This window comes from Adiantum capillus-veneris, chromosome 24 (assembly GCF_014529385.1).
Source record: "Adiantum capillus-veneris isolate H3 chromosome 24, ASM1452938v2, whole genome shotgun sequence".
Taxonomy (NCBI): Eukaryota; Viridiplantae; Streptophyta; class Polypodiopsida; order Polypodiales; family Pteridaceae; genus Adiantum; species Adiantum capillus-veneris.
This window is the reverse complement of record NC_140954.1, coordinates 103,931,034-104,075,212: the sequence shown is the minus strand read 5'-3', so window position 1 is coordinate 104,075,212 and position 144,179 is coordinate 103,931,034. Positions and strand designations below refer to the sequence as shown.

The 144,179-nt window shown below is 43.9% G+C and overlaps 2 protein-coding genes across 2 annotated transcripts; one reads left to right on the top strand and one right to left on the bottom strand.

The window, feature by feature from the left end:
- The first annotated feature begins 21,695 nt into the window (after positions 1-21,695).
- On the top strand, positions 21,696-33,168 carry LOC147426887 (Ribosomal protein L24e family protein). The gene is made up of 4 exons (XM_086498008.1): positions 21,696-21,858; positions 21,931-22,044; positions 32,482-32,618; positions 32,718-33,168. Exons 1-4 carry the CDS (start codon positions 21,778-21,780, stop codon positions 32,896-32,898), a joined length of 513 nt encoding a protein of 170 aa, XP_086354134.1. The 5' UTR covers positions 21,696-21,777; the 3' UTR covers positions 32,899-33,168.
- Positions 33,169-60,738: 27,570 nt separating this feature from the next.
- LOC147426886 (Cwf18 pre-mRNA splicing factor) lies at positions 60,739-121,018 on the bottom strand. Its single transcript, XM_086498332.1, has 4 exons — positions 120,801-121,018; positions 61,244-61,373; positions 61,027-61,141; positions 60,739-60,939 (listed from the first exon to the last, which is right to left on the bottom strand). Exons 1-4 carry the CDS (start codon positions 120,935-120,937, stop codon positions 60,878-60,880), a joined length of 444 nt encoding a protein of 147 aa, XP_086354458.1. The 5' UTR covers positions 120,938-121,018; the 3' UTR covers positions 60,739-60,877.
- Between the last annotated feature and the right edge of the window lie 23,161 nt (positions 121,019-144,179).

The window sequence follows — 144,179 nt, the reverse complement described above, 5'->3', positions numbered from 1 at the left end:
TCGAGACCACCCTTCTCATAGGCATTGGCAACCCGAGCCAAGCCCCCACTTTCCACCCCATACTCACACTTCCTTTGCTACCTAATTACTACCACACATGGTTGTTCAACACATAAGTTCATTGATTAAGTTCCGGTTCACAAGTTCCTTAATACAGCCCTTCAACCAGTATTGCAAAGCAGCACCAAAACAGTAACTCTAGTAAAAATTTTACTCAAAACTTATTCATTAAAATCCCAATGTTATGGAGGTACAACATCCCCCCTCCAGCGAGAGTTTACTCCTCCCGTTGTCGCCTAGCTGTCCATACAACTAAGTATGTCCACCGCATAGAACGCACGACATGGACATCCCCACCGCATAGAACACAAGACGTGGGTATCCACCGCAAAGAACGCAAGTCGTGGATAGAGGCCCTAAGCTAGTAACTCCAGCTACTGCGAAATCATCGTGAGCAGCCCCCTGTGATCAGTAGGGGGACCATGACTAGTTTCAACATTGGAAATAGAAATGAACAGACCGAGCTAAATTTTCCCTAGCAAACATTCTTTCCTATCTCAAACAGTATATCCAACAACCATTCTTTCCTACTTAGAATTGAATATACATTTCAATTCAAATACCCAGGTTTTCGTTGGACTTCTCCAACATGTTCAGGGATATGTTCTTTCCTAACTTATCATATGCAATGTTAAATTTAACAAATTTGAATTAAAATGTGACCTACCTCCTCAATTTCCTCGTCATTGCTCCGTGAGTTGGCCGGTACTTGGTCAACCATGGGAGCTTTCCCTTTCCCATTAGTGTTGCTTGTCCCCGCCTCGCGGTCGTGGGAACCACCGAAACGAGTTCTCTTTACCGGGGCCATTTTATACTCACTACTTAATTGACAACTTGGAAAAAGAGAGCTAACATTCGAAAGTAACATACAACCATGATGACGGATTAGTTTCAATAAGCAAATCCCCTTGTACAAGAGGTTAGACTTACTTCAAGGCATAGAGAGTCCCGATAACACCATACTTGTTCTATGGGAATAGGCCCTAAGGTCAATTATTTGGCCTAGATAGTTAAGAATTTCAGGTTTCTTCTCAATCTATTTACTAGAGATGAATTCGGCATGCTTAATCACTTCCTAATGCAAGTAGAGGTTTGCAGATTTACCATATGCATAGGTGAGAGGGTTTCTCCCTTCCTAGTGATTAATGATGGATTAATTTCACTAATTACATCCTAATCTATGAGCTAATTGATTCTAATTTATTTTTTTAAACATTGTGTGGCAATAGAAAGCAATTGACCCTCTCTACCTCAATGCCGACTTGTTCTTAACTACAATGGTGACTAGCGGTTGATTCCTTAATCATGCATTAATCTATGATTAAGAGAGACTAACTGCTTGCATAATTACTAATTAGATTAAGATTTATGCAATAGATCAATGATACGGAGAATTAGAGAGTATCCATTGAGTAATTTAGCTATGGCTATGCACAATAGATGCAGGATTAAGAGAATATTGGAGAAAATTGCAACAAGCATGAATTAAATTGGATATTATTGAGATTAGGCTGAATTCCTCTCGAACTTCTGATGCAATGGACTCCTCGAGACGAGAAACGGGTAGCACTTTCCTCCTTAGCTCTTCTTCCAAAGGCTATGTCTGTCAGCAGCACCTCCCCAAGGCATGTGTGTGTATAGGTGTGTGTGTGTGTACTAAGTGTGTGTGTGAGCATATATGTCTGTGTGTGTGTGTGAGCAGACTCTTATATAGGCTCTCCCAAGCTGAAATTTGAACCAGGTTGCTAAATACATCTGAGGGAGTACTCACCTCATGCAAGGCAACTTAGTTGCATGCTTACCAAGTGTCCAGTTTGCTTGGTTTAACTCACATGCTCTCTCTCTCTCTCTCTCTCTCTCTCTCTCTCTCTCTCTCTCTCTCTCTCTCTCTCTCTCTCTCTCTCTCTCTCTCTCTCTCTCTCTCTCTCGCATGGGAATCAGCCCACGAGCCCCTCTTGTGTGTGAGGGAACCCCCTTGCTGCCAGATTGGGCTCCCAGTGCCCAGGGGTCGGTTCTCGCACAACCTCGAGCCCCGGTGCCTCCCTGCACAGCCTTAGGAAATTTTGAATTTAGGCTAAAACGGGCGATACGAATCGGAATTTAATGTCGTAAATTGCTATACTAAGCTCTAACTAAGATGTACCTGTCCGAGTACCTGCCATATTTAGCAGCCCCCGGTGTTCGAAAATGCATTTTTTTCAAATTTGGGTTACAGGTGCAGTTTTTCGAGACGATTAAAACTAGATGGGTCGGGTGACCAAAAACTTACTATTTTTGGAAATTTTCCACAAAAATTATTTTAATTCACTTTGTGAAGCTTTATAAGATTCTAAACATCATGGCACCGACAGAATTTGGAAAACTGCTAAAAATAGTAACTTTTTCCATTATGTTTATTCCATGGTACAATGGTGCTCTTTTTGGTCGGGGTCAAAGATCTTACATGCTGGTCTCACTCAGTTTATCATCATTTTGGACAGTTTTCACATCAAGTGTAGGAATTTTCCATGGCTGACAACAACACAGATGTGTTCAAGATGTTTGTTGTTGAGGACAGATTGGATGGAGACAATTACCCTATGTGGGCTTACATGATGCAACATGTTCTTGTGTCAAAGGGCGTCTGGAATATTGTGCAGGGCATTGATGTACGTCCTGGTTCTGAGGATGTAGGCGATGTTGAGGATGTTGCAGGTCTTGCTGCAAGGATTCCTGCTATTAGAGTTATTTTGCCTACGGCAGAACAAGCTCGCTGGGATGTAAGGATGGGCAGACTCATGTGTTGATTGCATTGTCTATGAAGCGCACCATTACTCCTCACATTCGTTCAGCGAAATCTGCAAAACAGGCTTGGGATATTCTAGCAGGTCCTTATGCAAGCCGCAATGAGGCTAAAATTGCTTTACTGCGTAAAGAGCTAGAATTGAAGATTATGCATGAGGAAGATGATATGGACACTTTCCTTGCTGGTGTCAAGGATATCAATGAGCTACTTATTTTTGTAGGTGAAATCATTTCAGACGGTTTCCTTGTGCAGACTGTTCTTGATGCCTTACAATATTCTTACCAGACTTTTGCTAGTACTTGGAGACTTATGACCCAAGGAAATCTTGAAGTTGTCAAGTTTGATGCATTATGCACATTGCTGTTGCAAGAATCACTTTCCAAAAAAAAACAGGACTAGGCTCAAAGAAAGGGTGGTAACAGCAATGCGGCCACTTCTTATGGTTTTGCTGCAAGTGGCAAAACTTTTGTTCCTAATGCTTCTGCTGGTAGTAATTTGTTTGGAAATTCTGGTGATAAGGGCAAAAAGAAGATGCGTTTCCATTATTGTAAAGCTAATGATCACTTGATCAGCAGTGTGGTAAGTTGAAGGCCAAAGAGGCTAAGAAGAAAGAGAGTGGTTCCATTGCAAATGCTGGTCCCGCTACAAATGCAGCCATTGTTGAGTCTTCGATGAAAGGAGACTGTGATGTTGATATTGATGTAGAATGGGCTTTTAGTACAAAGTGGACTTACAATCCTGATGTCCATGATGCATGCATATCAGTTGCTGCAGATTCACATGTGTGGTATTTTGACAGTGGTGCTACAAAGCACATTACCTCACATCGTGAATTGCTCACCTCTCTTGAGTCTGTCCCTCATGGAAATTCAGTCACTTGTGCCAACAATGCCTCTTATCCGGTTCAAGGGGTTGAAAAGATTGTGTTGCAAATGGCAATTCTTTCACACTTGTCGATGCACTTTATGTACATGGGATCAAGAAGAATCTTTTGTCTGTATCTGCACTTGCTAGACTTGGACTTGTAGTCAAATTTGTGGATGATAGATGTACAATTCATGATCTCAGTTTTGGCGATGAAATTGTTGCATCTGGCCTTTTGTGTCATGGGTTGTATAAGCTCACTTTGTATGACAAGTGTGGACAAATTTTGCAAATGCAATAGCAAAATCAAGGGATGTTTCAGATGCAAAATTGTGGCATGCACGTTTTGGGCATCTGAATTTTGCCAGTTTGCTGCGTTTGCAGAAATCTGATATGGTTGCTTCTTTGCCACCTCTTGAAGCACCTGTCAAACATGTTTGTGAAGGCTGTATTTTGGGTAAGATGTAGCGCTCAAAGTTTTCAAAGATATGGTTCAGTCAGGGCCACATGCAGGTTTCAGCTTGTGCATAGTGATGTTTGTGGGCCCATGCAAACTCTGTGATCCTTGAGCAATTACCTTTACTTTGTGACTTTCATTCATGATTACTCCAGGCATGCATGGGTATTTCCACTTAAAGCATAGTCCAAAGTTTTTATGTGCTTCAAACAATTTCTGGCTATGGCTGAAAATGTATCGAAATGTATATGGCACCCTCCGTTCCGATCGAGGGGGAAGGTATATGTCTCATGTGTTGGAATTAGGGTTGCAGAGAAACGCACATAGCTTGGAGAAGATGAAGGAAGCTCAAGGCACACAATAGAGAGTGTGTTACTTAATGTGCAATGGAAAATTAGATAGCCCCAGAGTGATGGGCGTATATACAATGCTCGGGGGAAAAAACCTCCTAAAGAGGGAAAAAATGCCCCGGCGGTCCTAGTGTGCTCACACACATCACTACCACATGTATATGGTAACAAATCCCCCCTGGAGTGATGCGGTGAACGAGAGCTGGCACATGAGCAATGGGAAGTGCCATGCCTGAGGACATGATCAATCCACAAATGGGAGTAAACCCAAAGCTTTGCGGAAAGCTTCAAGCTTCTTACAAGACAATGCCTTTGTGAAAAGATCTGCAAGGTTGTCCTGTGTTGGCACATAAGCCCAGCTGATCTCTCCTGTTGAGAGCCTCTCCCTGACATAGTGGTAATGCACCTCAATGTGCTTTGTGCGAGCATGAAACACTAGGTTCCTCACAACTACCAATGCGCTCTGAGTGTTAGTGTAGATAGTGTTGGTAGTGTCCTGTCCAACACCCAAATCAGCCATAAGGCGTCTGAGCCATACACACTCAACCGTAGCTGTGAAGACTGCCCTGTACTCAGCCTCAACTCGAAGTGGCCACAGTAGGTTGCTTCTTGCTCAACCATGATATACATGAACTGCCAAGCATGAAACAAAACCCACTGGTGTACACTCTCGTGTCAAAACAACCAGCAATCTGAGTCCGAAAAAGCATGTAAGTCTATAGGCAATGATCCCCCTTTGGGATAAAACAAGCCAAGATGTAAAGTGCCACTAAGGTAGCAAAAAATCCTCTTGACAGCCTGCCAATGCTTAGACCCTAGGCTATGCATAAATCTGCTGACCTGTGAGAGTGCAAACTGAATATCTGGCCTTGTGTTGCATACATAAATGAGGCACCCAACAGCAGTTTGGTAAAGAGTGACATCAGTAGGATCTCCAACATCATGTAGACTCAACTTCAAACCTGTTTACATGGGAGTGGCAATAGGTTTGCAATCCTCAAGTCCAAACTTACATAGCAATGTCTCTATGTAACTTTTCTGACACAAGGCAATACCACCATCACACTGCTTAAACTATATACCCAAGTAATGATGCAACAGCCCCAAATCTTTCATCTTGAAAGTAGGATTCAAATCAGCCTTAAATTCAGCAATATGTCTCTCATTTAATCCAGTGATCAGCAAATCATCGACATAAAGAACCACAATGAGAAGTACATCACCCTCACGCTTTACATACAATGTGCTTTCTGTTGGAATGTTACGAAAGCCTTGTTTGATCAAATGAGTGTCAGCTTTCTCATACCAAGCACGAGGAGATTGCTTCAACCCATACAAAGCCTTGTTACATTTGCACACTTTGTCCTCTTGTCCTTTCTTGACAAAACCGCGAGACTACGTTACATAAAATTCCTCAAATATGTCACCATTCAAAAAAGCAGTAACAATGTCTGATTGATGTACATCCCAACCAAAATGAGCTACCAATGCACATAGAAAATGCACAGTAGTCATACGACAAGTGGGAGCAAAAGTCTCTTCATAATCTATGCCTTTTTGCTGTGCATAACCCTTATGGCAATCGATCTCACCATTTGGCTTGCGTTTCAACTTGCAAACCCACTTCATACCAATGGCTTTTTGCCAGGAGGCAAATCACATAAAGTCCATGTGTCATTTTCTATAAGTGCATCATATTCTGATTGCATGGCAGCCATCCAATTTTCTGAACTCTGTGCTTCATCAAAAGACAGAGGCTCCTCAACATCATGTAAGCTAGACACAGCCAAAGCATAACAATCTGATGCATAAGATGCATGGCGAGAGCCTGAATGAGTACGACTAGACAAGGGTGCATCCAATTTACTGTCACGCAAAGTGTGCACCAGCCATTTTGGCATACCTCTAGCCTGCTCATTTTCGGCCCTTTCCTCATCAAGTACATCATGTACATCTGCATCAGTAATAGGCTAATCTGTAACATTTTCAGAAACCCCCATAGGCTGTACATTTGTCTCATAGGAACTTACATTCGTATTTCCACCATTGAAAAGAGGCAACAAAGTGTCATAAATGTCCTGTGAGCTTACATTACTGTCTCTAGTACATGAACAACATCCCAACTTTGACTATGCCAAAGAGTGTTTTTTGCACCCTAGTGACTTGACTTTTTACATTCTTGTGCTTAGTACAAACATTTCTTCGGGTAAAAGTAAGCTTGAAACCTCAAAAAGAGGATGAGTGAAAGACCAAGTTGGCATTGAAGGTTTCTTTTTCTATATCTGCTTTATTATCTTTGAATCTGCATTCGCGTTGGTTGGGTTGTCCTTCTTTGACGGTGAAAACTCCATTATCTGTTTGATTCTCCAATTAGACATGTTGATAGGAATCTGATGTTTTTGTAGGCCTCTTTTGGCTATTGGCATCTGGCTTTTGACTAGGATCCTTGGATAGGAATCCAAATCTCTTGGTGACCTTTGTATCTCCTTTGTTGACTTTGCTTCACTCTAGGTCTTGTTGATTTCTTGAGATCTTCATGCAGGTCTGGTGTAGTTGCAGTTGGCTTGTGGTTGACTAGTAGCAAGGGGAAACCAAAATTCGTTTTGTTTGCAGATGATACAACCTGTAACCTTTGCTTTCAGCACTATAACCAACAAAAATACATTTGACAGCCTTATAATCCAATTTTCTGCACTGTGTTTGTGGCACCAAAGCATATGCCAAACAGCCAAAAATACGCATGTGCTCAATAGAAGGCTTTCTATCATGCCATGATTCATATGGAGTAATAGATTGCAAAGATTTCATAGGACACCTATTTAGTACATAAGTGGCACACATGATGGCCTCAAGCCCAAAAGAATGCGGCAAAGCTTGACTTTTGACCATACATCGTTCCATTTTCGTAAGTGACCTATTTTTCCTCTCAGCAACACCATTTTGCTGAGGTGTATAAGGCACTATAGATTGGTGTTTTATCCCACGACTAGCCAGAAATGCATTGAATTCATGAGACAAATACTCCCCCCCTCGATCGGAACAGAGAGTGCCCACAGTACATTTCGAGACATTTTCAGCCATAGCCAAAAATTGTTTGAAGCACATAAAAACTTTGGACTTTGCTTTAAGCGGAAATACCCATGCATGCCTAGAGTAATCATCAATGAAAGTAACGAAGTAAAGGTAATTGCCCAAGGACGGAGTTTGCATGGGCCCACAAACATCACTATGCACAAGCTGCAACCTGCATGTGGCCTGAATTGAACCATCCTTTGGAAACTTAGCATGCTGCATCTTACCCAAAATACAGCATTCACAAACATGTTTGACAGGTGCTTCAAGAGGTGGAAAAGAAGCAACCATGTCAGATTTCTGCAAATGCAACAAACTGGCAAAATTCAGATGACCAAAACGTGCATGCCAAAGTTTTGCATCTGAAATAGCCCTTGAATCTGCAACGTCCACACTTGTCATACAAAGTGAGCTTATACAGCCCACGGCACAAAAGCCCAAATGCAACAATTTCATCACCAAAACTGAGATCATGAACTGTACATCTGTCATCCACAAATTTGACTACAAGTCCAAGTCTAGCAAGTGCGGATACAGAGAAGAGATTCTTCTTGCTCCCAGGTACATAATGTGCATCAACAAGTGTGAAAGAATTGCCATTTGCAGCAGTAAGCACAATCTTTCCAACTCCCTGAACCGGATAAGAGGCATTGTTGGCACAAGTGACTGAATTCCCATGAGGGACAGACTCGAGAGAGGTGAACAATTCACGATGTGAGATAATGTGCTTTGTAGCACCACTGTCAAAATACCACACATGTGAATCTGCAGCAACTGACAAGCATGCATCATGGACAGCAGGATTGTAAGAGCACTCAACGCTAAAAGCCCATTCTGCATCAACATCAACATCACAGTCTCCTTTTACAGAAGACTCAACAATGTCTTCATTTGTAGTGGGACCAGCATTTGCAGTGGAACCACCCTCTTTCTTCTTAGCCTCTTTGGCCTTCAACTTAGGACACGACTTGATCAAGTGATCATTAGCTTTACAATAATGGCAACACATTTTCTTTTTTCCCTTATCACCAGAGTTTCCAGACAAATTGCTACCAACAGAAGCATTAGAAATAGAATTTTTGCCACTCGCAGCAGAACCATAAGAAGTGGTTGCATTGCTGTTACCACCCTTTCTTTGAGAAGCAATAAAAGCCTGTTCAAGTGCACGCTGCCTAGTCCTGTTTTTTTTTGGAAAGTGACTCTTGCAACAGCAATGTGCATAATGCATCAAACTTGACAACTTCAGGATTTCCTTGGGTCATCAATCTCCAAGTACTAGCAAAAGTCTGGTAGGAATCTGGTAAGGCATCAAGAACGGTCTGCACAAGGGAACTGTCTGAAATGATTTCACCTACAAAAATAAGTAGCTCATTGATATCCTTGACACCAGCAAGGAAAGTGTCTATATCATCTTCCTCATGCATAATCTTCGACTCTGGCTCTTTACGCAGCAAAGCAATTTTAGCCTCATTGTGACTTGCATAAAGACTAGCCAATATATCCCAAGCCTGTTTTGTAAATTTTGCTGAACGGATGTGAGAAACAATGGTACGCTTCACAGAAAACGCAATCAATGCATGATCCTGCGCATCCTTTACATCCCAACGAGCTTGTTCTGCCGTAGGCAAAACAACTCTAATTGCAGCAAGACCTGCAACATCCTCAACATCGTCTACATCCTCAGAACCAGGACGTACATCAATGCCCTGCACAATAATCCAGACGCCCTTTGACACAAGAATGTGTTGCATCATATAAGCCCACATAGGGTAATTGTCCCCATCCAACCTGTCCTCAGCAGCAAACATCTTGAAGACATCTGTGTTCTTGTCAGCCATGGTAAATGTTGCACCTGATGTGAAAACTACTCCAAAATAGGAGAAATGGTGCGGGAACAACACGTGCTATATAGCACGAACTGTAGAAGACTTCAAGGCACGTGTTATGCAAAAAACGGCACTGATAGAAACTCTGCACAAAATGACAAAATAGCTTGTGCAGCACTGCCTGTAGTGGAAACGGAGGCCGATATGAGCCCGAATCAAAAATCTAAGTAGACCAAGCTCTATGAGCTATCCTGAAATATTTGTCGACTTGCGAATGCTCGCCAAAGCTCACATAAATCGGAGAAAGTGAGCAGGCATGTGCTGGAGTAGCTGGCGACTAAGCCCGAGAGGACGTAACCTGCTTTGATACCAATTGTTGGAATTAGGGTTGCAGAGAAACGCACACAGCTTGGAGAAGATGAAGGAAGCTCAAGGCACACTATAGAGAGTATGTTACTTAGTGTGCAATGGAAAATTAGATAGCCCTAGAGTGATGGGCGTATATACAATGCTCGGGGGGAAAAACCTCCTAAAGAGGGGAAAAATGCCCCGGCGGTCCTAGTGTGTTCACACACATCACTACCACATGTATATGGTAACATCATGAATTTAATGCATTTCTGGCTAGTCGTGGGATAAAACACCAATGTACAGTGCCTTATACACCTCAACAAAATGGTGTTGCTGAGAGGAAAAACAGGTCACTTACAAAAATGGCACAATGTATGGTCAAAAGTCAAGCTTTGCCGCATTCTTTTTGGCTTGAGGCCATCATATGTATCACTTATGTACTTAATAGGTGTCCTACGAAATCTTTGCAATGTATTACTCCATATGAAGCATGGCATGATAGAAAGCCTTTTATTGAGGACATGCATGTTTTTGGTTGTTTGGCATATGCTTTGTTGCCACACACCACAAAAAATTGGATGATAAGACTGTCAAATGTATTTTTGTTGGTTATAGTGTTGAAAGCAAAGCTTACAGGTTGTATCATCCGCAAACAAAACGTATTTTGGTTTCACGCGATGTAGTGTTTGTGAAAGATTCTGTTCAGCCCTTGTTCATGTACTAAAGATAGTAATGTAAGCTCACAGGACATTTATGACACTTTGTTGCCTCTTTTCAATGGTGGAAGTTCGAATGTAAATTCCAACGAGGGAAATGTACAGCCTATGGGGGTTTCCAAAAATGTTACAGATCAGCCTATTAATGATGCAGATGTACATGATGTACTTGATGAGGAAAGGGTTGAAAATGAGCAGGCTAGAGGTATGCCAAAATGGTTGGTGCATACATTGCGTGATAGTAAATTGGATGCACCTTTGTCTAGTCGTACTCGTTCAGGCTCTCGCCATGCATCTTATGCATCAGATTGTTATGCTTTGGCTGTGTCTAGCTTACATGATGTTGAGGAACCTCTGTCTTTTGATGAAGCATAGAATTCAAAAAAATTGGATGACGCATGGACTTTATGTGATTTGCCTTCTGGCAAAAAGGCCATTGGTACGAAGTGGTTTTACAAGTTGAAATGCAAGCCGGATGGTGAGATCGATCACCATAAGGCTCGACTTTTTTTTACCAAATTAAAGGCATCCAATGGGATATAATTCTTGGTATAGTTGTTCCCCATTGTGGTGTAATTTATATTCAGCTTGGTTTGAGATCAAATACATTAAGAAACTCTCCTCTTTCAAAATATATGATATGCTTAAACCATTGTTGCATTCATGGAGGTACAAGGATGACCTACTCTTTGCCAACAACCCCTTCGTTATATAATGCTTGAATCATAAGCAATAGTTGTCCCTTGAGGAACCCTTTACCATCTATCCACTTGATATCATTGTATAAAAGCTACACATGAGGAACATTCCACCACTTATTTGAATAGTCATTTACAATTATGTGAACCATTTGCAGGTCAATTTGTTACATGCACATCTTGGAAAAAATATAAATTATTGTGCCCCAATATTTCTTTCATCCATGCAACAAATAATTTTGTTGTCATGCCGCTCTGCTTCCACGATAGGAAACGAGGATAAAAGAAGCAGATCAAGATTATTTGCGACATAAGAGTAGTAGGTCAAAGAGGTACGAAAGTGCTTGAAGAGCATCCTGTGTGTAATGTTCTCTCTTTAGTACACTAACAGCAGGCAATGATAATAAATAGAATGATTGGCAATATTTTGGTTGGTATGTATGTTTGATGTGATGCACTTAAAGAGTTTGAGGAGCCTATAATGTGAGCATCGCAATGTGATTCACTTCAAAGAGCATAATAAGTGCTTGAGGAGCTTTTTGAACGGTCATCTTCTGGAAAGCACTGAGTGAAGTATGGATAAGGTTTGGAAACTGGTGCTGAAAGATGCTATGCATGGTGAAGCTTTGGTATGTATAATCCAATAGTGGTGTACCTTGAAGGTGCTCAAAGGCTAGATCATTGGTTGCTTGAAGCTCAAGGTAGTGGGAACAAAGACTTATAGAAGATTTTTGTTAAATGCCATAATAAGTTAAATTGTGAGGCTACGAACAAATAGTCATCAGCACCGTCGGCATGCAGAGGTCCGAGCTAGGTAGCGGCGGCATGCAGGGGGGAAAAGCCATAATCTAGGGTCTTTGGGTTTTTTCTTTTGGGGGGGGGGGGGGGGGGGGGGGGGGGGGGGGGCAAGAAAAGAGGACCATGAACATGCCAGAGGGAGCCAGAGGGTATTGGAAGGGACTCGAACCAGCTAGGGAATGAAGAAAGGCCGCCACTTGAAGATAAGGGAGTTGTCTGAGAGCTAGGGGATCTGAATGTTTTGAAGGGCCGCCAGAGGGCTGCCGATGAGCAGGCTCGAGAAGCATGACAGGAAGCATTATCATATAGCACCAGAGAGCAGGGTTGCAAGCTATTGCAGCCAGGTCAAGAAGCATGATATAGAGGGCAATAGGGACATCATGAGTTGCTGTGGAGGTTGTTGAAGTGGACGCCAAGAGAGAGGAGCACCGAGTGCAACGACGAGGAGGAGAGTTGTGGCAGGGTACGCCAAGAGGTGGTGCTACCAAGGGCAGTCGAGGGTTGATAAAAAAGGAGTTTAAGGGGTCGTAGATGAGAAGGGTGGCCAGTATCATGGGGGCAAAACAGTGCTATAGAAGGTGAAGGGCCTTGGGATGCTACAGAGCAAAGGACCACATGAGAAGGGAGAGTGAAGGTGCAGTTGGTGCTAGGAGAAAGAGGAAGGGGCGCATTAAGCAAAAGGGAGACATTAAGGGACCATTAGCAACTTCAAGAGCGGGGAAAAAGGGAAGGTCAAGTGCTTGAACAATGGAGGGGGAGATCAACCGTGAGGAAAGGAGGGTGGAGCACGACCACTTGGTTTAGCAGCTTACAGAGCACGCAGCTCGAAGGGCCAACCCAAGGGACTAAGATCAACTCCACGGTAGAGAAAAAGGGAGCTATAGAGAGTTGAAGGGATGCAAGCTATTGCAACTAGATTTGAGAGCGTGAGGAGGAGTGGGCAAGTGCCGAACTTGAACAATATAAGGACGTTGGCTACAGAAGAAGGGAAAGAGGTCATAAGGTGGTGAGCAGCCAAAAGCAAGGAGAGAGTCACAAAGGGGGCATCATGACTGCCATGATGAGCTCTTCGTGGTTAATTGTAGAGCCTGCACGGCTAGTGCCTATAACAGTTAAAGAGAAGGCTGGTAAAATGGTGGACCGTGAGCTACTATAAGCACTAAGTTGGTGGCATCATTTGATGGGATCAATCACAAAAAAGAAGGGCGGCTAGTATCATGGGGGAAAGATCGTGCTATAGAAGGTGAAGGACCTTGGGGTGCTAGAGAGCAAAGGACCGTGACCTTCACTAGTTGTATATCAAGTGACAAGCTACAAGAAGAAAGAGCGGGGGTGCATTAAGCAAAAGGGTGGTACGACACTATCAAGGGAGACGGTTGCACTTATAGCACAGTCTATAAGGGCCGACAGGTGATTAAAGGGGGTTTTGTGCCTTAATTGACAGGAGTTTGTTTTTTTAAAACACTACATCAAGGGAAGGAGTGTTGCTTCTGTTGTGCATAAGGGGAGGCAAAGGAGCCTTCAAAGGGTCGACAACTATACTGGCTTGAAGTCCGAGCGGAGAAGGAAGGAGTGTTGGGCTCCAAGCCGAAGGTGCCATATGAGAGAAGAAGTTTGGCGTAACGTACGGATGTTGAAGACTGATATGGGTTGCTAGTAGTTTGGGTAGTGCATGTGTATTTGTGTCAGAAACCACATCATTATTTGTAAACTCTTTATTAAGATTCAAGCTTATCATGGTGAAATTTCTCTCAATTAAGCCATTAAATCTAAGTATCTTTCAATTAAGCCATAGTTATTACTCTGTCTCTAGACTCTCTCCTCTTCAACAAGTGCAAAAATTGCATATTGGCTACTCGCTTCTCCAATTATGCCATCTCGACAATCGACACTCTCACAGGCAGGCACTGTGTGTGTTCCTGGCTACACGCAATCTGACTCTAACAGCGGGCCCTAAATGTATGACATACAAAATGTTCATATCATGAGTCCTCCCTATTCTATACAATACATCAAAGGTTTCTTATGATGCCACAAATTTGAATAGACTTATCCACATGTTTGTATCAAATGGTTTTAGGAAAGGAAGAATTGCCACTTGTATAACACAATTTATTGAAACAAACCAATTTCTGAGCATTAGGTATGGCATCATCACTCTAGTAAGCATAATGAAATGCTAAATAGCATACCTAAAAATCTAGTTAGCATACCTAGAATGCAGTTAGAACGGTTACTATGCTGGTTAGTATTGTGGCTGCATTATAAATGATGATTGGAAGCACTATGTATGCTAGATATGTTGTTAGGAAATATGAGGTAGCTAAGTAGATGAATGAGTAGTTTACTTAATGGAGAGAGACAAATTATCACACACGAGCTGAGATTATAGAGTAGAGAGAGAGCACGATATACGTGGTTCACCCAATGTGGGCTACATCCACGGGAAAGCAGTCACTCAATGGCTTTAGTACTTCAAACATGTAGGTTACAAAGGGATTATACCCCTAATAGATCTCCCGCCTTGCTTCACTCTCACCGCCTCACACCCACCTTGTTGCATCAACTTCACACTCCAAAATGTGTGTATAAATGGTCTCCTTTTATAGGCCAAAAGGGTTGCCCTCTCTCATGAGAGGGCAACCGTGTGTGGCCGCCTTTGTGTAGACAAGTCCAAATGGACCCTCCAATCCACCCATTTGTGGCCGCCCTTGAGAAGACAAGTCCGCCTTTGAAATCGGCCATCGGCCATCGGCCATTGAATTCGGCCATCAGCCATTGACTTCAGACCACTTGCCACCGGCCATTGACTACTGGCCAACATTTCTTCCTTGATCTATTCTTCCTAGAATTGAATCCAATCATTCTGTGAAGAAGCCTCTGGCAGATCTTGGGATACTCTAATAGCCTGATTAGCTATTATGGTCAAAACCTCGGGATCCAACAGATATGTGAGATTTGTGTGTCTCTTCTTCTTTGTGAGAAGTTCAAGCAAGAACTAGGCAATTTTGCTTCCTGACATGTCATGTTTGCAAAGGTTTTCGTTGGTTCCTTTTTCATAAAGACTTCCACTCTCATTTCCTTTTTCCCTTTCATGATTTCTCTTTTGTCCAATAGACCTAGGGCTTCTGCAGTCAGCTTTGATGTGATTTTAACTTGGACTTTGTCATTATCGCTCGATGGTGGAGATTTTTGTTGTTTCTTCCTTTGTGATGCTAGTGTAGAGCTCATGGGCTCTTTAGATATCAATTCCACATGCAAGAAGTTGAAAGTAGTTGAGAAGGTTTGTCTTCTCTAGTGCCTCCTCAATGGTATCTTCCTTGCCAAGTTTTAAGCCTCCCGAGGTATCATAAAAAGCATGACCATATTGTTCTCTCTATCTCATAAAAATCTTTATACACTGTTGCTCCTTCAAGCTCAAGCCTTTCCTTCTTGATATAGGTTGTCGATGCCTCCTTTAGAGAGTCTCTTTGTAGAGTGAATGGTGGGATTTGTTCTAGCCTCTTCTTGCGACTCCAGTTCTTCTTACTACCTTTAGCCTCGGACTTCACAGCTCTTGTGAATAGTTGTCACAATTCAAAAATTAGTTGGAAACTAAAGTGATGCTTCCTCATTTTCCATGTATCTGATAAGCTTGTTAATGTGTAGCCTTGTTCAAAACTCATGTACAAATAATCTAGAATCTCAAAATTTGAAAAACTAGTTTTTCATGTAAAATAGAGAAGAAGTAGCATTTTCTTCTCAGACCTATGCACATGTGAGTTTTTTGAAGTACTGACTACATGGGCTTGATGTACCTACTATATAGGCTCTAGTTTTGATTTGATGTGATTTGGATAGGAGGTTTGGTCGTGGTCAATGTTTCAGTCATCTGCTTCAAGTTCTTAGCATCAAAGTTGATGTAGATGTGACCTTGTTCCCATTTTGGCCACATAGAGATGTTTTTATAATCTCCCGAACATTTGCTTAAGGTTGTATTCACCTTCGATTTGCTGATTGCTCTCTACTGGAAAAAATCGTGATTTTTTTCAATTTTCCACATTTGGACTCTGACAGCCACCAAACTTGGTAGGTGCATTTCACACCTTGATTAGGGATTATTCATCCATCTATACTTTGAATTTGGTCAGTAGAGCCTGGGTGAGTCAACTTCAGTCACTTGGCCAAGCATGAAGTTTTCTTAGGGGGCTTTGCATACCTCCAATCGGTGTGAAACGTTTTGGATGGGTCTTGATTAGATAGGGCATCTCATGTATAGTTTCAATTTCCATTGTTGATGGTACATTGAATCTGCAAGGGAGAAAGATGCAATCTTCCCCTTGTTTTCCATATTTGCTTTCTAAACAAGGTGAAACTTGCGCAATACCTTGTACTCAATGTGTGAGCTAGCAGGTGATCAATCTTGTACTGGATTTTGAACTACCTTCACTAGCTTGGGACTAGTTTCAAGTCTTGTTTCTGAGAGACTCCTGTCATACAATATATGGAGATTTCCAAAGCATGAAATCTCATCTCAAGAGTTGTTTTTATCCTAAGGGGAACATGGGTACCAAGTTCACAATTCCAATTACCAAGTGGTGCAAGGTTGAGGGAAAAAAACGCGACTTTTTTCCTATCTAATACAAAAATAAATATTTTCAACCATGCATTGATTCATACACATTTATACACTTGTTTTAAACATTTTTAAGTTGCCCCATCAGCTAACTTTGACAGATGATCATTTTTCTTTGTGTGGTTCAATGCATCACTGCCATCTCTAGAAGCTCGCTACAAGTTCTTTTCCCATTACTGATTTACATTGATTTGACAGTTTCTTGGGTTATGGAAGTTTCTCCATTGAAAAAATCTGTTATCAACCCCCCTATGAAAGTTGATCAACCCCCCTATGAAAGTTCCTTCACAAAGTTCATTGCCTTGATATTCTGAATCTACTGGTCAATTCTTGTTCCATTCTGGTACCTGGAAAAAAGACGTGATTTTTTTTTGTAGGGTTTTCCTAGTCAGGGATTTAATAATCATGTGATCACGTAAAATTTCTTGTGATCACAATGTTTATAATCACATTCACATAATCACAATTAATGTGATCACAAAAAAGTCGATAAGTGGCGACATGGCAATCCATCAAAACCCCATTGAGGTGTGTGTTTTTCTTGACAAGCTTACTAGGAAACTATGTGAGCCCTAAACCGAGCCCGTTAAGAAATGAAAAAGTCCAAGTGGACTTACCAAATTGGATGATTTCTTTAGGTTAAGGGGAAGTCACATAAATATTTAACGTGATCACATATTTTGAAACGTGATCATAACGTTATTAATGTTGATAGCCGTTTTTTGGCTATCCAGAATTTTCATAGTGAGCTACCTCACCCTATCAAAATCACTCAAACTCTGTGGCTATCCCCACCCTTTCATTGTACATAGGCATGTGTGAGTTAGGGGAGAGTTAAGGGACTTTCCCCATATCTCCTTAAAACTCTCACCTCATTAAGATAGTTGAGCTAAAATAAATAAATAAAAACAAAAACAAAAATATATTATGGTCCATTTGTTTGTAAATATTTCATGGTATATAGGGCCTAAAAATAGAGAATTTTCATAATTATTTTGATATTTATTTAAATATTTTTACCTAGATGTGCATTATTTACCCAAGTATGTTATGTACATTGACTTACTGTTACCATAATTCTCTTACATTGTACCTACTCTTTATTATATAAATATATATTTTCATGCAAGCCTCTCTAAATCTTGGTGTGAACTCCAGTCCGAAAAAAATCACGAAAATACCTTTTACCTAATCATTCCCTTTGACTAAATTACCATTTTCTTACATGCATTCTTCTTCACTTCTTGTAAGTAGTTCTAAATCAATAAAAACAAATGAGGACCCCCTTTTGATTCTCTATATTTCTTTTTTCCATTTTATATTTATATACAACTGACACTATTCCATATTCCATGATTTGTTTATATACTAACCTATTTTTTTTCATCATATCCATAGAGATAATCTTAATCCTTGCATATTTTTAAACCCCCAAGAATCTATTAGGTTTTGCTCTCATGCAAAGAGGGACTCACTCTTGGAGGATTATGCAAATTCAACAAAACGGGGGCAACTGAAGACTTTTGTAAAGGGAAACACATGCATTTTGGTGGGATTTTTTGCGTCCACCTCAACTTCGAATTTGAGGAAGTGACCGAAATGAAAAAATTAGCTCACAAGCTGAATAATCACCTCACATCTTTCATAATTTTTGGAGCTTCCATCGGCGAGATATGATTTTTTTGGTGGACCCCAGTCTGCCCACTTTTCCTCACAAGTCACCCTAGTCTTCTCTCACTTCCCTTCACACTTCCACACTTCCACACACACACACACACACACACACACACACATTCCTTTCCATCCCTCACTTAAACCTGCACCTTCCATGGTTTCTTCCACCCTCTTCACCATTAACCTTCCCTCTCACTTCCATAGCTTTCATATGAAATCTACATGTACATACATCATCTCTACGTCTCTCTATATTACCTCTAAATCACAATTCCTTTTACCTCTTCTTTATATACATAAAATTCAGCATGTAAAGTCTTGATTAAGGGATTCTCATTAACCAACATCCTCATTTTCATCTTGGTTTTCAACCTTTGCGGCGACGACGTAAGAAGAGAATAAGAAGAAGAGGATCGGCAGTCATTTTTGAGAACTTACATAAGTAAGTTTAAAACTTCTTCAAAGCTTCACCATCACAACTCACTTCATTGAACCACCTTACTTCAACCATCCACTTCATTCTACCCATTGTAAATATATCATTAACTTTTTAGTGATTACTAACACTAACCACTAACATACTAACACAAAATATCCATTGACATAACCATAAAAGACACCTCGCATCAAGACATGTACATAGTAAACTCTCTCTCTCTCTCTCTCTCTCTCTCTCTCTCTCTCTCTCCTTCCTTAACTCTCTAGTTTTACCCTATCTACCATCAATAATGCCTCTCTCTTTAGCCCTCATCCATGACTCAAGCATACAAAGAAGACCCACAATGTTTTGATATTAAAAAAAAAACCTAATCTGATTTGATTAGCGTGTAAATAAAGTTATCAATAACCTTAGTGAGGGGTCATCAACCTATAAATATACCTCTCTCCTTCTTGTAAATGATCTCCAATATCTCACAAAGCACCCCAACACTCTATATGCCTATATGCGAGGAGAGATTTAGGTGTAGTCATAACCTTATGAGATTCGCACTTGGCATGAGAGAAGCTTTGATGCTACACACTGCAAAGTGAGAAAGTGTGAGTGCCCTATTTTGAACCACTATTGTACATACTCTTCCACTATCAACAATTGAGGTTTTGGTGCTTCAAAGGCGTGTTTGGCTTCAAAATTGTTGTCCTTAGATTTGTGTAGAGTTATTGGGCAAATGCAAGGTGATTTGTATCTATAAGTTTTGTCATTTGAGCTTGCTTGAGTAAGTGATTAATGTGTTCTCATTGTCAAGTTCTTGCTCATTGTAAAAGGGTATGGTGGTGAGAGACGTCCCAGAACCCTAAGACAATATATGTGTGTGTGTGTGTGTGATGGCAATGGTTGGATTTCACTAAGCATTGGCTTAATCTTGTGTGAGCTACGTGCTAGCACTGTAACAAACAATCTGTATATTCAAGTCACAAACGAGGTATTACGCAAATTTCATTCCTCTCTCTCTTCCCTTTTCTCTAACTCTCTTTGTTCCATTTGGTGTGTGTCTTGGTGTGAGATTGCTTGTGTGTGTTTTGTTGTGCCTCCCCTTGGTCGTGCTTGCGTTCTAGTTCGCATCACATAACTAGTTGGTGCTCCTTCAATTGTTTGGTTGTGGATTTGTTGTTTCTTTTTTCGAATTGAGCAGCACAAGATCTTTGAGTGGTGTTTAGAGGCCGCCTCTCTTGTATCCTTTCCCGAACCGCCTCAACGTGTTCACATGGTTGTGATCATGTTAATGAAATCTCTGTTCCCAGTGATCCAAAATTGGATTTTGAAGTTAGGATGGTGTTAGCAAGACCAAAAGAGACAAGACCTTCCCTTGATTTTGGTCATCATTGGATGTCCCAACCCGGTGTAGTCGTCATTTTTGTATTCGAGTCGGCCTAGGTCTAACCGACCTTTCCCCTTGCTAGTTTTGACATGCATTGCCATCAAAATAAAGGTAGTGTACTAGGCAATGAACATACCTTCCATGTCTGGTGTGTAAGCTCAAAGCATGCAGGGCATGGGAATCACAAGAAAATCAGCTCCGAAGTAGCTCGCTCTCTCTCTCTCTCTCTCTCTCTCAAATTCACAAATAGAAATGAGGGTTTAAGTGGGGATAGCCTATACATATCCCAAGCTCTCGAGTCAAGTTTTTTCCCCACCTCACAGTTAATCCTACCTCATCTACCCGATGAACATCGTGTCAGAAATTTCTAAAATTGGATAGCATATAATCCCAATCCGTTCATTATGTTCGATCAAACTTTTTCAGCTTAAAAGCAATTTACCCTTAATCGACTTCTAAAAAATCTTGTCTCTTCCTAGAGTCCATATACCTATGTCTTATTTTTTTAATTTTTGTCTTTCTTTGTTGCCATTTATTGCTTAGAAAAAAAGCAAACTTTACCTAAAATTGTAAAAAATAGCTAGGTAATTAAAGAAAGTTGAATTTCAAAGAAAAGTACCTGTTTACAATTTTTTGGTGGATTACTCCAATTCTTATTATTAATTTGAGAAAAAAACCTTATTATTTGCGTATTTACCTCCAAACCTAAGGACTCATTTTTAACGTTTGTCCGTTGCTCTTGAATTTCCTCACTTTAAGTGCCTGTGATCATCATGCTCTCTATGAGTCCTTTGATCAACATCCCTATGGCTACAATCTATTCTATGTTCTACTATTTGCTTGTTCTGCCATCAAATGTTCCTCTTCTTTCAACTTAGCCTCATACTCAAGCTCCTCTTGCAGATCTTTGATTCTCCTCCCTTTGTCATCAAGGACAGAAATACCATGGAAGGTTGAATCCAAATGATTGCTTCTCTCTCCTCTAGATGAGGTTGATGATGGACTGTACTAACACTTTGTCAGACCGCGGACTAATGTTGGCTTCCGGATATGTGCATACCATGCATCATTCTCAAGCTTCCATGGAAGGTCGAATTGGAATGCTTGCTTCTCTCTTATGGGCGAGGTCGATGATGGACTCTGCTAACACTTTGTCTGAACGGCAAATGTGAAAGCCCATTGAAGGTTGAATCCAAATGCTTGCTTCTCTCTCTTCTAGGTGAGACTCTACTAACACTTGTCAGACAGGCTGATGTTGGCTTCCGGCTATGTGCAGACCATGCATCATACTCAAGCTTCCATGGAATGTTGAAAGCCCATGGAAGGTTGAATTGGAATGCTTGCTTCTCTCTTATGGGCGAGGTCGATGCTGGAATCTGCTAACACTTTGTCCGAACGGCCGATGTTGGCTTCAACCTTCCGGCTCTGTGGAGATGTTCGTCAAGTACTCTAAAGCTTTCAACCCATCATAGCCCTTCTGCGTGCCAAAAAGGGTTGAAAAGCCTTAGTTGGCGCTTCTGTGTGTGAGAGAATCTCAACCGTCCAACGGATTTTTGTATTTAATGATTGGTATTAAGCTGCTTAAGGTTTGTAGGGCTTCATTTTAGAAAATCCCAAGAGTGTAAGTGCGTTCCGGCGAAAAAGCAGTCCCTTCGAGGTCTCCGGCTACCAAGTTTTACTGCTTGCGAGGAGCTATGAGGTTAGAGAAGTGCTGGTTTTGCTCTTCCACCGTCTATCCCGGCCATGGCATCCAGTTTGTTCGTAACGACGCCAAGGTAACTCTCTCTCTCTCTCTACACCCCACTGTTGAATTTTTTTTGTGGGGTCTCACTCCTTTTTCTTCATAGGTTTTTAGGTTCTGCAGATCAAAATGCCACAAAAACTTCAAGATGAAGCGCAATCCACGCAAGGTAAAATGGACGAAGGCTTACAGGAAGGTGCACGGCAAAGAACTTACTCAGGTGCTGCTCAATCTGCTCCTAAGCATCAAAATATTTTAAAGTTCTGGTCGTTCTTCTATATCTTTAGTAGTTGACATGTATGGGCCATGGCCCTCTTGGAGAGCCTAAGTTGCATCTGTTCTTTTACACTGGGTTTTCTGGCGAGTGCACTCATATACAAGCTGCAGACATGGGAAAATGGTAGAATCTTGGTAAACAGGTCTCAAATTATCATACTAAGTTCTCGCCTTTTGTGTCTCTTAAGGAGCAAGATCTTATTAGTCTTTGCAAGAAACCATTTGAGAATTGCCATTGTGAGCCAGTGGCCTTGATGCTCATGGACTTTTGGATCTTGATGTGCTTATTTTGAAAGTGGGATGGATAATAGATGTGCTTGCACAAGCTTGCAACATTATGTGAAAGTGAGATTCCAGAAGTTTCACTTTTTGGTGATAGAAAGGGAGTTCTTAAAAGTGATATAACACATATAATACATCTATTTATACGGATAACATAGGCAGATTATAATCTACAATCAAACAGGATCTGATTACGCAGTGCAGATATGTTGTTGGGGTTGGCAATTCTAGCTTCAGAGCCTCTTGGTTTATGCTTTGGACCTAAAGAGTCAGTGAAAATAGAGGAGCAGAGAATGATACAAATTTTCTATTCATGTGCTCACGTGTAAGCCCTTTGGAGAGGTGAAGTAATTTTTTGCCACACCATGGACCAAGACATGTGGCATGCTTATGGATTACAACAAGGTGGTATCGGGGGCATGGCCTACTACCTTCGGCACAAATTTTGGTACCAAGAGCAACACACTACTTTGAACCAAATGTTTACGATTAGTTGACTCTTATGGAGGAACAAAAGGATTACAAAAAAGGAGGCCAGAGCGTCAAATTTGAAACTTTCTTAGGGCCTCGAGATGAGCAAAAAGTGCTTGCTTATATTCAACAGTTTGATACCACTTTTTCTAAGCCTCTTTCCTAAACCGGAATGCACGACAGTGGTGGTCGACTTTACAAGCATATGGACTTGTATCATAGACTTGGGTGTGATTCAAAAAATTGTTTGCTTCCCTATGGTTGACACTCTATCTCTAGGGTTGAGTGCACCCTAGTGAGCCTGTATGTAGAATGTGCACGTCTAGGTACTTAGACTAGTTGCATACTTTTTGATTGCACACTAATGTCTGCTAGGTGTATGCTTTGGGGAGTGTTCCAGTGTTGCATTAGCACCTAGCCTAAGTATTTATCTGCATGTTAAGCACCTCTTATAAATAACTCATTAATAAGTGACATTTTAAGAAATCATGGGTTTTTAGTGGCATTGCCCGACCTAGCTTTAATTTCTTATGTAAGTGACCCTAGGGTTCACTTCTCAACCATAAGTCAGGACACTCAGTACCAGCCCCAAGTACCTGCAGTACCTCAGTATCTAGTGTTTTTGCACCAGATCGGCCTACAACCATACCCTTGTTGTATCGTCGCAGATCCAATAATTAGTACCAGTGTTTTCAGACTTGCAAAAGCAATCTGAGAGGCCAAAATGAAAAGGTGTCACGTGACACATCCAACCCTATGTGTCCGTGGACAAGCTATACCACAGCAGGGTTCAATCAGTTCCGATCAAGTTAGATTAGCAGTGATCTGGCACTTTTGTGAGTCTATTCGTAGACCGTGCATGCCCAGTCACTTAGCATAGATGCATATCCTCCGGTTGCACACAGCATGATCATCGGAATTCCCATCAGAATCCATTAGCATCAGTTAGGGGAATTTTCCAGTGCATTTAGCCTATTTTCCTATTTATTGGGATTTTCACTTATTATTTTTAAGTGACTTTCCTACAAAAGTAGGTAGGGCAATTTTGCTAAGTTAATATATAAGCAAACCAAAGTTCACACTTTCTGGCAGAAAAGGCAGCAGGAGCACCTTGCTCAACAGGCAACTTCTCAACAAGACCAACCCCCGCGACTACTCTGCCGTTTTCTCCACAGAAGACCTAGCGTTTTTGCATCAGATCAGCCTTGGTGATTTGTGCACAGCAGATCAGCCCCGGCGTCATCACGACATAGCAGATCAGCCTAGCATTTTTGCATTTGCAGAACCCCGGCGATAGAAGGACCATTTTCAGCCCTGGCGTTTTTGGATTTCAGCAGCAAAAGAAGACCGACATCATTCACCTAAAGTGTAGCAGATTCAGCCCGTAAAGACCATCAGTTTTCAGCCCTAAGAAACCTCATTTTTCAGCCAAGAAAACGCAGCCAAAACAGTCACTTTCAGCCACCGAAACAGTCCCGAAATTCAGCGATTAGAAGATCTCAGATTTCAGCCATCGTCGTCGTCGTCGTCATCGTCACCGTCGTCATCATCGGCATAGACCAAGTTGCATAGTCCATTGCATACGCATTGTACACCTTTGTTCAATCAAAGAATAGACCGCTCTCGCCGACGAGAGTGGGGCCTTCGGAGGAGGGTTTTACAACCTCTCGGGTGTCGTATCTCTTCTCTCTCCTTCTCTCAGTCTCATTCACTTGCACGCACAATATCCACTCACTTTGTTCGTGATCACATCACTCTCCATACGACGGAAAGCTCTCTCTTTCCATAAGAACTAAAAGGAACCTTGAGAAATAAAGATCACTAATCTTGAGAAAATACAATATTCATTCCGCTGCACCTAACATTGGTATCAGAGCTTTGGAAGTGTTCTGCATTACTCAAGGGAAGAACCACAAGAATTTTTTTGCTTGTTGCGATCGCACGAACCCAAGTTTACTTGGGCGTGGCGATTCCTAATCGTGTTTTGTTGAAGAGTGACAGGAATCCCAAGAAAGAAGGGCTTGTCCAGCCTCCCCTTATGTCTCTTTTCACTCATTGAGAGCGGACCGTGCACTTAGCGGCCGGCCAATCGACGTGAGGTGGGAAAAAGCAACCTTGGTGTGAGCGCAAGGCCGCCAAGGGGTGCGCTCACAGAAAAGGGTAGAACTCGGGTGAAGAGAAGATCCTTCTCGAACGCGATTTGCAAGCGAAAGAAAACCTCAAGAACCCGAAGACCCCAAGACCCTCAAGACTCAAGAACCTCAAGAACCCAAGATTCTCACGAATCAAGGACCTCAAGAACCCAAGTTCCTCGTGAACTTAAGAACCCAGGGGCCAGACCACACGAACCCACAAGAACCCACGACTTCAGAATGATCATCACTCGAAGCGGAATGGATACTTCGCTTGGAGGTGATGAGCATGAGAGAGGCGAAGAAGAATTTTCCTCACCAAGAGGTTTTTCCGACCCTTCCCCATCTACGACAAAGATTGCACGAACTCCTATGGAGGAGTTAAACCAAGAAAGAGAAGCAGAAAGAAAGGCTTACGAAGAACGAAGGGCAGCCATAGATCGTGAATACAAAGAAGGAATGGCAGCCATAGCACGTGAGAGCGAGCAAGCATGCTTGGAAGCCAAAGCAAGAGAAGCAGAATTTGATCGAGAGAACAAAGAAATGCAAGCCAAGTTTGATCACGAGAACAAAGCAATAAGGCAAGGGATGTTGCGACTCTTTTCTCGAATACAGGCACAGATTCAACAGGATAGGGAAAAGGAGACTCTCTCAGTCTCTCTTTCTCCAAAGCAGGATACTCAGGATTTGCATGATTGTTTGAGGCATGATGATTTGGATGCCAATGATTTGCATAATGATTTGGATGACAATGACAAGCATGATGATTTGCATGATCAAGATGTGATTTCTCACAAGCATGATGAGTTGCATGAAGATGATGTGATTTGTTCACAAGGATGATGTGTTAGTGGATGCTTTTTCTAGCGAAGCTAACCTTGTTGTAGATTCGATCAATCACGACGAATCGATCTTGGCTTTTGAGTCAAGGTCCACAGATCCCCCACAAGAAGATTCGATAGATCACGAAGGATCGATCTTGGCTCTCGAGCCTAGGTCAACAGAACCCGTCAGAAAGAACCCACTCAAGAAGAACTTCTTCAAGAAGCACAGATCTTGGCTCTTGTGCCTAGGTCTCAAGAACCATCACAGGAAGTATTATGTGTTCGCATGATTGATACGCACACATTGTTCAAGTGTTTCATTCGTGAAGGTTTCCTGTATTTTAGTCAGCATCGTTATGTGATCCCTTTTACTAGACATGACATATTGTATGTTGAGCACGTTTCTCTCATGGATGAGCACGAATGTATGCGGATTGTTCATGAAAAGTTGAAAAGTTTGTATGTCAGGAAGTCACATTCCATGTCCTTTTTTTGGCATGACACAGTTTCCGAAAGAGCACATGATAGTATGAGCACCAAGCATGGGCATTTCCATTGTGATTTGCCACCGTTGATTGATTTCAATCAAAGAGAAAAGATTCGACCTCATTGTTTGCATGTGTTTGATGAACGGTTTGTCACTCCGTCTCTATGTTCATCTACATTGCATACACAGTCTTTCGCAAAGACAAGATTTTTTTCCTTCACTTTACATGGAATGGGTATGTTCATGGTTTTGTGTTGGAGATGGTTTCAGGAATTTTCAGCCATAGAGATTCTTGAAGACGAAAGAAGCAGGACTCTAGACGAAGTTGAAGCAAGAAAGGAGATTCAGAAGACTTTGTCGCTTTCGGCGCGGCCCAAAGAAGAAGCGTTGCAGATCTTTATGAAGTTCAAGTACCGCATGACCCACACATCAGAGTGGGCCGGCGAAGAGTCCCTTCCAGGATTCCGGATGCTGTTGGCGATCTCCCTCGACGCCATATAGTTCGGTACCAGTACCTCACTTTGAAAAGGAGGGGATGTCACGTGACACATCTAACCCTATGTGTCCGTGGACAAGCTATACCACAGCAGGGTTCAGTCAGTTCCGATCAAGTTAGACTAGCAGTGATCTGGCACTTTTGTGAGTCTATTCGTAGACCGTGCATGCCCAGTCACTTAACATAGATGCATATCCTCCGGTTGCACACAGCATAATCATCGGAATTCCCATCAGAGTCCATTAGCATCAGTTAGGGGAATTTTCCAGTGCATTTAGCCTATTTTCCTATTTATTGGGATTTTCACATATTATTTTTAAGTGACTTTCCTACAAAAGTAGGTAGGGCAATTTTGCTAAGTTAATATATAAGCAAACCAAAGTTCACACTTTTTGGCAGAAGAGGCAGCAGGAGCACCTTGCTCAACAGGCAACTTCTCAACAAGACCAACCCCCGCGACTACTCTGGCGTTTTCTCCACAGAAGACCTAGCGTTTTTGCATCAGATCAGCCTTGGTGATTTGTGCACAGTAGATCAGCCCCGACGTCATCACGACATAGCAGATCAGCCTAGCGTTTTTGCATTTGCAGAACCCCGGCGACAGAAGGACCAATTTCAGCCCTGGCGTTTTTGGATTTCAGCAGCAAAAGAAGACCGACATCATTCACCTAAAGTGTAGCAGATTCAGCCCGTAAAGACCATCAGTTTTCAGCCCTAAGAAACCTCATTTTTCAGCCAAGAAAACGCAGCCAAAACAGTCATTTTCAGCGATTAGAAGATCTCAGATTTCAGCCATTGTCGTCGTCGTCATCATCGTCACCGTCGTCGTCATCGGCATAGACCAAGTTGCATAGTCCATTGCATACGCATTGTACACCTTTGTGCAATCAAAGAATAGACCGCTCTCGCCGACGAGAGTGGGGCCTTCGGAGGAGGGTTTTACAACCTCTCGGGTGTCGTATCTCTTCTCTCTCCTTCTCTCAGTCTCATTCACTTGCACGCACAATATCCACTCACTTTGTTCGTGATCACATCACTCTCCATACGACGGAAAGCTCTCTCTTTCCATAAGAACTAAAAGGAACCTGAGAAATAAAGATCACTAATCTTGAGAAAATACAACATTCATTCCGCTGCACCAAACAAAAGGACACCCATATTTTATAAGTTGTTCTAACTTATGGGGTCGTCAAAACTTATGCATACTGCCTGAATCAAACAATATGACAAAACACTGACCCTTCAGAGAGACTTATCAATGTGAGTGTCAGAAACGTGTGAGGCTCAAATTGGTTCACTAAAGTACTTGTGGTAGCTGTTGATGCTTAGGTGGTGCTGTCTTAGGACAAGCCTTCTTAATATACATTGATAACATCGACCTTCCTCAGCATAAATGATTTGTTCTTCTGGCATCATGTATCCTCCTATAATTCCTTGTGCAGCTTTTTTATCCGGGGTTAGCTTAGGTTTAGCATGTGTTTTAGCTTTACCCTTAGGTTCATTTTGAGAGTTCTTTTCCGAAGGATTAGAAGAAGATTGGGTAGAAGAGTTACCATTCTTACCGTTCTTTGGGTTCTGAGGAGTCTGAGAGGTACTATGAGAAGACTTGTTTTCCTTAGGCTTTCCTTTGTTGTGCTTCATCTCCTGTGCGAGAGCAATCGCTACCGCCTTGTTGAGATCCACGGGATCGAGAACTTCGACATCAAACTTGATATACTTGTCCAACCCGAAAAGGAATGCCTCTTTGCGCTCATAATCCGATTTGCGTAATTGGGTGCCGAGCTGCAAAACACGGCTAGAGAAAGACATGACTGGCATACCATTTTACTTGAGATTGCGCTAATCTTTTAAACGTGCTAAGTACTGAGGTGGCATAAACCGCGCCTTGAGCTTGTCTTGGAAGTTGGCCCAATTAAAAGAAAAGGGCGCGTCTTCCTCGACTTCCTCTAGGTGCGCGGCCAACTGTGCCTCTTGCCATGCGTGATACCAATAAATGGCATCACCAACAAGATACATGGTTGCCGTCAAAACTTTGCTATTTCCTATTTTCTTAGTTGTCGCAAAGTAAGCATTAAATTGATGCAACCAAGAATGATTAACATTAGCATCCATCGTACCGTCATACTTACTGAACGTCAACTTTTAAGTGACTGGATTGTTGGAGTCCGCATCTCTACTTGTGCTATCTGATGAACTGCTCACATCTTTGACCAACTCGGATTTCGAGGTGAGTACCTGTGGGATCAACTCTTGCATGCGTTGGTCTTCCTGCGCCTCACGCTCTAATTCCAAATCCGTTCGCCTTTCTTCGGCCGCTATGCGTTGGGCTTCGCGTGCTTGCTCACGCTTAAGATCCATAGCTGCCTTTCTTTCTTTGGCCGCCAAGCGTTCTTGCTCACGCTCACACTCCAAGGCTACCTTTCTATCTTCGCGCTCGCGATTGAAGGCGGCCCGTTGCGCCTCTTGTTGTAGCATCATGTCCATCATCGACTTGACCAAAGCCTCCATAGGATTTGGTGCAACCCATGGCGTAGATGGAGATGGGGGAGGATCGGCAAAAAAATTCTCTTGGTAGAGAAACTTCTTCGTCACCAACTTCACTCATCACTTCACTCTCATCACCTTCACGCAAAGTATCCATTCGCTTTGGGTGATGACCATACACTGAGATCTTGTGTACTTAAGTTCTCGAGGAACTTGGGTTCTTGAGTTCTTGAGGTCTTGGGTTCTTGAGGTTCTTGAGTTCTTGAGGTTCTTGAGGTCTTTCTTTAGCTTGCAATGTGTGTTAGAAAAGCTTTTCTCTTACCTGAGCTCGACTCTTCCCTGCGGGCGCACCCCTTGGCGGCCTTGCGCTCACACCAAAGTTGCTTTTTTCCACCTCACGTGATTAGCCTGCCGCGAAATGCACGGTCCGCTCTCAATGAGTGAAAAGAGGAACAAGGGGAAGCTAGACAAGCCCTTCTTTCTTGGGTTACCTACTACTCTTCAAAAACACGATTAGGAATCAACAGGCCCAAGTGGACTTGGGTTATGTGCGACCGCACAAGCAAAAAATTTCTTGTGGTTCTTTCCTTAGTGATACAGAACACTGCCAAGGCTCTGATACCAATGTAAGGTGCAGTGGAAGTGAATGATGATATTGCTCAAGATGAGTGCTCCGAACTGTGCTCAAGGGTTCCTTTTACTTACGGAAGGGAGAGTCTTCTGTTCCTTTAGAGAGAATGCAATGATCACAAACAACGTCAATGCTACTGTGAATGAAGGTGCTGAGAGAGAGAGAGAGAGAGAGAGAGAGAGAGAGAAAGAGAGAAGGATACGACACCAGACGGTTCTCAAACCCTCCACCAAGGGCCCCCCTCTCTATGGCGAGAGACGTCTATGCTATAGATTGTACAAATCTGGTACGATGGTCTAGATGCAATGGACTTGCCGATGATGTCGACGACAATGATGACGACGATGAGGACGGGCTGAAAACTGAAAACGCTAGGGCTGAAATGCTGAAATCTGCAAACTGCCGACTTTCTGTTGAGCTGTGACACTGTGTCGGCGAGGATGGCGATGACGACGACTCGACAATGATGCGCTTAAAACGCAGATGCTGAAATCTGAAAACAGCGGGCTGAAACTGTAAACGCTGGCTGACTCGACGGTACGGCGAGGATCTGGTGCGGGTATGTGAGATCTGCAAGGCTAGGGGCTGGATCTGCAATGTCTAAGTGCTGAAAACTGAAAACGCTGACGTTCTTGGCTGATTTGGCGTCGTGAAACTACAAAACGCTAGGCTTGATCTGCCAGAAAACGCTGGGGCTGATCTGCTACAGAAAAGTTAAAACGCCAGGTTGATCTTGTTGGCTGAAAACGCTAGGGCTCTGTGCCGGTCTTGTTGAGAAGGTGCACTCCAAGTGGCTAGAACTTCTTCTGCTTCTTCTGCTAAAACGGGGTGCCCCCTGTCTGCTTATATAGCTGCTGGAAGCTGGGTCAAGCAGTCACTCCTGCATCCCACGATCCTTGGAAATTGGTAAATTAATTGATAAAAATGCCAAATTCTCTGTAAAATGTTTTGTCTCAAAACTGGCTGGGAATCGGATCTTTTGCTTGGACAATGCATATGCTGGGTGGTACTGGGTGTGCAATCAGAACACTTCCTAAGCTGACTTGAACCCTAAACTTGAGATAGCTTGTCCACATGCACATAGGGTTAGATGTGCACGTGACAAGAACGATGAAGATTCCAATGAACATCGTTCATCTTCTGAAGATTTAGAGAAGTATGGGCCATTCCCTCCTAGAAAGTACTAAAGGATGGAGATGCAGCGACAAGTTGACGCTTGTGCCTAGCAGATGCTTCGGTACTCCAAAGATCCACAATATGCGGAATTTTTGGCCAAGTACTCGCTTGACGAGATGCATTCCAGATGGCGTTTCGTCGTTAGATTAACTCTGAAGTCGGCAATAAAGAAGTCAATTACACCTAGGTTTCCTGTCCAGAAGGTGTATTCAAAGGATGAGTTTGAAGCAGCAATAGAATGACGAGTCAGTAGACTCGTGAAGACCAAGAAGTGGCCCGTCAAGAATCTCCTTTTCTTACAATTCTTGCTTTTTCTCCGCATCTTCCACATTTTCGCATCCGCACTGGAACTAGATGAAGACGAACTGTCGGATTGACTACATGACTAGGCAGGTTGAAGTAGGAGTAACCACTTGGATCACTATCAAAGAGGTGGCCAGTGAGTTGGGTGTTGTGTCATCAAGATAATCCTCCTCCCAAGGGATACAATGTACTCGAAAAATGAGAGGGGTTCCCATCAGTTTGTAAAGAAGATGGGTGATGCAACAAAAGCTAGGAGTAGGGGAGTGAGGGAAGAAAGTAGCAAAGAGTTGAAGTAGAAATAGGCCACCTTGACATCAAGAGGAGGCCAAAAACTCCACCAAAGAATCTTTGATAGCCAACTCCAAATCTTCAAGGCCATATACAACCGCACATTCAGCACAAGAGACATCACCACTACAAGAAGACTGCACCAAAAATTGGGGAGAGAGAAAGCCTCTAACCATCCATGGCAATGATCGATAGGCCTAAGACATTCTTCAACCTGCAAGCAGAAGCAGTATATGGTGCAAATTTGAAGGTGAGGCAAAAACTGCCCAAGTTCCAACACACCTAGCGGTCCATGCCCATCAAATAGGATAAAAAGCAAAAAAAGAACAAGCAGTAAACAATCAAAAGAGGTGAACATACACGCAAACACACCTCCACCACAAGCAGTCATGCGGAATGCACTCACCCCAAGCACAAGCAGATCCACAAGCACAAGCATCACACAACAAACAGGAAGGAGAAAATACTTGCGTAAGAAGAACAAACAAAACGCAAGGGAAGAAACCGTTTCAAGCAACACATGTGACATAAGAGGGGGAACAGCCATCTGGTGAAGGCGGCCAAGTAGAGTGCCTGCGGTTCTTTAAACCTTAGGCGGCGGCCACTGCAGTCGGAAGTACGGTGGTTGCTTAAGGTGGGGAACGATTTGTTACATTGGAAAATCAATCAATGCGTCCAGGCCCACCACGTGGAAGTCTTCCCCCCCCCCCCCCCCCCCCCCCCCTCTCTCTCTCACACACACACACAGATGTTCACACACTCACTGTAATGAATAATAAATTGATGGTGTCCGAGTTCTCATTTTAGGATGCCACATTTGAGTTTGAGAGGAAGCGCAACAGACCAGAACGTTACGACAGAAATGTGATTCAGAACACTATCAAGGCCATGAAGAGAATAGAGGAAATTCGTGCGAAGCGAGAAGAAAAGTTCTGGGAAAGCAGGTATGTCAATGTGAAGTATCATTAGAACTCTGTTCATTTTTGCAGTTTTTGGTTTTTTCATCTTAGTAAACTTCTGGGATTCCACATCTTATTGTGCAGAATGAAGGTAAAGAAAGAGAAGAAGGCAGACCTGGCAGAGCTAAAGCAGAATATCCACTTAGTAAAGGCCCCAGCTGCCTTGCAGGAAGACCCCAGCTTGACACTCCCGAAGAAGAAAGAGAAGATGAAGGTGTGCGTGGAGGCACCACAAGCAGAGGAACCACGGTCGATGGAGGAATAATTTTTATGATATTGCTGGGGCTGTCAATGTCGTTGGCTTTGTTCAGATTTCTCTTTCATGGATGTACAACAAAACAGTAATACAATCCGTTGTTTGGTCTGAGTCACCACTGAAGGAGGGTGGTGTGACTGTAGAGCATATAGAAGAGAGGACATAAATTGAAGAGCTGCTGTCAATGGGTTTGTCTGTGTCTTTTGTTTGCCTATTAGAAGGGTATATTCCTCAGCTGTAACCTAATCAAGGCATATGGAGTGCTCAAGGTTTCCCTTCTCCTCTTTCGATCCAATGAGTTCCCTTGTAAAACATCGAGAGACAATTACTCATGCATTTTGTGCGCACTATTCTGTTTGTCGTTTAGATATTTGGCTAACTGGATTTTTTTTCCCCGGCGTGTAGTCATGGAGATCATTCTATAGAAATTAGTTCTGTCCTGTCCATTCAACAACACTTCTAAAATGCCTTTATCTATGAAGCTCTCAGTGGATTTATGGTAGAAAGGCTATGAGGCTGTGCTCGAAGTGCTTTTTATAGTTGTGAGGCTGGTGTGTGGGCTAGCAGTTGTACTGTTATGGTTGTACCCTATTGGTTGCATCTCTTCAAAACGCTTCCATGACTCGGACAATTTGAACTTGCTCTATTAGAATAGACTTGCTCAAGTGAAGTAGCCTTCATTAATTTATCCTGATGTTTAAGACTACAAAACACAATTAAAATTCTAGACCTAAGCACCTATAATGCTTATGTAAAGGAAATAGAACTAAAGAATTACAATTGATAGCACCACTATTGTTTTAAGATTGAAAATTTCAATGGAAGTCTAATAAAAACTCATTTTTTAAACTTCATGTGATACCAAACTTACAAGGGTAGACATCCTTGTTTAAGGCGCAAAAGTCCAAACACATCCAAGAGGTCCTTTTGTTTTGTCTAGACAAGAGCTCCATATGGGAAACTAGAAGATGGTTTCAAGCCTTCGGGCTACTTACTTCTAGCTTTCCTTCTATTGAATGGGATTTCTCATAAGGTGCCTTTTGAGAAGGTTGACTACTACTAGAAATATAGTCAATTGCATGATCCTCCGTTCAAGGGAGGTAGATATTGAGGTACTATGAATAGTAATCTTGATATGGGTGTACTAGAAATATAGTGAATTGCAGGATCCTTGGTTTGAGGGAGGTAGATATGGATGCAGTATGAACAATAGTAATCTTGATATTTTGAAACATAACAGGGATGTGATGAACTAATTGGTGACGGAGATGGCTCTTCATCTTCATCAACACAAATCATGCATTTCCTTTTATGATTACATAATGCAAAGCCTTCTGTGTGTGAGATCAAAGCAAACATTCAAAACGGCCTTCTTTGTAGGAGATTTAACACAACAATTGTGGGTGATGCATCCACAACACTTACATTGAAAACAATGGGCATGGTTATGCCTTATTGTTTCTAGCTTGAGGGTTTGAATATCCATTGAAAGGTTTAGACACATGATTTGCACGAGATACATTATTAGAGAGATAAGTGAGCACGTATTGATTTGGGTTGCTTGTTCCTATAATTATTATTAAGACTTTCAAAAGATGAGGGATAATGTTAAGAAGAAAAATTACAGAAGCTTGTTTTGTGAGAGATCAAATCTACTTTTTGGCAACAAAAGAAATCTCCTCACATAAATATGAAGGTTGAGCATTTTGAACATCTTGATATTCTGAAAGATAACAGGGATGTGATGAACTAATTGGTGAAGGAGATGGCTCTTCATCTTCATCAACACAAATCATGCATTTCCTTTTATGATTACATAATGCAAAGCCTTCTGTGTGTGAGATCAAAGCAAACATTCAAAACGGGCTTCTTTGTAGGAGATTTAACACAACAATTGTGGGTGATGCATCCACAACACTTACATTGAAAACAATGGGCATGGTTATGCCTTATTGTTTCTAGCTTGAGGGTTTGAATATCCATTGAAAGGTTTAGACACATGATTTGCACAAGATACATTATTAGAGAGATAAGTGAGCACGTATTGATTTGGGTTGCTTGTTCCTATAATTATTATTAAGACTTCCAAAAGATGAGGGATAATGTTAAGAAGAAAAATTACAGAAGCTTATTTTGTGAGAGATCAAATCTACTTTGTAACATTTTAATGGCCTAAAATCTCATTTGTAGCGGAAATTAGCATGAACATAGTGGGCATTTCATTAGAATAGATTCCTAATGAGAATTACAAGAGTGCTTGGGTGGAGAGAGCAACAAAAAGCATAACACCTAGTTAGATAGCATCGACAATACTTTCAAAAGAGAGAGCAATTAAGCTATTGACAACAGTTGAGGACCGGATTTGCATGGAGCCGGTCCCCCCTCCAAAAGGCTTTGTATTATGGTTTCTCCCCTCAAGAGAGACATTGTACAATACAATTCTTTGTGTTCCTTCAAGACTAGCTAGTGCAATGAAGATGGAAGCTTCATACACCAAGCAAAACACTTAATCAAACACAACTTGAATTATCCCCGTTCTCAGACCCAAGACCTCACACACCTTCGAAGATGGTGAGAGCTAGCAGGGTATGAGAGTAGATTGAGAGGAAAAAGAAGTATCTTACGAGAAAGAAGTACATCTCCTCACATAATCACTCATATTAGCATAGCTTAGCTTAGTAATTAGCTTGGTAGAGAAGATGAGCATGCATTAAAGCTTGGCTCTTGGTTGGATTTGCATCCACATGCCAAGAGAGTGTTGATGTAGGCTTCTATCTCACAAGCTTGGAGTAGGTGATGAGCTCTCCATTAAAGCTTGGGAGGAGATAGAGTATTTTTCCCTTCACACATGGTCAAGTGTGAGAGTGTGAGAGTGAATACCCAGCAAAAATCAGCCCCCCCCTCTCTCTTGGGCGAGCCCTAGCTGCTAAGTTAGGCTGGCTTTTTCCTCATTTGACCTCCCCAGGTCAAGCCAATAGGAATTAAGCAGCATAAGTGATAGCCTTCTGACATGTGTCCCCCTTTCCCCTTTTGTGAGAGCTTTAGATAATTAAATAATTAAACTAAACTCTCATTGGACCCCTTTGCCTCCTGGCCAATAGGAATCAGGCAAGCCATGGGGCTCCTGAATGCTCATTGGACCCCTTGGGAGACTGCCCAATAGTCTTCTAGGACACTTAATTCTTATTGGTTTCTTTTATTAAATGTTTTTAAATTAATTAAACTAGATTTACTCTAGCTTAATTCTCATTGGTCCACTTCAAGGGTCTTCCAATAGGAATTGGGCACACCTTGTGGGCATCTGGCCTAGGGAGCTGACATGTGTCCCTCATTCCCTTTGTGCAAAGGGAGCCTGTGTGTGTGTGTGTGGCTTTCTCTCTCATCCCCTAGCTTTGGGGCTCGCCCCCTCCCATGTAGGGATATGCAAAGACTTTTTGAGCTCACACTAAGCATCCAATTTTTCCCTAGGGTTAACCTTTGGACACAACCTTTGAATTTTGGAACCTTAGCATTTTGGAAGTCTTAATGGGCTGAACCTTAGGGTCTTTTTGGCCCATTGTTTCACATGGTTCTTTTGCAGATGGCCCCCCCTTTGGATCCCTATTTTCCCTCCTTTGGATCCCTACTGTGACCGGTCTGCTAACTTAACCAATATTCTAGCTTTTTCTCCCTTGGCACTTCCCCACATTAAATGATCAGTTTAATATGAGAAAATCATTTAGGAGAATTAGATATTGATTATTATGACATTACCTCTCTCTTGAAATCATAGTCGTCCTCGACTATGGTGTAGAGAAGATAAAGCATATGCATGAGTCCTTTTCTTAGCGGGTAGAGGATCCCTATGTTACCCTACGACATCATTCCATAATGGATGACTAGTCCATTTGGCGCTTGAGAGCCTGAGGCTGCCGCAAGCATGTCTGCACATTAGTCCTATCAGTCTTCCATAGTAGAGTGACAGGCTCTACTTGGTGTTCGGGAGACGTCGTCTCCGCAAACTTGATCTAAGTATGCATACTACTTCATTTTTGTGCACAAATAAAGAAAAAGAGAGTCTTATAAGACAAAAATTTTTGTTCATTTTTAACATTTTGTACATTTGCTTACTCTTGGGAAGCATTGTAAGCATTGACAAGGTTTAGGTTATCCTTTAATTGTATGCCTTGCATCCATCTAGCATCTTCAAAAGGATAATTCTTAAACTTAATAAGATATCGTCGGATAGTCTTACCGCCTCTTAATACCTTGTCTTCATGTCGGAGAATGGACTCGGGCTGCAGCACCTCCTCGTGGTCCTCGATCTCCGGTGGGTCTTCAATAGTTGGTTCTTGAGGTGGCTCTCCTTTGTAAGGCTTCAAGAGGCTCACATGAAAAGCATTGTGTATGAGCCAATGATTGGGCAACTTAAGTTGATAGGCCATCTCATTGATTGGCCTAAGAATCTGGAAGGGACCATAGTACCTTTTTGCTAGTTTAGCATAGTACTTTTGGTGGCCCGTAGGATTCTTGCCCGTCGTGTGCCTTAATCGAGCCTTGGGAAACTTTAACAAGACCCAATCATTTTCTTTAAAGGCTTGGGCTCTTCTGTGCTTGTCAGCAGCAGCCTTTTGCCTTTGTTGTGAGATAGAGATAGCATCCTTAATCTTTTGGAAAGATTCTTGTAGGTCTCGGCTATACTCATCTGCAGCGAAGATCTTCCCATGTACCTTAAGTAGCAAGGGACTTTTTGATCTTCCCTCAATTACCTCGAAAGGTGCTTTTCCTGTAGAAGTATGTACAGTGTTATTGTAAGCATACTCTACTAAGGGTAAGTACTTCTCCCATTGGGATCTTTGATCTACTTCCGTTACATAGGCTTTTAGTAGATCGAGAATAGTTAGGTTAGCTATTTCACTTTGGCCATCAGTTTGTGGATGATAGGCCGAAGAGAAGTTTAGCCTTGTTCCTAAATTCTCAAAGAGACCCTTCCAGAAATTACTGGTCATTCTAGGATCTCTATCCGACACTATGGACATTGGCAAGCCATGGTACTTGAAAATTTGTGAAATGAAGAGGGTTGCCATTTGATGGGCTTTGATAGTCTTTTTGACAGGTATAAAATGAGCTTGTTTACTAAACCTGTCTACTATCGTCCATATTCCCGTATTCCCATGGATAGACTTAGGCAATCCAAAGATAAAATCCATGGATATGCTCTCCCAAGGTGAATTAGGGATTGGCAAGGGTTGAAGCAATCCAAGTTGCTTCCCTCTATCAAATTTTGTCTTTTGACATACCACACATTTGGAAACATACTCATGTATGTTCACTTTCATGGTAGGCCAATAGAAATATGTTTCAATTCCCTTTAGGGTAGACTGAATCCCTCTATGCCCCGCATATGGGGGAGCATGAGATTCATACATTACTTTCTCACGTAGTGAGTTAGTAACGCATAGTCTATTGCCATAGAGAAGATAACCATCTTGTAAAGTAAATGGTTCTTCTTTCTTCCCTAATGCAAGGGCTGAAATCACATCTCTAAAATCGGGATCAATAGCATACTCATCTATCATTGAAGATAGATCATTGTGAGTTGCTATGGAAACCGCATTCACTCTCGGTCGTCTTGAGAGTGCATCGGCTACTTGATTATGCTTGCCAGCAATGTGAGCAATATGAAAATGAAATTGCGAAAGGAAATTTGCCCACCTCATTTGTTTGTCGGAGAGCTTGGTCTGCGTCATGAAGTACTTAAGACTTTGGTGATCCGTTCGCAGAATGAAAGGAGTCCCCAATAAATAGTGCTTCCATGAGTCTAAGGCATGTAGAACTGCAAGGAGTTCTTTTTCGTATATGCCTAGAGCTTGCTCAACAGGGTCGAGCCTTCGACTCTCATAGCCTATGGCGTGCCCTTCTTGGAGCAAAACAGCCCCAAGGCAATCACCACAAGCATCACATTGGACCTCAAATGGTTTTGAGAGATCCGGTAGTGTAAGCACGGTTGAGAGATAAGCTTTTCTTTAAGCTTTTCGAAAGCATTGTTCTCCTTAGCAGACCACGTATACCTAACATTTTTCTTTGTTAGGTCATGTAATGGTCCCGCAATTTGTGAGAACTTTTCTATGAAGCGTCTATAGTATGCACACATACCTATAAAGCTTCTTAGTTCATGAAGATTCCTTGGTTTAGGCCATCCTTTTATTACCTCTAACTTGGATGGATCCATTTGGATTCCATCTTGAGAGATAATGTGACCTAAATATTGAATCTCTTGCAAGAAAAATTCACTTTTCTTTCGATTAACATAAAGTTTATTCTCTCTTAAAACTTGAAATATTACCTGGAGGTGTTGCTTGTGTTCCTCTAATGAATTAGAGTAGATGATAATATCATCAAAGAACACTCCAGTGAAGGTTCGATGAGGTCTGAACAGCTTCTCCATCAAGCGGTTAAATGTGGCTGGTGCATTAGTCAAGCCAAAAGGCATGACAATGTATTCGTAAAGACCAAATGTAGTACGAAATGCGGTCTTTACAATGTCTTGATCAACTATCCTTATTTGATGATAGCCACTTTTTAGGTCAATCCTACTGAAGTAGGTCGATCCTTGTAGCTTATCAAATAGGTCTTCTACCCGTGGAACGGGAAACCTATTCTTGATAGTGATCCTATTTAGTGCTCTATAGTCGACACACATACGATATGTGCCGTCTTTCTTTTGCACTAATAGCACAGGTGAGCAAAATGGAGATGAGCTAGGCCTAACCATGCCCTTCTCAATTAACTCATGCACTTGCCGCATAATCTCCTCTTGTTGAGCTTGAGAAACTCTATAAGGAGGTTTGTTAGGCGGTGAACTTCCTGGAAGAAGTTCAATTGCATGGTCGTCATTACCTCGTTTAGGAGGTAGCTCACAAGGGATGTCGTCAATAAAGACATCTTGAAACCCCTTGAGAAAATTGGATAACTCTAATTCCTTTTGGTTGCTTTTATTTTCTTTTGCTAAAGCATTAGGTTCATTTTGAGAATCTTTAACAAAAATCATGTACACGGAAATAGAGCTCTTTATTGACTTGTTGAAAGCTGGTGTATGTACAATGGGGATGGTGTTACCTATCTCCCTAGCATCTATATACATGTCCTTTTCCCTGAACTTAAAGGAGATTCTCCTTTCAGGAAATTTAACATGGGCAGCCAGACGGTCAAACCATGGTGCCCCTAGGATTACATCCTCATGCTTGAGAGGAGAGATAAAGAAATCCTCTTTGTCCACATAGCCTTGGACATGAAGCCTCAATTTCCCGATTAAGGGAGTGACTGAAGCTTCTTGCCCCTTGAAGGCACTGTCTGCGGGTAGGATATCTCCCATCTCGTAGGATTGTATGCCTAGCTTGGTGGCTAACTCCATAGATATGAAATTGTGAGTAGAACCAGGGTCAAAGAGAATAAAAGCATCATGTTCTCTTACCTTTCCCCAAGCATGGCATAGAGGAGATCCTTTGTGGTGAGTTTGGTGAATCTCCTCCTCTTGGATTTCAACCAAAGAAGCTCTAGGAGGATCTTGGCGGTTGTTCTTTTGGGGACAAGCGCGGTACGCATGCCCTTGTTCGCCGCACTTGAAACACCGGTTATCTTTACGATAACGCTCAAGCTCTTCAGGAGAGAGTTTATTCTTTCCTTTGTAAACTCCCTTCTCTTTAGCTTTGTTGGAATTGCCCTTAGGAGACTTTTGGACATTGTCCTTCCCCTTAGGCTCATTGGAACCTTTGTTTTCCGGGGGCTTATTATTATTTCTTTTACCCCCCGTTTGGAAATTGATTCGCGAGGCCACCATAGTATGGTGTATTACCGCCGATATGGTACGTGGCCTTTGGGAGTTGACATACTCCGCCATTTCTTCGGTTAAGCCCGCACAAAATTGTTGCTTTTGCTCTCCAAAATCCAACTTTTTGAAGACAGTGGCTTTGAGTTGTAGGTCCCAAAACTTGTCTACATATTTGTGGATGGATTCATTGGGAGAGAGCTTTAAGCTTCGCCATTCGGTGAGTACTTTGTCTTTGGCATCGGTGGCCAAAAACTGCTTCATAATGGAAGCTCTTAAAGCCTTCCATGTTCGTGGAGCTTCACCGTTGGCTCGTAGGCTAGACCACCATTGTCTGGCGGACTTTTGAAAGTGCATAGCTACATGGCGTAGCTTAGAGGACTCCGTGAAGCCCTCATCTCCAAACGCCGCATCGAATTGCTGGATAAAGGCCAAAACTTTGTCTGTAGCACCGAAGGTGCCATCATAGGTAAGGAAAGAGATGCTCTTCCCTCCCTCTTTGAATTTCTTCAGCTTGGACGACCTCTTCCATGCGGCATAGGATTTTCTATGGCCTCTTCTTTTTGATGGTTCAAAAGTTGCACCATCACTTTCTTCAGAAGATGAAGAATTTGAAGAAGGTGGAGAAGAGGGTGACCTCTTTCTCGCCTTTTTCTTGTCTTGATCTTTGTCGTCTTCACCATAGCTTTCATAAGAGGAAGAGGATGAAGAAGATGGAGAAGAGGGTGTCCTCTTTCTCGCCTTTTTCTTCTCTTGCTTTTTATCATCCCTCTTTGAATTATGACGTGGAGAAGAGTGTGATGGTCTTCTTCGCTTTGGTGGTGATGGAGAGCGTTTAGCCCGCCGTCTTCGTGGAGCCATCTCCGCCGAGGTGGCGGGAGACTCGCTTCTTTCTCGTTCCTTCGGTGGAGGCTCTTGAGTTCTCCTTTGGAAAGGAGATGCATCATCAAGAAGTAAGTTCTTGAGCCCTTCATATGGATTCTCTTCTTCTTCCCGAATCGGAGAGAGACCTCTTTTGGTAGTCTCACAAGGAGGCTTCCTAGGTGTTCTCTCGTCATGGTGATGAGCTTGGAGAATCCCGTGAGCACGGAGCTGCCGTTGCACTTCACTTTGGAGAGATGGATTGCCCATGGCTTGTTGAAGCCTAGAAACAAGATAATTAACAAGCATTGAAGCATCATTAGTAGCTTGCTCATGAGCAAAATCAAAGTTATCAACATTAATTTCACTCTCTTTAATATTGTCAGCCATTCTAACAACTTTTAGGTGTAAACTTTTTAGGTGTACTTTGGCACTTCAAGCCCTAGTTGCTACTCCTCTTTACCCCTTTAGAAAAAGCACTCAAGCTACTGTACCCGCGGCTCGAATACCATTAATTGCAAGGAATAGAAGAGAGGGTCTTTCGACACCAAAACAGCACCGGCTCCTGTCAAGCTTCTAATAGCTCAATAGTGGTTAAGCCGTAGGCAAGCCCCGTAGGACTCCACTATTAAGACCATAGCTCTCGACGGTGATGCCCCGTTAACTGCACAAAGGCAGGCGCACTGAAAGGCTGAAAAATCCCTATTCTACTTACTCACAGGCAATTAATAATACCAACCATTTGTAGCTAGCTTGAGGACCTCCCTTCTTGAGCAAGAAAAGAGAAACCTTGAGCTCTGATACCAATGTAACATTTTAATGGCCTAAAATCTCATTTGTAGCGGAAATTAGCATGAACATAGTGGGCATTTCATTAGAATAGATTCCTAATGAGAATTACAAGAGTGCTTGGGTGGAGAGAGCAACAAAAAGCATAACACCTAGTTAGATAGCATCGACAATACTTTCAAAAGAGAGAGCAATTAAGCTATTGACAACAGTTGAGGACCGGATTTGCATGGAGCCAGTCCCCCCTCCAAAAGGCTTTGTATTATGGTTTCTCCCCTCAAGAGAGACATTGTACAATACAATTCTTTGTGTTCCTTCAAGACTAGCTAGTGCAATGAAGATGGAAGCTTCATACACCAAGCAAAACACTTAATCAAACACAACTTGAATTATCCCCGTTCTCAGACCCAAGACCTCACACACCTTCGAAGATGGTGAGAGCTAGCAGGGTATGAGAGTAGATTGAGAGGAAAAAGAAGTATCTTACGAGAAAGAAGTACATCTCCTCACATAATCACTCATATTAGCATAGCTTAGCTTAGTAATTAGCTTGGTAGAGAAGATGAGCATGCATTAAAGCTTGGCTCTTGGTTGGATTTGCATCCACATGCCAAGAGAGTGTTGATGTAGGCTTCTATCTCACAAGCTTGGAGTAGGTGATGAGCTCTCCATTAAAGCTTGGGAGGAGATAGAGTATTTTTCCCTTCACACATGGTCAAGTGTGAGAGTGTGAGAGTGAATACCCAGCAAAAATCAGCCCCCCCCTCTCTCTTGGGCGAGCCCTAGCTGCTAAGTTAGGCTGGCTTTTTCCTCATTTGACCTCCCCAGGTCAAGCCAATAGGAATTAAGCAGCATAAGTGATAGCCTTCTGACATGTGTCCCCCTTTCCCCTTTTGTGAGAGCTTTAGATAATTAAATAATTAAACTAAACTCTCATTGGACCCCTTTGCCTCCTGGCCAATAGGAATCAGGCAAGCCATGGGGCTCCTGAATGCTCATTGGACCCCTTGGGAGACTGCCCAATAGTCTTCTAGGACACTTAATTCTTATTGGTTTCTTTTATTAAATGTTTTTAAATTAATTAAACTAGATTTACTCTAGCTTAATTCTCATTGGTCCACTTCAAGGGTCTTCCAATAGGAATTGGGCACACCTTGTGGGCATCTGGCCTAGGGAGCTGACATGTGTCCCTCATTCCCTTTGTGCAAAGGGAGCCTGTGTGTGTGTGTGTGGCTTTCTCTCTCATCCCCTAGCTTTGGGGCTCGCCCCCTCCCATGTAGGGATATGCAAAGACTTTTTGAGCTCACACTAAGCATCCAATTTTTCCCTAGGGTTAACCTTTGGACACAACCTTTGAATTTTGGAACCTTAGCATTTTGGAAGTCTTAATGGGCTGAACCTTAGGGTCTTTTTGGCCCATTGTTTCACATGGTTCTTTTGCAGATGGCCCCCCCCTTTGGATCCCTATTTTCCCTCCTTTGGATCCCTACTGTGACCGGTCTGCTAACTTAACCAATATTCTAGCTTTTTCTCCCTTGGCACTTCCCCACATTAAATGATCAGTTTAATATGAGAAAATCATTTAGGAGAATTAGATATTGATTATTATGACATACTTTTTGGCAACAAAAGAAATCTCCTCACGTAAATATGAAGGTTGAGCATTTTGAACATCTTGATATTCTGAAAGATAACAGGGATGTGATGAACTAATTGGTGAAGGAGATGGCTCTTCATCTTCATCAACACAAATCATGCATTTCCTTTTATGATTACATAATGCAAAGCCTTCTGTGTGTGAGATCAAAGCAAACATTCAAAACGGGCTTCTTTGTAGGAGATTTAACATAGCAATTGTGGGTGATGCATCCACAACACTTACATTGAAAACAATGGGCATGATTATGCCTTATTGTTTCTAGCTTGAGGGTTTGAATCTCCATTGAAAGGTTTAAACACATGATTTGCACAAGATACATTATTAGAGAGATAAGTGAGCACGTATTGATTTGGGTTGCTTATTCCTATAATTATTATTAAGACTTTCAAAAGATGAGGGATAATGTTAAGAAGAAAAATTACAGAAGCTTATTTTGCGAGAGATCAAATCTACTTTTTGGCAACAAAAGAAATCTCCTCACATAAATATGAAGGTCGAGCATTTTGAACATCTTGATATTCTGAAAGATAACAGGGATGTAATGAACTAATTGGTGAAGGAGATGGCTCTTCATCTTCATCAACACAAATCATGCATTTCCTTTTATGATTACATAATGCAAAGCCTTCTGTGTGTGAGATCAAAGCAAACATTCAAAACGGGCTTCTTTGTAGGAGATTTAACACAACAATTGTGGGTGATGCATCCACAACACTTACATTGAAAACAATGGGCATGGTTATGCCTTATTGTTTCTAGCTTGAGGGTTTGAATATCCATTGAAAGGTTTAGACACATGATTTGCACAAGATACATTATTAGAGAGATAAGTGAGCACGTATTGATTTGGGTTGCTTGTTCCTATAATTATTATTAAGACTTCCAAAAGATGAGGGATAATGTTAAGAAGAAAAATTACAGAAGCTTGTTTTGTGAGAGATCAAATCTACTTTTTGGCAACAAAAGAAATCTCCTCACATAAATATGAAGGTTGAGCATTTTGAACATCTTGATATTCTGAAAGATAACAGGGATGTGATGAACTAATTGGTGAAGGAGATGGCTCTTCATCTTCATCAACACAAATCATGCATTTCCTTTTATGATTACATAATGCAAAGCCTTCTGTGTGGGAGATCAAAGCAAACATTCAAAACGGGCTTCTTTGTAGGAGATTTAACACAACAATTGTGGGTGATGCATCCACAACACTTACATTGAAAACAATGGGCATGGTTATGCCTTATTGTTTCTAGCTTGAGGGTTTGAATATCCATTGAAAGGTTTAGACACATGGTTTGCACAAGATACATTATTAGAGAGATAAGTAAGCACGTATTGATTTGGGTTGCTTGTTCCTATAATTATTATTAAGACTTCCAAAAGATGAGGGATAATGTTAAGAAGAAAAATTACAGAAGCTTGTTTTGCGAGAGATCAAATCTACTTTTTGGCAACAAAAGAAATCTCCTCACATAAATATGAAGGTTGAGCATTTTGAGCTTAGCTTGGATACCTTCTTGAAGTCCATCTTTGTATTTTTGTTGAGACATATCATTAGGAAATTTAAGAATTTTTGTAAATTTAACAAAATCTTCCAAAATTTCTTGAGACAATTTATGGTATACACGTTATACCAAACAAAAATTATTCTAAGGATGATGAGAACTGATATAAGACTTTGTAAGTAAAAAGGAGCTTGAGTTTGAAATTGGTTCCAAAGTGTATGAATCCTTGATGCTTTTTTGAAAAACATTCAACCATAAAGAAGCTTTTGCAACCATGTGATTAGTTGCACATTTAATCTTTTCACACTCATCTATCTTTGGACAAGTAATCATAAAGTCAATTAAGCCAAGAAAAAATATCGTATCCTTTATCGTCATACTTCTCAAATGTAAAGGAATGATGATAGGTGATCTTTCATTCTTTTATTCTAATAACAAGTTCCTTCATAATAGCCTTGTACTTTTAACATAGTTTTGGCTACCCACACTTTAATAATTTATGAACAATCCTATTTTGATTTTGTTTAGTGCTAAACTTCAATTGTTCTCTTCGTTCTCTATGAGTAATTTCATTCAGTTTTGTTCCACCTTGGTTGAAGCACTCGGTGAATCTTATGTGACAGTTGGATCCTCTGTAGGAGTGGACCTTAGTGCTTTCATGGTAGCTTCACATGGAACAAGGATTACTCTGTTGGTATCCCAACTTTACCTTGGCATCTATGTTGCCTCACCCATGCTATGCTCAAAATGGCTTTGAGTACACATTCCATAGCTAAACTACATAGAAGGAACAATCTTCACCCTTGCCTTGAAATTCCAAAGTGATTGTGACGTTATGCACCGTTAATGTAGCCCCAATGGAGAAGCTTGGAGTGTTGCTTTATAGTGCTCTATCTCACTTATTCACTTTTTGGAGTTTAATGTAGGTCTCATAGAACAGGACACTTGCGCTCAAATCTAGTAAGGGTTAGGTATTTTATCTTAAATGTTGGGGTATAAAGCCCAATGTGGTCGCCCAAGTAAGTGGGCGGGCCGCCAGGTATGTACACATATTCTTTTGTAAAAACCTAATAAGAACTCACTATGCTCTACACATTACAATAGAGCGAGTTCACCATATCGTCGTGCTCTTCTTCTCGCACTCTCTCTCGCGTCGCACTTCCGCTCGTACTCCTTCAACTGGTATCAGAGCTCAGATCGAGGCTCGGGGCAGCACTGCAGGAGGCTAGAGTCACCAGCTCAGATTGGATTGAAATTCGACAGGCGAAGACACGGCCCCAAATCTTGTGGGTGAGCCCGTAGGGTACGGTGTGCTCAGAATTTCATTCTGAGGTCATCTGGGTCACCGTTCGGCTTCGACAAAGTTCTACACAGGCCATTTTGGACTACGTGGTCTCAGCGGGTGCAGATCCGACTCTGCAAATTTGGGGTTTTCGGCCTACGATTGCAGGTGCTAAAGATATCGACACTCCCAGAGTGTTGATTTGTGGCTGTCTACACATCGAAGGACGACTCACAGTTCTTGGAGGTGTGTCACATACGACACGGGCGCATCTACACACAGACTGTAGGCGACATCCACTAGTTCATCAGGTAGCTTGTGTTTGCTGCTTGATATTCCAGATTTCATCCTGACATTGCAGGTACTTCCACATGGGATGTATTGTCAGAGATGATGTATGTCTGTTGAGGGTTTGCTGGCTGTGAGTCACGCAGCAAACAACCGCCGCAGCGGTTACACCATACAATGGGAAATTTGTGGATGTATTTGTGGGAAGTCTATGTACTGTGAGATTTACTGCAGCCTTTGTTGAGGGTCGAGTGAGGTTTTATTGAGCTGGGGGATTCTCGAATGTTGAGATCCTTTCGGTGATACAGGTCTTGGAGCGATCCCTCGAGCACCCTTAGATAGGCAGCTAGGATGTACTGACTGTGAGTTAGACAGTTGGGATTGCATCTTTGCTTTACTGCCGTTGAGGCATTGTCGCAGTCTATGCTTACAGGACAGTCAGAGACGGTACAGGTGCAGGACAGGTTTACCCACAGCTTACAGTGTTAGAGAGATAGTGGTTTTTTGAGCTAATTTTTGGTCTGTTTTTAGTACACCAGAGCCATTTTACAAAGGAGACTCTGCCAAAATTTTTGCAGAATCTGAAGCTTTCTTGGTTCATCTGACAGGTTGATATTGGTTCAGAGGTCAGTTTACAGGGGAAACTCTGCTGAATTTTTCCCAGGAAAGTAAACTACTGTGAAGCGTAGCTATGGCTGGATCACAGGACACTGCTCTTTACAATATCAAGAAGCTGGATGGAACCAATTTCCCATTGTGGAAGAATCAAATTTGGCACGTGTTGGTACAAAAGAAGCAGATAAAACCTATAAAGCTCAAGGGGATAAAACCAGAAGATATGGACGAAGATGAATGGAGCGAAATGGATGAATTGGCACTTTCTACCATTATGCTGACTTTGGCAGAAAGCGTTTACTTCAATGTAGCAGACGAGATGTCGGCTTATCAAGCATGGTTAAAACTGAGTGATCTTTATGAGAAGCAGAGTGCAGCTTCACAGGTATACTGGCTTAAGAAGCTTGTTGACTTGAAGATGAAAGAAGGGACACCTATGTCCAATCATCTGAATGAATTCAACACAATCTATAGTCAGTTGTCAGCTAAAGGTGTCAAGTTTGATGAACCTGTTAGAGCTATGTTCCTGTTGATCACATTGCCGGAAAGATGGGACACTTTTCGCACAGCTTTGAGTAATTCTGCACCTCCAGATGGTTTGAACATAGCAGGTGTAGAAGGAAGTCTGCTTACTGAAGAAACCAATAGAAAGACAATGGACAAAGGCAAAGGAACAGCCTTAGTTGTCAGGGGAAGGACCAAAGAAAAGTACAAAGGTGGAAAGAGGAATCAGTCTCGTAGCAAGTCCCGTAGTGCTAAAGGCAAGAGTGACATAGAATGCTACCATTGTGGCAAGAAGGGTCACATGAAAAGAGACTGCAGAGAATGGAAAGCAGAAAAAGGCAAAGAGAAAGCTGAAGACCATGGTGAGAAGAACAAGTCCTCAGTGAAGATTCAAGAAATAAATGTGACAAACACTGTTGCAGAGGATGACAGTCTAGTGTCAGGAGACATCTACTTCTTGAAGAATACAATGGACTCAGCTCTTCTTACAACATCTGATGGAAATGCACTGAGTGACTGGATTATAGACTCAGGGGCATCACTTCATGTGTCTCCAAACAAGGAGTGGTTTACCTCTTATGTGACCACTAAAGATCATGTTCGGCTAGGCAATGGGCAGACATGTGAGATCTTAGGTGTTGGAGATGTTCAATTGAAGTTTCAGAATGGCTCTTCTTTCACGCTGAAGAATGTGAGACATGTTCCCGCAATTACAAAGAGCTTGATCAGCACAGGTTTACTTGATGATGCTGGTTACGTCACCACTTTTGGACAGAACATGTGGAAGATATCCAAGGGTTCTATGACAGTAGCACATGGAGTAAAGTCTGGAGGACTTTACATGATTTATGTATCAAATGTCTCTAAAAATGTAATCAATGTAACCGAGCAGCCGAACGTTTCTTTGTGGCATAGCCGATTAGGACATATGTCCAAGAAGGGAATGGAAATCTTGTCTCGTTCTGGTTATTTGCCTGGCTTTTCATTTAATGATTTTGAATTCTGTGAACATTGTCTGTATGGTAAGCAAACACAGCAGCCACATAGCATAGAAGCAGTAGAAGAGATACACAGTTGGCACTTGTTCATAGTGATTTGTGTGGACCTATGCCTAACCTATCTCTAGGGGGAGCTTCTTACTTTATGACATTTATAGATGATTACTCGAGGAAAGTATGGGTTTAATTTCTCAAGCACAAGGATGAAGCGTTTAGTGTTTTCAAAACGTTTGTGACACTTGTGGAGAATCAGAGTGGCAAGAAGCTTAAATGCTTACGCACTGACAATGGTGGAGAGTATGTTTCAAAGGCCTTTCAGGACTTTTGTGAGTCAAAAGGTATAAAACGTGAACTTACTGCTCCTTACAATCCTCCTCAAAATGGTGTTGCTGAGAGGATGAATAGGACCATACAAGAGAAGGTCAGAAGTATGTTGTCTAATGCACAACTGCCAAATGGGTTTTGGGCTGAAGCTGTATCTTGTAAATAGATCTCCTAGCAAGGTTTTGCAGAAGGATTCAGTGCCAGAGATGGTATGGTCAGGCAAAATGCCCTCATACAAGCATCTCAGAGTCTTTGGCTGTGAGGCATATACTCACGTTCCAAAGGAATTTAGGAACAAACTTGAGCCAAAGAGTAGAAAGTGCATCTTTCTAGGCTATGGTAATTCTGGTGAGATGGGGTACAGACTTTGGGATCCCGAATCCAGAAAGGTTGTCCGCAGCAATGATGTTCACTTTAATGAATCCAAATATCATTCTAAACCAGAGAGGGTTGAGGAGATTAGAAGAGTTTTCTTCTAAGAAGATGGACCTGCACATGCAAGACAAAATGTCAAGGCTCAAGAGGAGCAAGGACAGGATAGAGTGGAACCACAGGTTGTGGCTGAGCCTAAGCCACCTATTGTGCGTAGATCTGGATGTGTCATGCGACCTCCTGATAGGTTTGTTCCATCTATGAACTATGTCATGTTGACTGATTGTAATGAGCCTTCATGTTACAAGGAAGCAGTGCAAACGAAGGACTCCGGGAATTGGCAATTGGCCATGCAGTCAGAGATGACAGCTCTGCATAAAAACAAGACATGGAAGCTATTTAAATTACCACAGGGAAAAAAGGCTCTACCTTGTAAATGGGTTTACAGGTATAAGATCACCGCTCATGATAGTCAGCCAAAGTACAAAGCAAGGCTTGTTGCCAAGGGATTTAAGCAAGAACAAGGCATTGACTTTGATGAAGTCTTCTCTCCGGTGGTCAAGATGACTACATTGAGATGCTTTCTTGCATTGGTTGCCATATTAGATTTGGTGTTGCACCAAATGGATGTCAAGACAGCGTTCTTGCATGGTGATTTAGATGTGGAAATTTACATGCAGCAGCCAGAAGGGTTTGTTGAGAAAGGCAAGGAAGATTGGGTATGCCAGTTGTTAAAGAGTCTTTATGGCTTAAAACAATCACCGAGGGCATGGTACCATAAATTCCACAAGTTTATGCTTTCTCAAGGCTACAGACGTAGTGAGTTCGATCACTGTCTATACACAAAGAAGGCTAAGGATGGTAGTTGGCTGATCCTTATTTTGTATGTGGATGACATGTTAATTGCTGGCAAGCACTTGGAAGAAATTTTAGCTTTGAAGTCAAAGATGGCAAAATCGTTTGACATGAAAGACATGGGTGAGGCAAGTCATATACTTGGTATGCGCATTGAGAGAGATAGATCAAAGAAGTTGATTTGGTTATCTCAAACAAAGTATATTGACAAGGTTTTGCAACGTTTCAATATGGAGAAGGGAAAGGCACTGAGTGTTCCATTGCCACCATATGTGAAACTTAGCAAACAAGATTGTCCTGTGTCTGAGGAAGAACAGGCTGAAATGGATAAGATTCCATATGCGTCTGTAGTGGGTAGTTTGATGTATGCAATGATTGCTACTTGCCCAGACATTGCATTTGCAGTGGGAGTAGTAAGTCGATACATGTCAAACCCATGCAAGAAACATTGGGAGGCAGTGAAAGGAATATTGAGATACCTGAAAGCTACAAAGAGTATGCGTATATGCTATGGGAGTCAGGAGCTAAGTGTGAAGGGTTTTACAGACTCAGATTATGCAGGTGACTTAGACAACGGAAGGTCTACGTCAGGGTATGTCTTTACATTGGCTGGTGGAGCAGTATCATGGCGTTCTAGATTACAAGATTGTGTTACTCAGTCTACTACAGAGGCTGAATATGTTGCAGCATCAGAGGCATGCAAAGAATCAATTTGGCTTAATCGACTAGTAACAGATTTGGGAATCAAAGAAGAGATGCCTGTGTTATATTGTGATAGTCAAAGTGCTATACAATTGGCTCGCAATCCAGTTTATCACTCAAAGACAAAGCATGTGGATGTGAAGTATCATTTCATCAGGGAAATGCTCGAGGATAAGCAACTTCAGCTTGTCAAAGTTCACACCACAGAAAATCCTGATGATCTACTTACAAAAGGACTTCCCTCAGAGAGCTTTGCGCATTTTCGCAAGCAGTTAGGTGTAGGGTAGTACATCATTTCTCTACATCTCTTGTATATTAGCTTGTATAGTAGCTTCTCTCACACTTAAAGTACCACATTGGACTTTAAGTGGGAGGTTGTTGGGGTATAAAGCCCAATGTGGTCGCCCAGGTAAGTGGGCGGGCCGCCAGGTATGTACACATATTCTTTTGTAAAAACCTAATAAGAACTCACTATGCTCTACACATTACAATAGAGCGAGTTCACCATATCGTCGTGCTCTTCTTCTCGCACTCTCTCTCGCGTCGCACTTCCGCTCGTACTCCATTAAAGTCCACACGTAGGTATGGATGATAGTCCTCACCCTTTTTTTGATGCAGATGATTTGCATCTTTTCTTGTTGAAGCTTACAAGCTTTTTCCTTAGCATTTGTTACCATATATGTGGTAGTGATGTATATGAACACACTTAGGACCGTCGGGGTACTTTTTTCCTCACGAGAAGTTTTTTTCCCCAAGCATCGTATTTTGTCTTTCATTTTTTGCACTAAGCAATACACTCTCTATTGTGTGCCTTGAGCTTCTTCTTCTCAAAGTTGTGTCCATCCCTACAACACATCCTCCTGGTACTGTTGCCAACATCCCTCCACCCACGTTCTCTATTTTCTATAAGCTTTGGCAAGCGTCAGCACTTTAACCTTAAATTTTTCATGCAGGCTCATTTTGGCCTCTGTTTCCACTACAAGCAGTAATGTATAGGCAATTTCATCCTTTTCTGCAAAATTTTTGTCGGTGCATTTTTTTTGTAGAAGAACAGGTCCCTTATGTCCTCTTTGGGTTGTGCTATATAGCATGTGTTGGTCCTACTTTTTTTCCCCTCTTTCGAAGCAGTTTTCACATCAAGTGCAATCACTCGTCATGGCTGACAATAACATAGATGTTTTCAAGATGTTCACTGTTGATGACAAATTGGATGGGGATAACTACCCAACGTGGGCTTACACGATGATGCATGTTCTTGTTTCAAAGGACGTCTCGAATGTTGTGCAGGGCATTATGTACATCTACCTTCTTTGGATACAGGCTCCATTGAGGATGCTGCACATTCTAGCATATCCCCTCTGCTAGAGTTGTTTTCCCTACTACTGAGAAATCTCGTTGGGATGCAAGAGATGCACATACTCATGCATTGATTTCATTATTTTTGAAGCGCACTATTATTCCTTACATTTGCTCAGCAAAATCAACAAAACACACTTGGGATCCTCTAGCTAGTCTCTATGCAAGTCGCAATGAGCCAAAATTTTATTGTTGCGCTAAGAGTTAGAATTAAGATTATGCAAGAGGACAATGACATGTACACTTTTCTTGTTGATGTCAAGGATATCAATGAGCAACTCATTTTTGTAGGTGAAGTTATATATGGTAGTTCACTTGTACAAAGTATTCCCAATATGTTGCCAGACTCTTACTAGACTTTTGCTAGTATTTGGAGACTTATGACCCAAGGAAACCATCAAGATGTCAACTTTGATGCAGTATGCACATTGCTGTTACATGAGTCACTTTCAAGAAAGAACATGTCTAAATAGTGTGTAATTGAACAAGCTTTGTTGCTGATCAAAGAGGAAGTGCTATTAGTAACACAATCACTTCTCAAGGTTCTTCAATGAGTACCACGTCACCTGTGCCTAGTTCTTCTATTGGTAGCAACTCATCTGGAAATTCTTCTGAAAAAGGTAAGAAGAAGATGCGTTGCCGTTATTGCAAGGCTAATGATCACTTGATCAAGCAATGTCCTAAGTTGAAGGCCAAAGAAACCGAGAAGAAAGAGGTTGGATCTACTACCAGTGCAACTATTGCAGAATCTACTTTAAATGGAGATTGGGATGTTGATGTAGATGTAGAGTGGGAATTTAATGCAGAGTATTCTTATGATTCTTCTGTCCATGATGCATGTATGTTATTTGATGTAGAGTCACATGTTTGGTACTTTGATAGTGGTGCTACAAAGTTGACATCTTTTGAGGCCATCCGTCACGGGAATGTAGTCAATTGTGCCAACAATGCCTCTTATCCAATCAAGGGAAATGGAAAGATTGTGCTAACTTTTGCAAATGGTAGCACTTGTTGATGCACTGTATGTACCAGGTATAAAAAAGATTTTTTTTTTTTTGTATTTGCACTTTGTATTACACATGTCGCTAGAATTTTTTAAATGCAGTTGTGGATTAAACATTGTTTCAAATGCAAAACTTTGGCATACATGTTTTGGGCATAAATCTGATATGTTGCTTCTTCGCCACCTCTTGAAGCACCTTCTAAGCATGCTTGTGAAGGCTGTATTTTGGGTAAGATTCAATGTTCAAACTTTCCAAAGAATGGCTCAGTAAGGGTTTCATGGAGGTTACAACTTGTGAATTGCAATGTTTGTGGGCCTATGGAAAGTCCACCTTCGGTAATTACTTGTGCTTTATGGCTTTCATTGATGTTTACTCCAGGCATGCTTGGGTCTATCTTCTTAACACTAAGTCCAAAGTGTTGTTCATGTGCTTCAAGAAATTTTTGATTGTGGCTAAAAATGTCTCAAAAATGTACCATGGGTACCCTCCGTTCACATCGAGGGGGAGTGTATATGTCTCATGAGTTTACTGCACTTTTGGCTAGTCGTGGGACAAAACAACAATGTACAATATCATACACACCTTAGAAAAATGGTGTTGCTGAGAGAAAAAATAGGTCGTTTACGAAGATGGCACGCGTATGGTCAAGTGTCAAAGCTTTACCACATTCGTTTTGGCTTGAGGCCATCATGTGTGCTACCTATGTCATTAGTAGGTTTCCTACTAAATCTTTGCAGTCTAACACTCCTTATGAATCATGACGTGATTGTTTTGCTTATGCTTTGGTATCACAAAGAGGTGCAAAAAATTGGATGATAAGGCTGTCAAATGCATTTATATTAGTTATAGACTTGAAAGCAAAGGTTACAAGTTATACCATCCACAAACAAAATGTATCTTGGTTTCACGAGATGGTGTGTTTGTGGAAGACTTTGTTCAGCCTTTGCTATCATGTACCAAAGACAATAATGTAAACTCATAGAATATTTATGACACTTTTTTACCTCTTTTTAATGGTGGAAACTTGAAGTTCCAATGAGGCTATTACTGATCTAGATGTACATGATGTACTTGTTGTGGAACGGGCTGATAATGAAGAGGCTAGGGGTATGCTAGAATGGTTGGTGCATACTTTGTGTGACACTAAATTGGATGCACCTATTGCTAGTCGTACTTGTTCTGGTTCTCACCATGCATCATATGCATCCGTCGATTGTTATGATTCAACTCTTTCTAGTTTTGTGATGAAGAGGAACCTCTTTCTTTGATGAAGTACAGAATGCAAAAATTGGATGGTTGCAATGCAATCAGAATATGGTGCAATTATAGAAAATGAAACAAGGAATTTATCTAATTTTCGTCTTAGTAAAAAGGCCATTGGTACAATGTGGGTTTACAAGTTGAAACGTAAGGCAAATGATGAGATTGATTTCCAAGCTTAGACTTGTTGCAAAAGGTTATGCACAACTGAAAGGCATGGACTATGAAGAGATTTTTGCTCTCACTTGTCTTATGACTACTACTCGTTTTCTATGTGCATTGGCATCTCACTTTGGAATGAATGTACATCAATTAGACATTGTTACTACTTTCTTGAATGGTGATATATTTGAGTAAGTATATGTAACGCAGCCTCGAGATTTTGTCAAGAAAGAACAAGAAAAGAAATTGTGCAAATGCAAGAAAAATTTATATGGGTTGAAACTGTCTCCTTGTGCTTGGTATGAGAAAGCTGAAAATCTTTTGATTAAACAAGATTTTGTAATAGTTCAACCAAAAGCAATTTGTATGTCAAACGTGAGGGCGATGTATATTTCATCGTTGTTTTGTATGTAGAGGATTTGTTGAATACTGGTTCGAATGAGAAACAATGCTAAATTCAAGGCTAAATTGAATGCTACTTTCAAGATGAAAGACTTGGGGATTTTGCATCATTACTTGGGCATACAATTTCAATAGTGTGCTGGAGGTATTGCTTTGTGTCAAGCAAGATACATAGGGACATTACTATGTAAGTTTGGACTTGAGGACTACAAACCTATAGGCTACTCCAATGGAAATAGGTTTGAAATTGAGTCTTCATAATGTTGAAGATCTTGCGGACGTCACTCCTTATCAAAATTTTGTTGGATTCCTTATTTATGTATGCAATACTAGGCCGGGTATTTAGTTTCCAATCTCACAAATCAGCAAATTTATGCACAGCCCACAGTCTAAACATTGACGAGTTCTTAAAAGGATCTTTCACTACTTGAGTGAAACTTTACATCTTGGGTTGTTTTATCCCAAGTAGGGATCATTGCCGTCAGCTTTGCATCCTTGATTGGGCTCGAATTGGGTTGGTTGTTATAACATACCAGTGGACCCACAAGAGGTTTTTGTTCAAGCTCGATAGTTCATGCATATTGTGGTTGAGCAAGAAGTAACCTATTGTGGCCACTTCCAGTTGTGAGGCTCAGTACAGGGCAGCCTTCACAGCTACACTTGAGTGTGTATGGCTCAGATGCCTTGTGGTTGATTTGAGTGTTGGACAAGACACTGCCAACATCATATACACTGACATTAGAGCACATTGCTCAAGTTTTTTATGCGAACACATTTAGGACTGTCGGGGCACTTTTTTCCCTCAATCTAGGAGGTTTTTTCCCTTGGCATATCTATGTCCATCACTCTAGGGAAAGCCTTATCTTTATCTTAGAACTTTCAGTAATACTACTTCCTATGTTGTGTGCTCTTTAGCTTCTTCATCTTTTCCATCTTGACATGCATTCTTGTAGTCGTATTTCCAACAATTTAGACCACCTTAATTAACCATTGGAATGATATTCACTCAATAGTTTAATTTCCAACTAACAATTATTTTAATTGCAATCATTTTAGTTGGGTCAAAAGGTGGAAAAATGCAAAGCCTAAAAAGAGCCTTTGTTAGAGTTACTTACCACACATAGATAGTTGGAGGACCTCATCACACAGTTGGATATACCTAGTGGGAATTACATTTTCTCCCAACAATAAACTCAAAACCGTCCATAAAGGGGTTAAAACTATGGTTTAGAGAACTGGACTAAAACTTTGGCTATCCCAAATCTAGGATTTTGGAGGCATTTTCTAAGAATAATTAATGAACAAAGATATCAATGCCAATAATCTTGATCTTAAAAGAAGCAAGGTGGAAATGTCACATGGATTGACATTGAATTCTCAATCATCCTCGTAAGAGGTTGGGTTCTTTGTCGACTACCTCACAATTCAATGAGCCTTAGGTGTGGAAAGGTACTACGAGCAGGAGCTGCTATCCCAAAGGACTTTGGAGTGTAAAGTATATACCAAAAAGAGTGTAATTTAAAGTGTTAAGCTAGAGACCATATATGAGGAAGTGCTAGGCACTTACTCTAAATCAAGACTAGCATGGATTTTGAGAGGACAAAATATCAAATGGGTTTAACCTTTAGCATGGAATTTAACATGATCTTCAAACACTTTATGGAAAATGAGCATAAGTCTCAAGATTATGTTGATCCTTTTAACAAGTCCATAGTCACAATTCACGATTATGGTATTGCATTTTCTAAGAAAGTACGAGTCAATTTGCAGGAGGATTGATACATGGATTATGAAGGAACACATTTTATTTATGTCTTAAGTAGTGGACAGATGTGGTGATTTGGTGAATAAAAAAACTCAAGAAGAAGTATTATCAAAGTAAGCTCTTTTTATTAAGCTAGAAGGCCATGTCCTTGCCAATTCTATTAAAAGGAAAAATGGATGACACTACTATAGCGTAGTATTCAAAACATAGGGACTCCTCTATTCTTTTGAAAAAATTATATCCCAAAGCAAGCACTTCATCCATCCCAAAGGAAATGCCTGTCTTTGTTGAGAGGCAAGTTGTCATGTTATCTCAAGTGTTATTACGGTGAAATCATGCCTTCACAATAATAATCAAGGTTGAGATCCTAAAGATACCTGTGTGGAATAAACCACAAGGAGTTGAATGCTTGCATGTGGGATGCTATTCACTATGATAAAAATTGCATCATCTATGGTATTGAAGCTAAGGATTTAGATGGAAAAAGTGAGCGCAATGTCATAACTTATGGGCTAGAGTGGGTGGAGTAGTGGTTCTAATTGAAGAAGTTACTAGAGAGTAGCTCAACTACTCATACCACCTTGAAAAGTGAGGATGCGGGACCAAATGTCATCAAACTTGTTCTTGGAGCAATTCTAATATTGAAGCCTTCTATTTAATGCTATTAATCAAAGCTAACAAACCCAAGAAGAACCTTTTTGACTGGCTACTTGAGCAAGGATTTGTTTGTTGGGACTCTCACATTATTCATAGACCTAATTGCAAGGATTAGGGAGTTGAGGTGCAAGATTGCATACATGGCTCTTCTCATAGATAGACGAAAACTTAGGAAACTTCTAGATTGGAGTTAAGGACAAGGACATGCCCAAGAACATATCCAACTAAAACGAAAAAACCCACAATGTTTTCTTTGGGTTTGAAAATGTCCCTACAACGTTGAGCATGTTGATGCAGAGGAGTTTTAGGAAGCAACTAAAGAAGTGTGAACGAGTGTTCTTTGATGACATCTCATTTACTCCTTTTCAGAAGCAAGTGCCTTCTTTGCCAATAATTTTAAATGTCTTGGGAGTCGTTATTTCTAAAGTAGGCATATAGCAGACTTGGCCAATGCTAAACATAACCTAGAGGGGCCTCAACCAAACAATGTCAAGGGTTTGAGGATCCCTTGGAAGCACATGGTAGTGCAAGGATTTTCTATGCCAAGATTGTAGCACTCCTTTTGAAGAGAATTTCCAAGTGGGTTGGTGTGCAAAGCAAAGTAGATGCTTTGAGAAGCTTAAGGTGGCGTTGACCATTGTCCCCATTCTCTAATGAAGAAGTTTAGACAAGGTAGTTATAGGAGCCCATGGCGATCTAGGAAAGAAGGAGTTTTGCAAGAAGAAGGGAGACGTGTGACACCTCAAGGAAGCTTAAAGACTCTATGAGAAGCCATTCATGTTGTAATTCCCAACTCAAAGCTCTAGAGACACCCTTGGATTGCCCACAAATTCACTAAATCTTGAAGTAGACTTTACCTCAACATCACACAATGGAGACCACTCACCAAATTAGAGGTCAAGGTGCATTGTACATTACTAACACTTCCATGCTTCCACTTTTGCTTCTAATTTGGAAAAGCTATTTCACATAGATATTGTTGTGATGTGTTAATACTCGGGTGGAAGTTTTTGGTTTCCCTCTTAGATCAAAGCTCGAGCTCTCCACACTTGCTACCTAAAAGAGGTGCCTCAAGCCGTAGACGCCACAGTTGAGAAAACATCGTCCATGTGAAAAGTGCGAGGGACAAGAGGTTGGAAAGTAGCCAACAAGCTTCCATTTGTGGATGAACATATATTGACATCTTCAAAATGAATTTGGTTATTTGAGAGTAAACGCACCCTCAAAGCAAATTGGTAGGCGAATTTTATATCTAGAGAGCCGCCTTATTTCTGTTTTTGACACCAAAAGTTTGCTTACAAGCCTCTATCATTGTGCATCATGTGCATGTGTATGCACGCATGTGTGTTGTAGTGTGCAATACATTATTTATATCAAAAGTGGGCAATAGGCAAATGGGTGAGGGTTGGGTGCATGCACCAGGTACTGGCAGGGCAAGGGTGTTTTTTTGGGGGGTGTATTGCTTGCATAGAGCCGACTTTGAAATCGAACAAGAATGACTTCAACCCGTGAACAAGGATATTGCAAGCTCATCATTGGTCTAAACGTGCCCACCTAGAAGCTTTGAAGGGTCATGTTAAAAAAGCCAGGACATACCCATAGACATAGATGATAGGTGGTGATCTGATTGAGTGCTTGGTGTCTTACTAAAAGGCCCTGATTGACGCCCTCCAGAGAAAACGTAGGGTTGGCCAAGCCATATGTGGAACGGCTTTGCTAGCTTGAAATCCAGTAAACATAAAGCTTCCAAACAACTAGTGTCACATGACCACATTTGGAAAGACCTTGCAAGGTCATCTTTGTCCTTGAGTGTCTCAATGTCTCAACTTCAAAGGTTTGTGGAATTTAAAGGGAATAATGGCACATGGACGACGATAAAAAGGGGATACCACTATTCTAAAATGAAGATACAACAGGATATGCATGCCAAATTTGAATGTTTGACAAAAAAACAAACCAAGAAACAAATCAGATGAGAGTAAATACCAAATGCTAACAATCAAACGAGAGTAAATACCAAATGCTAACAATTATTGCTAAAGAACGGTCATATTCATCCAGTTACCAAAAGAGAAGCTCAAAGGCAAGAGATAGAAAAGCCCAGTGTTAAGTGCCTAGAGTTCTTTACAGTTTCTTTTTGTCTCTCCTTGGCAAAACCTGCAGCCCAAACTCGGAACCGAAGCATAAGATAAGAGAGATAATATGCAATGCTGCCAAAGATTTGGACACCTAAGAACAAGGCGTTTGTAGAAAGACAGAGACACTGCCTTTCACTCTGGGTGGGTGGAGAGAGAGAGAGAGAGAGAGAGAGAGAGAGAGAAGGGTATTCCATTATACACAGGCTGAAACTCCCTAAGCATGCACCCTCCCTTTTGGCCAAAGGCAGCGAACAAAGCGAATCCTCAAGTGAGCTAAGTAGGAATTAAAAAACAAGGTCCATATTCACAAAGCAACATGACTGTATCAACAATCTCCGGCCTTGAAATCACCTTAAAAAACATACCCCAGCTACTAAAATACACGATAGAAAGCCACACTTCTGTCTACATGATACTAGCAGGTCAAAAATCAGCACTGCCACTAGAATTCAGACACAGCATGCTTCTTTGACGTACAAAACCTGAGCATGTATGCTACACAACCATGACTCAAAAGGCCCGGTTGTTCACAACTTTGCAGCCCAACCCATGGGAGGTTACAAATTTCACAATGTCACCACAGAATCGGTAAGTAACCCTTCAGCTTCCTCTTGGCAGGCTATCTCCCCTCTTTGTGCTGCAAGTTTCCAAGCCTTGTACTCATTGTTACCCAACATGGTCAATCTCTTTCCTCCATTGGCTCCTCAGCTGCAAGCTCCAGCTTGCGCTTTTCTTGTTCCTCTGCAGCACCATGAAACCATTAACTTCAACATCCCAAATTTCAATTCAATGCTACAAAATGAAATGAAAAAGTTCTAAAAAACTTACGCAATAGTTCGATCAATGCTCTCTGCGTGCGCCTTTCAAGCTTTTCCAATTTCTTGGCAACGTCCCTACGTAGATCCCAATTGGCCTTTTTTGGTGCTAAGCTCAGAAAAGGGTCCTTCACATGGGACAGATTATTATTTAGAGCTAGAAAAGGTAAAACATGCACCAAGGTTAATAGAATTAAGGTCGCAAGTATAGAAAGTGAAGGGACAACTACCTCTGTGCCATTTGCAACAGGGGCCGCAGCAACAGGATCATCAAATTTTGGAACGGTTGGTGGGGTCACTTTACTTTCATGAAACTGTGTGTCTCTTGGAACATAATTCCGGAATCTCACACTTTCCTCTCTGTAACAATTTTAAGTAAACAATTTGAATGCTACTTAAACAAGCGAAATAGACTTTCAAGACTCAAAAAGGATCTCTCCCTTCAAAAGTTTAGGTATCTAGATAATCATAGCCTTGCAGGAGATTCATCTAGCTTACCGTTAAAAACTCTCTGAACGATTCTCTCACAACTAATTGTTGTCCACATAGACATAATATGATGTATACAATTTGAACTAAACTGTTGTCTTGCACCAAAGAGAGATGAAATGTTATATTACCGTCTTCTAGAGGTCATATTGACCTATGGGACCAGAGAGTTACATCATGGTGAATCTGATACAAGGTCTGGATAACAGAAAGAAAGAAACTAACTAAACAGAAACACTACTAGAGCTGTAAAAAGTGGAGAGAGAGAGAGAGAGAGAGAGAGAGAGAGAGAGAGAGAGAGAGAGGGGGGGGGGGGGGTTCCTGAAGCTATGAACCTGCCTTCCGAGCCCATCGCGCTAGGTTCCTACCCTCATGTGAAGTCGTCCCCTTAAAGGTTCCCTATTGCAGCTGCACCGCCTGCTCGTCCTTGGCTGATGTTCTGCAGGGCTCAGGCAACCCGCCCCCTTAGTGCACGCCCCCCCCCCCAACAATCACACACACACACACACACACACACTCTGTACTGTCCTGTGCAGCTGCTCTTCCGTTCGCTTCTGTTTTCACTGGTTTCTTTTGCAGGTGTTTTCTCTCTCTTTAACTGATTCTTGCCTATTGCTTGCTTGGTTTTCCTGTGATTTGTTTCTTTTGTGTGTGTTTTCTGGTGGCCTGTGGGTCTTTTGTTTGAGCCTGAACGTGTGTGTGTTGACTGGTTTTGGTTGCTTGGTTTCCTTGTTTAGTGTTGGTTGGTCAGGTTGGGTCAAGGTTTGTGTAAGGTGCAGCGGAAGTGAATGTTGAACTTTGCTCATCTTGAGCAAAGTTCGGAAGTGAATGTTGAACTTTGCTCATCTTGAGCAAAGTTCAACATTCACTTCCGCTGCACCTTACAATATGCATATCAGAAGAGGAGACCCACCTCAAAAGGGGGGAGGGGCACTGTTTTAAAGAGAGAGCCCGTCTCTAGCTCAACACCCATGGCTGAATTCTACGATGGAGCTGCTTATTGCCCATTGGTTATTGATAGAGATAACTTCGTGCTTTTAAGCACTAGTAAAGGCCAAAGTGCCTAATAATTGGGGCCCTAGTGCTAATTGCAGGCAAATAGAGTGTGCAATCACACACACACTTGTGAAATTACCTCGATAATTAGAAGAGGAAAACCACCTAGGACCTTTGACTTGAGGGCCAATATTCTCTGGCTAGTATGTCTCCGAGCGCACCACCCATGTATAGGTTGCACTAAAACTGGGCGCCCCCCCGCCCAATATGGACTCCCTTGGGCACTCATATATATGAGGCCAGGGGGGTACTCACTTCTCATAGATATCATTTGGCAGTGTACCTGTTTCTTCTGCTCTGATAGTCATGGGAGGCTGATCACCCCCTCTTCACCATATCAACGTTTCTGTTGGTGCTCTCTCTCTCTCTCTCTCTCTCTCTCTCTCTCTCTCTCTCTCTCTCTCTCTCTCTCTCGCGCGCGCGCGCGCGCGCACACGCGCACTCTAACATAGTGTGAGGATTAGTGGTGCTAATCCTATATTAAGACTTAAGAACTTCATACTTAACATCAAACTGAGACTCAATAGACTGAATGTGTGTTTGATTGATTGAAAACTGAGTACAATAGGCTCCTTGTATAGGAGACCAAGAGACACAACTGAAAAGACACGTCTCATGGTGAAGAGACGCGGCTTTAGATGTAAAGACACATCCTTTCGGCGAAGAGCTGTAACCATTGGACAAAGAGTCGCAACCGTAGAGAGAAGAGGTGTGACCAGTCATCGAAGGAGTGTGGCTTTTGGCGAAGAGGCATGTCTCTTGAGCGAAGAGTCGTGACCATCCAAGCGTAGGGGTTTTCCTTGGCATGGCACTTTGCGTATCTACAACTAGGAGTGTATGTAATACTGCAACATAGTCACAATCGTGACATTCCCTCCCATTTAAAATGAGAGTCCGTGTCAAAGAAATGACTTTTGATGTCGATAGAACTCCGGAAAAGCATTGAATCTCCAATATCTTCAATTGTTGAGCTATCCGAAACCTTTGTCTTGAACCTTTGCTTCTTGTGAAACCTTTTTACTTTGATTGCTAAATCCCATGTCATTGCATTATTCAAAGACTTTTTAGAGGAATCTGGCATAATCAAGTGACTCCAACAAAGGATTGATCTTCAAAATCCTTCATGCGATGTAAGATTTCTGGTTTAAAATCTTCCAATAACTGCGAAATATTTAGAGAAGAGGAAATATTCTCAAGGCACTCTTTAGGTGCGGTAACTTCAACTTTAGTAATCACTGGAGAGGATTTTGGCTTGAGAGTGTAACATCGTCCAATAATGAATCCCAAAATTCTTCAGAATCATCTTCAGAAACTGCAACTTCATGACTCGTAATTAGCATATCATCATCCAACAAAGAATAAAAAAAAGCATAGTCGTCTTCACACTCAGAATCTGCAACTATGTCCTTATCTTTGTCTGGTAACGAAGTATCACTTGGAAAAACTTCTTCATCAATAATAATTTCTACATCTGCATCGGAGATTATATTTGTTTCATAATCCACTGTATCATGTTGTTTGACTTGTACACGTGAGGCTTGAATCACTCGTTCCGTAGGATAAAGCCCGTGTAAAATCAGTTCACGTCCATCTTTGAACAAATTGATAGTATGTCCTTGAAAGCTAATAGTTGGATCATATTGAAATAATCAATGCTTACCAAGAATCACTTCATAATAAGAGAAAGGCATGACTTCGAAATCCAATTGATCTGCATAAGTTTGAATCTCGAACTGCAATTGTCAAACTGTCTCATCACAAGTCAAAATTGATCCATCTGTTAATTCCACATCATATAAGTAAGATGTCTTCTGAGTTGGCAAGCCAAGCTGTCAAACTATCTAGGTGCTGACGAAATTATTCGAGCATCCGGTGTCCACCAAAATGTTGATGGAGCGACCATTGAGAGTTCCAACTTCCAAGAAGGCTCAAAACTTGCTTTGAAACAGGCTCTAAAACTGAAGAATTGCACTGAGCATGCTTCATAAGAATAGTCGTATGCTCTAAGACACAAATTGTATTGACAACACATTTTCCTTTATCTTGAGCAGAAGCTGGTTGTTCAGTATTCGATGATGTTTTCGCGTTGGAATTTCTTTTCATATTAGACGGATTTGGTTTCTTTGGACATTGACACCATCTACGGTCACCAACGCAAATTGTACATAATGATATAATCCATCCTTCTTTGAAGTCGAAGATGCATTTGACGAAGAGCCTTGCTGAGTAGTGGAACGCCAATCTTGAGAAAAATCACATCCTTTACCACGATCAAGCGGAGCATTTGAAGAAGATCTGCTTTGAGATTGTCGATCTTGAGAGTAGAACCTTGAAGTTGAATAATGCTCCGTTGCTTGCTGTTTGAACTGAAATTGTTGCTATTGACTTTGGCTATATCTTTCTCTGCGATCACGCTGTGAAAAGCGCGCTATTTGAAGATCTGTTCACCAGGGAGAAAATTCCGTGTAGGGCACCGATTATCGCCAAAACGCTCCACATAGGCTATTGCAGTATTCAAGGTGGTAGGGTTGTAATTGTGCACATTGTCCTACAGGTTGGGTTCGAGTCCGTCGATAAAGCTGTGAATTTTATCAGAGGGACTAAGGGTCTCTATCTCCAGAGCTAGCCTTTGGAACTCTGTGATATACGCGGCCAAGAAACCTGTTTGGCTCAGGTGGCGAAGAGAGGACCGTGCATAAAAATCCGCATTGGAAAGCTCAAACGCCTTGCAAATAGCACGCCATAATTTATCCCAAGAAGGTGTGTGTTTACCATCAGCAACCCGTCGGTGCCACCAAAGAAATGTTGTGTCCTTGAGCAGAGAACTAGCAAGTGCAACCTCTTTACTCTCGACCAAATCTGTGTCTCTAAGTAAAACCTCCATTTTGAACAGCCATTGGTCCAGCACGCGCTTGTCGCGGCGACCATTGTATGGCTTAGGCAGTTTAACATCCAGTTTCTTCTTCTGTGCAACATTAAAAATTTTATAAAGCAATTGAAGTTCACGATTGTCTACCTCATCAGTTGGATCTGGTTCGTTTGGTTCGTCCACTGAAGCTTCGGAAGAAGGTGTGGAAGAAGCAATATTAGTCGTCCAGAAAGTCATAGGACGACTCCAAGAATTGTTTTGCGTCTGCATCTGATCCAAGCAACCATGAAGTGATGCGAGGCTTGTGGAAAGTGTGGCCATCCGTTCCAAGAGTAAGGGCATTGTCAGATTGACCACCTCCGTCTTGAGAATTCGGCATGGTTACGCCTCAAAGGGAACTCAAAGAGATGCAGCAGCAGGTTCTGGGACAGGTACTCTGGGAGCTGAAAATTCAAGCTTTGGAGTCGGGGAATCGAAAGCACTACCAGGGTTTTTTTTTTTCTAAGAGAACAGTGTCCGGAATCATGATCACTTCGTGTTTCGGTAGAACCTCTTCGGGAGTTTCGCCTATGTACAAGAGGTAGGAACTTGTTTGTGGCGTCCGTCGACCATGCATCATGCGGGGGAGTGCGTGTGCGAGTGCCAACGCAAAAGAAACTCTGGCTGGGCTTTATATTTTCTAATGTAAGTCTCTTTGGATGCCTTTTTTTTTACTTGTTACTTGAAGGTGTGGTTTAACATGGTTTTAAAATCTATGGGGTTGGCCAGCCAAGGGAACTAATCAAAAGTTCTGGTTATGGTTTTAAAAAAAACTATGTACTGCTGATGTTTTACGTGAAAAAAAGGCCAGCGAAAAGTCACCAAAACAGCCATCGAAGAGTTTCCAGCAATTCAATCAACCAACGCTTCAGCCAGCGGGTAGTTTTTGTCAGCCCAACGATTCAGAACTTGCAGCCAGCGCTTGCAGAGGTCAACCCAGCATTTGCAAAATTCAGGCCAGCACTGCAAATTTCAGCCGAGCGTTTTCATAATTCAGCCCTTCGGGCTGTGTGGAGAAGGGTGCCGCGAAGGTGCAATTGCCTTGGGAAAAGGTGCGAGCAAGGGAGAGGTCGGTGGCCTTCTGCCGGGTCAGTGCCCTTTCGCATGAAAGGGTGCACGAAGTTCTCCAAGTACGCCGCACACACACATCCTTGCTCTGTCTTTACTTAAGCCTTATAGAATTGGAGCAGGAAAAATTCAAGTTACCTCATATGGTCATATGTACCATCTTTCTTTTGCTTCCATGCAACTCCAGGAAGGGGATAGAGTGTAGCGGCAAGGGTGAGAGGCTCACACCCTTCGGTCCCGAGAAAAAAATTTGCTCTGATATCAGTGTGAGGATTAGTGGTGCTAATCCTATAATTAAGACTTAAAACTTCATACTTAAGATCAAACTGAGACTCAATAGAATGAATGTGTGTTTGATTGATTGAACGAATGCCTTAAAAGTAAGTTAAAACTGAGTACAATAGGCTCCTTATATAGGAGACGGAGAGAGACAAATGAAAAGACACGTCTCATGGTGAAGAGATGCAACTTTAGACGTAAAGACACATCCTTTTGGCGAAGAGCTGCAACCATTGGACGAAAAGTCGCAACCGTAGAGCAAAGGGGTGTGACCAGTCGTCGAAGGAGTGTGGCTTTTGGCGAAGAGGCATGTCTCTTGAGCGAAGAGTCGTGACCATCCAAGTGGCACTTTGCGTATCTACAACTAGGAGTGTATGTAATACTGCAACATAGTCACAATCGTGACACATAGTATCAGAGCTTCAGGCTCTGCATGGTCCAGGCGCTACATCAACATCTCTCCCTCCCAAGATTAGATCAGCCAGCGTTTTTGAAAAGCATCAGCTGCTTGCGTTTTTGCTCCTACACCTGGCTATCACATTCTGGATGCCAGCGCTGGTCTTTTTGGCCTTTTTGGTTGCGGAAAACCCCTTCCCTACATCAACGTTTTTGCACCAGATGCACAACAGATCTGCGTTTTTGCGGATGATGAAGCAGCGTTTTTGTAGCAGAGGGGGCAGCATTGGGCCTTGCCCATTGGATCTTGCTATTCCTACACGGCTCGGCATCCGGTGCCTCGCCGTCGAAATTCCTCTACATCTCCTACAAATTTCAGCCAGCATCCACTGCTGTTTTATCTGTTTTCAGCCCTCCAACGGCTGTGCACACAGAGGTAAACCCTCCCTACACCCTCTGCACCGCTCCGGACCCTGCCGGGAGCGTACAAGCACGCTGAAAATCGCTGGACAGCAGCGTTTTCATCAACTCCCAGTTGTGTTTTTGGGTGGACAGTAGCCACATGGCTTGTGTTTTTCACAGAAGATGAAGTTACCTCCTACCAGGACACCATCCGATGGTTGTCGATGCGGTCTCTCAGTGACTACTGCAGTACATGGTATCTTCGACATCAGCTTGATCATCTATGAGCATCCGATCCTTGGGAGATACATTCATTCCAGCCATCATTCGACGGTTGCGCACTCCAGAGGGGGTGGTGACTCGTGGTTTGCTCTGGACACACCTATACACTCATCAGAGGAGTTCACACGAGATATGGCGATGCTCATGGCATATGGGATTCCGACATTCCCAAAAAAGACACCTCCATCTTGGGTGGATAGACACTTACCACTTGACCTCGACACGTTAGATCACTTGCTTATACAGGATCACCTACATGGACTTAAGGAGAGGATCTTGGATCTCTTTTTGGACAGGTACATTGCTTGGATCTACAGACTGGAGTGGGACTTCACTGCTTTGGACTCTCTTGGAGAGTTTACCCGCGAGATGCGGGAGATCACTCATCCCGCGACTACATTCCGAGTCACCCGGAGCAGTTGCTCTTCTACACTCCTGATCATTTGGATTGCTACCTTCAGAGTTGCTTACACTCACCCTCGGTAACCTGAGGGCAGACTTATCCCTCGACCTGAGCAATGGGCCACTCCCAACTCATTCACATTGAGAGCCACACCGAGATGCGGTTTGGTGGCGTTGTTGGCGCGGATTTTGTTTTGGTTCACACCAGAGGATTGGAGGCAGGAGATACAGGCCGTCACAAACGGGAGCGCATAGCAATCTACAATATATATTCGAATAAATAGAATTTATCACTTAATACTGAAGCCAGAGTATATAGAGAGAAATAAATAGAGAGAGAGTGAGAAGATCGACACAGTACTGGGGACTTGAAGGTAGGTTGTTCCCCCCCCGTAATAGTATCTTTATTACTGAGGAGAAGTCTATACAAGCACTTGAACTGAACGTATTACCACGTTCATTCTAGAATAAGACTTGATGGTTCCCGGAAGCCTTGGCTTCCTATTCCTAGGGTAAAACCCTATTCCAAGGAACTTCCGTTCCTTATTTCAAATCCTTGAGAACCAAGGTTCTCGCCTCTGGATCTCACCTTCCAGACTCAGGACATGGCATCCCTGCAACTCTTTTCCAACTCTGTTTCCAAAGTCTTCTTCCCGCAGAACAACTCTGCTTTCCCGGACACGAAATCCTTACTTGAGAATCCCAACTTCCGGATCACAATGTGAGAGACTACCTCTCTCCGATCCGTGGATCTGGGTACACTGATCTAGCTCTAGTTCCTCAGAGCGCTTTCTCCTGCAGAGGCTCATGCCTTCCTCTGCTCCTACTCCCTCACTAAGAGAAAGTACACCTGCAAACAAATACTTAAAGATTATAACATGAAAATCGTTACCTTCAAAGTCTCGACGCTCAAAACGCAACTCAGTTAACAATTCCCCGAAAGAAATCTCTAGATAGAAAATTCTCTCTTCCAATCCTACACACAAAAGAGGTGTGTTCCCGGGTTCCTTCTCATAAATCATCCTCGTCTACGACGTTTATGGGCTGAAAACAGAGAAAAACAGAAACTTGTCGCGATGGAAACACACTCCGTAGGCACTTCTTCGCGAGGGAACTCGCGCACTGGGTCTTGGAAACATCTGGTACACTTGGGGCAGCCATGGGCATCACCGGCAACGTCTTCTTTGCGGATGAAATCTGCAACAGCAGCATCTTCTTCTTGCAAAAACTGATCTTCCCTCTGAGAGAGGGCGTGTGATGCTTTTATAGCTACCTGGCCACGGCAAAGATAGCATAGCATTGCTGCCCGCATAGAGATCGCGACCGTTCTTTTTTTTTGGCTGCTGTTCTGGTAGAAAGAGAGAGACAGAGACACAGAAAAAAAAAACGTTGGATGATCTACTGCCTTATTTATCAGATGGCTGCCCACTTATTAAGTGGGCGGCCGGCATATTTTAAAAATAGTCTGAATCTACCCAAAAACTCAATAAAACCTTACAAGTTAAAAACAATGCTTTCACAGCACTTCCCAGGGATCCCTGGATGCAATCACATGCACAGTTGCAATGTAAACATAGACTTCCTCGCAGGAAAACATTTGCTTTCCCAAAAAGCAATTCCGCTTTCTCAGAAAGCATCCGTTTTTCCTCAAAGTTTCTGAACCCATCTTCATTCAAGTGCTTGCTTTTCCTTGTGCACAATTCTAACACAATTCGGCATTTCCTCATGACTATGGATATTCCCTTTCCGATACACCCGTCATCCACCTTGTGACACATCAAGAATACCCATCACCTAGTCCTTTCCTACCAAACTTACAGTACAATCTCCTTCGCGATGCTCTATGTCACCCATTCTATGACGCACCAGAGATATCCATTCCCGAATGGTCGAATACTTCTTCCCAATGCTCCCTGTCACCCATCCGATGTGATGCATCAGAAGTACCCGTTCTTGGTGGCCGTACAGATATTCCCGTTCACAGTGCTCCTGTCATTACTTTGAATGACGCACTAGGAATACTCTGTACTTGGATGTCTCCAGTGAGAAAAACCCTCTCACTTAAAATTCCAATAATTCATTTAAACTTATTTTTCTTGGTGTTCCAAGTGAGAAATACCCTCTCAGTTCAAAATCCAATAACTCAATTAGAATTATTTTTATGTCAGATAAAGCCAATTTAGCAACATCCGTCTCACTTATAAATAGTTGTCCTTAACTGTAGAGGTCCAATTGAACTGATCGGGGAGAAACCGAAAAAAGTCCAAATCTTGCTCAATGGTGAGTTGAGCTAGTCCTTTCTCAAAAGAGAACTTAAAAATTAAAATAAACAAAAATTCAATAATTGAATACTTACCTTACCGGTTCATGTCCTTCCTCTAGTACCTCGAGAATATCCTTCACCAATCATCAAACCTATGAGCTATGTAAGAACTCGTCATTCGCGTCTTTCCAACAGATCGAAAGTTTCCTTATCCGAAAATCTTTTAAGTCAATTCCGTCTTCTCATTCCCGAGAACAGTTATCCTCCTAGAAGTCAAGCTAGGTGTCTGTGCTTGCGCATAACCTTGCGCTATTAGTCATGAGGATATTAAACCTCTTGTGTCCTTTCGCATAGGGCATGTCGAGAGCATTAAGCTCATGTGAATCTTCCTGTGGCAGACAAAGTGTGCCATCTTACCAAAGTAAGTTCTTATTCCAGGCCTTTGCTTTGGGTAGGCTAATTGTTTTGATCAGAAGACCTTTGTGCATTGCCGCACGTCTTTCCGCTTTTTTTCTCCAGATCCAAAGTTTCCTTATCCGAGACTCTGTTAACTCGATTCTGTCTTCTCAAATTCGAGAAAAAAAATCTTTCTAGAAATCAATCTAGGTATCAGTCCTTGTGCATAATCCTGCGCTGTTAGTCCACAAGCTATTAAACCTCTTGTGCCCTCCCACATAGGGAATGCCCAAATCATAGAGTATTAATCTCGATGTCTTTCTTTCACAAACAGAGTTTGCGATCACCTTAAAGAAGGTTCTTGTTCCGGGCCGTCGCTCAACGTAGGCGAACGGTTCCAATCCGAAGATTCCTTGTGCACGGCGGCACTTCCTTCTAATCTTTTTCTCTTGCGAGTTATTACCACCAACAGTGTTTACTTGACGCCCATTAGCGTCTCTTCCTTACGGAGGCCATAAAAAAAACGTTTCACCTTGCAACAAGGTAGGATCAAAACGTACATACGGATCCGTTCTGTACCATACGGACGTACGATATGATCCGTACGGTATAGATCAATCCGTACAAGACACTTTTTAAGAATTTTCTTTTTGGAAGATAAGCGTGGCTGAGGGTTTTTGATGCATTTTTGCTGACTTATGGGCGACCAAACCAGTTCTCATTTGGGCTTTAATATGCTTGTTCAATCATCAATGTCGTCTAAACCTTGAAGTCTCTTGCAGTAGTTACACAGTATGTGGTTGTCTTGTAAAACATGTCTCTAAAAGTTGTTGCCCTCTCTTGAAATGTCCTAGAAAGTTTGGTATATTGAGTTTTTTTTACAAGAGTATGTACTTTTACGTACATAAAAAATTTTATTGTACGGAACAACGTACACATACGCCACGTACAGTACATTTGGTACCACCTTGTCTTGCAAGCATCTAGGACTGCTCACAAAATCTTAGGCAGATAAAATTCTAGCCAGACAATTTTGTGAACATAAGTTCAAACTCAGCCCACTTAAGGGCGAACCTGCTGTGGATATCAATGATGTTCTCCCATATGGGGTTAAGGTAATTCTTACCATTTTAAAGCGGTTGGCATGTTATACTCTTGCGAACATAATAGTTCGGCAACGTGTAAATGCTACTTGACCTGCTCATGGAGAAACGTATACCGCAACCAAAAGTTGCTACTGTAATGGTCAAAGCACATAGCGTACTCAATGATCAACAACCGTCTTAAAACCTCTTCTCCGTAGAGAAACTCAAATTCCTTCTACCGAACATACCTCAAATAGACATTCTCGTGTCGGAATACCCTTGCGCGCAAAAAGGCGCTCAAGAGAGTATAACAAACTCCCTTCGAGTTCCTGAAAAGGAAGTTGGTTCATCTCATTCTGTTCAGTAGAAAAAAAAATCGACTGTTAGATGAACCACCTTGGTATAGGTCTGCATCTTCCATGTACTCAAAGGTGTACATAATTCTTAAGCTGTGTTAGAGTTTTGGTAAACCTGGGAAATTACCTTCTCTTCATAAGATCCTTAGAGCGAAGATGCTCAACCAGATGATTCCTCTACTTGGTTCCAAAGCAAACCTGCTCATCAAAGAAACTGGGATTTCAAATCTCAAATTCCACAAGCACATGCCGTAGCCGGCTCTTGCTCCTTCCGTCATAAAAAGAGTGTGTTGCTAAATTGGCTTTATTTGACAGAAAAATAATTCTGAATGAATTATTGGATTTATAAGTGAGAGGGTTTTCTCGCTTGGAACACCGAGAAAATAATTCTAAATGAATTATTGGAATTTTAAGTGAGAGGGTTTTTCTCACTGGAGACATCCGAGTACAGAGTATTCCTAGTGCGTCATTCAAAGTAATGACGATAGCACTGTGAACGGGAATATCTGTAAGGCCACCAGTAACAGGTACTTCTGATGCGTCACATCGGATGGGTGACAGGGAGCATCGGGAAGAAGTATCCGACCATCCGGGAACGGACATCTCTGATGCGTCATAGGATGGGTGACATAGAACATTGTGAAGGGGATTGTACCGTAAGTTCGGTAGGAAAGGACTAGGTGATGGGTATTCTTGATGTGTCACAAGGTGGGTGACGGGTGCATAGGAAAGGGGATATCCATAGTCGAGAGGAAATCCGAACTGGAAAAGAGGAATATGCGTAAAGACGCAAGCACAAGAATAAAGATGGGTTCTGAGAAGCTTTTCTTAAAAAGCGGAATATTTTAACGAGTTTTCCGGGAAGAGCAAACGCTTTCCCGCGAGGAATCTATGTTTGCATTGCATTCATGCATGTGGTTGCATCCAGGGACGCCTGGGAAGTGCTGTGAAAGCATTGTTTTTAACTTGTAAGGTTTTATTGAGTTTTTGGGCAGGTTCAGACCAATTTTAAAATTATGCCGACCGTCCACTTAATAAGTGGGCAACCACTTAGAAAATAAAGCAACAAAACCAGCCAGCGAATTCTCTCTCCCTATTTCGGGTAGAACAAAAAAAAAAAAAAAACCCGACCGCGATCTCTCCGCGAGCAGCTATTCGTGCTGTGGTGAAGGAGCTATAAAAGCACCACATGCCCTCACTGAAGGGAGGTTGCCAACACTAGCAAGAGAAGACTCTGCCGCCAGAAGACGCGAGAGATCGTGAGACTAAGAAGCATGGAAGTCGCTTTTCCCGCGCAAGAGCGACAGGTATCTATTGTGGATTCGCCATACGAATTGTTGTCGTGTGTGTTTGCAAGTACTTCATCGCGAAGGAGAAGCGAGAAGGCTTCGGCCTACGCTTGGGAATTCCGGAAACGGAATTCGGAAATTGTCTGCGGAGTCTCAACTCCGAGTACAGACGGAAACAAAATTGAGAGCTTGTCTCTCGGATTTCCCTTACGGGAAGGAACGACCATCGAGTCAGAGATTTAGAACGGAGGGGTTTTCTCCGGTTCTTGTGCTTGTAAAAAGATTCTCCCTAATAAAGAATACTCTTTAAGGGGGGGGACCAACCCATCTTCTGGTCCCCAGTACTGTGTCGATCTTCTCTCTCTCTCTCTATTTATTTCTCTCTATATCCTTTGGCTTCAGTATTAAGTGATAAATTCTATTTATCCGAGTATATTTTATATTGTTATGCGCTCCCGTTTGTGACAGAGTGTTCATTCACTTGCGAAAAGCATTACCATATCTTCCCTTACCGAGTAAGGGGTGTAGGCTCATAGGGTACTCAAGCTTGATAAAAGCTTTTCTTTTCTTGAAAACTCGAAATGGTTTCTTCATAATGTCCTACCCGCAATAGCAGGTAATGTGTTGGGAAACTATCGGATACTAGATCAATCAGTAACCTTCCGGATGGTTGAGCAAACCAATTCATCGCATAGAACAATGTTCCAACTTGATGCTACTCTCATAAATACTCGAGAGTAGGGTGTACACTTTCAGCTTTTATTGCTGACTCCACCGTCTGCTGCAAAGTATTGCAAATGCGTCTACAAAATTCGGGCAAAAATCCTTGGTTGAATTCTTTCATCTTCCCTTCCTCAGAGAGGATCAAGAGTGGAGCTACCTTGGCAAGAGTGAACCACTACTTGCTTTGACTCGCTCGTGTTCCTATTGGGCAAACTGATTCCAACCTTCTTGGATGCCTTCCTCAAAAGGATAAAAAATTTGTCAAAAAATTCAGCCTTGAATTGAATCCAAGTCTTGTTGTAAGTTCCTTGCAAAGCTTTGGTATACCACCAAGTACTTGCAATCCCCCTTGAGGTGTTTGGTCACATGCCTCACCTTCGACACTTATGAGAAATTGCCGTTTGCAAAGGCAACTTCAAACTGTCGAATGAAGGCGGTAGCTTTCGGGACATCTTCCCTTCCGTCAAAAGTATCAAACTTGACTGGAGTGTTCCTAGGTGTAGAGACCTTCTTCATATCCTTTCCGAAATGATGGGATTTCTTGGCTATGGTTCTGGATTGATGTTCATGGATATCTTCTAGGTTCTGAAGCATTTTGAGCATTCCGCTCCTTGAATTTTCTAGGTTCTTGAGCATCATGCTCTTGTAGCCTTCTCAAAGAATCCCAAGTCTTGTGTCGACTTTTGCAAACAGAAAAATTTTCGCAACTCTGCGAGCTTTTTCCTGCAGGGCTTAGGGTTTCGCCTGCTTACTTCTCTCTTGGCTTGTCATTGCTCCTTTCTGTATCTTCCCACAGTTGTCCTCCTTTACAGAGAAAGAGAGGAGACCATGCTCTGATACCATTGTCACAAACGGGAGCGCATTGCAATATAAAATATATATTCGGATAAATAGAATTTATCACTTAATACTGAAGCCAGAGTATATAGAGAGAAATAGATAGATAGATAGAGAGAGAGAGTGAGAAGATCGACACAGTACTGGACCAGAAGATGGGCTGGTCCCCCCCCCCCCCCTGTAATAGTATCTTTATTACAAAGGAGAAGTCTATACAAGCACTTGAACCGAACTTCATGGTTCCCGAAAGCCTCGGCTTCCTATTCCTAGGGCAAAACCCTATTCCAAGGAACTTCCGTTCCTTATTCCAAATCCTTGAGAACCAAGGTTCTCGCCTCAAGATCGCATGGCATCCGTGCAACTCTTTTCCAACTCTGTTTCCAGAGTCCTCTTCCCGCATAACAACTCTGCTTTCCCGGACAAGAAGTCCTTACTTGGGAATCCCAACTTCTGGATCACAACTTGAGGGACTACCTCTCTCCGATCCGTGGATCTGGATACGAAACCCTTGGGCTGATCTGGCTCTAGTTCCTCAGAGCGCTTTCTCCTGTAGAGGCTCATGCCTACCTCTGCTCCTACTCCCTCACTAAGAGAAAGTACACCTACAAACAAATACTTTTTTTTTTCCGAGAAAAAAATCCTTCTATTAGTTAATGAAAACCGCCCATAGGGCTACAACCACCTCTGCAAGAGAGGGCTACAACAAACATGATGGGAAGACTCTCCCAATGAAAAAACAACATATATACAATGAGGCTACATCAAGAGATGGGAGGAGGGAAAAGCCACACAGGTGGACGGTAGTGCCATCTGAGCACACCCTGGACAATGGTGTAGAAAGGTCCAGGGCGCCAGAGTCGAAGGAAAGCCTCGCGTCGCTCCCACATGCGGTCGGAGCTGCCCTGTAGTCCCTCAAGCTGTCCTCTGAGAGTATGGATCGGCTCTAGCCAAAAGTCACGAACAGTCTCTGCTGGTGGCACAGGGCAAGCCTCAAAGATGCGGAAACAGTGGGCCCGCCAGATGAACCAAAGTGTCAAGCCACTGATGAGCTCCCAACACTCCTCTCTCTCACTGGACCACTCCTGTGGAGTAAGCTCTGTAGCAGGCTGGAGTGTAGGTCGCCCCCCCTGCATCACTATCATCCTGCTGGTGGAAGATAGCTCAAACTAAAGTGCCGGGCCCGTGAGGGTGGACCAAGCCACTGCCCCCCAAGTGTACTGTCGAGCCGTGGAGAGAGCAGGCATCAAACGAAGAACTCGTAGCCACACCTGCTGGGCCGAGGGACAGTCCCAAAGACAGTGACGCTGACTCTCCACCAAATGGTCACAAGCTGCACATGCGACCGAGAGACCACTATGCACTAGCCAGCTCCCTACTGCTATAGCTCTGTGCGACCAGCCACTGAAACAAGGTGACTCGCCTCGGCTGTCTGGAGTCCCACAACCTCTCCCAAAAGGCTGCCAAGAACTCGACTGTGAGACCCTCCTCCTGCCAATGACGTGCTGCAGCGGGGCGGGCCTGTCACAAGGCGGGCACCACGTGCCAATAGAAAAGAACAGACTGAACAAACTCTTCGCACTTCAATAACAACTGAACTGAGAGAGAGAGAGAGAGAGAGAGAGAGAGAGAGAGACGACACGCGACACGGAGTGGTGGAATTCCACCCCAGAGAGTATTGGCCCCAAACCTTGGCGCCCCTTTCGGTATTTCTTTATATTGCATCATCAAAGTACAAGCCAGTACTCCAGACTCTACACCTTCTCCAGGAAGCATGCCAGAGAATGAGCCCTAGCCTCATATTTAAAGGCCCTTGGCCTGAAAAGCAGTTATAGTAAAAAAGCCTTTAAAACTCAAAAGCTTCTGGTTCAAAAGCAAAGCCAAAAAGTTGCCAGCGCAATTTACGGAAATCCGTACAGCCTGCCACGTCATCATGTCAACGCAATTTTCGGAATTTGTCTGCTGCCTTAGGGTTAGGGTTAGGGTTAGGGTTTCTGGCAGAAATTAGGGTTTGCAGGTTTTAGGGTTAGGGTTTTCAGAATTAGGGTTTGCAGCAATTAGGGTTTAGGGTTTGCAGGTTTTAGGGTTAGGGTTTCCAGAATTAGGGTTTCAGCAATTAGGGTTTCTGGCAGAAATTAGGGTTAGGGTTTTCTGCACTCGGGCAACCACGTCATCACTCTGCGACACTTCCTCTGTTGCTTGTTCTTCTTAGGGTTTAGGCCCCTCGGCCGGTAGCTCCGTTCTTTAGGCTTTGACACGTTAGCAGTTTGTTACATCTCCCCTTCTTAAAAGAGAGTAATCGTCCGCGATTACAGCATATCTGCAAAACAACTCAAGTTAGCTCAAAAATTTCCGAGGGACATTCTGAGGGACAATCAGTTTGCTCTTTTTATTAAGGAGTTAGCTTCTCCTTCTGCACTTTTGATCAAGGACTTAGCTGCTCCTATCGGCTGTTTTGATCAAGGAGTTGGCTTCTCCTTTCGTCCTGATCGGAACTCTTGATATTCCAGCGTAGTAAAATTAGCCATCTCACCCAGACCGTACTGATCTTCCTCGGGTGTCTTGATGCACTAAAATTACATACCCAGGCAATCTCATCCAATTAGGAATATTCAGTGGTTGGCACATCACAATGCAACACAAATGCTCACATATGCATGTTACAAGACATAGAAACATAAAGCCGCCGATGAACACTCCCCCCGCATAACCTAACAAGGTCCGGGCCGGGAGATATTCAACGACTCCCTCATCACTCCTCCCGCATAACCTAAAAAGGTCCGGGCCGGGAGATATAGAGGCCTTTTACAACCAAACGCCCCCCAGACCGCAGCCTGCGTTGTTTGGAGGTGCTGAGAGTAACCACTGCTCAAACTTCTTAATACTCCTCCCGCATAACCATCCAGGTCCGGGCCGGGAGTCACAACAACAATTATTTTACAAGCATACAACCAAACGCTCCCCAGGCATCGGCCTGCGTCGTTCGGAGGTTTTCAAACATACAACGAAACGCTCCCCAGGCATCGGCCTGTGTCGTTCCGAGGTTCAAACAATACCAAAACAATATTTCTCACTTCTCCACCCAGGAGTAAAATCACCAATCATTGAAACCAGTATCAAACCAGAGTCAAACAATTCAAATCGGCACCAAAACAGGTTCAAAACAGATACCATCCATTTCAAACAAATTCCAAACAGGATCACCAAACAAGCTCAAACAGAACTCAAACTTAAAAAGCAATCTCGACATCAATCGAGCTCGAAAAGTCGACTGACTTTCCATCCTGAAACCTACACCAAAAATTAGGGTTAGGTTTCTTCCATAAGGTCATAGCCGAGCACAGCATGGTCCATCAGCTCTTGGACAAACAGTGTTTCTTTGGCAGTGATGGTAGTCCCATGATAGCAATCGCACTCGCTCTCCAAGTTCATCTACTCGTGAAGAGACATCTACTGGGAGATGTCGAGAAACTTCAAGTTATAATCTGCTAGGGTTTCCATGGCAAGCATTTCAGGATACCCCACTCTGCCAGAAGTTGCACTCTGAAGGAAGATGTCAGAAACCATATAACTTCGGGCAAAAAAATTTCTTGAAAGCTTGCCAAGTACTTGGAGTATGCTGCTTGGTAGCTGTAGAAATCAACATCTGCATAGCACTGCTTCTGAGAAAAACAGTGACTTGAAACAAATCTGGATCCCTCTCTTGCAAGTGATCTTAATTGGCTTATGCCCTGTAGGACACTGCGGTGAAGACGGGAGCGCGCCCGATGCGCGATGAAGTAAGGGTGGGAGTGGCTAATAAGTCTGGGTTGGGGGGCGAAGAGGTCCTCGAATAAAGCTCTGTCTGCTCTTGTAGGACCGGTATGCTTTCAGAAAAGCACACCCCTGATGCTCTGATACCACTGTCACAACGCGGGCACCACGTGCCAATAGAAAAGAACAGACTGAACAAACTCTTCGCAATAACAACTGAACTGAGAGAGAGAGAGAGAGAGAGAGAGAGAGAGAGAGAGACGACACGCGACACAGAGTGGCGGAATTCCACCCCAGAGAGTATTGGCCCCAAACCTTGGCGCCCCTTTCGGTATTTCTTTATATTGCATCATCAAAGTAAAAAAGTACTCCAGACTCTGCACCTTCTCCAGGAAGCATGCCAGAGAATGAGCCCTAGCCTCATATTTAAAGGCCCTTGGCCTGAAAAGCAGTTATAGTAAAAAAAGCCTTTAAAACTCAAAAGCTTCTGGTTCAAAAGCAAAGCCAAAAAGCTGCCAACGCAATTTACGGAAATCCGTACAGCCTGCCACGTCATCATGTCAGCGCAATTTTCGGAATTTGTCTGCTGCCTTAGGGTTAGGGTTAGGGTTTCTGGCAGAAATTAGGGTTTGCAGGTTTTAGGGTTAGGGTTTTCAGAATTAGGGTTTGCAGCAATTAGGGTTTCTGGCAGAAATTAGGGTTTGCAGGTTTTAGGGTTAGGGTTTCCAGAATTAGGGTTTCAGCAATTAGGGTTTCTGGCAGAAATTAGGGTTTGCAGGTTTTAGGGTTAGGGTTTCCAGAATTAGGGTTTCAGCAATTAGGGTTTCTGGCAGAAATTAGGGTTAGGGTTTTTTGCACTCGGGCAACCACGTCATCACTCTGTGACACTTCCTCTGTTGCTTGTTCTTCTTAGGGTTTAGGCCCCTCGGCCGGTAGCTCCGTTCTTTAGGCTTTGACACGTCAACAGTTTGTTACAGGGCCTCTCTCTGTGCTGCTAGTATATGACGTCCCAATCGAACAGTGTACTGAAAGAACGGGACTCCTGGGTGGTCTGTAGAAGAGAAGGGGTCCCTCCATAGCCACTCACCAGGATCCTACTGTACTCGTGCCAGTGGACAACACTCCCAAGCCCACAGCCTCCAGTGTCCAGTCTCAAGAGCTGCTGGGTCAGGGTCTATAACGCAAGTCCTCCCACCAATGCCCACTACTCGGATCCTCTGAAAACAGCACTCTGCTACCTGCGGGGCCTCTACTGCAACTCGCTGTAGTCGTCCCCCACCCTGAAGCTCGAAGAACAGGACTGGGACAGTCTCTGAGCAGGCCCTGACTGAGATGAGAACCTCCAGTCGTGTGAAGGCTCCCATCCACCGGGGTGCTACTGGCTCGAGAGGCGTGAGCCACTCAGCTGGAACTGACTCTGAGATGTCCTAACACATGCTCTGCACCCCTCTCATGCCCTGTAGCTGGAACCCCTGCACCTCCTCTGACAAACCTGAGAACTCTAGCCAGTCACCTAGAGAGCACGCTGGACCTGCTGCCATGGGACCCCAGGAAACATGAGGCCGACTACCAACCAAGTGGCCTCTCTGAGTGCTAACCATGGGGTTCCAGACGAGGGGCTGCCGTAGGCGCTCCTCCGTGCACGTCGGCTGTCTCTGCTCCAGGCCACGCCGTAAGAGCTCCCAAGATCGAAGCAAACTCACAGCGAAGCGGTCCTCCAATCTCCTGCTCAAACCAACTCTGCGCATCTCTGTAAAGATCCATCTGGTCGAAGGTTGCCAAGGGCCTCCTGACTGAGGCACCCTGGCACGAAGCCACTGTAGCAAGAACTCCTTCCAGGGCTCCTCACCTGGAAGAAGTCCTCTAACGATGAACTTCCCAAGAAGGGCTTTGCTCTGCTGTGCTGGATCAATGATCCCAAGCCCTCCTTGAGAACAAGGAAGCGTGATGACCTGCCAAGCCACCTTGGCTCGGGCTATCTAAGTGTCACGTCCTGACCAAAGGAAGTTCCTGATCAGCCTCTCTACCTGGCTGATACAAGAACTCGAGAAGATCCAGCAAGAAGTGATGTACCACATAGTCGCCAACAACACCTGGTTGGCAACTACTACTCTGCCAGTCAGAGAAAGTCGTGCTGAGCTCCAATGTAACAACTTTCTCCTGATAGACAGGAGAAGGGGAGCAATCTGCTGCTCGAGAGACAAGTCCAAACCAACCTGACAACCCAAGTACCGAACTGCAGTCCTTGGGGGAATCCACCTGAAACCCTCTCCTGGCATCCAATCTGGCACAGGAGCACTACCAATCGAGAAAGCCACTGTCTTTCTCCAGTTGATCAGTGCGCCCGATGCACAACGGAAGGTCTCCAAAGCCTGCTCACATCTGTGAAGATTGGCCTCCTGGCCATCTAAGTACAAGGCTGAGTCATCGGCAAACTCAGCATCTAGTACCTCATCTCCCCGAATAGGGAGTGCTAAGCCCTGTAGACCAACCTGCTGTAACACCAAAATCTCATCGCCTCCGCATAGAGCAGAAAGAGAAAGGGGGCAAGGGGACAGCCATGTCTGACCGAGCTTGTAAGCATGAAGCGATCACCCCTACCTCCTGCCAAAAGTACCTGACTATGAGCCTGTCTGTACAAGGCTGACACCCCTCTGATCCAAGCATCTGAGAAGCCCATCCTGCGTAGAGTGCCCTCTAGAAAGTCCCAGTCAACTCTGTCGTATGCCTTCTCAAAATCGAGAGGAAGAATCACGAGGTCCTCACCACGGAGCTGTGCCATGGCAGAAGCCTCCCAAAAAGTAAAGATGTTGTCAAGGATACTGCGTTCCTTGACAAAACCTGTCTGAGTCCCATGTATAAGGCTCTCTAAAAGTGGCTGAATCCTCAAACTCAGAGCCTTGGCAAGAACTTTGTAGGCTGAGTTGAGGATGGTGATGGGGCGCCACTGTCGAATCTCATCCAAGGAGCCACTCCTCCTTGGGAATGAGGTAGATCAAGCCCTCACTCATGCTGTCAGGCATCACTCCTGTGTGCAAAATGTACTGAAAAGCACTACAGAGATTTGGGCCAAGCAGGTCCCATGTTAGGTGCAACAGAATGAATGTTGTATTTTCTCAAGATTAGTGATCTTTATTTGCTCAAGGTTCCTTTTAGTTCTTAGGGAAGCAGAGAGCCTTCCGTCTTATGGAGAGTGCTATGATCACGAACAAAGTGAGTGGATATTGTGTGTGCAAGTGAATGAGACTGAGAGAAGGAGACAGAAGAGATACGACACCCGAGAGGTTGTAAAACCCTCCTCCGAAGGCCCCACTCTCGTTGGCGAGAGTGGTCTAATAGGGCTGTTTCGGTGGCTGAAAATGACTGTTTTGGCTGCGTTTTCTTGGGCTAAGGATGGGGGAACTTCTGCAACCAATCTGGGGCTGATCTGCTATTGTTCATCTGCTGAAAAACCTGCGTTTTTCAATGCTGAAATTCTGCGTTTTTGTTGCTGATATCGCTGGCTGAAAACGCTGAGATCTGCAGGTGTGGTTGGCGTTTTTGCAAGGAAAAACGCTGGCTGATGATGTAGCGTTTTTGCAAGGAAAACGTTGGGGCTATCTACTGCTAGCGATGGGATGGTTTTGCAACTGCTGGGGGTCTGGGATCTATGGCGATGTAGCCAAGCTAGAAAAACGCCAGGGGATGAGGTTTACTGCTGGGAACAGGAAACGCTAGGGGTGTTTGAGGGTGTACTAGCTGAGAAGTTGCCTGTTGAGCGGGAAGCTCCTGCTGCCTCTTCTGCCAGAAAGTGCTAACTTGGGTTTGCTTATATATTAACTTAGCAAAATTGCCCTACCTACTTTTGTTGGAAAGTCACTTAAAAATAATAAGTGAAAATAACCAAAAATAGGGAAAATAGGCTAAATGCACTGGAAAATGCCCCTAACTGAATCTGTTGGATTCTGAAGGGAATACTGATGATCATGTTGTGTGCAACCAGAGGATATGCATCTATGCTAAGTAACTGGGCATGCACGGTCTACGAATAGACTCACAAAGGTGCCAGATCACTGCTAATCTAGACTTGACTGAACTGACTGAACCCTGCTGTGGTGTAGCTTGTCCACGGACACATAGGGTTGGGATGTGTCACGTGACATCCCCTCCTTTTCAAACGGAGATACTGGTACCGAACTGTATGGCGTCGAGGGAGATCTCCAACAGCATCCGGAATCCTGGAAGGGACTCTTCGTCGGCCTACTCTGATGTGTGGGTCGTGCGGTACTTGAACTTTATAAAGGTCTGCAACCCTTGCTTCTATGGGTTGCGCCGAAAGCGACACAAAGTCTTATGTGGCTCCTTTGATGCTTCAACTTCGTCTAGAATCCTGCTTCTTTCGTCTTCAAGAATCTCCGTGGCTGAAAATTCCTGAAACCATCTCCAACACAAAACATACCTATTCCATGTAAAGTGAAGGAAAAAAATCTTGTCTTCTCTAAAGACTGTGTATGCAATGTAGATGAACATAGAGACGGAGTGACAACCCATTCAGCAAACACATGCAAACAATAAGATCGCATCTTTTCTGTTTGATCGAAATCAATCAACTGTGGCAAATCACAATGGAAATGCCCATGCATGGTGCTCATATGTTCATGTGCTCATTCTACTACTTTGTCATGCCAAGGAAGAGACATGTAATGTGACTTCCTTTCATACAAACTTTTCAGCTTTTCATGAACAATCCGCATACATTCGTGCTCATCCATGAGAGAAACGTGCTCAACATACAATATGTCATGCCTAGGAAAAGGGATCACATAAAGACGCTGACTAAAATACAGGAAACAATCACGAATGAAACACTCGAACAATGCGTGCGTATCAATCATGCGAACACATAATACTTCCTGTGAGGGTTCTTTGGACCAAGGCTCGATAGCCAAGATCGGTTCTTCCTGAATGATCGAATCCTCCTGTGGGGGTTCTTTGGACCTCGACTCGAAAGCCAAGATCGGATCTTCGTGATCGATCGAATCTACAACGAGGTTAGCTTCGCTAGGAAAAGCATCCACTAACACATCATCCTTGTGAACAATCACATCATCTTCATGCAATTTATCATGCTTGCCTTTATCATCCAAATCATCATGCAAATCATTATCTTTCAAATCATCATGCTTCTCATAATCATGCAAATCCTGTGTGTCATGCTGTGGAGAAAAAGAGACTGATAAAGTCTCCTTATCCCGAATCCTTTCAACCTTGTCCTGCATATTAGCAATGAGAGATGGAGAAGGAGTAATGTCCTCTCCATGAAAGACAGTAGGAGAATCACTTTTGGCATTGAGAGTTAAAGTGTTAGCCTCAAAATCAATGAGAGCGTTAGTCTCACGAAACCATCGAATGCCCAAAATCATATCACATCCTGAGAGAGGAGAAACAACAAATCTTCTAGTGAAGGCAGTCTGTTGAATTGCAAACAACACATCAAGGCACTCCTCCGTGATGAGAGCGTCCATACCAGGACGAAATCCAGAGACCTCAATAGCAGATCTTGAACTAACTTCGAGGCGGGCTCTCTCAACAAGAGAGGAACTGATCACATCATGCATACTACCCGGGTCAAACAATATAACAAAACCGTGCCCCGACGTATGACCATAACATTTAATGAGAGATTCATCAATGGGAGGGTCCTGAGAAACTTGGGGCACACTCGTGTTATCATTCATTGCATTGACAGAGGAAGTGGGTACTGTGGGTTCCTTAGATTCATTCGATTCAAGCTTAGGACATGTTCTTTTTATGTGACCCTTAATGTGACAATGAAAACAACGACCTTCCTTAGAATAAGTGCTTTGTTCTTCCGAAGTGATGTATCCTCCTACAATTCCTTGTGCTACCTTTTCATTTGGAGTAAGTTTAGGTTTAGCAATTGTGTTAGCCTTACCCTTAGATTCATTGGAAGGATTCTTTGTTGAGAGACTGTTGGAAGATTGATTAGAAGAGTTATCATTCTTACCGTTCTTAACGTTCTGAGGATTCTGAGAAGACTGCGAGGTACTTGTGGAAGTCTTGTTCTCCTTAGGCTTTCCCTTGTTGTGCTTCATCTCCTGTGCGAGAGCAATCGCTACCGCCTTGGTAGATCGATTGGATAGAGTACCTCGGCATCGTACTTGATATACTCGTCCAATCCAAAGAGAAAAGCCTCTTTGCGCTCATCATCGGATTTTCGTAATTGAGTGCCTAGCTACAAAACACGATTAGAAAAAGACATGACTGGCATACCATTTTGCTTTAGAGAGCGCCAATCGTCCTTCAATCGTGCGAGGTACTGAGGTGGCATAAACCGCGCCTTAAGCTTGTCTTGGAAATCAGCCCAATCGAAGGAAAGGGGCATGAATCCATCGGCTGCCTCTAGGTGCGCGGCTAGCTATGCCTCTTGCCATGCGTGGTACCAATTGATGGCATCACCGGCAAGGTACATAGCTGCCGTCAAAACTTTGCTATTTCCTGTCTTCTTAGTTGTCCCAAAATAAACATTAAATTGATGCAACCAAGAATGAATAATTGTAGCATCCATCTTACCGTCATACTTACTGAAAGTCAACTTTTCGGTGACTGGATGGTTGGAATATTCCTCTTCGGGTGACGACCGTACACTAGGATCTTTGGTTCTTAAGTTCACGAGGAACTTGGTTCTTGGTTCTTGGGTTCTTGAGGATCTTGAGGTTCTTGAGGTGTTCGTTCGCTTGCAAATCGCGTTGGAGAAGGGTCTTCTCTTCACCCAAGTTCTACTCCTTTCTGCGGGCGCACCCCTTGGCGGCCTTGCGCTCACACCAAGGTTGCTTTTTCCCACCTCACGTCGATTGGCCGGCCGCTAAGTGCACGGTCCGCTCTCAATGAGTGAAAAGAGACACAAGGGGAGGCTGGACAAGCCCTTCTTTCTTGGGATTCCTGTCACTCTTCAACAAAACACGATTAGGAATCGCCACGCCCAAGTAAACTTGGGTTCGTGCGACCGCAACAAGCAAAAAAAAATTCTTGTGGTTCTTGTGGTTCTTCCCTTGAGTAATGCAGAACACTTCCAAAGCTCTGATACCAATGTTAGGTGCAGCGGAATGAATGTTGTATTTTCTCAAGATTAGTGATCTTTATTTGCTCAAGGTTCCTTTTAGTTCTTAGGGAAGGAGGACGCCTTCCGTTTTATGGAGAATGCTATGATCACGAACAAAGTGAGTGGATATTGTGCGTGCAAGTGAATGAGACTGAGAGAAGGAGAGAGAAGAGATACGACACCCGAGAGGTTGTAAAACCCTCCTCCGAAGGCCCCACTCTCGTCGGCGAGAGTGGTCTAACTTTGATTGCACAAAGTGGTACAATGCGTATGCAATGGATTGATGCAACTTGGACTATGCCGATGACGACGACGACTTTAGGGCTGAAATCTGTGGTCTTCTATCTGCTGAAATTCGGGGCTATTTCGGTGGCTGAAAATGACTGTTTTGGCTGCGTTTTCTTGGGCTAAGGATGGGGGAACTTCTGCAACCAATCTGGGGCTGATCTGCTACTGTTCATCTGCTGAAAAACCTGCGTTTTTCAATGCTGAATTTCTGCGTTTTTGTTGCTGATATCGCTGGCTGAAAACGCTGAGATCTGCAGGTGTGGCTGGCGTTTTTGCAAGGAAAAACGCTGGCTGATGATGTAGCTTTTTTTTGCAAGGAAAACGCTGGGGCTATCTACTACTAGCGATGGGATGGTTCTGCAACTGCTGGGGGTCTGGGATCTATAGCGATGTAGCCAAGCTAGAAAAACGCCAGGGGATGAGGTTTACTACTGGGAACAAGAAACGCTAGGGGTGCTTGAGGGTGTACTGCTGAGAAGTTGCCTGTTGAGCGGGAAGCTCCTGCTGCCTCTTATGCCAGAAAGTGCTAACTTGGGTTTGCTTATATATTAACTTAGCAAAATTGCCCTACCTACTTTTGTTGGAAAGTCACTTAAAAATAATAAGTGAAAATAACCAAAAATAGGCTAAATGCATTGGAAAATTCCCCTAACTAAGTCTGTTGGATTCTGAAGGGAATACTGATGATCATGCTGTGTGCAACCAGAGGATATGCATATATGCTAAGTGATTGGGCATGCACGGTCTACGAATAGACTCACAAAAGTGCCAGATCACTGCTAATCTAGACTTGACTGAACTGACTGAACCCTGCTGTGGTGTAGCTTGTCCACGAACACATAGGGTTGGGATGTGTCACGTGACATCCCAATACTCCAAGAAAAAGCTGGGAGTCAACCCATCCTCACCTGGACAGCTACCACGGGGGAGGGCCCTAAGAGCCGTGTGCAGCTCCTCAAGCTGAAGTGGCATCTCTAGCCTCTGACGCATCTCCTCAGTCACAAGACAAGGCATCTGTGCCCAAACCTGCTCCCTACATGCATCCTGCCGCTCTGACTGGGGCTCTGCGGACAGTAACTCACGGTAGAAGTCAGTAGCAACTGCACGCATATCCTCGGGCTCACAAGCAACTGACCCGTCGGGCCTCCTCAACTGACTGACCTTGGCATGCGAGTGTCGAGGTCCCACTGTCTCAAAGAAAGCACCAGTCACTCTGTCACCCACCTGAGTCCACTGAGATGCCTGTCGGTGGAAAGTAAACTCATGTCGCCTCTCCTCTGTGCTAGCTGTAACTGCTCCTCCAACCAAGGACTGTCTAGATGCTGCTCCTGCATCCTCTGTAGTGAAGCAATGCCCCGTCTGAGGCGCTGCTCTGCCTCTCTCGCTGCAGCCCGGCGAGCCAGAGACTCCTGAAGAAAAAAATGGCTAATCTGAGCTAGGTTTGAGGCCACTATGTCAGCATGAGAATCCTGTCTCTCCATGCCCTCTGTCCAGAGAGCCTCTACCCTCTCTCTAAGTGTTGAGTCCAACAAGACCCTCTCTGGGATGCGAAGCATCGTGCTCCCACTCCTCTGCCTGTCTACCACTGTGAGGATCACTAGTGCATGGTCCGAGAAGGTCCCTACCAGGATGCCCACTGATCCTCCCAAGTCACTGAAGTGGTCACTAGTGTAGAAGCGATCTATCCACGATAGATTCACTCCTCCCACTCTGCGGTCCGATCGAGAGAAGGCAAGACTGTCTGGGGGCCTCACAAAACCAGAGTGCTGCCATGTATCCGAGACCCTCAGAGTCATACAAAACCTCTCCCAAGCTGCCAACTTGACTCCATGCACAGTAGCATGGCTGCCACCAATCCTGTCAGAAGGGTCCTCCAACATGTTGAAGTCCCCTCCTATGCACCAATGATCTGCCTTCGGCGGCAGAGGCTCAACAATCTGTGACCAAAACTCTGCACGAGCACTCGCCACATTGGGCGCATAGATGTTCAGGAACCCCACAAGGCCACCCTGAACCTGCATAGTAATCCACTGAGCCCTGCCTGGCACAATAATCCCTCTGCCCACAATGGCCTGCTGCAATGAGTCAGCAGTAGTCATACATACCCCACCCTGGATGCCTCCAGGTCCAAAAGCAGCTGACCAAAAAGTATCATATCGTCCACGCAAAAGCTGACCACATCGCCGAATGCGGCTCTCACACAGATGGTGCTCCTAAAGCATAAGGAGATCAATCTCTCCTTCCACAAGGCAACGCTGAAGCTCCTGACGCAATCGGCCCAGCTGACGCTAAAACTGGGGCCCACCTAGTCCCTGCACGTTCCATGAGACGATCCTCATGGGGAGCGAGAGAGAACAGATGCTGCCGCAGCAACTAGACGGGCTATCTTCGAGGCTGGCTTGGGTGGGGAGTAATCCGCATCTGAGCGTCCTCTAGATAGGCGTGACTGCAATGAGTGCCTAGCCCAAGCCCAAGCAGAGCGAGCCGTGCGTAAAGCAACCTCCTCTGTCCAAGAGTCCTCATGAATGTATACATAGCATGGCAAACACTACGTATCAGCAAAGAAGTAAACCACAATGTGCCTACATCCTGCTGAGTCTGGGGGTGTCACCGCAAACTTGGCCAATGGCCACAAAGTCTGCAGCATGTATGTAACTTCTAGTTCTCCCATGTGGTGAGAGAACTCTAGGACCTGTGTATGCAACCATCCCAACACTGAGTCGAGAGTCCACTCTGTCTCGGCCCTGCCGCAGAGGGGGAAGGAGAAACCAACTGCTGAGTCCAAGGCCTATGTCCCCCTAGCGGCAAGGAACAGAGCATGGACCCTGAAGCAGGCTGCCTCATGATCTGCTAAGGGATCGCCGAGAAAACGAGTGAAGCCGTAGTCGAAGAAGTCTCAGCGGCGCCGGATGTCAATGCTCGTCAGACCACGAGGGATAGCTGCAAGGGAAGATGTCTGTACTTGCAGAGGGGGCCGTAAGAAAGGCTGACCCTCTCTCGCTAGGCGACTCGTGGCAAAGGCACTGCCAAGAGATCTCCTAGCCACCGGAGAAGGTCCTGCCCCCTGGGTTGACTGTGGAACTGGAGTAGGAGGGGGGGGAGAAGAAGCTGGGGGAAGCGGAGGAGAAGAGGGGCGGGAAGGGGCGACAAAGGTAGAGGGGCGAGGTGAAGAGGCGACGGGAGCAGAAGGCGGGTGGAAGGATAAGGAAGAGGGGGGGAACTCTGGGGGGGAGAGGCTGTCGAGGGTGAAACTGGGGTGGGGGCAGGGGCAGGGACCTCCTCCTGCTCAAGAGGACCAAAGCGGTTCCCCGTGGGAACCCACTGCTGCTGAGTAGGCGCCTGAGGGCCACTCTGAGTGCCAGGCTGACGTTGTGGCCCCTATCGGCGTCTACCACGGGCCTGCTGCCATCCCTCCTTCGCTGGAGCCCCAGGCTCGGAGGGTGGCTCTGCATGTGTGTGATGTGTCTATCTGTGGCTACGGGCCAGCCTTGGCAGGCTGGGGCTGAGGCTGTGGTGCAGGTCGAGGCCTCCTCCGTGGACAGGCCTTTGCTAGATGGCCCATCTGTCGACAAATGAAGCACTGGTTCGGGAGGCCCGAATACTCCACTCTGTCTAAACCAACCCCCACTCACCCGAGGCAAAAGAATAACCTTCGGAAGCGTGTGGGTGTCTCTAACCAAAACTCGAACTGAGGGAATGCCAGCCGCCTTGGCAACTACGGATGCTGCCGTACGAGGTGTCTCCAGGACAGTCCCAATGGCTGAGCCGATCCTGGATAGAAGTGGTAAGTATTCCCTCTGTAAACCCGGAAAGCAGACCGAGATGGGGATGTCTGCCTCATCTACTAGAACATCTGAAGCAAGGCCAAAATCATGTCTCCACTGTCGAAAGTGGGCACGTGCTACTCAGATGGTCAGTGGACTCATGGCGATGACCTTAGACGCCATCTCGGAGGTCTCAAACTCGATCTGATAGTAACCCCGTCCGAGAATCTGTACATCCAAGATCTTGCCCACCTCTACGAGAAGGCGGGCCTGGAGAAGGTCACGCAACTCTCCTCTGCTAGGTCGGGTGCCGAGAATCTTGCAGATGACCGAAGTCGCCTGCAATCGCTCTACCTCTGCGGCAAGGCTCGCTTGCTCTGTCGGTGAAAGAGCAAGTCGGATGGTGGGCTCAACGGGGTCGGGCGAGGGGGCTTCGGGCGAGTCCCTCTGTGGCGAAGCTGGAGGAGCCGACTTGCAGGAGGCTATCGGGAGGAAGGAAAGCAGGCGGACCGAGGGGGGGGGGGGGGGCAACGGGCGGGGGTGGCAATGGCGGGAGCGCTGGCAGCAGCGGGCGGGGGCCGCAGTGGCGGAAACGAATGCAACAGGGGGAGGAGCAGCGGGCGGGGGCGGCAGTGGCGGGCGGGGCGGGGGCGGTAGCTGCGGGCAGGGGCGCGAACAGCTGCAACAGGGGGAGGCAGCACGTGGGCAAGCAGGGGAGGCACGAGGGTAGCGGGGGCTGGCGGGCAGCGCTAGGGGGAAGGGGGGGGGGGGGGGGGGGGACGCGATGGCGCAGCGAGGGGGGGACAGCAGCAGCGAACGGGTCCCTGCAAACAAATACTTAAAGATCATAACATGAAAATTGTTACCTTCAAAGTCTCGACGCTCGAAACACAACTCAGTTCTCAAAAAAACAATTCCCTGGAAGAGATCTCTACATAGAAAATCCTCTCTTCCAATCCTACACACACAAGAGGTGTGTTCTCGGGTTCCTTCTCGTAATTCAGCCTCGTCTACTACGTTTGTGGGCTGAAAACAGAGAAAAACAGTAACTTGTCGCGATGGAAACACGCTCCGTAAGCACTTCTTCGCGAGGGAACGCGCACTCTGGGTCTTGGCAACATCTAGTACACTTGGGGCAGCCATGGGCATCACCGGCAATGTCTTCTTTGCGGATGAAATCTACAGCAGCATCTTCTTCTTGCAAAAACTAATCTTCCCTCTGGGAGAGGACGAGCGGTGCTTTTATAGCTGCGTGGCCACGGCAAAGATAGCAGAGCATTGCTGCCCGCGTAGAGATCGCGCCTGTTTTTTTTTTTTTTTACCGTTGTTCTGCCAGAAAGAGAGAAAAAAAAACGTTGGCTGATCTACTGCCTTGATTATAAGATGGTTGCGCACTTATTAAGTGGGCGGCCGACGTATTTTAAAAATAGTCAGAATCTGCCCAAAAACTCAATAAAACCTTATAAGTTAAAAACAATGCTTTCACAACACTTCCCAGGCGTCCCTAGATGCAATCACATGCACAGTTGCAATGCAGACATAGACTTCCTCGCGGGAAAGCATCTGCTTTCCCGAAAAGCAATTCTGCTTTCTCAGAAAGCATCCGTTTTTCCTCAAGGTTTCCTTTGAACCCATCTTCATTCAAGTGCTTGCTTTTCCTTGTGCAAATTCTAAAACAGTTCGGAATTTCCTCCTCACTATGGATATTCCCTTTACGATGCACCCGTCACCCACCTTGTGACGCATCAGGAATACCCATCAACTAGTCCTTTCCTACCAAACTGACGTTACAATCTCCTTCGTGATGCTCTCTGTCACCCATCCTATGACGCATCAGAGATGTCTGTTCCCCGACGGTCGAATACTTCTTCCCGATGCTCCATGTCACCCATCCGATGTGACGCATCAAAAGTACCCGTTCATGGTGGCCTTACAGATATTCCTGTTCACAGTGCTCCCGTCATTGCTTTGAATGACACACTAGGAACTCTGTACTCAGATGTCTCCAGTGAGAAAAACCCTCTCACTTGAAATTCCAAAAATTCATTTGGAATTATTTTTCTTGGTGTTCCAAGCGAGAAAAACCCTCTCACTTCTAAATACAATAATGCATTTAAAATTATTTTTATGTCAGATAAAGCCAATTTAGCAACACAGGCAAGACAGCGCAGACAGATTGGTCTAGCCTTTTCTCTTCTCAGAGATTATTCACAACGCAGACTATTGAGTCTGGCTTCCCTACTTCTACAGGATGATTACGGTGCAAACAACTTTATCACACTTTTGAAAATAGTCGACACGGCCCGACGTAGTTCCTGCCCAAAGGTATTGGCCCCGAACTTTACCTTGAGATTTTCGGTCTAGCTTCGACTATTCCGAGAGATCCCGAGGATCAGCAAGGTTAAATCTGATGCAGACGAGACTGCACAAGAGGGGAGTCACTCCGCTCCTTTGTCACAAGTTACCCAGATGGAATAAAGTCACTGATTTTCCTTTGGACTCCAGGGATACTGATGTGCTAACACTATTCTGTTGGATGACATTTTGAAAGAAGTACTTCGACATGGGAATTCTCGGAAATGCATCTGATTTTTTATGCTCGCTCATGTGATTGTGTTTGAGTGCAAGTTTGAAAGATGAAATGACTGCAACGTTTTGTCTTGAGAGTCTATGGACATGATCGCCATAAAGATTAGTTAATCCCACATCAATGAAGTTCTATGTGGATCTAGATGCGATTGCTAAATACGGTGCCAGGAATCATGATCCTAGATCAGAATAAGCCTATGGACATGATCGCAATAAGGATTAGTTAATCCAACATCACTGAAGTCCTATGTGGATCTAGATGCGATTGCTAAATACGTTGCCAGGAATCATGGTCCTTGATCTCCATGGATTCTATGTGATTTGGTATGAATGTGACGTTAATGATCAGTGATGTCGTCTTTGTGCAAGTGTTGGATTGGTCTCGTCTAGTGCGTCGGTACTTAGAGTTAGTGTCTACTGAACTAGTTTATGGCCTTTGTTTGTTTTGCAGGCGTAATCGAGGGCGATTAAAATTCTTTCAAGAGGGGGATATGTCACAAACTAATGATGTGGCACTGCTAATGTGGCAGTATAGACATCACAACAAAACGGATTTCCGAAGATTGCGCTGACATGCTGACGTGGAAGCTGTACGGAATTCCGTAATTTGTGCCGGCTGCTTTTTGGCAGTTTTTGGGACCATATGCTTTTGGAACAAGTTGTTTTTGAGTTTAACTGCTTTTGGGACTCTGCTTTTGGCATCCCTTGTAAAATTATAAGAGCCCTTGGGGCGCCTTTCTCCAAAGCATCTGGACGCGGAGTTTGAGAGAAGAGGTTTCTCGAGAGTAGTACTTTGCAATGATTAATGATAAAGAACTACCGAAAGGGACGCCAGACTTTGGGGCCAATACCTCTCAACTCGGAACTCCGCTAGGCTCTCTCTCTCTCTCTCTCTCTCTCTCTCTCTCTCTCTCTCTCTCACAGGTGTGCAACGGAATTGAAATGGTGAAGATCTAGTTTTACACTTCCACAAAATCCTTTCCTTCTTTCCTTGCGTTAGTGAATGCTTTGTGCTTTTATGTTCCCTTGAAGAGAGGGGCTGAGAAAATGCAATAGAGATGTATAGAGGGAGAAAGAAAGAGAGAGAAGAAGAGAGCGACACCCGATGGGGTCCAACCAGCCCTCTCAAGGGCCCCCCACATCGTTACCGATGTGGTATTTGCTTTAGATTGCGTAAATGGAATGTACACACAATGCAATACCTCAATGCAGACTCTATTGACTTCACGACGGCAAATCACCGCGGTAACTCCTCGGGAAGAGGCACCTCCGGGGCTGATTTGATGCACCTTGGATCCTTCTCGATGTGGGAATTGCGAATGACCACTGCGGGCTGGTTTGCATTCCCCAGGTAAGAACTATTGTCACGTGACACATCCAACCCTGTGTGTCCGTGGACAAGCTACAGCATGATCAAGGTTCAGTCAGTCCAGTCAGTATAGATTTAGCAGTGATCTGGCACTTTTGTGAGTCTATTCGTAGACCGTGCATGCCCATTCACTTAGCATAGATGCATATCCTCTGGTTGCACATAGCATGATCATCAGAATTCCCATCAAAATCCATCAGATTCCATCAGGTGAATTTTCCAGTGCATTTAGCCTATTTTCCCTATTTTTGGTATTTTTCACTTATTATTTTTAAGTGACTTTCCAACAAAAGTAGGTAGGGCAATTTTGCTAAGTTAATATATAAGCAAACCCAAGTTAGCACTAAATGGCAGAAGAGGCAGCAGGAGCACATGCTCAACAGGCATCTTCTCAGCAAGAACCCGCAATACCCCCCATGTCACGTGACACATCCCAACCCTATGTGTCCGTGGACAAGCTATACCACAGCAGGGTTCAGTCAGTTTAGATTAGCAGTGATCTGGCACTTTTGTGAGTCTATTCGTAGATCGTGCATGCCGAGTCACTTAGCATAGATGCATATCCTCCGGTTGCACACAAATTGATCATCGGAATTCCCATCAGAATCCATTAGCATCAGTTAGGGAAATTTTCCAGTGCATTTAGCCTATTTTCCTATTTATTGGTATTTTCACTTATTATTTTTAAGTGACTTTCCAACAAAAGTAGGTAGGGCAATTTTGCTAAGTTAATATATAAGCAAACCAAAGTTCACACTTTCTGGCAGAAGAGGCAGCAGGAGCTTCCCACTCAACAGGCAACTTCTCAGCAGTACCTCCCCCCCCCCCTCATGACCCTCTAGCGTTTTGCTTCTCCCCCTCATCCCTTGCGTTTCCTACAGCAGCAGGCCTTCGCCATCGATCACCAGCACCATAGCGGTTGCAGATTCTTGCTATCGCCAGCATACTCCTCAGCACTACCATCAACGTTTTTGACATCACTAACGCCAGCATGATCTCAGCTTTCCAGCGTTTTTCAGCATGAACAAAAACACAGATTTCAGCCATTGGAAAACGCAGGTTTTCAGCAGTTAGAACAGTAGCAGATCAGCCCCCAAGACGGTTGCACATGTTTCCACATCTTCAGCCATTAAAACGCAGCCAAAACAGTCATTTTCAGCCACCGAATCAGTCCCCGAATTCAACGATTAGAAGCCTGTCATCACCGTCGTCGCCATCGCCATAGTCCAATTTGCATCTGTCCATTGCATACGCATTGTACACCTTTGTGCAATCAAGAAATAGACCACTCTCGCCGACGAGAGTGGGGCCTTCGGAGGAGGGTTTTACAACCTCTCGGGTGTCGTATCTCTTCTCTCTCCTTCTCTCAGTCTCATTCATTTGCACGCACAATATCCACTCACTTTGTTCGTGATCATAGCATTCTCCATAAGACGGAAAGCTCTCTCTTTCCCTAAAGAACTAAAAGGAACCTTGAGCAATAAATCACTAATCTTGAGAAAATACAACATTCATTCCGTTGCACCTAACATTGGTATCAGAGCTTTGGAAGTGTTCTGCATTACTCAAGGAAAGAACCACAAGAACCACAAGAATTTTTTTGCTTGATTGGGGTCGCACGAACCCACGTTTACTTGGGCGTGGCCATTCCTAATTGTGTTTTGTTGAAGAGTGACAGGAATCCCAAGAAAGAAGGGCTTGTCCAGCCTCCCCTTGTGTCTCTTTTCACTCATTGAAAGCAAACCATACACTAAGCGGCCGGCCAATCGACGTGAGGTGGGAAAAAGCAACCTTGGTGTGAGCGCAACGCCGCCAAGGGGTGCGCCCACAAAAAGGAGTAGAACTCTGGTGAAGAGAAGATCCTTCTCCAACGCGATTTGCGAGCAAAAGAAAACCTCAAGAACCCCAAGACCCCCAAGACTCAAGAACCTCAAGAACCCAAGATTCTCACGAATCAAGAACCTCAAGAACCTCAAGACCCTCAAGAACCCAAGTTCCTCGTGAACTTAAGAACCCACAAGAACCCACGATTGCAGAACGGTCATCACTCGAAGCGGAATGGATACTTTGCTTGGAAGTGATGAGCATGAGAGAGGCGAAGAAGAATTTTTCCCACCGGGAGGTTTTTCCGACCCTTCCCCATCTACGACAAAGATTGCACTAACTCCTATGGAGGAATTGGACCAAGAAAGAGAAGCAGAAAGAAAAGCCTACGAAGAAGATATGGCAGCCATCGAGTGTAAGTACCAAGACAGAATGGCAACCATAGCGCGTGAGACCAAAGCACTACAAGAACAAAGCGACCGACAAAACAAAGAGTTCTTGCGACTTTTTTCTCAAGTACAGGTGTACTTTGCACAGAATCACGGAAAGGAGACTATCTCAGTCTCTTCTTCTCCAAAGCATGACACACAGGATTTGCATGATTGTGTGAAGCATGATGATGATTTGATTGACCATGATAAGCATGATGATTTGATTGATAATGATTTGGATGAAAAAGACAAGTATGATGAATTGCATGAAGATGATGTGATTGTTCACAAGGATGATGTGTTAGTGGATGCTTTTTCTAGCAAAGCTAACCTCGTTGCAGATTCGATCAATCACAAAGGATCGATCTTGGCTCTCGAGCCTAGGTCCCAAGAACCCCTTCAGGAAAAACCGATCTTGGCTCTCGAGCCTTGGTCCAAAGAACCATCACAGGAAGTATTATGTGTTCGCATGATTGATACGCACACATTGTTCGAGTGTTTCATTCGTGAAGGTTTCCTGTATTTTAGTCAGCATCGTTATGTGATCCCTTTTCCTAGGCATGACATACTGTATGTTGAGCACGTTTCTCTCATGGATGAGCACGAATGTATGCAGATTGTTCATGAAAAGTTGAAAAGTTTGTATGTAAGGAAGTCACATTCCATGTTTCTTCCGTGGCATGACACAGTTTCCGAAAGAGCACATGATAGTATGAGCACCAAGCATGGGCATTTCCATTGTGATTTGCCACAATTGATTGATTTTGATCAAACAGAAAAGATTTGAGCGCATTGTTTGCAGGTGTTTGATGAACGGGTTGTCACTCCGTCTCTATGTTCGTCTACATTGCATACACAGTTTTTAGAGAAGACAATATTTTTTTCCTTCACTTTACATGGAATAGGTATGTTCATGGTTTTGTGTTGGAGATTGTTTCAGGAATTATCAGCCATGGAGATTCTTGAAGACGGAAGCAACAGGACTCTAGACGAAGTTGAAGCAACAAAGGAGATTCAGAAGACTTTGAGTCGCTTTCGGCGCGGCCCAAAGAAGCAAGCGTTGCAGACCTTTATGAAGTTCAAGTACCGCACGACCCACACATCAGAATGGGCTGACGAAGAGTCCCTTCCAAGATTCCGGATATTGTTGGCGATCTCCCTCGACGCCATACAGTTCGGTACCAGTACCTCACTTTGAAAAGGAGGGGATGTCACGTGACACATCCCAACCCTATGTGTCCATGGACAAGCTATACCACAGCAGGGTTCAGTCAGTTTAGATTAGCAGTGATCTGGCACTTTTGTGAGTCTATTCGTAGACCGTGCATGCCCAGTCACTTAGCATAGATGCATATCCTCCGGTTGCAACAGCATGATCATCGGAATTCCCATCAGAATCCATTAGCATCAGTTAGGGAAATTTTCCAGTGCATTTAGCCTATTTTTCTATTTATTGGTATTTTCACTTATTATTTTTAAGTGACTTTCCAACAAAAGTAGGTAGGGCAATTTTGCTAAGTTAATATATAAACAAACCAAAGTTCACACTTTCTAGCAGAAGAGGCAGCAGGAGCTTCCCGCTCAACAGGCAACTTCTCAGCAGTACCTCCCCCCCCCCTCATGACCCTCTAGCGTTTTGCTTCTCCCCCTCATCCCTGGCGTTTCCTACAGCAGCAGGCCTTCGCCATCGATCACCAGCACCATAGCGGTTGCAGATTCCTGCTATCACCAGCATACTCCTCAGCACTACCATCAACGTTTTTGACATTACTAACGCCAGCATGATCTCAGCTTTCCAGCGTTTTTCAGCATGAACAAAAACACAGATTTCAGCCATTGGAAAACGCAGGTTTTCAGCAGTTAGAACAGTAGCAGATCAGCCCCCAAGACGGTTGCAAATGTTTCCACATCTTCAGCCATTAAAACGCAGCCAAAACAGTCATTTTCAGCCACCGAATCAGTCCCCGAATTCAACGATTAGAAGCCTGTCATCACCGTCGTCGCCATCGCCATAGTCCAATTTGGATCTGTCCATTGCATACGCATTGTACACCTTTGTGCAATCAAGAAATAGACCACTCTCGCCGACGAGAGTGGGGCCTTCGGAGGAGGGTTTTACAACCTCTCGGGTGTCGTATCTCTTCTCTCTCCTTCTCTCAGTCTCATTCATTTGCACGCACAATATCCACTCACTTTGTTCGTGATCATAGCATTCTCCATAAGACGGAAAGCTCTCTCTTTCCCTAAAGAACTAAAAGGAACCTTGAGCAATAAAGATCACTAATCTTGAGAAAATACAACATTCATTCCGCTGCACCTAACATTGGTATCAGAGCTTTGGAAGTGTTCTGCATTACTCAAGGAAAGAACCACAAGAACCACAAGAATTTTTTTGCTTGATTGTGGTCGCACGAACCCACGTTTACTTGGGCGTGGCTCTACCTTCCATAAGAACTAAAAGGAACACTGCATATGATGTGCGTTCTTTTCTTGGTTTATGTCAAGCATATAGTTCGCACATAGAGAATTTTGCACACATTGCTACACCTATGACTAATGTTTTGAAAGGGGTAAAGACTCGCCGTCAGCGCGTAGACTTTCCCGAAGCAGCCATTGAGGCTTTCGCAGCTCTTAAGGTTGCGGTGACAGAAGCACCGTGTCTTATCCTTGCCTCTTGGGATGACCCCTTTGAGGTATGGACGGATGCGAGCAATGTCGCCATAGGCGCTGTGCTCCAACAACATGGTCGCCCAGTAGCTTTCCTTAGCCGGAAGCTCAATAGTGCGGAAAAGAATTATTCAGTTTATGATAAAGAACTTTTGTCTGTCATTCACTCTCTTAAGCATTGGAAGCATTTTTTGTATGGTAGAGAGTTTATAGTGCACACAGATCATCAAGCCCTCAAGTGGCTCCAGTCTATGCCTAGTGCACATTGGAGTGATCGCCAAGCGCGGTGGTCACAATTTTTTGAGCAATTTGGTGGTTTGATTGAGTATATGCCTGGAAAAGCTAACCTTGTTGCAGATGCGTTGAGTCGCAAAGGACAGATTTTGGCTCTTGAGTCAAGAACCGCATTTTCTATACAAGGTGAGTCTTTCGACAGCATGAAGAATCAATATGCAGATTCGGAGTTTGGTAAGTATTGGTTGCAGGCTCTTGCTTCCCAAGGGCCCAGCAACTATCTCATTCGTGATGGATTGTTATTTTTTCGTCAGCGTCTATGTGTTTTGCCCTCTCTTAGGCCAGCCATATTGCATGATGCACATGACTCTCTCACGGGTGGGCACAGGGGTATGAACACCACATTGGAAAAGATTGAACGATTTTTCTATTGGCCTAAAATGCGAAAAGACGTGTTTAGTTATGTCACACATTGCACTATTTGTCAAAAAGTGAAAGCTCCTCGGGGTAAGCAGCAAGGCCTCTTGCTTCCGCTGCCTATTCCCGAGGGACCTTTCCAGGATATCTCTATGGATTTTGTGACTAACTTACCACCAAGTCAGCATTCAAGAAACACTCAATGTTTAACTATTGTTGATCGTTTCAGCAAATTCAGCATGTTGATTCCTTGTAAGACCACAGTTACTGCATAGGATGTTGCAAGATTGTTCATAAAGCATTGGTACCCCCTCTGTGGTTTGCCAAAGTCCTTTGTTTCAGATAGGGATGTTAAGTTTACGTCCAACTTTTGGCGTGCACTCTTTGAAAATTTTGGCACAAATTTGAATTTTTCATCCGCTTTTCATCCACAGTCAGATGGTCAAACGGAAATTTATAATCAGTTAGCTTTTGATGTGTTGAAGTCTTATGTTCATGATCAGCAGTCTCAATGGGAGCTCTATCTCCCATTGATACAGGCTATTCTCAATGATTCCTTCTCTTCGGCTATTGGTCGAACTCCGTATGAGGCAACTTTTGGCCGCCGATTCCAGTCATTGTTGACTCGATCGGTCAGTCAAATGCCTGATGCCAATGCTGAGAGTCAGTCATTGGATGAGATTTCTGAGAGTGTGAAGCTTCGGCTAAGCAAGGCTCAGGAATCTTATTCTCGACAGGCTAACAAGCATCGTCAAGAGGTCTCGATCAAGGAAGGAGATTGGGTGTATCTACGGATTATGAAACAGCGTCTTAAGCAAGTTGAAAGAAATGTCCTAAATTATCTTTTCGTATGTATGGTCCTTTTCCAGTCATCAAAAGATTAATGAGGTTTCAATGAAATTAAAGTTGCCTAACTCATGGTCAATGCACAACGTTTTCCATGTTTCTTGGTTGAAAGTGTTTCAGGGGACACCTCCAAAGGACGTTTCGGAAGAAGAAGAGCCCGAGATCATCGATGAAGCAGAGGTCATGGAGCCGGAGCAAGTCTTGTTGCATCGGTTTCGCCATGGTTCGAAGAAACAAGTACGACAGTAATTTTTGAAGTTCAAAGATCGAGGAACCCATGAAGCGGTGTGGGTAGACGAAGAGTTCTTCAAGGATTATCCAGAGTTGTTGGCAGACTACAAGAAAGCCATGCAACTCGGTACCAATACCTCACTTTAAAACGGAGGGGATGTCACGTGACACATCCCAACCCTATGTGTCCGTGGACAAGCTACACCATAGCAGGGTTTTCGTCAAAGTCCAGTCAAGTTAGATTAGGAGTGATCTGACACTTTTGTGAGTCTATTCTTAGACCGTGCATGCCCAGTCACTCAGTGTAGGTGCATATCCTCTGGTTGCATAAGCACAAGCATAAGCATTTCCATCAGATTCCATCAGAGTCAGTTTGGGGATTTTTCAGATGACTTTATCCCATTTTTCCCTATTTTTGACATTTTTCACTTATTTATTCAGTGACTTTTGTTGGGTAGTCAGTAGGGCAAATTGGGTAAGTTAATTTATAAGCAAACCCAAGTTAGCACTAATTGGCAGATGAGCAGAGAGCACAACAGGCTTTTCCAAAGCAGCAGGTGTTCCTTCCCTCTCAGCAAGAACCTCTCCATCTTCGGTGAGGCCATCCCCCCCGCATCTTCAGCCTTGGTATCACCCTCTCCCCTTGCAGAGCCTAGCGCTTCCCTCTGGGAGACATCGCCAGGAACCTCAGCACAGCCAGCGTTTTCTTCCCCAATCACTAATGCCAGCAACCACCGCAAACTCAGCGTTTCCAGACTCAGCCTATCCAACGTTTTGCACTCCCCTTCGCAGCAGTAAACCTGAAATTACTAACGCTAGCAAGCAAGGCAAGACTACAGCCAATCAGCACCATAAACGCAAGAGGAATTGACGACAGCAGCAGCGTTTTTCATCCCTGATCGCAGCAGAAGATCCACATGCCATAAGGGTGAATCGGGCATTGCAAAACAGTCAATATTCAGCAATTAAAGCCCTGCTGTAACAGCATTTTTCAGCCAGCCTTATCCCCCCAAAAACGCAGCCAAAAAGGACCCGGAACCTCGTGTTTGTCCAGCCCTGAGATTCAGCCATAAGCCCCAAGGAACCGTCCATTTTCAGCAACAAAAACAGTCCCCTTTGTCAACCACAAAGCCGTCGACATCGTCACCATCATCGTCATCGGCATAGTCCAACAGCCTCAGTCCTTTGCATTCACATTGTACTTTTTCGTGCAATCAAGTAGACCACTCTCGCCAACGAGAGTGGGGCCTTCGGAGGAGGGTTTTACAACCCCTCGGTGTATCTCTTCTCTCTCCTTCTCTCAGTCTCATTCATTTGCACGCACTAGATGCACTCACTTTGTTCGTGATCACCACGCTCTCTACAAGACGGAAAGCTCTCTCTTTCCCTAAGAACTAAAAGGAACCTCGAGCAGTAAAGATCACTAATCTTGAGAAAATACAACATTCATTCCACTGCACCTTACAAAAGCTGAAAAGTATGTATGTCAAGAAGTCACATTCCATGTCTCTTCCTTGGCATGACAGTTTCCGAACGAGCACATGAAAGTATGAGCACCAAGAGTGGGCATTCGCATTGTGTTTTGCCACAGTTGATTGCTCTAGATCATAAGAGAAAGATTCCATCTCATTGTTTGCATGTGTTTGATGAACGGGTTGTCACTCTGTCTCTATGTTCATCTACATTGCATACACAGTCTTTAGAGAAGACAATATTTTTTCCCTTCACTTTACCATGGAATGGGTATGTTTATGGTTTTGTGTTGGAAATGGTTTCAAGAATTTTCAGCCATGGAGATTCCTGAAGACGAAAGAAGCTCGACTCTAGACGAAGTTGAAGCATTGAAAGAGCCACAGAAGTCTTTGTCTCGCTTTCGGCGCGGCCCAAAGAAGCAAGCGTTGCAGACCTTTATGAAGTTCAAGTACCGCACAACCCACACATCAACGTGGGTCGGCGAAGAGTCCCTTCCAGGATTCCGGATGCTATTGGCGATCTCCCTCGACGCCATACAGTTCGGTACCAGTACCTCCCTTTGAAAAGGAGGGAATGTCACGTGACACATCCAACCCTATGTGTCCGTGGACAAGCTACAGCATGATCAAGGTTCAATCAGTCCAGTCAGTATAGATTTAGCAGTGATCTCGCACTTTTGTGAGTCTATTCGTAGACCGTGCATGCCCAGTCACTTAGCATAGATGCATATCCTCTGGTTGCACACAGCATGATCATCAGAATTCCCATCAGATTCCATCAAGGAAATTTTCCAGTGCAATTTTGGTATTTTTCACTTATTATTTTTAAGTGACTTTCTAACAAAAGTAGGTAGGGCAATTTTGCTAAGTTAATATATAAGCAAACCCAAGTTAGCACTAAATGGCAGAAGAGGCAGCAGGAGCACATGCTCAACAGGCATCTTCTCAGCAGGAACCCGCAGTAACCCCCAAGCTTGGCATTTTCCTCTCCATGAGCCTAGCGTTTCCAGTTTGGGACTTCACCATCGCGAGCCACTTCCCCACTTCAGCCCGTGCCCGCAGCAGATACACCCAGCCCTAGCGTTTTCAATTGTGCATCATCGCCAGCACATCAGACCCCTAGCGTTTTACTAACGCTGCAGAGCAGCCTCAGCGGTTTTGGTTTTCAGCCATTCCGAAGCGGATGCAGCAGCGTTTTCAGCAGTCTCCACAGTAGCAGATTCAGCCCTAGAAGCATTGCAGAAGACCCCCATTTTCAGCCCATAAAAACGAAGCCAAATCAGTCATTTTCAGCCACCGAAACAGTCCCGAAATTCAGCAGATAAAAGACCACAGATTTCAGCCCTAAAGTCGTCGTCGTCATCACCGTCGTCGTCACCGGCATAGTCCCAGGTTGCATCAGTCCATTGCATCGTCATTGTACCACTTTGTGCAATCATAAGTAGACCACTCTCGCCGACGAGAGTGGGGCCTTCGGAGGAGGGTTTTACAACGTCTCTAGTGTCGTATCTCTCTTCTCTCTCTATCTCTCAATATCATACACTTGCACGCACAGTGTCCATTCACTTTGTTGTGATCATAGCACTTTCCACTAAGAACAGAAGGCTCTACCTTCCATAAAAACTAAAAGGAACCTTGAGCACAGTTCGGAGCACTCATCTTGAGCAAAGCGCAAACAATCATTCCGTTGCACCTAACAACTATGATGGGCTGAAAACGTAGATCTCGACAAGGCCAATGATGGACAACAATGGAGCACTCGATGCCGACGAGGGAATGGACGAGGGGAGGCTCGATGGGCTGCCGAAGTACCGGACCGCAACGGGAAACTTGCGCCGGCAGGGTCAGGCCACTTTCCATCGAGGGGAAGGGCTGAAGACTGAAAACGTTGGGGCTGATTTTCTGCAGAACTGAGCGCTAGGGCTGGCTGCTGAAAACGCTGTTGATCTGCTGCTGTCCCAAAACGCTAGCTAATCTGTTGTGCAGGGCTGATGGCGATGGCTGCCAATTGAAAACGCTTGCTGATGGGAAGGCCCAAAATGCCAGACTCTTTGTTCTCCACTTGCGCTCTTCACTTGCCTCCAAAGGCCAGCCTCAGGTTGCTTAAATATTGGCTATTGTCTAGGTCGGGCAAACCATCCACCAATTCCAACAAATAAATCATAAAAATGATTTATTAAAAATAGGTCCAGGGGTTAGGATTTGGGTGCAACTATCGCACATCCGCCCAACCGGGAATCCGATCGACGAACGGTCTGGCACGTCGGATTCCTCTAACCTAGAACTACATGCGTGTCATGCCAGATGCCCACCGTAGTGTAATAACATCTATCAAAACGCATATACAAACCATTTCTGCAAGAGGGTTCCAAATTGGAAAACCTGATGTAATGGACTTGTCCGGACATGTAGGTCTTGCGAATAGGCTCACAAAATTGCCGGTACTAACCCTCCTAGGATTCTAGACACCCCTATCTAGGAAGAAAGGGAAAACTGGCTCTGGAAGTTGATGAAGTATGTCCACGTGGCACACAGAGCCATATGCACGTGACATCCCCTCCTGCTTAAGGTGAGGTACGGGTACTGATCTGCATGGCCTCCTTGTATGAGGCTAGCAAATCCGGGTAATCGGTGAAGAATTCCTCATCCACCCACGCCGCTTCATGTGTCTCTCGATCCTTGAATTTGAGGAAATATTGTCGTACTTGCTTCTTCGTGTCATGCTTGAATTGATGCAAAAGGATCTACTCGGGCTCCATCACCTCGGCTTCATCAACAATCTCCGGTTGGTCCTCGTCAGGAACGCTCTTGGAGGATCACCCTTCGCGGGATCAAGTCGAATGCCCTCAAGAGAGATAATGTAGCCCAAATAGCACACAATAGTCGAAAAAAATTCCGACTTCTTTGTTGCAATATAAAGACGATTAGCATCCAAGCGGGCTAAAACTTTCTCCACATCAATAGCATGTTGCTCCCAAGAAGAGGAGAAAATGAGAATGTCATCAAAAAGATGAACACACACTTACCGACCAAATCAATGAAGATACGCATCATCATGCGAATAAGCGTACTTGGTGCGCCCGTTAGACCAAATGGCATAACAATGAACTCGTAGTGCCCGCGTTCGGTCCGAAAGGCGGTCTTGTAGATGTCTCGCTTTGCGATTCTCACCTAGTGGTAGCCACTCTTCAAATCGATTTTTGAAAATACCACCGCCCCATTGAGACGCTCCAAAATGTACTCGATGCGAGGCATAGGAAATTTGTTCTTGACCGTCATCTTGTTGAGGGCCCTGTAATCCACACATAACCGCGATGAGCCACCTTTCTTACGAACAAAAAGAATAGGAGCAGCAAAAGGACTTACACTGGGACGTATAAAACCCCTATCCAACAACTCACCTAGTTGGCGCTCTAGCTCCTCTTCATTAGCCTTGTTCATACGATATGGAAACTTACTTACAGGTTGTGCTCCGTCCATTAGGTCGATGACATGATCCTCGTGTCGCTCGGGAGGGAGTGTGGGGGGAAGATCATCCTGGAGAAATAAATGCTCAAACTTTTCAAATAACTCACCATACCTGTCGGGAATACCCAAGTTCCTGGATGTGGGGTTGACATAGATGACCACCGCTTGGGCTCCTCGACGTAGCTCTCTTTTAGCCTGGACATGAGAAATGAGAGGGAGAGAGGGAATGCCGCTCTCGCCTCGAATTAGGACTGGCTGCGACACATTGTGATTGATAAGAAGCATGTACTTCTCCCAATCAACAATGGGCTTAAACATGCGAAACCACTTAATGCCCAAAATGATATCACATCCTGCAAGTTTAGAGACTACAAATCGACGAGTAAATTGAGTTTGTTGAGGAATTAAATTGACATCATTAACTTCGTGAGAGAGAGAAGTGTCCATGCCTTCAGAAAATCCTTGCATCGGGATGGTGGGGATCGGATTTGTCTGAAGACGTGCACGTTTCACAAGAGATTCAATTATGACATCCTAAGAACTTCCAGAATCAAAGAACACAATGACCCTTTGACCATTAACATATCCATAACATTTTATGAGTTCATCCTCTTCGAAAGTTCCCTCCTGCTTAGCTTCTTTCTCTACCACACTCATGGCATTCACCTGAGGAGCGTCAGAAGTGGACACAGTAGAGATTTCCTTTTTAGACTCTTTCTTAGGACACTCTTGTTTCATGTGACCTACGACTAAACAATGAAAACACTGACGTTCTTTTGCATACAATGCTTGTTCCTCTCTACTTAATGAACCGCCTAAAACCCCTTGGGCAATCTTTTCATCACGTGTGAGTTAAGGCTTATCAGATTTTCCTTTACCCTTATCCTTAGATTTATCGCCCTTAGATTGAGATTGAGAGGTAGAAGTAGATTGAGACGAATTTAGAGAGTTCTTCTTATTGTTGCTATTCCCATTAGAATTCTTGTCCCTTTCCTTAGATGAGCCAGGAGAGGAAGAAGTACCATTACCTGAGGCCGGCTTAAGCTTACCCTTGTTGTGCTTCATCTCTTGGAGTTGAGCCAAGCGTATCGCTTCTTGCAATGTCTTTGGATCACCGGCCTCCACATCAAACTTGCTCGAGTGATCCAATCCAAAGAGAAAAGCTTCTAACCTCTCATCATCCGATTTCCGCAATTGTCGACCTAGCTATGACACACGGTTAGCATACGACATCACCGGTTTACCTTGTTGAGACAAAGCCCGAAAATCCTCCTTCAAACGCTTCAAGTACTGTGGAGGGAGGAAGCAAGTCTTGAGATCCTCCGCGAACTCCTCCCAACTAAGCTCGAGAGGGGGAACGAGGTAGGACTCGACATGGGCAGTCGTATGGGCCGCCGCTTGCTTCTCCATCCATTCATCCTTCCGAGTGATGGCATCACCCGTGAGATGCATGGAAGCCAACAGAACCTTGTTATTTTCAAACTTTGTAACCCCCCGCAAAATAGGATGTAAATTGATGCAACCATGAGTAAATGACAATAGCATCCATCTTACCGTCATACTTACTGAACGTGATCTTCTCGGGAATGGGATCATTGGTCGTCCGTGTAGCAATGGTTGCCTCCGCGATGGTCTTGGCAAGCTTTTCATTATCGGGCTTCGAAGATGGGAGAGCGGGTCACACCGCCAAGGTGGTGATGAGGTCACGCATGGAATCCCTTTCCAACCTACGAGCCTCGGCTTCGGCCGCCAATCGACGCTCCTCACGCTCCGCCGCTTCCACACGCTCTAATTGACATGCCTCCTCTGCTTCCAAACGCTCTTGTCGTCGAGCTTCGTCTTGCCGCATCATCTTCTCCATCATCATGCGTATCATAGCATCCATGGGATTTGCTGGCAAAGGAGGAGGAGTTGGGGAAGGGCTTGGAGGATCCATAGGTGGCACTTGCTCGCCTTCTTGATTGGTGGAGGTATCCATACCGCTAGGAGTCTTGACCATGCAAGGATATTTCCTCTTGGTTCAAGGAAGGTTGGAGACTAATCTTAGGGAGACTATCTATCCCCTTGTCGGCGCACCCCACATGCAACACCCGGTATACAATTGGTTGCTATTTTTCGACGCTCAAGACGCACGGCTCCACGCGCAATGACAGGCTTGGTGTTCCAAGAGTGGGAGGAGTATACACCAAAGGGCTGCCAACACAACCAAAAACACAAGAGAGAATTTTATTTTTTTTTTGGGTATTAGCGGATTAGTGCAAAATCTTCAAAGCTCTCATACCAATGTCAAGTGCAGCGGAATTGAAATGGTGAAGATCTAGTTTTACACTTCCACAAAATCTGTCACAAAGTGATGACGTGGCGGACAACAGAAACCCTAATTTCTGCCAGAAACCCTAAAATTCCTGCAAACCCTAATTTTTGCCAAAAACCCTAAATTCCGGAAATCGCGGAGGCGGATTTTTAAAAACTTTTTTTTTTTTTGGAAAATGATGAGCGACGCGAATTTTGCTTTTGCTTTTTTTTATATAAAAAAAAAGAGAAAAGACTCTCTAAGAGAGAGAGAGAATTGATGCTTTTGATTTTAAAAGCTTTTGGGGCTCTGCTTTTGGGCATCCCTTGTAACCTTTAAATTAGTGGTGAGGGCCTCACTTCTCACAGCATCTGGACGCAGAGTCTGAGAGTGAAACCCTAACCGCTCTCTACTTTGATGATTGATTAATATAAAAAAGAAATACCTAAAGGGGCGCCGGTCTTTGGGGCCAATATCTCTAGGCACGGAACTCCGCCGGGCCAGTGCAAATCTATTGTGATCTGTGAATTGTTTTGAAGTGGTTATTTGGTGCTGTCGCGGTTGATTCTTGACTTGGAGTGTCCAAGTTTGTTACAGTGGTATCAGAGCACGGCCGATTTCTCTTCTACGGGAAATCCGATCCCCGAATTTTTTTCCGCGGCACCTATGGCTTCAGGCAATGATCAGTCAACTCCCTCTGCATATGGAGATGCGGGCTGGGATCACAACGAAGATTCAGGCAGAGAGTATGGCCCGCCTTGGCCTACTTAGGCGGAGCGGCGAGAGATAGAGCGTCGCTAGTTGATCAGCGATGCAACAAAGATGATGCTCAATTTTGCCAAGGACCTGGAGATGGCAAAATATATGAACCAGACCTCTTTGAAAGAGCTACAGATGGAGTGGCACAGAACCACAACACCACTCCCGAAATCCGCTCTCGAGAAACCTTCTGCCTCCAAGAAAATATACGGAGCAGGAACTGGAGAACGTGGTTGATGCACGGATTGCTCAGCTTTTCGACGTGCAAAAGAAAGACAAAAAGCACGGCAAAAAGCAGAAGAAAGGCACTGACTTCCAAGGATATTTGGGTCGTCGGTTGACATTTGACAAGGCAAAGAAACGGAAGAAGCGTGTTCGATTTGAAGGAGTACCCAGTTCTTCTTCTTCTTCTTCTCACAGTTCTTCTAGCTCCTCCGATTAGAGCGAAGAAGACAGAAAAAGCAAAAAGTGAAGCAAGACACAAAGCTTCGGAAAGGCCAAGAAAAAGGCAAAGAAGGCTACATCTCGCCCAGAGACTGACAGTTCTACTGAGGACTCGTCTACAGACAGCTCCCATTCCGATGACGGAAAGTTTTATGCGAACAAGAAGAATTTTTTTTACAAAGCCAACTAGTATGACTTTCTCGAAGATAAAAGCAAGAAAGTCCGAGAGTTTAAGGAAGGTGGCCACTCGATCAAGTTTGATACTTTTGAGGATACTCAGATGCTTCGAAGGCTTTGTCTTTTATACAGCAGTTTGACATCGCTTTCGCGGGAGGACGCTATTCAGAGCACTCCAAGATTCGGAGAGCTGCCTCTTACTATAAGGGGAATGCTCGTACTTGGTGGTCCACGCTTCTATTAAGCAAGACTGTGCCAGTTACATGGCTGAAATTCAAGAGGCTTTTTATTTCTTCTTGGTTGACTCAAGAGTTTGAGCGAGATATACGAGCTGCTTGGAACCATCTCCGGATGACCAAGAGCGATACAGTGAATTCTTATTGTGAAAGATTCTGGAGCTCTTTTCTACCCGCCTCTTCATTCAAGAAGATCTCGTTCAGAGAACAAATTGAGCGGTTTACCTTGGGTCTACCTACAGAGATCCGAGATCACTGCTTGGAACACAAGTCAGCTTCTATTTAGGAGTTGATGAGTCGTGCGAAGCGGGGCTTTGCCATTCACTCTGACAGTCTGACCTACCCCACAGATGAGGCCATGACACAACGAGCCAAACAGACTTCTGGGAATGAAAGTAGAATGAAAAAGAGCAATCCAGAGAAAAAAAAAAAAGGATGCACGACCCAAGCTTACTCCTGAGGAGAGAGCTCGCTTCATCAGAGAGGGGAAGTGCTTTGGATGCGGGGAACATGGACATATTTTCGCGAAGTGCCCTGATAAGGCACAGAAAGAACAGAATGATAAAGACGACGACAGGTCTGAGAGTTCGAGAGCAGCTGAGGAATGTGGCAAAAAAGGCAGAGAGAGAAAAGCAGAACTGGTACCACATGGCGTGGGACCTGCACCGAGTCTAATGAATGAAAGTACAAACTTTGCCACTTTTGGGGCAAAGCGAAGGATCAAGAAGCTCTTTTGAAGGAGCCAAGGCCAACTTCTTTTCACTTGGAATTGGCGGCTCGATTTGGAACTACGCCCGACAGACTGACGCCACAGGCGAAGGTAGTTCGACTGGCACCCGGATGGGATGTTGCCATTACACCGAGCATTGGCAAACTTCGTTTGCAAAGACAGGGGTGTTCAAGGCACGCGAGTGACGTTCTACTCGGGATCCCTTGGTACCACAAGAACTACGCCGTGGTTGACTACCAGGCCGAGAAAGCGACTTTGATAAATAAATGAAGGGCTTAGAGATTGTACTTGATGAACTTCAATTTTCTTACTCATTCTTTTGGGAGAACTGAACGATGGATAAAAGTTGAATATGTTTTGACCTGAAGAAAAGAACGCCAAGATTTTTTTTCTCCACGCTCATGCCGATTGCTTTTGAGAGGACCTGAAGATCATACCATTGATCTGATATCTGGAAGCACGCCACCGAATCGGCCACCTTATCGTGTGAGCCGAGTACAGAATGAAAAGATTATGAACTCAGTGAAAGACCTCTTGGAAAAGGGTCTTGTCCAGCCTAGTACTTCACCGTATTGCTCTCCAGTGTTGTTGGTTTTGAAGAAAGACGGATCTTGGAGAATGTGCATCGATTATAGCACTCTCAACGAAATCACCATCAAGAACAGATTTCCGATTCCTAGGATCGATGATATACTCGACAGGTTACAGGGATCCTCGTGCTTTAGCAGGATTGACTTGAAGAGTGGATATCATCAAATCAGGATAGCGCCAGGAGATGTCTACAAGACAGCTTTTCGGACGACTTTTGGGTTATTTGAGTTTTTGGTGATGCCTTTTGGCTTAACCAATGCTCCTGCGACATTTAACCGGATGATGGACAGGATTTTTCGAGAGTACAGGCTTTTTTTTTTTTTTGGCACTTTCTTTGACGACATCATTGTTTTCTCCAAGAATGAGGCAGAACACAGAGATCATCTGCTTCAAGTCTTTCAGGCATTACGAGATCACACGTTAGTGATTAATGCAAAGAAAAGTGAATTTTTCCTACTAGAGATACACTTTTTGGGACACATTGTGTCAGCAGCAGGAGTGCGAATGGACCCGGCCAAGATAGAGACTATCCGTGATTGGCCCGATTTGAGGAATGTCCATGAAGTTAGAAGCTTCTTGGGACTATGTTTGTACTACATGCGGTTCATACGAAAGTTTGCAGAGGTTGCTTCCCCTTTGCATACCTTGACACAGAAAGGAGTACCTTTTTCGTGGGGACCCCCAGAGGTGACTGCCTTTCAGACGTTGAAAGAGAAATTGACTACGGGACCTATTTTGACTTTGCCGGACTTGCAGAAGTCATTTGAAGTATTTTGTGATGCTTGTGGTCGTAGTCTGGGTGTGGTCTTGATGCAAGAAGGCCATGTCATAGCTTACGAGAGCCGTTTGTTCTCTAGGCCAGAGATGACAGCACAGATCTATGGGAAAGAGCTTTTGGCGGTTATCCATGCTCTTACTCAGTGGCGGCATTACCTACTCGGAGCGGATTTTACTGTCTTTACAGACCATCAGAGTTTGCGCTACTTCTTGTCACAGAAGCAGCTTTCGGAAAAGCAGATGCGGTGGGTGAACATCTTGTCACAGTTCCACTTCGAGATTGTCCATGTGCAGGGGCAGAAGAATGTGGTGGCAGATGCTTTGTCTCGGAAACCGTTGGTTCTGGCTATTTCCGCGATACATCATAGGAGCTTCAAGGATATGGTCGATCAGTATGCCACAGATACAGGTTTTGCAGATATTTTCACACGGATACGGGATGGGGAGACAGTAGCTGGATACACCCTTCGGGAAGGCTACTTGATGAAAAAGACTATGTTGTGAGTTACACAGCCGTTGAGGGAAAAGGTTATGACTGATTGCCACTGTCCACCTTTTACGGGTCACCGCGGCATTGCTACCACCATGAAAGGGGTAGAGAGAGATTTCTTTTGGCGGAGACTGAAGAAGGATGTGGAAGAGTTTGTGCGTAGTTGCTTGGTATGCCAGAAGGTCAAGTTTGACAGGCATAAGGCACAGGGATTGTTACAGCCTTTACCCATACCCACCCGCCCCTGGGAAAATATTGAAATGGATTTCATTTTTTTTTTATCTCCCGAGAATACAGAATGATCACGATGATTTTCCGATTACATGGCACGCCTGAGACGATTGTCTCCGACAGAGACCCCAGATTTATGAGTTTGTTTTGGAAGCAATTTGGGAGAACATTGGCACGCAGTTGCAGTTCTCGTCATCGTTCCACTTGCAGACTGACGGGCAATTTGAGATTGCCAATTCAGTGATTTTAGATTTATTGAAGTCTTGTATCTCGGATCAGAAGACTCAATGGGAAAAGAACTTACCTTTGGTGGAATTTGCCTACAATAACACGATACACTCTTCGACGGGGAAGACGCCATGTGAGATTGTTGAAACTGCTGCGAAGGTTCCATCCTTCCTGAGCACGAAAGATTAGAAATTTGAAGCGGATGAATATTCGCATGATTTGGATACGGCTTTTGCCAAGGTTCGCGAGACTTTACAGAAGTCTCAAGAACGACAGAAAAAGGCAGCGGATCGCCATCGTCGCGACTAGAAACTGAAGGAGGATGATTGGGTGCTCTTACTTTTGAGAAGGCACGCCTGAGAAAGAAAAAGGGAAAGGAGAGGCTTTTTCCAAAGCTTAGTATGTGATACTACGGACCTTTCCAGATTACTGACAAGATAAATGATGTCTCCTTCCGATTGGAACTGCCAGATACTTGGAGGATTCATAATGCATTGCATATGAGTCTCTTGAACCCTGTTAAGGGTGATGTGCCTGATGATGGGGAGCCTGATGAGCAACCCGAAGTGGAAGAAAACGAGGAGATCCTTGTTCCTGAACAGATTTTGGCACATAATGATACGAAGAAAGGTAAAGTCCGAAGGCGGTTCTTGGTTAAGTTCAAGAACTTTCCTGCATTTGATGCGAAGTGGATGGAGGAGGAGGACCTAGCAGATACTCCTCGGATTGTGAAACTTTACCTCGATGTTTTGGTTTAGCATAGTCTACTCCAAACGGAACCCAGAACTCAGCTTGGCCGAAGATCTGGTGCAGTGGGATGCACAAGAGGGGAGTTACTCCGCTCCCTTGTCAACAGATGCCTCGATTTTGATACTAAAGTCACTGATTTCTCTTTGAGCTTCAGGGATACTGAGAGCTGACAGTATTCTGCTGGATGACTTTATGAAATGGAATTCCTGATTATGATACTGATTTGTTCTTGACTTCTTGTGAGTGCAGGAACTGATAGCCGAAATGACTGCAGCATTTTGGTCTGATTGATCTCGAATAGACATGGTTGCAATAGGGGTTAGTCAATCGGACATCGATGAGGTCCCGATTGGACCTAGATGTGATTGCTAGCTACATTGCCGATAAATCATGGTCTAAGATCCGAATGAATGTTGAATGTCATGTGATGTCTTGTGATGTCTGGTGATGTCCTGTGATGTCGTGTGATGTGACTGTCGATTTTGTACATGTGCTAGATGTGTGTTCCTAGTACGTAGGTACTAACAGTCAGTGTCTGCTAAGACGGTTTATGGCTTTTGTCGGTTTTGCAAGCGTAATCGCGGTCGATTACAATGCTTTCAAGAGGGGGGTATGTCACAAAGTGATGACGTGGCAGACAACAGAAACCCTAATTTCTGCCAAAAACCCTAAAATTCCTGCAAACCCTAATTTTTGCCAAAAACCCTAAATTCCGAAAATCGCGGAGGCGGATTTAAAAAATAATAATTAAAAAAATATTTATTTTTTTTTTGGAAAATGATGAGCGACGCGAATTTTGCTTTTGCTTTTTTTTATATAAAAAAAAAGAGAAAAGACTCTCTAAGAGAGAGAGAGAATTGATGCTTTTGATTTTAAAAGCTTTTGGGGCTCTGCTTTTGGGCATCCCTTGTAACCTTTAAATTAGTGGTGAGGGCCTCACTTCTCAGAGCATCTGGACGCAGAGTCTGAGAGTGAAACCCTAACCGCTCTCTTGTACTTTGATGATTGATTAATATAAAAAAGAAATACCGAAAGGGGCGCCAGTCTTTGGGGCCAATATCTCTAGGCACGGAACTCCGCCGGGCCAGTGCAAATCTATTGTGATCTGTGAATTGTTTTGAAGTGGTTATTTGGTGCTGTCGCGGTTGATTCTTGACTTGGAGTGTCCAAGTTTGTTACAAAATCCTTTCCTTCTTTCCTTGCATTAGTGAATGCTTTTGCTTCAATGAATGTTCCTTTTATGTTCCCCTTAAGAGAGGGGCTGAGAGAATGCAATAGAGATGTGTAGAGGGAGAGAGAAAGACAGAGAAGAAGAGAGCGACACCCGATGGGGTCCCAACCAACCCTCTCATGGGCCCCCCACACCGTTACCAATGTGGTATTTGCTTTAAATTGCGTAAATGGGATGTATACACAATGCAATACCTCAATGCAAACTTGACGACGACAAATCACCATGGTAACTCCTCCGGAAGAGGCACCTCCGGGGCTGTTTTGATGCATCTTGGATCTTTCTCGATGTGGGAATTGCGGATGACCACCGCGGGCTGATTTGCATTCCCGATGTGAGAAGTATGATGGGCTGAAAACGCAGATCTCGACGAGGCCGATGTGGACAGCAATGGAGCACTCGATGCTAGCGAGGGAATGGCCGAGGAGAGGCTCGATGGGCTGCTTAAGTACCGGACCGCAACGGGAAACTTGCGTAGGCAAGGTCAGGCCACTCTCCGTCGAGGGGAAGGGCTGAAAACTGAAAACGCTGGGGCTGATTTGCTGCAGAACTGAGCGCTAGGGCTGGCTGCTGAAAACGCTGCTGATCTGCTGCTGTCCCAAAACGCTGGCTGATCTGCTGTGCAGGGCTGATGGCAATGGCTGCCAATTAAAAACGTTGGCTGATGGGAAGCCCCAAAACGCCAGACTCTTTGTTCTCCACTTGCGCTCTTCACTTGCCTCCAAAGGCCAGGCTCAGGTTGCTTAAATATTGGCTATTGTTTGGGTCGGGCAAACCGTCCACCAATTCCAACAAATAAATCATAAAAATGAATTATTAAAAATAGGTCCAGGGATCTAGATTTGGGTGCAACTGCCGCACATCCGCCCAACCGGGAATCCGATCGAAGAGAGGTCTGGCACGTCGGATTCCTCTAACCTAGAACTACATGCTCGTCATGCCAGATGCTCACCGTAGTGTAATAACATCTGTCAAAACGCGTATACAAACCATTTATGCAAGAGGGTTCCAAACAGGAAAACCTAATCTAATGGACTTGTCCGGACATGTGGGTCCTGCGAACAGGCTCACAAAATTGCCGGTACTAATCCTCCTAGGATTCTAGACATCCCTATAAGGGGAAAACTGGCTCTGGAAGTTGATGAACTATGTCCACGTGGCACACATAGCCATGTGCACGTGACACTCTCTCTGTCAAAGTTCAGTAATTTTGAAGTTTCTGTTCTTGTGTTGCTATTGACTTCACGCTTGGAGTGTCCAAGCCTGTTATAGGGAAGTCCACAACAAAATCGCTCAATTTGCTGCTTACAAGAGATCTTTTTAAAAGAAAAGGCAAGTAGAAAAGCATCACAAACTCTCTCACAATAAAGATCCAAAGTATCTCCCTTCGAATATTGGAGTATCTGCTTAGCACAAGTATCAACCTGCTGGTGACGTAGCATCTCCATTCGTACTCCCTAGGCCCCGGTGGCCCGTACTCTTTTTTTGAATCGTCAGAAGGTGGTGGTTGTCCATTTGAATTTTTCGTGCTTTCATCCGATCCGGAACTCCTCCCAGCATGGACGCACAAATGGATGGCAGGGCATGGGGCGGACCGTGGGCCCATGGCATCCATGTCTTGGCTTGAACTATCAGGATTAGGCATCGGGTGTGGGATTCGTCACTTAAATCCATGTGTAATCTGAGTTATGTATGACTTATGCCCTATAAGATAGAGTGATGAAGACGGGAGGGCGCTCGATGCACGATGTATGAAGGGTGCGAATGGCTAATAAGTCTCGGGTCGCAACACGAAAATTTTTTAATAGCAATTTCCAAAGTGCCAAAGTGCTTTGTTTGATCTTTGGTAGGACCGGTATGCTTTGAGAAAAGCACACGCCTGAAGCTCTAATACCACTGTGATGGACTTGGACACCACAAGTCGTAAATCTAGCACGACACACGAGAGAATCACTTAAAATAATTCACAACTTTATCACACTTTAAAAATTAGGGTCGATATGGCCCGGCATAGTTCCGTGCCCAGAGGTATTGGCCCCAAAATCTGGCGTCCCTTTCGGTATTTATTTTTATATTAAAGCTTGAGCAAAGTTATAATTCCCGTGGGCCCTCTCTGCTCAAAAGCTCGTCAACGGCCTTGGGTTCTTATTTAAAGGCCCCTTGTGCTTTTAGAAACAGTACATAAAGAACTCTTCTTGGCCCAACAGAAACCAGTGTGAATCGCGGAAATCCGTACAGTCAGCCACGTGGCACAACACAAAACACGGAAATCCCGTACTGCTTCCATGTCAACATGTCAACGCAAAATGCAAGATTCCGTACTGTTGTCCGAGTTAGACTTACGCCACTCTGCTGCTTCACAGGTACTTGTACGGCTAGTATGTCTCCGGGTTGGCCACCCATAGTCTAGGTTGTACCAGGTCCGGCCGCCCGAGTTTGGGGCCGGCCGCCCACTTTTGTTTGGGCGCCCACATATATTTCCATATATCGTTTTTTTGTTGGGTCGTGGGGATTTTTATCAGGCCTTGCCCTACCTCCCCTTGGGCACCTATTTATGGGGCCAGGGGGGCACCCACTTCCATATCTCATCTCACAAAGATCACACATCTGATTGTATTGGGTCTTCTACTCAAGGGCAAGATCACATCAGCCAGCGATCAACAAAAGCCAGGCAAGCGACGGCATCAGGAGCAGTTTCTATCGCGGGAATCCCCAATTTTCACCTGCATTTTTGCTTCCTCCATTGGCGATCACCTGCTGGCTGCTAACGCTGCCATTTTTGGACATCTTTGTCGTGGAAAACCCCTCCAGATCCATTTGCGTTTTTACCTTCATCTGTGTTTTTGGGTTTTCAGCCCATTTTCGGCGGTTTTATTGGTCACTTTGTGTCGTTGACACCTTCCACAACTTGCTGGGCACCTAGGGTACCCATCAAGCCTTTGTTTTTTCAGCAAACAGAAGGTTTTTGGTGCCAACAAGTGCGGCAAAAGTGGACTGAAAATTGACCTGCGTTTTTGCAGCAGAAGGACAGCGCTCAGCTTCTGGACCCTGGATCTCGCCACCACCCACCCGGCTTTGCATCTGGTGCATTGCCGGCGAATATCCTCTCCGTCTTCATCAGATTTCAGCCATGACCCCTTGCTGTTTTCTCTGTTTTCAGCCCATCTGGGGCAGTGATAGTGATTCACCACCCTTCCCATACTCCTCTGCACCGCTCCGGACCATGCCGGGAGCGTACGAGCACACTGAAAATCGCTGGACAGCAGCGTTTTCATCATCTCGCAGTTGCGTTTTTGGGTGGACAGCAACCACTTGGCTTCTTTCACAAAGGATGAAGTTACCTCCTGCCAGGACACCATCCGATGGTGGTCCGTGCGATCTCTCAGTGACTGCTGCAGTACACGGTATCTTCGACATCAGCTTGATCATCTACGGGCGTACAATCCTTGGGAGATCCATTCATTCCAGCCATCATTCGGCGGTTGCACACTCCAGAGGGGGTGGTGACTTGTGGTTTGCTATGGATACTCCTATGCACTCATCAGAGGAGTTCACACGAGATATGGCCATGCTCATGGCATATGGGATTACGACATTCTCAGAGAAGACACCACCATCTTTGGTGGACATACACTTACCACTTGACCTCGACACGTCAGATCACTTGCTTACAGAGAGGATCTTGGATCTGTTCTTGGACAAGTTCATTGCTTGGATCTACAAACTGGAGTGGGACTTCAATTCTTTGGACTCTCTTGGAGTGTTTACCTGCGAGATGCGGGAGATCAAACATCATTCCGCGACTACATCCGGAGTCACCCGGAGCTTGGCTTGGATGGTAGTGCAGTTGCTCTTCTACACTCCTGATCATTTGGATTGCTACCTTCAGAGTTGCTTACACTCACCCTTGGTAACCTTACAACAAACTTATCCCCCGACCTGGGCAGTAGGCCACTCCCAGCTCATTCACATTAAGAGCCACAACAAGATGCGGTTTGGTGACATTGTTGGCGCGGATTTTGTTTTGGTTGACACCGGAGGATTGGAGGCAAGAGATAAGGGGAAGACAATGCAGACTACTTAGTCTAGCTTCACTTCTTCTACAAGATGATTACGGTGTAGACAGCTTGGTCTAAGCACACCTCTTCTCAGAGGCTCTTCACAGCGCAGACTGTTTAGTCTGGCCTTCCCCTCATCTTGGATTACCCTACCTACTGACAGGACACCATACAGTGGTGGTCCGTGGGGTCTATCAGTGACTGTTGCAGCTTATGGTAGCTTCTACAGTGCAGGCTGTTGAGTCTGGCTTTCCTTCATTCTGAGGACGATTATGGCACAGATTGGTACATCTAGCCTTCCTGGAGTTTTACACAGCTTAGCCACCTGGCCACCTTGGGTTATAGGTTCATGCATCGACAGGCTTCCGGTCATTCTCATGACGGTTCGTGGGCTTCTCCATTTTCTCCTGACGGTTTGACTACAGACACCACAGGTCCTATTAGGCAGGACACTTGCATGTCTATTGGCACTCCTTTCACGACAAGGAGTTGTTTTCACACAGAGTTCGGGACCTTCACGCGGTATCTTCACCTTGTATTGACAAAGTACAACAATTTGCTACACTACTCGTGACGACATCTTCCCATGGAGATTTCTTGGCGGTCGGGACACCCAGACTGCTGCTACACTTGCGAAGTTCGCCAGAGTATTGTCCTTCAGTGGACATCGCAGCAGACATCTTCATCATTTGCCTCACATCTTCGGCTTCATGCGGTTTGTTCAGCATTATGTGCTGACAGGGGGTGTTAGACTTACACCACTCTGCTGCATCACAGGTCTAGGGCATACTTGTACGGCTAGTATGTCTCCGGGCTGATGTCTCCGGGCTGGCCACCCATAGTCTAGGTTGTACTTGGTTCGGCCGCCCGAGTTTGGGGCCGGCCACCCACTTTTGTCCGGATGCCCGCATATATTTCCATATATCATTTTTCTGTTGGGTTGTGGGGATTTTTATCAGGCCTTGCCCTACCTCCCCTTGGGCACCCATTTATGGGGCCAAGGGGTACCCACTTCCATATCTCATCTCACAGAGATCACACGTCTGATTGTATTGGGTCTTCTGCTCATGGTTGGTAATCATGGGGGGCTGATCGCCCCCTCTTCACCATCTCTTGTGTTTGTGTCTACTGTCTCTCTCTCGCTCCTCTCTCACGCTTCCGCACACGCGCACTCTCACAGTCCGGGCTGCCACATCATCAGTTTGTGACACAGTTCCCAGAGCTTCTACTTTGTGGAAGCAATATAAAGAAATACCAAAATGGGCGCCAAGGTTTTCTAGAAGTGAAACTCTCTCTCTCTCTCTCTCTCTCTCTCTCTCTCTCTCTCTCTCTCTCTCTCTCTCTCTCTCTCTCTCTCTCTCTCTCTCTCTCTCTCTCTCTCTCTCTCTATAGTTGTTTTGAATTGTTAAAAGTCTGATCTTTTCAATTGGCACGTAGTGTCGTCCTGTTAGTATTTCACCGTCGGTTTGTGTGCCAATGCATACACTCCACACTCACATGTTTATGGCTATTTATTCATGGTTGGTGGTAAAACTTCTACAATGGCGTTTCATAGTCTGGCAAAACCATTTTGAAACTTTTGAAACTCGTTTCATAAGAAACATTTCGAAACTGCCTAGCTACTATGGGACTCAAACATTGAGAATCCAACTGCCAATGATCCATACAAGTGGGCAAACACCAATTAACAAAATCTATACCTGGATGAGTCCAAGGATAGCCCACATCCATTTAAAAAAGGTGCAAATCATGGACTTATGATTTTCATCCACAAAAAATATAACCATCAACTTCATCTTGCCATGATTGTCTTGATTGATACTCAAACCCATCAACCCCATAAAGAAATTAGCTTCTATTATTGTATGAAGATTCCTTTCCTACGATTAGGAGCTTCTCTAACACAAACCCCCTACCTGAAAAAAACCGAGTCGCTATCTTGAGGAAAAAAAATAATCCACTACTATTACTCTTACTCCTAGATGCACAGCATAAGGATAGAGAAGCATGTGAGTGCATGACACAATGAATAACCATCCATCATGTACATGTTCATGAAGAAGGCTAACCAAACACAATCTGCATGTACAAATGTCTAGTAAAACTTACAAGGGAGGTTTCTCGTCCTCCTGAGATTCCTGCGCCTGCTGTTCTTCTGGAGGGCCGACAAGCTCCACAGCCGCGCGCAGCGCTCGGAGCCTCTCTCGTCTTTCAGCGGCCGCGCTTTCCAGCTCTTCTATAGCCATCGCCACGTTCAATCGCTGTGCGCAAATTACTTCGCGCTAGGAAAATAACAATTTCTTGCTTGGTTGGCCTTGCTATAGAAGTTTTGTCGGAACGTTTTGATTGTGTAGTTCCTTAATGCGATTTTCCACAACGAACCTCATAAACGTGGTCGCTTGGCCTAATCATGTCTCAGCACTATCTCACACGGGCGTGGGCTGCTAGCAGCCCACACTTATATCCCTGAGCGGGTGCATCGTGACCCGTTCGATGTTGCAGCACACCCGAATTTACCAATTTGCTTGGATTTACTAAACTGACCCGAATTTACAGAGCAGCAGGTACATCATAAGGGAAGCCCTTCTCCCAATGCTTTCAACAAGCACGTACAGGTGAGGTGGTTAAGGTGATAGGCTTGCAAAGGTGATGTTCTAGGTTTGATTCTTTTGGGGGGGGGGGGGGGGGGGGGTAAATTTACAAGTTTGCTACACCCGAACTTGCCTATTTTCCCAAATTTACACAAACCGCATCGGACGGCTCAGATCGCACCCGATCCTCGAAATGGGCATGGGCCATTGATCCCCTCCTGCCCATGCCCGTGTGAGATAGTGAGGAGGCTAATCGTGGCCCTTGACTTGATGTCAATTGTACGTTAAAAAAAAGCTCAGTTGCTTTTTCTTGATGGAAAGAAGTCGTCGAATAACCTAGACTAGGTGTTGGTGGCGGCTAGCGAAAAGTGTTGAGTCGCATCACCAACAGCTAGCAAAAGCAATCGAGGGTTAGGCAATTTGCAGCTAGCAAAAAGGTATTGCATGGCATTGAGACAAACGCAAATAGCTCTTCTACCTTGCTTGGCCATGATGAGTAGCGGTTGTTGCCTCTTTGCATTGACACCGCTTCTTGAACCACTTCTATAGCTTCAAAAAGAAATTTCCTAGTAGCAATGGTGCAAGTTTTGAACACCTCTTCACCATTCACTTTAGGTAACAGTTACTTTAAAGTATTGCAGCCAAGAAAAGGGAGATTGTTTTCAGCACCAGACACTCTTCCAGGATGCCTCTTCAAAGCTTGTGGTCATTGGGGTCATTGACAAGGGAAAGCAAATCCATGATGAGCTTTTGAGGCAGGAGTTTTTGCAGCATCATGTTGTGTAAAGTGACGCTCTTGTGGATAATTTTTTATCGTGAGAAACCAACGACCTTGGTCAGATGTGCAAGACATTCACATGGGGTGTGAGAATTCACGATGGCACTGCTAGTTAGGGGCTTGGCAATGCTTTGGCCTATATGCACGCAAAATGTGGGGCCCTTACGAAGCACATAAAGTTATTGGTTGAACTATCTATTTAAAATGTGGTCTCTTTGCAACGCATTCATTGAAGGATATGCTCAACATGGTTGTGGCAAGGCAGCAAATCCATATTGAGCTTCCAAGGCAGGGGTTGTTGGAGCATCATGTTGTGCAAGGTGATGCTCTTATAGACATGTTTGGATTTTAAGAGGCCAATCGCCTTGGTCGGATGTGCAAGACCTTCACATGGGATGAGAGAATTCACGATGACATTGCTAGTGAGGGGGCTTGGCAATGCTTTGGTCTATATGTATGCAAAATGTGGGGCCCTTACAAAGCACATAAAGTTATTGGTGGATGAACTTTCCATCTAAAATGTCATCTCTTTGCACCGGATTTATTGAAGGATATGCCCAACATGGCTATTGCAAGAAGCTTTGGGTTGTTTTATCCAGATGCAAAGGGTGGCCTTTTTGCAAATGTATTTACGAATGCTTGAACTTTGAAGGCAAGTGCAAGACCTTCAAATGGGTGAGAGAATTCAGGACGACTTCAGGAGTTGTTGAAGAAACATGGTCTGCTTGGCAATGCTTTGGTCAATATGTATGTCATATGTGGTGCCCTTGTAAAATAACATAACATTATTAATGAGATTTTTGCTCAAAATGTCATCTCTTGGAATGCGATGATTGTAGGATATACCCAACATTGTTGTGGCAAGCGCTTGGAATGGGACTTGCACATTAAAGGCATGTGACCTTACACGAGACCTTCACATTGTCGTGCACCTCTGCTTCCATGATGGGAAAATGAGCAAAGAAATGCAAGCTAAGCTTCTTTGAAGCCTATACATTTATTGAGCACTGATTAGGGCTTGTTAACAGGCCAAGTTTCATGATTAATGTATGTCAATGCGGCTTTAAGGGGCCAATAGATGCCTTGATGATGCTAAAAAGGAGTATGCTTGAAGTGAGCACAGATGGGAGTTTATGATCTAGAACTGCAATGCTTGAAGTGCTCTATTGGCCTGTCTTTACGGCTCGTCAATTGGGGCTACAGTGAAAAAGTTATGGCTAGTGTGCATGCATTTAGCAAGAAACATATCCAAACCTGTATATTCACGATGAGCCTTGCCAATACTTATGGCAAAATGTGATGCGCGTAGCACACATTAAAAAAGAATGTAAATAGTTCTGAAAAGAAACTAAATACTTTCACTCGCAATCTTTTGCAAACCTAGCTGAAACGTTTTTTTTCTCCTTTGCATTAGTGTGTGTTTACCATGGCCAGTGAGGATATCCCACCTATGCACACGTTTGATTTTGAGCATGTAGATCAAAATCAAAGCACCACGAGTGCGACTGACACTAATATGCATGATGACGATGATCTAGGAGATCATGGCCTTGTAGATATGGATACTTTCAAGACTTTGGAAAATCACCAAAGCGTACTTGAACGCAACCTCTCTGCACTCAATGCAAATGTTACCAATCTTACGGAGTTACTTGTGAAATTTATGAATTCACAGACGGCTCAAGAAGCCACAAGTGGCACGGTTCAAGGGAACCAAGCTTGCATGACTCAAGGAGTCCAAGAGACAAGTGTTGCAGAAGATGGAGAAGGTAGCAATGCATTACTTAAGAATACCACCATTCTTGAGTTTTACGGGGAAGAGCATGATCGAACAAGGATGCGGTCAAGACGTTCTTACACAAATGGAGTGATATTCATAGGTTGAGACACACCCCCGATATAAAGATGGCTGTGGAAACAAGTCTATCTCTTAAAGGCAAGGCTTATAAGTGGTGAATGATATTTCCAATAGATGCTCATCCTCCGTCTTGGGCTGCGTTTCAAGATTCTTTCTTCAAAGAGTTTTTGGACTCTAATGACAAAGATAAGAATTGGTTAGCATGGGCTGCATGCCACATGTCTCGTCTCTCTCTCACACAGTACCTTTTGAAGTATCGAAAAATCATATTAAAAGTAGGTCTAGATGAAGTCCAAAAGATACGGGGTTTTAATAGGGGTCTTGACAAAGACTATCGTCTTCATGTCAAGACCCGACATCCAAAAACTTTGGAAGAAGCCATCAGTCATGCCCAAAGATATGATGATGACCAAGAGAGGAAAGGAAATGTTACCTACTCTAAGAATACTCTTGCTAAGAGCAATGTGGCTAAGAGCCAATGCTGAGGTAGATCTCCTACACGTTCCAAGAGGAATAAGAGATAATCTACCTCTCCACACCCACAAGAGGCTAAGAAGCCTAAGCAATCATGAGATAGTCCACGTGGGTCTCTTAGCATTGCTGATTTTTGAGCGTGCAAAGAAACACAATTTGTGTTTTAGATGTCTTTCGGACCAACATAACAGGAAAGATTGTCCTCTTTTGCAAGGCAAAGAAAAGGCCATGCACATGGTGCAACACTTCACATTAGATTCATCTCCTAAATATTGTGCAAAAGAGGTTCTTCGTATGGAAGAAAATCACAAGTGTTGTGTGCTTGCTTCAATGTGGCAGTCCACCTTTGGCCCCCATGATTTGATTCGCATGCATGGCACTATTAACAGACAACATGTTTGTATTTTAGTGGATGATGATGCAACTCATAACTTCTTGAACTATAAGCTAGTCAAGAAATTGAAGCTTACACAGACTCCCTGCTCTCACAAGTATGTGGTGGAGCAGATGTCTGGGAATGATAAAAAAGTATGGGACACGATAGTTCAAGGGGTTGAGCTTATTGTTCAAGATCATATGATGACCCTTGACTTCCAAGTTAGAACATGGACCATGCTGATGTAGTTTTAGGACGAGAGTGGTTGCATGGTTTAGGAAACACATTGCATACTAGTTATGAACACAACTCCTTATCCTTTATGGCCAATGGTAAACATGTGCTTTTGCTTGGTGAGAAAAATATACCATTTGCACCCCTGATATGTACAACCGAGCTTTCTATTTTGTAGAAAGCAGATTTAATAGATGAAGTCTTTTTGTGTTACTGCTTGTCTCCAAGTCTTGTGAATTCTCAAGAGCAAAGTGCGGTGAATTATAGTAGTGGTATGCAAAGTGCAAAGAGTTGTAATAATAAAGCAAAGTGTTAACAAATCTAACGAGCAAAGTGCTCTCAATTTTAACTCTATAGAGCAACGCGCAACTGTTGTAAAACAAACATTACAGGAATTACAAGATTCTCCATCCCAGCATAACTCTATTTTACTTTCTCCTTTTGCATGGCAAAAGTTGACTCACTTACTCACGGAGTATAATGATGTGTTCTCAAGTGATTTACCACCGGGTTTACCCCCTACACGTGATGTGCAGCATGACATAGATGTCTTGCCAGGCACTAAACCGGTAAGTAAACCACCTTATCGTATGAGTGCTAAAGAAGCCAAGGTGGCTAAGATTCAGTTGGCTGACTACCTCGCTCATGGTGTCATTATACCTAGCACTTCGCCTTGGGCATCACCAATTCTATTGGTAAAAAAGAAAGATGGTACTATGCGCATGTGCGTAGATTATCGTGGATTAAATGCGATAACAATCAAGAACAAGTATCCTCTGTCTCGAGTGGATGAGTTGTTTAATCAACTCCACGAGGCAAGATACTATACAAAGATAGATCTTCGTTCCGAATACCACTAGGTGTGTATCCTACTATAAGATATCTCCAAAACTGCCTTTAGAACACGGTTCTGGCATTTTGAATTTTTGGTTATGCCTTTTGGTCTAACCAATGCTCTAGCCACATTTATGACACTCATGGATAGTGTTTTACGTCCCTATCTTGGAAAATTTATTGTGGTTTTCCTTGATGACATTCTCATCTACAGTAAGACTAAAGATGAACACATAGAACACTTACGATTAGTGTTCGAATAGCTACGAGCTCACACGGTGTATACTAAGCAAAGCAAGTGTGGTTTCTTTAAAACAGAGATACATTACCTTGGTCATGTGATCTCTTATTCTGGCATCAAAATGGACACTAACAAGGTCGCTGCCATTCTTCAATGGCCACATCCCAACACGGTTGAGGAGCTTCAAATATTTTTAGGCATGGCTGGATTTTATCGACAGTATATCCATGATTATGACAAAATTGATGTTTCTATGACGGATCAACTTGAAGCAAAAGGTAAGATCTTTTCTTAGGAAGAAGCCCAAAAACGCAGTTTCGAATAGCTCAAGGTAGCTATAGCCACTGCTCCCATCCCAGCAATCATCAACCCACTTAAGCCGTTTGTGGTAGAGACTGATGCTAGTGATAAAGCAATTGGTGCGGTACTTCTCCAGGAGGGAAGACCTATAGCCTTTGAAAGTAAAAAGTTAGATAGAGCTCAACAAAATTATTTTGTCTATAAGAGAGAGCTCTATGCCATAATTCACGCTTTACAAAAGTGGCGACACTATTTATATGGTGCCGAGTTTGAAGTAGTATTTGATCATGAGAGTATCAAATGGTTTACTACTCAAATGGACTCGATGGGCCGTAAAGCTAGATGGGCCAAAATCCTTCAAGATTATGATTGTAAGCTATGATATCACAAGGGGCAATATAATGCAGTAACGGATGCACTAAGTCGGATGCCTCAGATTAATTCACTTGCTTTCACGAAAATAAAGAGTGGATTTTTAGAGTCATTACGTGGCAAGTGTGCACAAGATCAATCATATGCTAAAGTGTGGAGTGCAGTTTTAAAAAGGAATCCGTCACACTCACATGTCTCTGTACAGCCAGATCAACATGTCTCTGCATGCGCAGATAAAAACTCCAACACACAGAGCTCCACCCCTACTGAGGAAGAGCTTAAGCGATGGAAGAATTTTTTCATTGATGATGGCTACTTGCTCCACAAAGGTAGAGTATGTGTGCCAAAGGACTCAGACACTAGGTGCCAAATCTTATTTGAGTGTCATGATAGTCCAAGTGCTGGTCATCCAGGTATTCATAAGACATATGCCTTAGTTCAATGGCAATTTTATTGGTCAGGCTTACATCATGATGTTCAAGAGACGTACTAAACTGCCAATAGTGCCAAGTTAATAAGACAGAGCGCCTCAAGGTAGGTGGCCTTTTACATCCTTTAGAGATTCCACAATGTAAGTGGGAGAGTATCTCTATGGATTTTGTAGTAGGATTACCTACTACAAATCGTGGTCATGATGCCATTTGGGTAATTCTAGACCATCTCACAAAGATGGGTCAATTCATTCCCACTAAGACTACGATTAAGACATCAGAATTAGCACAGCTATTTATAGAGCATATATATAAACTCTATGGTCTTCTAGCTAGTATCATTAGTGACAGAGATCCAAAGTTCGATAATCACTTGTGGAGAGCTGTGTTTCAAAAGTTGGAAACTAAACTTAATCTAAGTACGACTGATCATCCAAAAATGGATGGTCAAATCGAAAGAGTTAATCAAGTGCTAGAGGATATGCTACAAGCGTAAGTTAGAAAGAAGCAAACCAATTGGGAAGACTACTTACCTATATTGGAATTTGCTTATAATAGCTCAAAGCATGTGACTACAGGGTTTAGTACATTTATGCTTTTATATGAATTTCAACCTAGATCACCCATTATGGTGGGGTTGGCTAAGGATAAGATACAACAAGCAAAGGATTTTCTCCAAGACCATTTTGGCATGCTTTGAGTTGCTCGGCAGAACATTAAGCAAGCTCAAGATCGATATAAGAAGTACGCAGATGAGCATCATCGTCTTGCTCCTTTTGAAGAAGGAGACAAGGTTTTCCTCAAAGTTCCGGAGCATTCAGAAGGTCTGAAGACAGGAAAAGTTGCTAAACTTTCACCACGCTCTTGTGGACCGTTTACCATTCTCAAACATATAGGTCAAGAGGCCTATAAGTTAGCTCTCCCAAAGCACTCATGAGTTCATCCTGTTTTTCATGTTAGCCGTTTACGATAACTAGGACATAATGATAATGTCATTGACACAGGTGTGTTAGTTGACCTTATCAAACCGCCAAGCATTCCTCATGAGCCCAAAAAGATTTTGGATTCTCATGAGCTTCGCACCAGACATCATGTCAGACGACAGGTGTTGGTAAAATGGCTAGATAGACCTGAAGAAGGTTCTACATGGGAGAATGTCTCCGCACTTAAGAAACGTTTTCCTACATTCATTTTCGAGGACGAAAACGATTCTCCAAGGGGGGTAATGTAAGGACATGGGTCCTATGGGCAAGGCCACCGGGACATCCGGACAGTGTGTACGCTACGGGGAGGCTATAAGATAGCATGGTTGGGTGGAGACTAGCACATGCATTACCACCGCCCTTTCAACCCAAGTAATGAGCAACATCCCCAAATCTTTCCTCTTGAAAGTAGCATTCAAATCAGCCTTAAATTCAACAATATGTCTCTCATTTGGTCTAGTGATCAGCAAATCATCCACATAAAGAACGACAATGAGAAGTACATCACTTTCACGCCTTACATACAATGTGCTTTTTGTTGGACTGTTACAAAAGCCTCGATTGACCAAATGAGTGTCAGCCTTCTCATACCAAGCACGAGGAGATTGATTCAACCTATACAAAGCTTTGTTACATTTGCACACCTTGTCCTCTTGTCCTTTCTTGACAAAACCGCGAGGCTGCGTTACATAAACTTCCTCAAATATATCAACATTCAAGAAAGCAGTAACAATGTCTGACTGATGTACATCCCAACCAAAATGAGATGCAAATGCACATACAAAACGTACAGTAGTCATACGACAAGTGGGAGAAAAAGTCTCTTCATAATATATGCCTTTTTGTTGTGCATGACCCTTTGTAACAAGTCAAGCCTTATAGAGATCAATCTCACCATCCAGCTTGCATTTAAAATTGTAAACCCACTTTGTACCAATGGCCTTTTTGCCAAAAGGAAAATCACATAAAGTCCATGTGTCATTTTCTATAAGTGCATCATATTCTGATTGCATGGTAGTCATCCGATTTTTGGAATTCTATGCTTCATCGAAAGACAGAGGTTCATACAAGCTAGACATAGCCAAAGCAAAACAATCTGATGTATAAGATGCATGGCGAGAGCCTAAACGAGTGCGACTAGACAAAGGTGCATCCAATTTACTATCACGCAATGTATGCACCAACCGTTTTGGCATACCTCTAGCTTGCTCATTTTCAAACCTTTCCTCATCAAGTACATCATGTACATCTGCATCAGTAATAGACTGATCGGTAACATTTTCAAAAATCCCCATAGGCTGTACATTTGCCTCATTGGAATTTAAATTTGAACTTCCACCACAGACAAGAGGCAACAAAGTGTCATAAATGTCCTATGAGCTTACATTAATTTCTCTAGTACATGACAGCAAGGCCTAAAGACAATCTTGCACAAACAACATCCTGTGAAACCAAAATACGCTTTGTTTGTGGATGATACAACTTGTAACCTTTGCTTTCAACACTATAACCAACAAAAATACATTTGACAGCCTTATCATCCAATTTTTTTGTGTTGTGTGGCACCAAAGCATATGCCAAACAGCCAAGAACATGCATATGATCAATAGAAGGCTTTCTATCAGGCCATGATTCATATGGAGTCATAGACTGCAAAGCTTTTGTATGACACATGCTAAGTACATAAGTGGCACACATGATGGCCTCAAGCCAAAACAAATGCGACAAAGCTTGACTTTTGACCATACATCGTGCCATTTTTGTAAGTGACCTGTTTTTTCTCCTAGCAACACCATTTTGTTGAGGCATATAAGGCACTGTACATTGGTGTTTTATGCCACGACTAGCCAGAAATGCAATAAATTCATGAGACATATACTCCCCCCCTTGATCGGAACGTAGGGTGCCCATAGTACATTTTGAGACATTTTCAACCATATCCAGAAATTGTTTGAAGCACATAAATACTTTGGACTTTGCTTTCATTGGAAATATCCATGCATGCCTGGAGCAATCACCAATAAAAGTCAGAAGTAAAGGTAATTGCCCAAGGACGGAGCTTGCATGGGTCCACAAACATCACTATGCACAAGTTGCAACCTGCATGTGGCCCTAAATGAACTATCCTTTGGAAACTTAGAACGTTGCATCCTACACAAAATACAGTCTTTACAGACATGTTTGACAAGTGCTTCAAGAGGTGGCAAAGAAGCAACCATATCAGATATTTGCAAACGCAGCAAACTGGCAAATTCAGATGACCAAAACGTGCATGCCAAAGTTTTGCATTTGAAATAGCCTTTAGATCCACAACTGCATTTGCAAAATTCTGCCCACACTGGTCATACAAATTGAGCTTATACAGCCCTTGGCATAAAATGACAGATGCAACAATTTCATCACCAAAACTGAGATTATGTATTGTACATTTGTCACCCATAAATTTGACTACAAGATCAAGTCTAGCAAGTGAAGATACAGACAAAAGATTCTTCTTGATCCCAGGTACATAAAGAGCATCAACAAGTGTGAAAGAACTACCATTTGCAGCAATAAGCACAATCTTTCCAACTCCTTGAACCAAATCAAAGGCATCGTTGACACAAGTAACCGGATTCCCATGAGAGACAGACTCAAGAGAGGTGAACAAATCACAATTTGAGGTATGTGCTTTGTAGCACCACTGTCAAAATACCACACATGTGAACCTGTAGCAATTGACATGCATGCATCATGGACAACATGATTGTAGGTACACTCTGTGCTAAAAGTCCATTCTGCATCAACATCAACATCACAGTCTCCTTTCTCAGAAGACTCAACAGTAGCTGCATTTGTAGTCAAACTAGTATTTGGAGTGGAACCACCCTCTTTCTTTTGAGCCTCTTTGGCCTTCAACTTAGGACACTGCTTGATCAAGTGATCATTAGCTTTACAGTAATGGAAGTGTATCTTCTTTTTGCCCTTATCACCAAAATTTCCAAACAAATTGCTGCCAGCAAAAGCATTAGGAACAAGTGATTTTCCACTCACAAAAGAACCATGAGAAGTGGCTGCATTACTGTTAATGCCTTTTCTTTGACCAACAATAAAGGCATGTTCAACTGCACGCTGTCTAGTGTTGTTTTTTTTTGAAAGCGACTCTTGCAACAGCAATGTGCATAATGCATCAAACTTGACAATGACAAGTGCAAACGCAAGATGGACCCCAACGGCCTCTAGGCCAGGCCCGTCCACGCAAAACTCATCACGGCGAGCGAACATGGGGCACCACCTAGCTTTGAGCGGCTAGGACACGGACAACAGCGATTCAAATGACAACAGCATAGCACACCGCGCGCGCGCACACACACACACACACACACACACACACACAGACTATAGTGCGTTCTCTAGGGAAATCTCATGTGGACGGCGATCCTACTCCTATGCATAGTGACCACTGGAGTCAGCGTGTGTACATGACTTCTCTTTCGAGTGCTCCCTCCCCAAAACTACCACTTGTCTATCATGCTTGTGTAGTGTGTGCATAATTTCATCACTATGGTGATGTTGTGCTTCTTTGTATTAGTGTTCTCCTATTTGTTTGAGTGGAGAGCTCACCCTCCTTATATAGGATTTTGGGAGTGGTGACCTCTCTTACAAGTGGGTGAGAGAGAGTGTGAGTGTGCCATGTGATTGCGGGACCTGCTCTAGTGGAGCCTCTTCTTATTCTATTGAGTAGGAGAGAGAAGGTGAAGAGAGTAGAGAGAGGGAATTACATAGGGAGTGGGGTAGGGTTAGGTGAATTTACAAATGCTAGCCATAGCTAGACTTAGGGTAACTTAGTTTAGGGCTTTTTTACAAGGGTGTTGCCGATGGGGGGTAGGGGGGGGGAGTTGTAGAAGAGGGATGGAGTATGCTTCTGCCATTGCCGGTGTTTTGCCGATTCCGAGATGCCACGGGATAAAGAGATCTAGGCAGTATGGCCACTCCCCGCTTGTCTTGGTCCTCCGTTTTGCTTCTTGTGTTCCTCCTGCCAGAAATTTGAGTACGGTGGTTCATACTAGTTGTAGTCATAGGTTAGCATGTGTTTCTGATTAATTAGCACGATGTGCGGTGGTGTATATAAGTGTCTATGCGTATAAGTGTGTGTACATGTATGTGCTTGTATGTATACGTGTGCTTGACTTAAGGTGTATGTGTGTGTGTGTGTGTGTGTGGAAAGAGAGAGAGAGAGAGAGTTGAATTTTTCTGCTTGTATTGACACAGAGCGAGAGAGAGAGATCGTGAGTGAGGTGTGTGAGGGTGAGAGTGTGTGTATGTCTTTGTGTGTGTGTGTGTGTGTGTGTCTATGTGTATGGAAAGATAGAGAGAGGCTTAATTTAATAAATGAGAGAGAGAGAGAGATTATGGAGTTGAACGAGGTGAGAGAGAGGGATATTATGGTGCTAGGAGAAGGGAGATTGTGTGTGTGTGTGTGTGTGTGTGTGTAGGTTTGTGAGTGTGTGTGTGTGTATGGTGAGAGAGAGAGAGAGAGATATATAAGTTGCACCTTGTTGGGGTGCTCACACACACACACACACACACACACACACACACACACACACAGAGGGAGAGAGAGAGAGAGAGATAGAGAGAGGGAGAGAGAGCCTACGTGTGTGTGTGAGGGTGGGGGAACGAGAGAGAGAGAGAGAGAGAGAGAGAGAGAGAGAGAGAGAGAGAGAGAGAGAGAGAGAGAGAGAGAGAGAGAGAGAGAGAGAGCCTACGTGTGTGTGTGTGTGTGTGTGAGGGTGGGGGAACGAGAGAGAGAGAGAGAGAGAGAGAGAGAGAGAGAGAGAGAGAGAGAGAGAGAGAGAGAGAGAGAGAGAGAGAGCCTGATAATGGAGGAGAGAGAGAGGTGGTGCCAAGGGGGGGCGGCCCATCTGTGAGGCGTTGAGACAAGGGGGGGTGGCGACAGCCTGCAACCAACAAAAAACGGTTTTTTTCTAAATTTATAATGCTTCCATGATTGGGGCTAGTTCTCATGGCCGTGGCTCTTGAAAGTAGGCCATGATTAGCCCTCTCTTTCTGGTTAGAGACATTCTTGCCTTTAGCTCTGCTTCTGATTCTCTAATAGCGGAGTTGGAGGGTTCTCCCTCCTTTGGAATGTCTACCATGAACTCCGGATCAAACCTTAAGAAGTACCTTTTGAGCCTCCATTCATTGACTATGGTCTTGTAAATTTGACCATCTGCCTCCATCAATTTGTAGCTACCATTGGCGTATCGCCTTTTGACGATGAATGGCTCTTCCCATCTGGGCTGAAACTTCTTATCTTTCCTAGTGTCGAATGTGTTGTCATATCTCTATACTAACATTCCTTTCTTCATACCCTATTCCTTAAGCCCTTGATTGAATGTGAGTCGGCATCATTCTGCTTGCGTTGCATAGTAGTTGATCGCATCTTCCCTGTCTAACTGAAGCCTTTCTAGATCCAAGATAAGGTTGCAGAGATGGGTAATTGGGCACTATAACTGAGTAGCCATGACTCACAAGCTGGCTATTTGTACCTTGATGGGTAGAATGGCCTCTTTTCCATATACCAAATGGAAAGGGGTGGAACCTAGTGATGTTTGGAATGTCGTGCGATAGGCCCAAAGAGCGGCCATGAGATGTTTATCCCAATCACTTGTGTGGTTATTCACCTGCTTTGAGATGATCTTATAGATCATGCCGTTTACCTTTTCTACTAGACCATTGCACTGTGGGTAGTATGGAGTGGAGTGTGGCGGCGTGTGATGCCTAGCTTTTTCATCAGTTCTCCCACCAAGTCGCCTCTGAAACCTGGCCCTCTATCAGATATTATCCCTAGAGGTGTGCCAAAGCGGCAACGGATGTACTCAAATATGAACTTCACCACTTCTTGGGTTGTAATGCATGTGGTGTCTGCTACTTCCGCCCATCACGTCATGTAGTCTACACCAACTAGAATGTACACTTTACCCAAGTGGACCCTTGGTAAAGGACCAATTGCATCTATCCCCCACTTCTCAAATGGGCCATATGAGATGATAGGAGTCTATGGCTCATAGGTTAGTGTCCGATCATTAGATACTTGACAAGATCTGCATGTTTTACACCAATGATGCACATCCCTGTTCAGACTAGGCCAAGAGAATCCTGCCTGTAGTATCTTCCTACTAGCAATATCTAGAGAAAAGTGGCCACCACAAACACTATCATGGCAGCTTGAGATCACCTCCGTGATTTCACTGGAGATTGGCACTTGCCTGAGGATCTGATCTTTGCCCTTGCAGTACAAGGTGCTATTTATAAGGCGGTATTTGTTGCCTTTCATACAAGCCATTGTTTCTAGCCCTTGGTATATACCCTTTAGGACATTCTGTTGTATCTAAGAAGCTGATGATATCTGGCAAGGGGGGCAGCTTCAATTTGATTGCTCCTATGGGAACATCTTGTATTCTTTCCTTGTCTAGAGCATTTGCTTCTTGATTTTCTGCCCTAGGGACATGAAATAATTGCACTGCATCAAACTTTCTTAAAAGATCCTTAACTTGGCGTAATTGGCCAAGCAAAACCTGATTTTTACAAATCCAAGTGTCATTTATCTGAACTTCACCACTTCTTGGGTTGTAATGCATGTGGTGTCTGCTACTTCCGCCCATCACGTCATGTAGTCTACACCAACTAGAATGTACACTTTACCCAAGTGGACCCTTGGTAAAGGACCAATTGCATCTATCCCCCACTTCTCAAATGGGCCATATGAGATGATAGGAGTCTATGGCTCATAGGTTAGTGTCCGATCATTAGATACTTGACAAGATCTGCATGTTTTACACCAATGATGCACATCCCTGTTCAGACTAGGCCAAGAGAATCCTGCCTGTAGTATCTTCCTACTAGTAATATCTAGAGAAGAGTGGCCACCACAAACACTATCATGGCAGCTTGAGATCACCTCCGTGATTTCACTGGAGATTGGCACTTGCCTGAGGATCTGATCTTTGCCCTTGCAGTACAAGGTGCTATTTATAAGGCGGTATTTGTTGCCTTTCATACAAGCCATTGTTTCTAGCCCTTGGTATATACCCTTTAGGACATTCTGTTGTATCTAAGAAGCTGATGATATCTGGCAAGGGGGGCAGCTTCAATTTGATTGCTCCTATGGGAACATCTTGTATTCTTTCCTTGGCTAGAGCATTTGCTTCTTGATTTTCTGCCCTAGGGACATGAAATAATTGCACTGCATCAAACTTTCTTAAAAGATCCTTAACTTGGCGTAATTGGCCAAGCAAAACCTGATTTTTACAAATCCAAGTGTCATTTATCTGAACTTCACCAAGAGCATGGCATCACCAAACACATTTAGACATTGAGCCCCTTGCAAAACACATTGTCTAATCCAAGAATTAGGGCCGCGTACTCTGCTTTGTTGTTGGAGTGGGAGTGTAGTAACTACCCAATAAAGAAGACCTTTTCTTTTTGCTCATTGAATATGATGATGCCAGCTGCAGCTTGGTCCATTGTTCTTTTGTCAACTCCATCAAAGAAAAGAGAGTGATCTCCTTCTAGCTTAGGAACTTCTACCATTGGTGTTACTCCTTTGCCTTCTATGTTGACCTTTAGCTTCTTCTCATAGTGAGATGAGTAAGAATACCTGCTAGACTAGCTCTGGTGGAATTCTCCACTTGCATAGTGTAATCAAACTCTTGTAATCTAATGAGCCACTTGGAGATTCTAGATGAGACATCCATGTGATGCATCACATACAGAAAGACCTCTTCCATTGTTAGAATTGCAAAGGGTCTAGGCAATACATAAGAGCAAAACTTTGTAGTGGCAAACATCAACACAAGCACCATGTGATCTACCGTGGTGAATCCTTTTTCTGATGGGGTCATGACACGACTAGAGAAGTAGATAGGACGCATGAAAGAGGTTTGGGGGTCCTTTTGCATTAGTACCACCCCGAGTGTATCACTTCCTACACTAGGGTTAACATAAAATGGCTCATCCCATCTAGGGGGTGCAATGGTGGGAAGTGTAGCCAGGATCTGTTTCACATTGCTAAACTGTTGCTCATTTTCTTCACTCCATAGGAAGACATCTCTATGGGTGATTTGTTGTAAGCGGAGAACCACTTGAGAGAGCAATTGAATGAACCTGCTCAAATACCTTACCTTCTGAAGGAAAGAGACCAATTGCTTAGCTGTTGTGGGTGATGACAAAGATACTAAAGCTTGAACCTTGCTTGGGTCAGCCTCAGTTCCTTTGGCTGAAATTACATGGCCGAGAAGAGTGACCTTGCTTTCACCAATGTGACACTTGTCTACGTTAAGCTGGCTACCCAAGGCTTGCAGCCTAGCCAGGACATCATATACCTTGCTCAAATGGAGGGAGCGGAGCTGTAGATGCAGAAATCATCTATAAAAACCCGTATTGACTTACCAAAGTATGGCTAGAAGACAAAAGTTACATAGCATCAAAATGTGGCCAGAGCGTTGGTGAGGCCAAAAAGCATCACTCTGTAAGCAAAACATCCCCATTGTGTTATGAAGGTTGTCTTTTTTTTGTCTTCTTCTGCAATGCTAATCTGGAAGTAGACTAAGTAGCCATCGCATACTGTGTAGCAGTCATGACCTGCTACCTCATTGATAATCTCGTCTTGGAATGGGAGGGGAAAATGATCCCTCTTTGTTGCTATATTGAGAGGTTTATAGTCTACACAAACTCTCCACTTACCATTCTTCTTTGGCTTGACCACCACTGGAGAGACCCACTCTGAGTCTTCAACGGGGTAAATGAAACCTGCCTATAAAAAAATCCTTACCTCTTTGAGCAATGCCTCTTGTTGAACTACCCCAAGCCTTTTGAGCTTTTGCACTACAGGCTTACTTCCTTCCTTGATTCTTATGCGGTGCTCCATCACCCGTGATCTTGTCATAACCATCAATGAAAAGTGTGGTGAACTTACCCAGCATAGAGATGTATTCTTCTCTCTCTTCACTAGCTAATTCACTAGAAAGCATCCAATGTAACTTACTTGTATCCACCAAGGGGTTGGTACCTAATGGTCCCTTTTGGTTCTCAAATGGTGCTTCAAATTGTGTCAATCTCTTTGGATCTCTGAGGATGACTGCCATCACTTCAATGCTATTGTTGCTCTCCTCAGTCGTTGTCATCTCTTCTCCCAAGGTGGTCAAAGAGTCATTGATGAATTCATCTTCTGATGCCTCCAAGATCATGTTGTGTTGCTTCCTAGTCTTCATGTCGTATAATATGGACTTCCCTTTGGAATCCTTCATCTGGATCATTCCGGTACTCCACTCTTGCTTAGCCTTCATAGCCATTAGCTATGGTCTTCTGAGAATGATAGGGTAGCCCCCCCCTTTGTGTGGCATGACAAAAATGTCCACCTCCACTTCCATGTTGAATGCCTTCAGCTTGACTGCATTCACAATGCCTACGCACTTCACTTTGACGTATTTGCCATTTTAGCTCGGCAAGGTGCCGGCCTACTTACTTCTAGGCCTAGATGGTGCATCATTTTCTCACTCATGATGCATATTTATGCACCGCCATCTATATAGATGTTTGAGATGCATTGCCCCTTGATGTGGGCATCCATGATAGGTAGGATGTCATCTAGATTCCTCCTAGAGAGCAGCCCCAGCTATCCTCGGTCTTGACTTTCTAGTATTTACCATCTTCGTCCATTGTCTCATCATCTTAGGTGCAAGATGGAGTAATTGGGGCCATGTTATTTTCAGACTCTACATCAAAACATCTTGAACATACGGTTTAGCATACTCGCCCAATAAAAAATCCACTATGTCGATCTTCCGCCAAGGCTTAGATGCATGCTTGCTAGACTCTCCTTTTCCTTTCATCTTTTTCTTCCTTTGAGAGGCCTCTTCGTGCCTGGCACGCTTCACTCCCATGGCATCCACTTCTTCTACTTTTCCTTTTCCTTTGTCCTTCTCTTTGACACGCTCTTCTACCTTCGCCTTTTCCTTAGCTTCGAGACTGATGACACTCACTGCTTGGTTTCCAGCAAGTGGTGGAGGTAGCGCTGGAATGAGAGGTTGCAGTGGTGATGGTGGTTGTACGGGCGGTTGAAGGATTTGGACTGGTGGAATCGCCTCTAGTTGCTTGGGTGGTGGTGGCCTCACCCTTGGTGGAGAAATATGATTCTGCCTTACATCTCTATTGAGTTTTTCCTTCTTGGATGAGGGCAATAGTACATGCCATGGCCGTCCTCTCCACAGTTGTAACAATGGTAGTCCTGATTCTGTCTTTGCTGCCCTCTTCCTTGTTCTAGATTTCTGGCACTTGCTGCAACAGATGTACTGAAAGATTCTCTAACTGGTTGGTGATTCAGTTGAGCAGGTCTTGTTGATCTTCAGTCGCGGTTCATGTTACTGATTCCTCTGGACTGTTGCTGCAGGTGCGGCTAGGTGTGGTCGGGCCCTACCCAATTTCTCTTTCTCGGTAGTTCTACCTTGTAGACCCAATTTTTTTTCTTTAAGGCGGGCTACTTCAACTGCTACCTCATACGTAGCATGAAACCTTCCCTTCACCTTCTCTTTAAGAATTGGCCATAAACCAGTCACAAACCGGTCTTTGTTTAGGAAATCCGGTGCCCCTTTGCCCTCCCTTAGCAATGCAACACATCATCCCCATAGATCCACGAACTTCGATTCGTATGCTGAATATTCAACCATACTTCCTTGCTTCAACTCCGTCAGCAATTGCCATAATTTATTTGATGTGGTACCTTCTCCAAAGCGCCTTAGAAATGTTGCTCTAGCAGGTCCCACCTCTCCTTGGTGGCTTGCACCAAGGCGTTGTACCATGATCTTGCTTCCACTTTCATTAATAGTGATAAAATACGCTGACACGAAGCATCGTCATCCCTTCCAGAGACAACACATGCTATTTCAAGATTATCTAAGAAATTCAAAGCATCTTCCCCCACCTTACCCGTGAAGGTTGGGAAGGAAATGTTTGCCATTGCAAAACACGATTTTCAAACTCTTTTTTTTTTCTTAAACACTAGTGTCTTAGCGGCTTATAGAGGCTTTCTTACAAGGTTGGGTGGATAGATCAAAACAGGATGAAAGTTAAAACATTAAAGGAGTGATGGTAATCCAGCACGGGAAGGATAATGGGGTTTGGGGAGCTAAGGATCTCTCCCAGCACCGCAACACCAAACAAAAACACAATCTTCTGTTGATACAAGATCTTCCTATCTACATATACATGTATGTGCATGTTGCAGAAATCTAAACCAAAAATCGGTTGGTCCGTTATCCATGATGCAAAGAGTGTAGAGTACTCTCTTATACCCTTACCATGCCGGTGTTGACAAGTCGGCACATCCGCAGTAGGTCATCACCCTTCATAGGCTCCAACTTCCCTTCATTGCTCAACACGTATGGAGTGATGGCGACATGTTTGACCACTCCTAGCCTTTTAGCTAGCAATAGTTGCAAGTAGTTACCGTTGCACGGGGAGAGAGGAAAGCCCTCTGCCCACCTTCCAAAACAACGAGGATAGTAGCCAAACCACTCCTCTCTCGGGCATGGGAACCTCCTTATCACCTCCGCTTCGAGGTTGTTGATGTGAGCTGGCAGCACTTGCATGCACGTCGCGGATCGATAGGTGATCTTCTATCGCTTTTCTTTGGATGACCTTGTTTTTGGCAACCTAGGTACAATTCTGCTTTCCAAAGCCGTACTCGAAGCACTTACGTGGCCAGGTGTTTCTTCTTCCTTGGGGGTCATGTGATTTAGGATTAGCCTAGATCTCCTTTTCCTTTGGCACCGAGCAGCCCCTTTGGGCCACTTAGGAGTAGAGGCTAAACTTCTATTTTTCAGATTCCTTGAGGAAGAGGGGCTTTACTAACCTCTTTCCTTCCTTAATATGGATGATTTCTTCGTGGTGGATGCCGATGTAGAGTATTTCCACTTCTCCTTTACTTCCATTGATGGCACTCATTGATAGAGTGCGATGGGTGATGGTGATGAGAGCAGCTTGCTACCCTCCCTCGGGTGGCTCTTGATTCACGGTTAGAATGAGAGATGCAAGATGGAGAACTTACTTCCCGGATATTGACAAGGGTGTATTCCGACAGCAGCACTTTGATGAAGGCTCTTAGTGCTTCTTCAATTTATTCCTCCTTCGTTTCAATTGGAGAATCCCCGCAGCCACTCGTCCATGGTCAATGACGTGCATCGATTTCAACGTTGTAAACTGAAGGATTCCGAGAAGCCCTCCTTAGTGGGAGCACCAAATGACAAGTGCAAACGCAAGACGAACCCCAGTGGCCTCTACGCAAGGCACGTCCACGCAGAACTCATCAAGGCGAGTGAACAGGGGGCACCACCGAGCTTTGAGCGGCTAGGACGTGGACAATATTGATTTGCAACAACATAGCGCACCGCAAAGAGAGAGAGAGAGAGAGAGAGAGAGAGAGAGAGAGAGAGAGAGAGAGAGAGAGAGAGAGAGAGAGAGAGAGAGAGAGAGAGACGTAGACAGAGGAGATGAAGATCCTTCAAAATGTGCTGGTAAACTTTATTCAAGATGGTATTTACAAGACCCCTCGTCTTGGCGAGGTGGAGAGAGAGAGAGAGAGAGAGAGAGAGAGAGAGAGAGAGAGAGAGAGAGAGAGAGAGAGAGAGAGAGAGAGAGAGAGAGAGAGAGAGAGCCTATAGTGCATTCTCTAGGGAAATCTTATGTGGACGGAGATCCTACTCCTGTGCATAGTGACCATTGGAGTCAGCGTGTGTGCATGACTTCTCTTTCTAGTGCTTCCTCCCCAAAACTACCACTTGTCTATCATGCTTTTGTAGTGTGTGCATAATTTCATGGCTATTGTGATGTTGTGCTTTCTTGTATTGGTGTTCTCCTAGTCATTAGAGGGAGAGGTCATCCTCCTTATATAGGATTTTGAGAGTGGTGACCTCTCTTACAAGTGGGGTGAGAGAGAGTGTGAGTGTGCCATGTGATTGCGGGACCTACTCGAGTGGAGCCTCTTCTTATTCTATTGATTAGGAGAGAGAAGGTGAAGAGAGTATAGAGAGGGAATGGCATAGGGAGTGGGGTAGGGATAGGTGAATTTACAAATGCTAGCCATATCTAGACTTAGGGTAGCTTAATTTAGGGCTTTTAAATTACAAGGGTGTTGCCGATGGGGGGGGAAGTCGTAGAAGAGGGATGGAGTATGCTTCTGCTGTTGCCGATGTTTTGCCAATGCCGAGATGCCATGGAATGAAGAGATCTAGGAAGTATGGCCACTCCCCTCTTGTCTCACGCCTCCATCTTGCTTCTTGTGTACATCTTGCCAGAAATTTGAGTAGGGCGGTTCATACTACGTGTAGTCGTAGGTTAGCATGTATTTCTGCTTAATTAGCACGATATGCAGTGATGTATATAAGTGTCCGTGCGTATAAGTGTGTGTATGTGTATGTGTGTATGTATACGTGGTGCTTGACATAATGTGTGTGTGCGTGTGTGCGCGTGTATGTGTATATGGTATGGGTGTGTGTAAGTATTTGCATGCATGTGAGTGTGTGTGTGTATGTGTGTATGGAGAGAGAAAGAGAGAGAGAGAGAGAGAGAGAGAGAGAGAGAGAGAGAGAGAGAGAGAGAGAGAGAGAGAGAGAGAGAGAGAGAGAGAGAGAGAGAGAGAGAGAGAGAGATGGTGAGTGAGGTGTGTGAGGGTGAGAGTGTGTGTATGTGTTTGTGAGTAGTGTGTGTGTGTGTGTGTGTGTGTATGTCTATGTGTATGGAAAGAGAGAGAGAGAGAGAGGCTGAACTTATTGAATGCGAGAGAGAGAGAGAGAGAGAGAGAGAGAGAGAGAGAGAGAGAGAGAGAGAGAGAGAGAGAGAGAGAGAGAGAGAGAGAGAGAGAGAGAGCCTGACGGTCTGGCTGATGACAAACGAGAGAGAGAGAGAGAGATTGATAATGGAGGAGAGAGAGAGGGTGGTGCCAAGGGGGGGCGGCCCCTCTATGAGTGCTAAGACAAGGAGGGGGGGTGGCGGCAGCTTGCAACCAACAAAAACCATTTTTAAAAAAATTTTATAATGCTCCTCGATTGGGGCTAGTTCCCATGTTGTGGCTCTCGAAAGCCGGCCATCAACAACTTCAGGATTTCCTTGGGTCATAAGTCTCTAAATGCTAGCAAATGTCCAGTAAGAATTTGGCAAGGCATCAAGAACAATCTGCACAAGGGAATTGTCCGAAATGACTTCTCCTGCAGAAATAATGTGCTCATTGATATCCTTGACACCAGCAAGAAAAGTGTCCATATCATCTTCCTCATGCATAATCTCCGACTCCAGCTCTTTACGTGCAACAATGCAATTTTTGCCTTATTGCGACTTGCATAGAGACCAGCCAGAATATTCCAAGCCTGTTTTGCAAATTTTATTGAACAAATGTGAGGAGTAATGGTGCGCTTCACAGGCAACGCAATCAATGCATGAGCATGCACATATTTTACATCCCAACGAGCTTGTTTTGTCGTAGGCAAAACAACTCTAACAACAACAATCCTTGCAGCAAGACCTGCAACATCCTCAACATCACCTACATCCTCAGATTCAGGACGTATATCAATGATTTGCACAATATTCTAAACACCCTTTGACACAAGAACATGTTGCATCATGTAATCCAATTTGTCCTCAGCAACAAACATCTTGAACACATTTGTGCTGTTGTCGGCTATGGTGAATGCCTGCACCTGATGTGAAAACTACCCAAAAAGAGGAGAAACAAAGCAGAAACAACACACGCTATATAGCACAAACCGTAGAAGATTGTAAGAGACCTGTTATGCAAAAAACGGCACTTACAAAAATTTTGCACAAAATGACAAAATAGCTTGTGCAATACTGCTTGTAGTGGAAATGTAGGCCAAAATGGGCCCAAATCAAAATTCCAAGTAGACCAAGCTCTTCGAGTGGTCCCGAATTTTTTGTCAACTTGTGAATGCTTGCCAAAGCTCATAGAAATCGGAGAAAGTGAGCACGCGTGTGCTAGAACTTCTAGTGACTAAGCTCGGGAGGACATCCTGCCTTGATACCAATTGTTGGAATTAGGGTTGCAGGAAAACACACATAGCTTGGAGAAGATGAAGGAAGCTCAAGGAACACAATAGAGAGTGTATCTCTTAGTATGCAATGTAAAGATAAGTTAGCCCTAGAGTGATGGGTGTATATACAATGCAGGGGCAAAAGAACCTCCTAGTGAGGGACAAAATGCCCTTGTGGTCCTATTTGTGTTCACACACATCACTACCACATGTATACGGTAACAAGAAGAGGGTCCTTTATATAGATTTATGGGTATGGAGCGAGCTTTAGGAGCAAGATTTGGAGGGAGGTTCCTAGTAAAATGGAGAGGATGGCCTGACTAGCGCCAAAACAAAGCAATGCCCATGTTCCACACCTCCTTCAAAACAAATGAAGATCAAACAAAGTCATCCAACATTGTTTTGAGGCTAGAGATTCCAACGAGTACCTCACAATGGTGTGCCGTCTTCATCTTTTGTCCAATCCTCCTCCTCTAGGGTATCGAACCAAGTGTCTTCCTCAGGCATCTCAATGGCTTCCATTGCCCAAGTATGCTCTTTCCTCAGTGCGAACACCAACAATGTGTGCACACTCATATTGTCTTTCTTGCAGATTGGTGTCTTCCAGACAACTACTTGTAGATGGTCTTCACACCAATATGCAGCATCAATGAGATCACAAACCATGTCATAATTATTAGATTGACAGACCAATATAAATATGCCTTTGTCATCGGCTGTTGCAAGCTCTAGTTAGGCGACTTGTCCAAACTGGCATACTTCCATTTTGTTCCAATGTGGCACCTCGATATCAGGTAGCCCATACACAATAGTATTGGATAGCAAAACAAAATTGATGCTTCACTTAAAACTCAATGACCGGTCCATCATGTATTGGATGAAGGCATTTCTCCACAATGTGTGGCCTCACAATGTCCAACAAAGCATCCT

What these genes read in the sequence shown, in the direction of transcription:
- LOC147426886 (XM_086498332.1), bottom strand. Translation starts at nt 120,937, where the DNA reads ATGGCTATAGAAGAGCTGGAAAGCGCGGCCGCTGAAAGACGAGAGAGG. An exon ending in GAGGACGAGAAACCTCCCTT is followed by an intron (nt 61,374 to 120,800) that starts GTAAGTTTTACT and finishes AAATTGTTACAG; the next exon opens with AGAGGAAAGTGTGAGATTCC. An exon ending in CTGTTGCAAATGGCACAGAG is followed by an intron (nt 61,142 to 61,243) that starts GTAGTTGTCCCT and finishes TCCCATGTGAAG; the next exon opens with GACCCTTTTCTGAGCTTAGC.
- LOC147426887 (XM_086498008.1), top strand. Translation starts at nt 21,778, where the DNA reads ATGAGGTTAGAGAAGTGCTGGTTTTGCTCTTCCACCGTCTATCCCGGC. An exon ending in TTGTTCGTAACGACGCCAAG is followed by an intron (nt 21,859 to 21,930) that starts GTAACTCTCTCT and finishes TTTTCTTCATAG; the next exon opens with GTTTTTAGGTTCTGCAGATC. An exon ending in GAAAAGTTCTGGGAAAGCAG is followed by an intron (nt 32,619 to 32,717) that starts GTATGTCAATGT and finishes CTTATTGTGCAG; the next exon opens with AATGAAGGTAAAGAAAGAGA.